This window comes from Chrysemys picta, chromosome 9, assembly GCF_011386835.1.
Source record: "Chrysemys picta bellii isolate R12L10 chromosome 9, ASM1138683v2, whole genome shotgun sequence".
Classification (NCBI taxonomy): Eukaryota; Metazoa; Chordata; order Testudines; family Emydidae; genus Chrysemys; species Chrysemys picta.
Genome location: NC_088799.1, coordinates 64,979,760 through 65,109,894, shown reverse-complemented (window position 1 = coordinate 65,109,894; position 130,135 = coordinate 64,979,760). Strand labels below are relative to the sequence as shown.

The window sequence follows — 130,135 nt, the reverse complement described above, 5'->3', positions numbered from 1 at the left end:
AATTAGATCCACTGACCTTTATTCTCTTTCTCAGCTTCTTGGCTACCTTGACACTGGCTTATCTATTTTTGAAACTACGCACTTCCCTGTTATAACCTTGCAAAGCTAATTTACCAGCTCAGATACCAAAATATTCTTGTACCTCAATGATCATCAAAAATTAATATTTAACTTGCCTATCAAAAATTATCCATCTCAGGTGAGCAGGCAAGAAGAATATTGTGATACCATCTTTTGACCGGCTTACCCTTCCAGAAACTCTCCATTTTTTCCCTTTCTGTACTGAGCTATGTTTAGAGAGAGGCCTATTCTATTAGATATATGGTAATGAAAAGCAAATTCAAGATTTTGGAGACAGTCCCTCTCTTCCTTATTTTAATATTTACACTGAAATACTACAATGCTTGAACTTCCTTACAAAGTGTGACGTGTGCAAATAACTTGTATTCTTTTAACCACTTAACAGGAAACCTGGATGGGAGGGCAAATAATCAAACCAGGAGTGTAGGTTTGTATCTTAAACAGAGCCTAATTTTACCCCAGATGAATTGGGAATAAACTGCATCATCTGCCCAGATCCTTTTCAACTGTGTCCAGTAGTTTTAAAGCTACGGATTTTCTCAATGCATGGGTGTAACTTAATCCCAAAGTATTAGCCCTGGGACCCTCTGTCTGAAGGTTAAACCATGTTGTGTCAGGCAGAGACGATCTTGCTTCAGAATATAAATAAAACCCCAGAATAACTCTATTCTCTTGCCAATTAAACATAGCACCTGTTAGATTACTAGTTTCTGCACTATGGGTATTTGCTTACCGTGGGCATGGATGCTCCCCTGGCTTCGTTTGAGAAAGGGTCACTACCTATGGCCCTGATCCTGCACTGTTAAAGTCAATGGGAATTTTACCATTGATTTCAATAAGTGCAGGATCAAGTCCTATGTTCCTTGTGCAGTTACAGGGATATCTGTTGGAAGAGGTGGACTCAACCTTCATGTCTAAAGTGTGACTCTCCTCTGAAGAGGCTGTATAACAATGGCACCTTCATACTTGCTGCCCCCCGTGTGTGTTTGGTAATAGCAGTTCGCTTAACTACATTTTTATTCATATTTGCACTGGACAGCTAATACAGTTGTGAGGATTCCCTGGATTCACTTTCTGGCTCACATGCCAACAAGACTTGTTAACCTACTTTCAATTGCAGACTCTATTGCTGATGATCCATAAGCTAGAAAGACCCGATGGGGTGAATGTGTTGTACTGGCTGCTTAAGAGGTGGTAGGGAGAATATGCTGCAGATGGGTTGTCATTTTTAGGCAATGGGACATTATTAAAATCAAGATAATTATCAATTTGTGAGCCTGGGATGTTAGCTTTCCAGCCCTGTGGGGATCTGTCTGAGAAATGTGTAACTATGCTCACCATAAGATCCTCAGATCCTACATTCTCTAATGCTGACCTAAGGTATTCTCCTCTCCATTGGATGGAAGACTTGGCACTGTTTTCCTTCTCCAACTTGTTTATCTATGACTCATTCAGAGTTTGTAGGTTCTTTCCCCAACAAGGCAAGAGAGGCCTCCCTGCATGGATCTTAAAAGGAAGAGGGACATTATTTTTACATCTGCAGTGATCCAGTTCCAGGCTGTCTGGAGTGGCTCACAGCCAGGAATGCCTACCTCAAGGCAGATACCACCAGTTTTGGGTATGTTCTATAATTAGATTTCACCGAGCCAATAACAAATGTGAACTCCAGGGTCACTGTAACAGTCTTATCATGGAGTCACAGACAGTCCCCTTAGACTCTCCAGGCTATCTTGTCACCCAGGCAAGCTGGACTTAGTGATAAATGGTCACTTAAACCAAAAATCACAAAATATTCAGGTTCCTTCCAGTCCCAAGAGACCAGTCACTTACCCCAGCCCTAGATCTTACTCCGAAGACAATAATGCCTGTAGCCAATCCTGTAAAAAACTATCTAAAGGTTTATTAACTGGGAAAAAAAGAGTTATTTACAGGTTAAAGCAATCAAACATCTACACACAAATGTATGTTTATCTTTATCTAAGTCAGTGGCTCTCAAACTTTTATACTGGTGACCCCTTTCACACAGCAAGTCTCGGAGTATGACTGCCCCCTTATACATTAAAAACACTTATATATAAATTTAACATTATTATAAATGCTGGAGGCTAAGCTGGGTTGGAGGTGGAGGGTGACAGCTCGCGACCCTCCACATAATAACCTCGTGACCCCCTGAGGAGTCCTGATCCCCAGTTTGAGAACCCCTGATCTAAGTCCTAAGAGTGACAGGGTTGTACAGATCTGTCAATTCAAAATGTCTTTCAGGGCGGGCCTTGGGGTAACTCCTGGGTGTCTCTGGTCCTGTGAGAGTTCAAATAGCAAAGAGATGACAAATGTTCCTGTCTTTGTTTTTATTTCATTCATTCAGCCTCTAAGACCAGAGAATGAGCTTCCTTGCATGTAGCATTTCCAGGGTGTGATGGGGCTATTCACCAGTGCTTGGTATTGCAATGTTCCTTGATGGCCCATCTGATTTTCACAGTTTTTCTGGACGGGTGGGAGGAAACACTCTTCGCATCTGAATTCACAGGTTTAGAGCAAATTTGCTTTACAACTTACTTACGTATTTCCTTATAGTATGGAATATAAACATTACAAATATTCTATAGAGTCTAAACACTAAATACATTCTCATAAGTCTAATACCTATTTTGAGCAAAACTAACACAAAAGTGAACTGGTGTGGTCTCCAGCTATGAATTTGTGAGTTCATAAAGGGCAGGGGAAGCATGCCAACCAGGAAAACTATCATTAATGGGCAGGGTAGGGCTTATCAGAATCTAATCCCTGCTCCCCAGCCCCTGACCTCTTTCATATTCAGTATCTACTCTGCATCATCGCAATGAACTTAAGGCACCCAGAAAAAGTGGAAAATCCAAAGGCTAAGAGCAGCAATATCTTTACAGTAAAGAGATTAAGTAAAGTTGCAGAAAAATGACTTAAAGGGCATTAATATGTTGGAGATACATTTGAGAAAACATGGGTCTAATAAAGTTTAAGGCTTTACCTGTTTTATCTCTTCACCCATCCACAAAATCCTCTGGCTTCTATGAGGCTGAACTAGGGTAATTAATCCAGTTCCCCTAAACCTGGGATCCTTATGTATCACCCTCCCAAAACAGGAAAGCTTACAAACTTTGGTCAGCTAATGACAGTTTCCCCATCCCAACTGAATTATTGGAGTCCCTGTGAAATGTACCTGGAGTCCTGGAACTCTTCATATAAGCAGTGACAATTCCTTCAAGATTCCAGGCACATTTAGCAAGGAGCTCAGTGTTTATCCCAGTTCCGGGTTCCGGGGTTAAGTTACTTGAAAACTTAGCTCACAAGCTGAAAGGGATGACTTTTCCCCTTGGACTGAGTGAAAAGCTGCTAGTGCTGTCCCGCAGCTCTCTCCTGCTATCCCACTGTCCACCAGCAGCTTTCATCCCTGCTCCCCAGAGAAGGGAGCTGGTTTAATGAAGCTTCTCCAGCAGAGACTGTTTGCTCTTGCTTTTCTTCAGCAATGATACAGCAAAGTACCCAATCATGTTAAGAACCCCCCATTGGATCAGTTGTCTGTACTGCTAGAAGCTCTGAGGATTCCTTGACTTGGGTGGGAGGGAGGCTTAGTGGGAAATTAGAGCGCCTGGTAGCACTTTCCAGCCCTTAGTCTTTGGAAGCTTTGGTCCAGTCTAACTGGTTCTGAGGAATCCATCAAAAGTCTCTCAAGAAAAAAAATAAAAAATGAGCTTCCTCAGGAGTGCTGCATGCTGCAGGTTCAGAACCAGAAATTCTTCTGCTTCCTGGGTCTATTTATCTTTTAAGTATGAAGCTATGTAGATTTTTCTTTTACTGCTCCATTATTTTACTAGAGATTGAAGTGAGACTTGTTGTGAAGGTGAAACTGCATGTTTCTCCAATCCTCCAGTTCCTTCCCAATTCTCTGAGGCCAGATCTACACTAGAAACTTTTGCCGGAATAGCAATATCAAGTGTGTGTACACAACACTTATACCAGCAGAAGCCCTAGTCGGGATGCAGTAATACTGGCATAAAAGTCTTTTTGCTGATATAGCTTATTTCTCTTGTGCAACAGGTATAAGTTATACTGGCAAAAGCACATGTTTGTCATTATAAGCTGCTTCTATGCTAAGAGGATTTGGCGGTAAAGCTACACCAGCCAACCTTTTCTAGAGTAAACTTTATTATCAGAAAAAAGCATCTGTCATTTGATAGTCAACTTCCCATAATGGTCTGGAGGTCAAGTCCTCCAGCCCTTCTGACTTGCATACAGTGTGTTACTGTTTTTCAGGCATTCCCAAATCTGTTCTGAATCAATAGCTGCTTTTAAGTGTTTTCATAATTGTCCAACTTTCTTTTTTTATTGTTAAAAATATTTTTAAAAGGTAAGTGTCTGATGTGCTTGAGACATCAATTTCATCCATTAATGAATCTACTTTCTAATATGCCTCTGTCAAGATGTCCTGAATGGCTCAAGAGTGTGAGTACCAATCTCAGGGCCGACTGTTAAGAACCATGGCACAAACCCCAAATTGGTTGAGAGTTCTATACTTAAATATCACCAACCAATTATCAAGTGTAAACTCCTCGGGGGCCTTAACAGCCTTAACATGGAGTCACAGACTGTCCCCCTGAGTACTCCAGTCTGTCTTGCCATCCCAGTGAGCCTGCCTCTGTGATAGATGGTCCCTTACACCACAAATCACAGCAATATCCAGGTTACTTCCAGTCCCAGAGGACCAGTCACTTAACCCCAGGTCAATTTCACCTTAGATCTCTTGCCAAAGACAATGGTTGTTGCCAATCCTATAATAAACTATGTACAGATTTAGTAATAGGAAAAGGAAATGAGAGCTATTTACAAAACTAAAGCAGGTAAACATAGTGTCATAACTATAAAGGGAAGGGTAACAGCTGTCCTGTGTACAGTACTATAAAATCCCTCCTGGCCAGAGACTCCAAAATCCTTTTCCCTGTAAAGGGTTAAGAAGCTCAGGTAACCTGGCTGGCATCTGACCCAAAGGACCAACAAGATACTTTCAAATCTTGGTGGGGGAAGGCTTTTGTTTGTGCTCTTTGTTTGGGAAGTTGTTCGCTCTTGGGACTGAGAGGGACCAGACATCAATCCAGGTTCTCCACATCTTTCTAAACAAGTCTCTCCTATTTCAAACTTGTAAGTAAACAGCCAGGCAAGGTGTGTTAGTTTTCCTTTGTTTTCTCAACTTGTAAATGTACCTTTTACTAGAGTGTTTATCTTTGTTTGCTATACTTTGAACCTGAGGCTAGAGGGAGGTCCTCTGAGCTCTTTAAGTTTGATTACCCTGTAAAGTTATTTTCCATACTGATTTTACAGAGATGATTTTTACCTTTTTCTTTAATTAAAAGCCTTCTTTTTAAGAACCTGATTGCTTTTAAGAACTCAGGCTAAGCAGCTGGGGATCCCTCACTTATATCTAGAAACCTGGCCCTGAGAGTCCAAACAGCATAGAGATCCAGTTCCTTCTTGTTAGGGATTTTTTTTCCTTCGCCCTTTTGCTTTGAGCTGCACACTCAGCTGATGGGAGGAATCCACTTGCAAGACTCATCTTCATGGGCAGGGGAGAGTAAACAACAAAGTCTTTTGTCCTCTTCCACTCTATTCCGTCTGTGTTGAAGGGTTTTGTGTGTTGTGTAGGACATAACACCTTATTTCTGAGACCAGCACTTCACACTCTCCTTTCTTGATGATTTACACAGTTATAGAGGCTTATAATGTGAATGCTCAAATATTTCCTTACCCCATGGGATAAGGATGTTTTAAGTGAGATTAATGCCTGTAGCAACTTGCAAACATTCAATAAAGTCTAAACACATTCTTATAATTCTAATACCTATTTGAACAACACTAACACAGGTGAGCCCGACTGATTCCAGCTATGTGTTTGTCAGTGATCAGCTGAGGCCTGGGGACCTTCAGTGTCCCAGCCTCACATGGTAAATTTGTGAAAGTCCTTATTACCCTTAACTCTACTATGTAGCTGTGATTTTTATGCCCTTTTTCTCCTCCCATCTTTTATCCTAAATGTCTTAATTGGCTGTGTTCCTGTTTGTCTTCCCTCTTCTGTTTCCCATGCAGCTTTTCTAAACTGCCTTGAACAGTCTCCTTTCTGAAGGTGGACTGGCCATTTCTTCCTCCTTTGTTTGCTTGCTTTGGCAGAGGAATTGTTCTCTGTGCCTTGATATGGTGTCTCTTAGGATTCCCAGCATTGCCTTGTGCACAGGTAGATTTTCACCCTTCCACCCTTTGTCCCTTACTCACTAAATTTCATAATTTCCCCCTAGCTTGCCTTCTTGAAATGTCATACTCTTAAACTGCTGTGTTCCATACAGTGCTGCCTTCAAATAGTGTGTGGTTGCTGCTGTCAAGCTGTCCTGTCAAAGGTTCTCTTACCACTTCCTTCTGCTGTATCCAGTTTTAGTTTAAATTAAAACCGTCCCCACTTTGAATCCAGGCACTTGCTCTCATTTCTGCTGAAGTGAAGATTGTGTGATGGGAACAATCCCTTCCTATGGCATTCAGTGCTCTGTGAATCCCAGCTCCTCTCCTCCCCCTTCACCATTGCTGCTCTTCAGTATCGGTCTTCTCCTTGTTTTCTTACATGCACTTGGCACAAGATTCCTAGCTTGGCAGAGAGAAGTGCTGAAGGAACTTGGGTGCCTTTCATTCCCTTTCGCAGTATTCCTGGTTCTTAATGTGTGACTCTAGTGGCCTTTAGCTTTTTTCCTAGGCAGTGTTCAGAGAGGCACGGAAGCTGTTTTCTAAAGACATGGTAGTTTCTCATTGTACCCTGACCTGGGGCACCTCCTGCACTCCCGAGCAGTCCACATCTCCCCATCTTACCTTGTCATTTCAATATAATATTGGCACTGGAATTGGAACAGCAGATGATCCTCAGGATTTTCTGGGGAAGTGTGGGAAGGTTGGAAAAGGGGAAGAGGCAGGGGGAGCGAAGGGTTAATGTAAATTGTTGGCCAATCAATAAGCAGCCTTCACTGCTGCTCACATGATATTTCCATCTGGTTTTGTGGCCCAGGGAACATGGCAGTAATGGCTTAGAAAGCCTGAGTCTTGGTTAATAACTTTAAAGTTCATGAGAGGACCAGCACCTCACCCAGGAGACAAGCACCCTGCTGGGATTTCCGTCCCCTCCACCAGCAATGACAGGTTCTTATAAACCAGGGGTTCTCAAACTGGGGGTTTGTGAGGCTATTACGGGGGAGGATGGGGCACGTGCTGTCAGCCTCCACCCCAAGCCCTGCTTTGCTTCCAGCATTTATAATGGTGTTAAATAAATTAAAAAGTGTTTTTAATTGATGGGGGAGGGTCGCACTCAGAGGCTTGCTATGTGAAGGGGGTCACCAGTACAAAAGTTTGAGAACCCTGTTATAAACACTCCCTGCACTTCCAAGGGATCTCCCTTCTCTGATCCCGATAAATGAGCACTGGTTGAAAACAGGAATGTGGTGACTCAGGGTGCACCCTGGGGGAAATACAGTTTTCCTGTATTTCAGAAATACAGGAAAACTGCGGCAAGAGGCTGGTTTTATTCTACGTCTCTTATTGTATGCACTAGTCAGTCCACACGAGCAGGCAGGATTCTCAGATGTCTGTTGGCACTAAGGGCTTGTCTACATGGGGTAAAAAGTTCAATAGAGCTACGCCACACTAGCTCCCCATATGGACACCCCGATTCCACACTAGGCACCTTTGTACAGATGAGGTTAATCTACTTCGGAAGTGTGGAAAGCGAGTGTCCATAGGGGAAGTTAATGTGAAATAGCTACTGCGGTTTAAATTTCCACTCTCGCTATTTAGCCCTAACTTCCCCATGTAGACAGACCCTTAAAAATTCAACTTCACTTGTCCAACCGCAAGGTGTTTGCCTCAGGTTGCTAGGGGACAAGGGGGTGACTTTGCAGATATTTGTGGGGTGCTTCTCCCATGCATGGCAGAGAGCATGAGGCTGCCTGTTGAAAATTTATAATCATGGGTAATCAAGACTGCGAAGAGAAGGTGGAGGGGTTGACGTCTTGATACAGAAAGAAATATGATAGTTAGGGTGAGGATAGGCCATGAAGGGCCTTCAAAGTGAAAGCAAGTTTTTGGATGTAGTGGGGAAGGGGAAGTTAGTGGAGGGATGCAAAGAGAGGGGTGATGTGGTGGAAGCCAGTAAAACCCTCTTTGCAGCAGCACTAATGCTGAATTCTGCAGCCCCCAGATCCAGGTGTGGCTGCTGGTTTCTACCCAGATCTGTTTATGGTGCCTGTATCACATTTGGAGATAAGAGCATGTTAATATTTTATTGCCCCTTGCTTGATCTGAGACACCAGTCAGGCAACAAGGCAATCAAAACTAGCTTTCCTGGTGGGGATATATTTATATGAGTCATCAAAGCAGGGCCACCGCTTAGCAGAGAAGGCTGGGCTCTGGCCCTCCGGGTCCCACTCTTTCCAGTGTGGGGGTGGCTGAAGGGCTCTCAGGAATGGAAGTGTTCCCTTTCCTTGGAAGGAAGTACAGTGAGAGTGCTGTTGCAGGGGTAGCACCTGGTGCTGGTTGCTAAAGCCTGGGGGGAGGGGTTGCTCCTGCCCTGGCCACTAACTCTGGTGCCCTCAGTGCCTTGTTCTTTCTGTTTCACTGAGTCCATTGCACTCACTGTCCTGCTTGCCTTGGCCTTTCTTCAGAGTGATTCATCCTTGGTGTGTAGTGCAGCATGGCCAGCCCTGCCAAGAAGTCTCTGAGGGTTGATGATAGACAACTTGCCCATAAAGATACAGGGCATGCTGGCAACAGCCCAGCCAGGGCCGGCTCCAGGCACCAGCTGAGCAAGCAGGTGCTTGGGGCGGCCAAGGGGAAGGGGCAGCACGTCGGGTTCTTCGGCGGCAATTCAGCGGAGGGTCCCTGTCCCTCTCGGAGGGAAGGACCTGCCGCCAAATTGCCGACGAAGAAGGTGGTGGAGCTGCCGGTGATCGCGGTTTTTTTTTTCTCCCCGCCGCTTGGGGCGGCAAAAACCCTGGCCCTGGCCCTGAGCCCAGCACAGACAGCTGCGTGGGCATGGAGACAAAACAGGCCTCTGGTCCCGAGAGAGTGTGCCCTGAATGCATAGCTGAGCTGAGTTAGCAGAGGGAGAGGGGGAAGATGGTCTACTCTTTGGGCGGCATATTAAAAGAACCCATCAATCAGGCACAATCCACTAGCATGAAATTCACATTAACATTGAGAAAACAAAGGCAGCTTGGAGAACAGGGAACTTCAGACAGTGCCACGTTTTCAACATTATTGTGCTGAATGAGCTTCCAGCCACCCGTCAGGGTGCAGTTTCTCCATCCCCAGCACCTCACACTCATTCACATGCCTGATTATTGACTGGCTTTGGTTCAGACAGGAAATGATTCTGCTCACAAATCCTTTCGGCTTAAGACATGTACAGCAGTGATGCAAATCGTGATACCTCAATGGTCTTGAAAAATACTCATCTGTAGCAATATCCGCAGGCGTTCTTTCGGGCTGTAGAGTGTGGGCCCCTGGCTGTCAAATACCACGGTGCATACACCATGTCGCTGCTGCACTGGGAGAACCCCCAGTGACCTGCTTACTTGATTTAGCCTAATTGATATGTTTCCCTATCATATATTGCAATCGGGTGTAGTGAAGATTGTGACTGGGTTTACATGATCTGACCAATTTTTTCCCCCTTTTCCTGTCCTTAATCCTAGTTTAAAAGTAAACCAGCTCTTTCCAGCTCACGTTTCGTAGGTCGTCTGAAGCCAGCAGCGAGATTGTTGCAACTTTCCAGGTGTGTTAAAGTTGGATGAAGGCCTGATGATGCATTTTGAAAATCCTTATGCTCATTTTCTTTTGTTGCTTCATAGCTCAAACACAGCTTGGCTTGGCCACTTCAGAGTTGGTTCCAGAGTGGCTTGGACATAGCACGCAGGACTGCTGGAGAAGGGGGCGCTTACTTTTGAAGTTCGTTACAGGATCTTGATGAAAGGATTGATCACGTGTGAGGGACTTTTTGTGCTCTGTTGGCATGCCACCTGGGGCTGCTGTGAAAGCTTTCCCCATGCCTGCCAGAGCCAGGCCCTGTTCGTTACTATTTGTATTACAGCAGTACCAACTGAGCTCAGGGACCCAGTGTTCTGGGCACTGTACAAACACCCAGTGAGAGACAGCGCCTGCCCTGGGGAGTTTACAGTCTACATAGACAAGACAGACAAATGATGAGAGGAGAAATAGAGGCATGGAAAGCAAAGGTCACACAGCAGCTCAGCGGCAGAACCAGGGTTTAAATGTAGATCTAGCGCCCTTCCACTGCTGACTCAACTTAAAAGTGCCACTAGGCCTATGAGCTGTCCACAGTAAGTTACCAGAGTAAATCACAATAGTACCTGGGCGCTGTCTACGTTAGGGCTCTGCTCCAGCGTAGTTATGTTGATGCAAGTTTCCCTGCTGCGATCAGGCCCCTAGATCTCTGGTTTACAATTGCTGCTAACTCTGGAGTTCTACTTGGAGCCCTAAGTGCTCATGGATCAATCCTAACACACTGTTTTTGAAATGAAAAAGGAAATTCCAAGGCAGCGATTCTAAGCTCCTATTGGTAATTTAAGAGAACGTTAGATTTACAAAAGCCATACGTTGTGCTAAGAAACCCTACTTTAAGGTTACATGTACTTCTTGTCTATTACGTTATCCTAAACAACCTTAATGTTGCCCCCGTAGCCCTGCAAATTGTGTGCCTAACTCTCAGACATCCTTACATCTGTTATTTTGATTATATCAACCACATTTTCTGTTCTTCCCTCAGTCTGTCCTGTGAATTGGGAGTGCTCTCAACCCTTAATTGTAGCTGCTGGGGTGTTGAATCTTATAACAAAAGAGCTTTACTTCTGACTGTTTGTTTGGACATTTGCGTTAATTCGGAGTGGCTAAAATAAACCCCAGAATTTTTAATAGCCTGAATAAAGTATGCCCTTTTCTCAATCAGGTCTCCCTGAATATCGATGATATCATAAACCTACTGGTTCTCCTGTCATCCGTAGAATCTTTGAGCAGGGGCAGGACAACACTGGATAGACAAAACTTGAATTTCTAGAGCAGGGGAAAAAATTATTTCAAGCCACCATTGTACATCATATGCAAAGAAGCAAGCATTTACAATTGAATAGCTTAAGTAAATGTAAATGGCACCTGGTCTACACTACAGTTAGGCCAACACATGGCAGCCTATGTCAACCTAACTATGGAAGTGTCACCACTAAAATTTCACTCTCACCGACGTAACTGCCACGTTACGCTGACGTCATAACTCCACCTCCATGAGTGGCGTAGAGTCAAGGTTGACGTAGTTAGGTCACTGACACTGTATTGCTTACATTGACTGTTACTGGCTTTCGGAAGCCATCCCACAATGCCTCCCACTGACCATACGGTTGGTACAAGCGCTCCTGATGAGCACATGCACAGCCGACACAAGAAGCATAGTGTGGACGTGCAAAAGCGAGTTAATTACTGTGGTGGCTGTATGCCGACGTAACTTAAGTCAAGATAATTTTGTAGTGTAGACATGTCCTGAGTGATGAACTCACCACCTTTCCTCGACTCAAATGAAGGTGTCTTTTTGTGTGAGGAACAGTCTTTAGAAAGGACTTGCTGCATAGTAGGTGGCTAGTGCTTGGCAGAGCCCTCTGGGCTATTGCCACCTGCTGCAGTGAGTTTTCTCCTTGTCCTGTGCTCCTTCTGCTGGACCAGGACCCAAGTTCTCTCTCCTGCCCCAGTGGCAGGTTACCGCTGATACAGGGGTTGGCCAACAGATTGGTCCCACCAAACTATTTGCTCATCTGTCTCAGAGCCTTTTGGGACTTTTGATTCGTTGTGCCCTCTGTGGAAGAGATTTCAGGCTCATTGTTTTGCTTCAGAGGAAGCTGGGCCCAGAGAGGTGAAGGCCCTTCGCCTTGCAATGAGCTGCAGCCTCCCCTAACTAACATCTCCATTATCACTGGGGACAGGTCCCTGGGGTTGCTGCTGCAACAAACCTGGATGGGAGAAAGCATGAGTCATGCTATTATCAGGAGTATTAGCGCTTCAGGTAAACATGATTTCCCTAGTGCAAGGTTAATGGTGGAGGCGGTGACGTCTGAGCAATGAACCTGCTGCCCCCCTTGCCCTTGCTAATCTAAATTGCTTTATGTTGGGACGGCATGCAGGGAACTTTTAAAACTGCACCCAATGCCCCCAAGTTCATTAAAGGAATCTTGGCAAGCGAAGAGGCATTCACTGTGCATCAGATAAGGAGCAGCTGGAGGATGTTCATACTGATACTGGGCCCAGCTATGTGTGATTACTCGTTGCAGTGCACTGGCTGTGCCAGCCATGACTACAGAAGTCTGCAGGGCTCTGCGATGTAGTGCTTGGCAGTGCCACCCCAGACCTCAGCAAGGTGGGGCAGCACCATGGCAAAACCAGCTGCCTGCTAAATGATGGATGGTCCCTGCAGACTTGGCCAGTGCTCCAGTCTGACTGGACTGTCCCTTATCACCTTTATCCATTGTCGCACATGTTTGTTTCATCGCTGCATCTTCAGGCCTGGCATCCTATGCTGTTGCCACGGTGTGCTTTCCTCTAGCTTATTGCATTTGTGCAGGGCTTTTTAATTATATAACATCTAACGATGTATCCAAGGGCTCGTAGCATGTGCAGACCATATTGAGGCTGCCATATTTAATTAGTTTTTCTCATTTTTGATGGATGTCTCTAATAAAATGCAGCAGAGCCAGCATAAGCATGTCAGCAAAATCCTTCATCTCTGACCTCACGGAGTGGGTGGCAGAGTTCAGCTGAATTCACTGGAAATACACAACTCTGTAAGGCACCCTTGTCTCCTGAGCCCAAAGGCAGTGGGGTGAGAGCGTCCCGTGGCTCATCCGGACAGGTTGGGAAATTGACCATGGTGGTGCAGAATGTGCCATGTTATTCTCCAGCAGGTTAGAGGATTTACGAGAAACCAGTTTGCTCAGCAAGAGGGTTCCTGCGCTGGGATTGCTGAGCCAGCCTGCTGCAGCATAGCATCATGGTCTGAGCACAGGAATTCCTATATTTAGACTAGCTGTACCACTGCTTTTTTGGGCAAGCTACCCTGCGCACTGGCAGTTTACCTATCTGTAAAATGAGACCAATAAAACCCACTGTGACGGGTTGGATCTCAGAAACCCCCTGGGAGCTGCCACCTGATGTGCCAAGACTACTTCTTGCCCCTGCTTTCCCTACCAGCCTGGGACCCCACCACCCTGTCTTGCTGAGCCAGACACGCCCATCTGCTCCAACACAGACCCAGGGTCTGAATTACTTTCCCCAAAGCTGCAGACTTGCCTGAAAGCAGCTTACAGAAGTGTTCCTGTCCTTAACACTCAGATGCCCAACTCCCAGTGAGGTCTAAACCCAAATAAATCCGTTTTACCCTGTATAAAGCTTATACAGGGTAAACTCATAAATTGTTTGCCCTCCATAACACTGATAGAGAGAGATGCACAGCTGTTTGCCCCCCAAGTATTAATACATACTTTGGATTAATTAATAAGTAAAAAGTGATTTTATTAAATACAGAAAGTAGGATTTAAGTGGTTCCAAGTAGTAACAGACAGAACAAAGTGAATTACCAAGCAAAATAAAATAAAAAACGCAAATCTAAACCTAATACAGTAATAAACTGAATACAGATAAGATCTCACCCTCAGAGATGTTTCAATAAGTTTATTTTCTCAGACTGGACGCCTTCCTAGTCTGGGCATAGTCCTTTCCCCGATATAGCCCTTGTTCCAGCTCAGGTGGTAGCTAGGAGATTTCTCATGATGGCTCTCCCTGCTTTGTTCTGTTCCACCCATTTATATATCTTTTGCATAAGGCAGGAATCCTTTGTCTCTCTCTCTTTCCACCCCCCGCTCACTGGAAAAGCACCAGGTTAAAGATGGATTCCAGTTCAGGTGACATAATCACATGTCACTGTAAGACCCCAAGCCTTCATTCCTCACAGGAGGATTCCAAACCACTATTAATGGCCCACACTTCACAATTACAATAGGAGCTCAGAGTTATATTTCATATTTCTAGTTTCAGATACAAGAGTGATACATTTATACAAATAGGATGACCACACTCTGTAGACAATAAGCTTTGTAATGATATCTTACAAGAGACCTTTTGCATGAAGCATATTCCAGTTACATTATATTCACCCATTAGCATATTTTTATAAAATCATATAGACTGCAACATCACACCCACCTTACAGGCATTGGGGAGGATGAACTGGTGTCTGCGAGAGCTACAGAAATGCCAGAAATTACTAGCAAAGGCGGGGCTTTTAAATGTTTGGAAAGATCCTTGTTAGCCACAGTGTTTTAAAGTGACAGGCAGAGGCTATTGTGCTGCCGCCTGGCCTGGCCTGGTTTTCCCAGACTGGGCAGTGCCCTTGGCCCTCTCTGATCTTTTTCTTTCTTTAAGTGTCTCAAGGATTAAACATTCCAGCTTCTGGGTCTCTCACTCCCTAGAGAGCTTATTTAATATTCCTTCCATGGGGTAAGTCTATGGCTGGCCCTGCACAGGGAAGTGCTCTGTTTATATGCGAAACAGGTACAGCCTGGGCAGTGCAAGCTGCCCCCGGCCCAGACCCACAGGGAACTGCAGAGCGAGGGATTCTCTCCCCAAGGCCTCTCCCTTCCTGTTCCCAAGTACCAAGGGAGTGAATTGTGATTACAGTGCTTGTGTGATTACACCTGCCTGCTAATATGGCAATGACTGTGTTACTGCTGCCCCAGGGTGGATTTTCCCCCTTGTCCTGAAGGTGAAAGGCGCTATCTCAGTACCAGTCCTCCGAGCCAGATGGTCCCACACACAACCAGCTTGAAAGATACTCCTTTGCTCACCTATGGCACATTCCTGTGGAGGGTCTCAAAGCACTTGGCAAATATCAGTGCATTTAGGCCTGGCAGTTCCCCCTCTGAGGTAAGTGGCTGTTATCCCCATTTTACAGAAAGGGAAACCGAGGCATAGAGCAATGGTGTGAGTGGCTAAGGCCCCATGGCAAATCACTGGCAGCACTGGGTATAGAGTCCAGACTCCAGTTCCCTGGCCTGGCTGCTAGCCCAGAGGCTTTCCCACCTGTGGTCTGCAGAGACCTTCCTGGTCATGTAGTGCTGGCTCTCCTTATTCTGGCGGAGGACAGACTGGGTGATGGACTGAAGAGCAACAGGAGATGGTGGCACTAATTTTTAAGAACACCAAAACCTGATCACTGGTGAGAGAGAGAGAGAAACGCCCCGGTTCTCGCTGTCCGTGTACACAGCTTCTGCAGGGATGTTATGCCCGTGCATGTGGCGGGGAGACGGCTCATGATTGCTGTGTATTGCCACAGCCCCTACAGATCTCAGCCAAGATCAGGGCCCCTTGTGGTGTGTTGGGTGGTGGTAAGGATGGTCCTTACCCCCAGGTACTGATTTTTCCATAAGGGAATGGTCCTCACCAAGGATGAAAGTGGATTGAAACTGGAATGGGATCTCTCACTACGCCAGCCAAAGAGGAGGGGAGTTTTGCAGGAGTGGTGTTTACCCAAGCCAGAGAGAGGAGGGGGAGCTGCACTCCCCTGCTCCATCGTCCTTTGACCCCGGTCCATGTTGTGAAAACACTTGGGTTCCCTCACACTGGGAAACTGTCTCTGATCATGATGGGGTGGAGGCTGCCACAGGGTGCAAACCTGCACCTTCTGCTTTTCCACTCACCTCCTGGACTCATCTTCAGTTGCTAGAAGTGACTGGTGTATGGGAGGAGCAGACAGAGCAAACCTGTGAGTGACAGAGCGGTGCAGAGACAGTGCAGCCAGACAGATGACAGGCCCCGGACTAGAGAAGACAGGCACCGGCCCTCAGCATGGAGAGGGAGACCAGAACCTCTGAGCCTCCTGGAGCGGGGCCTGACGAGGTAATTGCTATCCCAGGTCTGGGGAGCACTGGAGTGTTTGCCCTGGGAAAGAAGGGTGCCCCTGGCTTTGGGCTTTTATTTAGCGAGGGATAATGTGATGTTCTGATGCACAGGATTGCTCAGGGGGATGGAGTCAGTGGCCCATCTGATCTGCCAATGCCAGTCACATCAGGGATGCTCCGCACCTGTGCGATTCCTTCTCACTGGAGGAGCTTTCCTGCAGACCCCGAGCAGGGATCATTTCACACGTGGGCCTGGAAAGCCTTGTTGTGTATCCTGGGTAGTGTTGCTGTGTATGGGGATGCGGGGAGGGCCGTACTACTTGAGTGACTGCTTGGGGCCCTGCATGCCTGTGGACGCATCCCCTCTCCCCCTCAGCTTGCTGTTGGAGCCTGTGGCCAGAGCAAGAGGCAACGCGCGTTCCGATTTGGGCAACATGGGGTCCTGGGCTGGCGCAGCAGAAGGCTGCACATGCTTTTTGCCCGGAAGAGTAGCCAAGGCAGAGAGAGGAAGGGTTGAAGCATGGAGGGTGCTGGGGAAGAAGAGTCAGTGTCCGAGGGGAAACCAGGCAGTGTCTTCCAACCTCAGCATCTGGAAGGGGGAATTTGCTGCCAGTGAGCACTGAAATGGTCATTGCTAGCACAGGTCTTTCTGGATGCCCAGATCAGCCACCCCCTGGGGCTGGTGTGGGAGTGTTTGTGAAGTCCCTGTGTGTTTCCATTGTAATGTGGAAACCTTCACACACACAGGACAGCAAGGCTATCACCCCCGGGGCTATGCTTCTAAATCCCTAGTCAGGGCCGGCTCTAGGCACCAGCAAACCAAGCACGTGCTTGGGGCAGCACATTTTCAAGGGCAGCATTCTGGCCATTTTTTTTTTTTTGTGCTCTGGCAGCAAAAGCCTAGAGTCGGCCCTGGCAGCAGCAGCACGTTGTGTGCGGGGGGTGCCCTGGGGCAGCTGCAGTTCGCACCGCGGGGGAGCAGTGCCCACACCTTGTGGCTGGGCCGGGCAAGCTTCGAGCGGGGGACACTCAGGCTGGGGGACACCCCACAGGGCACACGGAGCCACCTGCAGGTGCCGCAGGGTGGCCGCCCCCCAGCGCTGCAGCCGGGGCTGGGCAAAGCGGCCCAAGCCGCCCAGGGACTGTGGCAGGGCAGCCAGAAGCAGCAGCTGCAGTGGGGCCATAGAGGGCGGGGCACTGTCGGGCGGGGCCTGTGTCCCGCTCTCCAGGGCTCCGCTGCCTCTGGGACTACCCTGCCCCTGCTCCTCAGCCCTCTGCCGGGGCAGTCCCCCGGCTCTGTCGTCCCGGGTCCCGGCCGGTCCTGGAGGTGGGAGCCCTGGGCTGAGGTGCGGCCTGGGAGCCCCGCTGCTTACCCCAACCCTGCCAGCGCCGGACCGGCTGGAGGTGAGGGGGGAGCGGGCAGAGTCATCACTGGTGGGGGGGAGCCCAGGGCTGGGGCAGCAGGGGGTGCGGGGGTGGGGGAAGAGAGAGCCCAGGACTGGGGTGGCAGGAGGTGCAGGTGGGAGGGGGGAAGAGAGAGCACAGGGCTGGGGTGGGAGGCAGCCAAAAATGTTTTGCTTGGGGCGGCAAAAAAACTAGAGCCGGCCCTGTCCCTAGTCTCCCTCCTGCCCCCCATCACACACACACACACTCACTCAGCGCTGTGTGCAGCTGCCGTCCTCCACTGCTGAAGAACATGGGAAGGAGCTTTCACTGGAAGCCCTCAAGGCCCATCAGTCATCCAGCAAGGGTTGCTGCTAGGCAAGGAACGCCCTCTGCCCTCCGCATCCCAGCGCCTTGAGCTGGGGAATTCCAGGCTGTTCTTAGACTAGCTTTGCCTGTGGGCTCTGAATTAACAGCAGTGAGTGACGCATGGGGCGTCACACAGAGCTGTTTGCCCCCCGCACATGCCGGGAGGGTCTCTAGTAGGCTCATGTGAGGAGGAGCCCACCAAAGTCCTTAATAACAATACTGTGTGTTTGTTGAGAGACCCTTCAGTCGAGGGTCTCCAGGCATTTACCATGGGAGGTGTTAGCCCTGTTTTACATGGAGGAACGGAGTCTTGCCGAAGGTCACTAGGCTTAAGCTCAGGCATTCCTGGCTCCCCGGGCCCTGCTCCATCCACTGGACCATGCTGCCTTTCTGCTCCCTGCGAATCTCTGGCAGGACTGGTGCTGTGCTCCCAGAGGTGACAGGGTTGTGCTAAGGTATCTGCTCCCCACACTGAGTTCCTGTCGCCTGTTTATCTCAGGGCCCATTTCTGCTCCCCGAAGGTCGGTGGGTATTTTCCCACTGAGTTGAGTGAGACCAGAATCGGGCCCTTCCTGAGCAGCAGCCTGTCTTCTTTTAAATCTGTTTGTTTACCCGGACCATCTGCAAGGGGCCGTGGCGTTCCCATGCCCGAGGGTCACGGCTCTTCAAAGCCAAACACAGAAACAAGCACAGGATTGCATGGGGGGTTGGGTTTGGGGCTCCCAGTCCCCTTTGAAATATGCCTCCCAGCCTCTGCCCTCTGGTTGGGCAGCAAGTGGGTGGCTGTAATGGGCACAAGGTGGCCTGGCCCAGCGTGGGTGGGGTTCCCTGGGGGTGAGGGCAGAGCCCCTTCGGCGCAGAAGGAAAGCTAAGTCAGCTTCAGCATGACTGTAACACAGATTTATTGCAACGCCTCATCATTCTTGACCCACGGGGCCATTCAGCAAATGTGCTGCTCCTGGAGAGCTGCTGCCTCTTCCCCTCCCCCTCCCCAAACCACTCCTAAGTACAGTAAGTGCTTCATGGCCAGTCCCAGCAAGCTCACCCCTAACTGGCCGCCCTGTCAAAAGCTCTCCCACCCTCTGTGTGACTGCACCCTTCCCGTCTTCCCTGTCCTTCACCTGCAGGCGGGTGCCGTTGGCAAACATGCCCCTTGTTCTGTGTCCAGTGCACATGAGCATGCAGGCCAGTGACCACTTGCGAGAGCCAGGTGCTGGGGCCGAGTTCCACAAGTCCATCTGTTGCTGTGCCGACTGACCACTCACTGGTCGCTTGGGGACGGCCATCTGGGATGCTGCTCTTCCTCTTGGTGCAGAGGGGGGTTCCCAATGGAGAGCGCTCCCCTGGGCTTGTGGTTTGCTGCCTGCCACTTGAGGGGGCTATGGCAGAAGGCCAGAACCAGCCTAGTCCATGCGAGCTGCTGAGTGCTTTGTGGGAGCATCGGTCAGTCAGTGGAAATTGGGATTCAAGGACAAGTGTATGAGAGAGACGAGCTCAAGTGATTGGCTCAGCCTCTCCTCTTACCTCCCCCAGTCCAGTCCTTCTGAGTGGCCCCCAAGGCAGATGAGGTACCATTCAGGGTTTAGATACCGACTGCCCTGCTGCTGGGGAGTTGGCCATGCCTTGGGGCTCCTACACGTACCCCGTCAGGTTGTAGGCATTGAACTCACTCTTAGGTTTTTGAGTATGGCTGATGGACGGCCGGGGGGTCGCCAGGGCTTTGGATTGGTAGGCGCTCTGGTAGGCTGTCTCAGACTCCCGGGGCGGGCAGGATGCGGAGAGTATGCAGCCGCCAAGGAGGGTGAGCAAGGCTGAGACGATGCCCAGGTACATCGCCTCCCCCATCTCATACTTGGCACTGTCTGGGATGAGTGGGTTGTAGAAATCCCGCAGCACCACGTGGGTGTTCCACACCATGGGGATGAAGCACAGCACGCCCCCCAGGATGAAGATCACCCCCCCTGTCACTGCTACCCTGTCCTTGGCAGGGGAGCCCTGGGCGAAGATGGTGCACTTCATCCCCATCACGGAGACAATACAGGCCAGCGAGGAGATGGCGCAGGAGGTCACCATCAAAGCCTGAGAAGCCTGGATGTCGGAGGGCAGGGACAACAGGGAGTTGTAGATATCGCACTGGGTGATGCCAGTGCTGTAGATGGCACACTCCATCCAAAGGCCCTTGGTGAAGCCCACCGCCGTCACGATGCTGGCACCGATGTAGGAGCTGTTCTTCCAGTTGGGTAGGAGCGTGGTGATCACGGTGCCCAGCAACCCAAGCCCCCCCAGGATGAAGCCCACAAGCTGTAGCCCGACCGAGACCATCTTCAGTTGCTCTCCTCACCTGGCTGTGGCTGACTGCTCCTGCCTTTCCTTGCCGGCTGCCTGGCTCCTCACCACTAGCCCTTTTCCTGTCTTTCTGTTGTCCCAGCTCTTAGAGAGCAGCTCTGCGGTCTGGGCTCATCTCCTCCCCGGTCCTTGTATGCTAGGTCTGTGGGGCTATCTATGTGGGGGCGGGAGAGAGGGGAGGAGAAACTCCCTGGAAGAAAAAAAAATCCATAGCAGATTAAATATTGACTAGAGACTCCTGAGAGATGCCAAGTGCCCTTTCACCTTCGCTATCATTCCAAACAACCTTTTGAGAGAAAAAGCCCCCCAAATAATAAACTCTGCCAAGGGAGTCTAAATGTGCCTTGGTGGCAGGGGCCTGGTGAAACACCCACCCGCAGGAATGTGGGATGAATCAGAGCTTTGCTTCACATCTCCATGTTCCCTTCCAGCCCAGCTGCTGGATCAGCAGCTCGTGGCATGTGCCATTGCATTGCCTGAGCTGGGGCACCCTGCGATTAGACGCTCTCTCTCTCCCACAGGCTGGCAGGGGAATTGTTCATGGCTGCCCACAGATCCTGACTTCTCCGGCCCCCGGTGTTTGAGAACACCACCTCCCCGGAGTCATCTCCGCCAGCCATCGCTAATGTCATGAACGTAGGGAAGGAGTGCGCTGTAAGTGCCAGGCCAGGGCCCAGCTCCCTGCCAGGCCAGGCCAGTTTGAGCAGTAGTGCAAAGGCAGCCTGAGGGGTAGTGCTGTCAGGATGCAAAGCCCTTCAAAATGGAGACCCTCTGTCCCTGCTCTGAGGTTCCACTCATCTGGGATGACTCCACCTCGGTCCCTAGGTTCAGCAGTGACTGGGCCAGGGAGGAGGCTGTGTGTTTCCCTCCTGGAGAAGATTCCCTAGGCTCCCTCGCTGACTGCCTGATGGGAACAGCACTAGTGAGAAGGCGCAACTCCAGTACGCTGTCCCTGTGAGCCCTGCTGTGGTGTCTCAGGTGACAGCAGAGACCTGACCCTGAAGGAGCTCACCCTTCGGAGGTGAGGGGACAGCTCAGGTCTCCATGTCCATCTCATCCTGGGCTCTCTCAGACTGCTCCCCACCCTAAGCTACAAACCTGTCTCCTCTGGGGTGTGCAGCTACTCGGCCCCTGCCTGGCATTCGCTGGCCAATTCAGCACTTCTTAATGCTGTAGGAGCAGAATTCATTTCTGCTGGGGTTCCTGCCACTCCTGGTGTATACAGCACAGCAACACATAGGCCTCTGAGCACTGGGATGGAGGGAGGAAAGGTCCCTCAGCCCCCATGCTTCCTACTCTCCAGTTATGTTCTCTGCGGTGCAGGGCTCGTTCTCCTGTTCCATGTGGTGTTTTCAGGTCCTGCCACCCCAGATGGCTTCGGCTGAGCACTGAGGGGAACCTTGCCCCCTGTCGCACTAGCTTAGAGTCCAGTAGCTAACACAATCCAGTTGGGAGGCTCCCAGGGAAATGCCAGAGAGCAGCGGGACAGCCCTTGGGAGTGGATCTGATCACCCTGCTTGTTCCACTTTGGGAAAATCTTTATTTCGAATTCAGCCCCTTTCCCTCTTAAAACATCTTCTGAATAAGCCCATCCCTTTGAAATCAGTTGGCTCCCCAGTGGGTTTGGGGCTACATTTGGGGGTCACTGCAGTTCTGAGCTTGAGACATAGCGTGCGCCAGCGCCTCGTGGCTGAACCCCCCAGAACCTCAGACCGCGGGGGAGGAGAGCAGGCTGTGTTTAGGATCGCTTCCTAATCTTTCCTTGGAGGGGAAGCTGAGACATGTGTGAGAGGACAGGGGCCTGAAAAGGAATGACATCATCTGTGAATTAACTGCTGCAGAGACATGCTTTGCTTTTTGTCTTTGGTTTCGTGACCAAGCAGGGCCCCAGGCCTCCAGCAGGGGGTGCGCTATTGCCTAGTGACACCTGCAGCTCTAACCTGGATTGTCACATTCGTGGGGAGAACTTAAACTTGCTGATTGTGTTGGCCAGGTGCACTCCTTTCTCAGGCTGGGCTTTCCGGGTGCCAGGCAAGCCCTGTCTGCTAACAGCCTGGGCCAGAGAGACACCTCAGTTAAGTGACTAAGACCTGGGATGTGAAGTCAGAAGAGCTGGTTTCTCTTCCTGCCTCTGCTAGTAAGTTGCTGTTGACCGTGTGCAAGTCACTTAGGCCAGATGTGGGCAGCTGGAATTAATGGGTGAGTTGAGACGCCTAGGGCCTGATTTCCCAGGGTACTTAATGCCCACGTCTCTCCTGGCTACCAATGGTGTCTCCAGCTGGCACCTAAAAAATGAAGATGCCTGAGTTGGTGGAAATGATATTTTGAAAATGTTGGTAGCCACCTGTCTATACCTCGATATTCCCATCCCCAACCCAGGGGTCTCCCTGCTCAGGAAAGTGCTTCGTAATCTGCAAAGGAAAAGCACCACCTAAGTGCAAAGTGTTTATAATAATGTCAGCCTAGGAGAGGTTCTGTAACTGTCCCAGGGCACTAGGGTGAGCCACGGCTGCTGATTTCAGGTGGAGAGAGGGATCCTTTTGTTAGCAGCCCCTCACCTGGCACAAGGAGGAAACAAACTGAACATCAGTGCAGGCGCCCACTGCTTGGCAATAACAATAGCCCAGGCTGGCATTGTGAACGGTCCCTAAGGACTCCTCTTGTTCTGTACTCATGCTGCTGTTCGGTGCTCTGCTGGGGTATTTCTCCAGCTGCAGCCCCTCTCTTGGGCCCTCCATTGTGTCTGGCTTCTGCCAGGCCCCTCCCAGCATGGCATGACAACATGGACATGTAGCCTGCTGCATTGTGCATATGCTTCTGGAGTTTTGCAGCAAATCAATGTCTTTCCCCGTCTGTTCCAAAAATCCCCACGGGTGCATTCAGAAATGGGGGCTGGCACCCCTAAAAGACACAACCATTGCAGGCCAGCTGCCTCTTTCCCTGGGAAAGTCAGCAGCAGGCTTCAACAGTAAGGTTGCCAATTTTGGTTGGATATATTCCTGGAGGTTTCATCACGTGACATAATCTTTAATTAAAGATTAATCTTTAATTCCTGGAGACTCTGGGATGATCCTAGAGCAGTGGTTCCCAAACTTTAACAACCTGTGAACCCCTTTCACCAAAATGTCAAGTCTCGTGAACCTCCTCCTAAAAATTAATATTTCCAGGGATTTTCTCCTTCACCTGAGTACAAATTATAAAAGCAGTGATCTTGGAAATACAAAATTTGTTTTTATGACATGCTTATTACACACTATTTATTATTAATTATTATTTATCATTACAGTATTTTTATTACATTATGAAAACGGCAACACTGTTCCAAGATCTCACTTTTGTAGCTTGTATCACTTTGAATAAGCCTGTTATAAGACAAGGCTCCTATGTTTCATCAAGGAGTATCAGATGTTAAATAGCATGAAGGTATGTAAGAAGCCAACACAAAGCGTTCCTCTTATACAAGCATTCAGGTCTTGAGCAGTTCAAGCAAACAACACACGTTACAACAAAGCTTAAACTTGTTCTTCATAATACTTTTAAAAACAATACAAGCTGCCTATTTAATTTTAAAAACAGCAAAAATATCCACCTCCCTTTCCATTTCTTATAAGTTGCCTTGAAGTTTAAATCTCCTCAGTGTGATAGAGATGCTTGCTTTGATCTGCTTAGCTCTTGGAAGTCCAGGGGCTCCGGGCTGCTGGCCCCGTGCTGCCCGGGGTCCCTAGGGACAAGCTCTGTCCGCCATTAGGGATTTTTTCCCCGAGAACCCCCTGTAACATTTCGCGAACCCCCAGGGGTTCACAAACCCCAGTTTAGGAACCATTGTCCTAGAGGATTGGCAACCCTATTTGAAAGCAACAACCCGAGAGATAATAGAACGAACCAAAAGAGCCTCTGGCCTGTCCCCTTTCCCTCAGAACTGCCTCTTGATCATTTTGTTGCAAGTTTTCCCAACATGTCTTTGTTTCCCTCCCTGTCACCAGTGCCCCCACTCTCCAGCCCAGCAGTTTGATGATATCCCTGCTGTCTACCTTTGGTATTTCTATTCAGCACATCACTCTAGTATCTTGGCACTGCCCCTGTTGGTCCCAAGGCATTTCACTGGTGCCAACTGTCTGGGTCGGATCCCAGCTCTGATGTGATCTCTGGAGATGACTGCAGCGTGGACTCCAAAAGTGGAGTAGACATGTTTGTTCAAAGGTCTGGTTTAAGCCCTGCCAAGTGACATAGGCAGAGCTGCATCCCCTGTCCCTGAAATGCAGCCAGGAAAAGAATCATAGAATTGTAGGACTGGAAGGGACCTCAAGAAGTCATTTAGTTCAGTCCCCTGCACTCACAGCAGGACTAAGTATTAACAGGGCCGGCGCTTCCATTTAGGCGACCTAGGCGGTCGCCTAGGGCACCAGGATTTGGGGGGGGGCGGCAATTCGGCAGCGGGTCCTTCACTCACTCTGGGACCCGCCGCCGAAGTGTCCCGAAGACCAGGAGCGCGGAAGGACCCCCCTGCCGCAGAATTGCCAACGACGACCGGGAGCGCGGAAGGACCCCCTCCTAGGGCGCCAAAAACCCTAGAGGAGTGTTGAAAGCCGGCAGCAGCCTGTACGTATGGCTCAGCGACGCTCCTCGAGTGCATTGGGACTGGGTCAGGCCAGGCCAGGAAGTGAAGAAAGGAACGAGGGGAAATCTCATATAGACAAACTGGCACCCAGAGAAAAATGCACAGGGGCTGAAATGCTTACCAGAAATACAGGACCTGGAGGGAATGACGGAGTAGCCCAGTGGAGATTGCACAGGGGGCATGAGTATCCAAGTGCAGGAAAACCATGTCTCCTCAGGACAGGGCGAGCAGAGAGCAGACTGGGGCCCAGGGGATAAAGGATTTCTAGTGGTTAACTGTAGCTTTGCAAAATCCATGGGCAAATCTTAGCCTGGGGTCAGAGGCTTATTCCAGATCAGAACTAAACCCTTGAGAGGATGCAAAGCATTGAGGAGCTGGGGATACCTTTTTGTTTGTCCCCTCCCCCCCTCCCAGATTAATTAAAAATGTAAATATTTGGCAAAGGGGTTTGGGGTTTATTGCCCATGTGATTTCGTGGGGGGTGGGGTGGGGCAGGGAGGACAGAGCAAGAGGATGGTTTGGGGCAAACAACTGCAAAGCTGAAAAGTGCAATTCCCTGCAGAGTTTGGGGTGCTGATTTGGTGCAGCCTCCAATCTGTGCTAAAGTCGGAAACTGACTAGGCATGGTGTGACGCAGCTGGTGAGAGCTGCCCTTGGTGGTGGTGGAGAGAGGGTGGGACTCTTACTGGTGAATATAGGATTGCCCCTAAACCTACAGAGCTGATTTTAGATAGCAGCATCCCATAAGCATCCCTTTGAATTGTCTCAGCCAGTGCATGGGGAAGCATCTTGAAACTGAAGGTGAATTAGACATAGTGGTGGCAAAATGTAAGAGTTCTTGAGTCAGTGCAGGTGTCGTTCTGCTACTGCTCTCGTACCTCCATCCCCACATATGCATCATTGTGCCTCCATTAGATCCTCTGGTGGCATAGCCATCAGCACATGGGTTTTCCTTGGAGAGCTGCCATCAAGGCACTGGCCAGCCGCAATCCCACTTAGCTTATGGGCTCAGATTATCAAGATCAAAGGTCACAGGGATACTGCTGCAGGCCTGGTACTTCTGTCACCAGTGTAATGGCAGATCTGCTGTAGATAGGCCAGGGCTCTGCAAACTCTCAGCCCCATGGGGTGTGAGAAATCCAGACCCATCAGGCATGCGGAAAGGGGGTGTATGACCCTGTGACCTTTGTCTGACTCTGGACCACAAACTCCGAAGTGTGCTGCGTCCAAAGGTCTGGAGAAGTGACAGCTAAGCAGAGTGTGCCAACACCTTCCCCGGCCAAGCTGTCGCCTGTGAAAAGGGCAAGAGAGACCATTTGGGAGGCTGAGGTGTGAAGTCTCCCATTTAGGCTACACTTTCCAGACTCCTGTCCACTCCGCTGATCCTATCTTTGCTGGTGCTAGTCATGAGATGGGTGAACGCTGCTACGGCGTCCTGGCAAGTGTGATCAAAGAATTGCTGCACTGACAAAGCAGCCGGTATGGCCATACATCAGCCCTGTCTAACCTCAGGCTTGGGGTTTTCCCAGGGCCTCAAACCTGCATCCAACTCGGAGGCTCTTTCGTGCAGCAGCTGTGAAAGTGACACTGAGTAGCAAGGAGGAGGGATCGAGAGAGAGCCCTGTTAGGAAGGCTGCAAAGGAGAGCGTTGGTGAGCTCTTGAGACCTGCTGTTGGTGGGAGTTGCTGAAAGTCGGGAGCTGGCGTTTTAAAGAATTCCTGTCAGTGTTTTTGCTTTGTCAAGAGAAGCTGTAGGGCCAGGGGAGTGGTCACCATCCCTAGGAAGCCAGGCGGTACATGGCGGGAATGCTCGAAGCAATTGGGCTGGATCCCATGACAGGGCAGGTTGCTATGGTGTGCAGTTGTCAGGCCCCCCTCACGTGACCACAAGTTGATTTAACGAATAGTTTATAGGGTGCTTTAGAGCCCAGGTAAGGGGACAATGTCCCTGAACCAAAGAGCTTGCAAACTACAACAGCCAAGTCTAGACCAAGGGAGGTGGAGAAGGGCTGCAGTCGTGATGGCAAAGGGATTGAGCTGGGGTGTGCGCGTATGGCTTGTTTGTACCATGGTTGTTGTATAAAAGATAATTTGAGCGGGGGGGGGGGGGGAGAGGCGGGCAGGTGTGGGCAGGGAGGCCAAGCTGTGGGGTGGGTGGGTAGGGGTAGAAAGCTAGCCAGGCATGTGAGGTTTGGCTGGAGTGTCAGGGGAGGGAGGTTTCCAGATGTCACAGGGTGACTGGGCCCTTGAAGAGGGAGCAGGGGCCAGTGCACCGGGGCTGCTGACCTGCTGCGCCATTGGCGTTTACAGGGAGGCACTGGGGCCTTCGTAAAGAGGAATGAGGCAGAGGGCTGCAGAGGCTCCTGTGAGGCTCCTGCAGTCTGCAGAGAGCTGCTACCCGGGGAGCCCGCTCAGCCTAGAGAGGTAAGGGCTGAGAGCCAGGTGAGCAGGACTCGAAAAGACTGGAGCCAGGGAGGGCTAGGAGTGGCTTGCCAAGGCAGGGAAGTGCTGCAGAGAGCAGATCAGGGGAGAAAAGAGAAGCCCCAGGACTGAGCATTGTTGTGTGATTTAGGCCATTAAATTAGATCCTGGGAGAAGGGGTGCTCCTGGACAAAAATAAAGCCTGGGGGGAGTTAATAAGGGGTGCAAAGCGGAGGCAGACTGCTGCTGATGCACACCAGGCCAGAAAGGGGGTGCTGTAGGGCAGGCATGCCATTGTAGAGCACCCACTTCTGGCCTGCTGTGGCTCGGCAACGCCCTGGCTCAGCTTGTGGGTTCTCTGCCCAGGGCTAGCCTGTAGGGCCTGATTCTCCATAATGCTGGGCAGCTGTGTCTCCTGCTGACTCCAGGTGGAATTACGGGTGCTTAGCCCCTCTGATTGTCAGGGTCGAAGCTGCTGGCCGGGAATGAGCTTGGGTTTGGTACACAGGGCACGCCAGGGGGATGGAAGGCTCTGTATTAGGAGGAGCATGTGTCCCCACACCACCAAGCATTGTCCCAAGACAACATTGACAGTGGGCCAAGTCATCCAACTGGGAGAATGCGTCCATTCCTCCTGAGCAACCCTACAATAACAACTCAGGTTCCTGAACAGGACGGAGGAAAACAAGCTGAAAGGCAACAGTTGTCCATCCGGTATCAGAAACAATGGGGAGGACAAAACGGGGTCTGCGCCCACTGAAGTCGATGGCAGAGCACCTCATGCTGGCAGTGAGAGCAAGATCGAGTCCTGGGCGAGGATGCCATGGCTAAGGCTGGAGTGTTCCCACACAGAGCTCAGCAATGCCCAGGGTGTGTCAGCTCAGCGCTCGCTCGCTTTACTCCAGGGCAGGCCCATGTTTTCCTAACCGCCCTCTCACATCTGTGCACCTCACAACCTGTAATATATTTAGTGTCCTAACGCTCCTGGGAGGCAGGGAAGAGCTGTTATCCCCACGTCTCCCGAGCCCTCTGGTTTGTGTGTGCAAATGGCATTTGCACGTGCAGCCTGGCTAGGCAGACCCTGATGGCTGGAGGGAGGAGCGTGAATGCACACGCAAGCTGGAGTGCCCCTAAACACAGATCCTCAGCATTGTAAACTGGAGCAGAGGGAATCCTGAAAATCTGCGCCATGGTGTCCGTCTGTCTGGTGCGTACAAATATCCCCGATGTGGTCCCCCCAGTGTAACAAAGGCGACGGGGCACTCAGGCTAGTTCCCAGAGGCTGCAGGGCTCTCTGGAGCAGGGTAGCGGGGAGGGGAGGAGGACGGGGGATCTGGACTGACTGGCTGAAATACCTCTCTCAGCAGCAGCCTTCTCCGCCCTCCCCAGGGTTTGTTATTCTAAGACTCCTGGCCCAAATGAGAAACAAATGGGGAAATGTAACAAGCCCTGCACAGGCTGCCGTGCAGGCAAAGGCCTAACCACCATCACAAATGGGGGGCAGAGGGGAGCCCCGGGGGTGACAAATTGTGTTCTCCAGAAGGGCCCAGTGCTCGTTCCCAGAGCCGGAGCATTTGGGACAGCTGGACGCAGAAGGCAGAGGCTGGACGGGACCATTTGCTCTTTTCTTTCCTTCTCCCACGTTGAAGGCATCTTGGGAGAGGGGGCTGACCTGTGACCCCACTTTGCCTCCTGCCCCCATCCCCACCCTACGTGTGTTTCTAATCCGGGTCTCACCTGATGATGAGAATAGCAAATGGGGAAGAGGCAGATCATTGGAGTTGGGTCTCCTGGGATAAAGTGGGGCATCCTACAGCATCATGTTTAGGTTGCTTTTATTTACCTCTTTGCACGCCCTGTATTCTACATCGGCCAGGACCCATGTGCTTCTTGGCGTGACGCTATGCTGAGGCTGAGGGGATAGTTGCTGACTCTGTTTCGAAGTGAATGACAGTTAATCTGCGGTTAGAATGAGGACAGAGAATGGAGGAAGAGGGGTGGGAAGCAACTGGCATGGAGTCCCCACCAAATCAGACCCTAAAACGGAACATCCCTGGAAAGAGGGTTATTTTCCCTGCTGTACGACACCCAGCGGCAGCTCTGCACAATGGGCCTTGTTTGGAATCAGACGCATGCTGTTTCCCTGCCTGCCTGCATCAGTTTCCCCTCGTCTCAGCTGGCAGATGCATGATGTGAAGTTCCCCATAGCCCAGGCTCCCGTATGAATAGCCGCATGGCACCCCAGCCCCAGGGAATGGGGATGGGGGAGAGATCCAGCACAGAGGAGGTAACATTTCTGGCGTTACAGCACCTGAGCAAACACAGTTGGGAGGGGGAATAACCCCCATGACTCCCAGAGGCTGAGCAGCACTGATCCCCTAAATGTGCCACAAAAAGACCAGAGCACAGGCCCTTCCTGTTTGGAATCAAAGGGCACTGGAGCAGCCAGCATGATGGGGGGGGGGGGGGGGGTTGGCCAGGGCTGGGGTCCCGTCCATGCACTGAATCCCCAAGTTCTTTCCCTTGATTATTTCTGTCGAACAAGCAGCAGGAGCTGGGTCGCCTCCATGGCAGGCTGCTGTGTGAATGGACAGGTGGAAGGACAGCACCAGTCCAGTGGCCACGTGGGCCCAGAAAGGAGACGTCTCCTGGCCGTCAAAGCTCCCACTGACTTGCAGTGTCCTTGAGCAAGTCACATAGGCTCCGATCTTCAAACAAATTTAGGCACCTAACTCCCATTGAAATCCCCTTTCCATGGGAGCTAGGTGCCTAAATACCTTTGAGGACGTGGGCCTTTCCCTCCCCATGTCTGAGCTTCTTCCACTGTAAAATGGGGCTAACAACACAGCCTAGCTAATGATTTTATACTGCTGTGCTGCCCATCATCCTTGTATGTGGGCACCTTCCATATGAAATTGACAGCAATAGGGAAGTTGCTAGGGGACTTGGAATCTCTGGCCTGGCTCCTTTTGAAGTGTCTCATCTCTGCTTGGGCTACCCTTTGGTTTGGTTTATTGATCTCCCCTTTGTAAAGGGCAGGGACAGCTGCAGCTGGCGAGTTCTCTGGTAATGGTAGATACTGTTGGGGGGTAAACTTTAAATGATCCATGTTTTACAGAGCTGAGGAGTAGCTTGTACCAAGAAATCGAGTACCGAGTATTAACAATCAGACACGAGCGAGCTTCTGCACTGAAAGCAGGGGCTGCTTCAGAGCTTGAGACTCTTGTATGATCATTGGGTGTGATGCACACTTTATAGCTAAGCAGCATGCTCAGTCCTGCAGTGCTCAGCTCAGAAATACTCACGACAGGCATTTTCCGTAGTTGGATTGTCCATAGGATCCTTTCCCCAACTTCTTGTTCCAGGGCCAATGATTGCTTTGCCAGGAGCAGTGGCCAGCCCTAAGGTCAGAGCCGCCTGTTGAAGTCAGATCCCTGCTCTGTGACCAAGGACAGGAAAGAACCGGGGTGCTGGCTTCCAGACATGCAGCCTCGGAGGTGAGTGAAAAATCAGCTGCCACAGTGAGGAAGGGCCCAGCATGCGCCTGACTTGATACAGCTCCGAAGGGGAGACCGTGCCCCCAACCCAGCATTAGACTGTCTCAGGGCTTGCAACGCTCAGCGATTTAGGTGTGCCATGTGCAAAGTCCCTCCCTGCATATTTGTCCGGGCTGTGCTAACTCAGCAGGGAAAATTCCCTCCAACTCCTTCCTCCTGGCCCAAAGCTGGGGCTGGGGGAGTGGGGGCTGTGGCCCCAGCCTGGCGGTAGTGATTTCCCAGGGCTGGGTGAAGGGGAAGCTGGCCTGGCTCAGGGCGGGAGGTGGAGATGTCACTGTAGAGTCAGTGTTAATCAGAGGCCCGTAACAAATCCTATTAAAGCTTCATTAGGGCCCCTTTGGGGCTATAATTATCAAAGGCTCCCTCTGGTGCTGCAGATACTAGAGCAATGCCTCCTCAAGGCCAGATGGGAGGAGTCGGGTGACGGGCAGACCGGGAAGCAGAGGGGCGTGGGGCTGTGTGAGACACGGGGCCTGGTTGGTCCCAGCCTCATGCCCTGTGCAGCATATCCCCTGTACGCAGTGGGGGTGAGCTGGTGACGTTCGGCCCTGGGCCAGTTTTGCACGCCCTTTGCACTGTCAATGAGAAGGGGTGAGGTGGGGGGGGGGTGAGTGGGCCCAGTGCTGGGAAGGCAGCTCTGGCAGGGGCTTAATGGAGGGTGCATAGACTGTCCACCCTGGGCAGGTGAGAGGGCTCTGCGCAGCTGGTCTGCCAGGAAATTCCAGAGTCCCGCTCCCCAGGGAGCCCCTGCTAACGGCCCAGCACCTGCTGGCAATGCCCAGCTGAAAACAAGCTCATTTAGGGAGACGCACAGGGCGCCCTTAGCAGTGGTATAGCCTCACGCCAGGCTGGGAGGGCAGAGTGCTTGGGAAAGAGAGTCCCTCCTGCAGAGCCGTGGGGCTGGGCAGCTGGCTCCCTGAAGGTCCTGGAATACACAGAGCTGGACAAAAGCAGGGCCTGTAATCCCCAGCTGCAATGGGGCTGCCCCATTGGTTACTCCTGCTGAATTATCCATCCCTCTCTTGCCAGAGCACACAGGCCTAGGGGGATCTGGCTGCCTTGTGCTGCCCCAGAGGTACCAGCTGCCTGTTTCTCCCGCAATCATAGAATCATAGAATATCAGGGTGGAAAGGACCTCAGGAGATCATCTAGTCCAACCCCCTGCTCAAAGCGGGAGCAATCCCCAACGAAATCATCCCAGCCAGGACTTTGTCAAGCCTGGCCTTAAAAACCTCTGAGGATGGAGATTCCACCACCTCCCTAGGTAACCCATTCCAGTGCTTCACCACCCTCCTAGTGAAATAGTATTTCCTAATATTCAACCTAAACCTCCCCCACTGCAACTTGAGACCATTACTCCTTGTTCTGTCATCTGGTACCACTGAGAACAGCAATCAGGGATGCAGCTCAGCCCCGGAGGAGGAGGATCCAAAGTGTAGCTTTCCCTTGCAGGGCTGCTCCCTGCGCTCCTACATCCCAGACAGCAAATCCTTTTGACTACGTGCATCTAGGGTGACCAGACAGTAAATGTGAAAAATTGGGACAGGGGTGGGGGGTAATAGGAGCCTATATAGGAAAAAGACCCCAAAATCAGGACTGTCCCTATAAAATTGGGACATCTGGTCACCCTACGTGCATCCAGCCCTGCACAGTGCTGCTGGGGCTGAATCTCTGGGCTGCCCTGGCGCTGTCCAGCCTGCAGAGCAGTGGCCTGACCTCAGTGCAATCAGAGCAGGGACTCTGAGCCCAAGGCCCGACCCTGCCCTTTGAGTGTCCCTGGCAGCCAGATGGGCCCGCAGTGAGAAATCTGCCATCAATACCAAGCCAGGCCTGCTTCCCTATTTACTGCTTTGTTACAGCCCTGAAATCTCCTCCCCTCCTCTGTTCCTTGCCCCCCTCCCTCCCTCCCTCCTCCCTTTCTTTCCTTCTGGCCCTCTCTCCATCAGCTGTGCCATCCTGCACAGACCCATTTCCTCCCCATGTTACTGCCCCCCCGCCCCCTCCCTTAGGGTAATGGGGACAAAGCTTCTAATCACCCTCATTAATTGTCCCCTCCCCGCTCCCCCTGACCCCCTGGAGCATTTCTCACAAATGGTGTCTAACTTTTCCCTTCTGTGTTTTGTTTTTCCACTGAAGCTGACAATGTCCCCCCAGCCTCCCGCTGAGCTGCTGTTTACTCAACTGGGGCATGCTGGACACCCTGGGACCTCCTGCTCTCCCCCCTTCCCCAGCCCTGACCAGGCCGGGAGGGCTATAAAGGTCTCCTAGGACAGACCAGAGAAAGAGACCTCGCTCCTTCTTCGCCATCATGGAAGCTTCTGTCCCCACTCCCCTCGGGCTGGCTGGCTGGCTCCGGGGCCCCCTGGGTGCCTGGGGCTGCGGGCGCCCTGTGCAGGGCCGAGAACAAGGCGGAAGGTAATGAGGATCTTATGGCCACAGTGCCCCTTGCCCGCTCTGTGGCTGGTGCAGCTGAGTCGGGGGAGACGGGGCTGGCAGAGGGGGGAGCATGGTGCTCCGTCTCGCTGCTGTTGGCAAAGGGGCGAGGTTTTTTTTTTCATACGGAACGCGGTGCATCTGTCTGTGATTGTTAATAAGGGGTTTGTACTTCTCTCCCCTTCTGCCCTGGGGGCTCAGAAACAGGCCCCCCAATCCCCATGTCCAAACCCACCTCCCAGATGGGGAAACTGAGGCCCAGAGGGAACACCTTGAGGCCTTGCCAGAGGATCAGGATGCAGGGACTCTCCTGCTGTCACCGCTAGCCCTTAACCCCTGAGCTCTACTTTTGGGGGAATGTTAGGGTGGGGGCTGCAGTGCAGTGCTTTCCCCTGCCCCCCCATCCCTTGGCACTGCAAAGCGTAGGGCTTCCGAGGCTCATCCTGTGAAGCCGCTGGCAGTCTGGGGGCAGGGTCTGCCCACAAACAACAAATCCCCCAGAGTGCGGGAGGTGGAGAGCTGGGGACGGGCTGTGATTGTGTGTGGATGAAGGGGTGGGGGGCTGCAGGATGAGGGATCTTAGTGCTGAGAACACCCTTGCCCTGTGTGGGCACGCAAGCGCTATGGGCCTGCATTTGCCTTGGTGCTTGTGCAATGCTACGGCTCTCTCAGCTGTTACGAGCTGGGGCTTCTCAGCACAATAGCGCCCTGGGCCTGCCGACCATTGACTGGCCCACTCCAGCCCCCTCTCCTTGTCTCACTTCGCAGATCCCCATCTCTCTGGAGACCCTGGCTTCCCACTGCAAAGGACCTGTGCAGGCAGAACAGGGACCAGACAGACCCGGTGAGTTTCACCCTCCCTGATCAGAGGGTATCCAGCTCGGCCCAGCCCTAGAATTCACCCGGTCCCTCTGGGGCTTAAGGTGGGTCTGAGGGTGGGGTTGGGTGCTCGCCCTTCACCTCTGCAGATCTCTGCATCATAGCTTCCCTAGGCTGAGTAGCCTCGTTTCCGAGACATTTTCCCTGGGTTCTTTTGCCGGCCCCAACCCCTGGGGATATTGCATTCAGCTCTGGGCCCCAAACTGCTAGTCGTTGTCCAGCAGGGACTGATTGGGGCTCCAGGGAGCTGGCCTTGGGTGACCTCCAGCTCTGTTTCCATGAGGCCCAGGGCTTCAGCTCGCCTGACTGGACGCACTGCAGAGCGGGAATTCAGGATGGAGCTCATGGGAAGCTGCCTGGCTGCGAGATCGGGGGACTGGGTGACTGGCTCTCAGGGGAGATCCATCCCTCAGCACTTTTTTACAGCTAGGGTTGGACAGCACCTGACAGGGCCAGATCCTGTGCTGGCCCCAGGAGATGGACAGGCTGAGCTGCTGGGCCTTTTCCACCTCTAACCTGTGAGCTCCACGGGCTCGCTGGGCTGCACACAGGGACCACTCGGGGGCAGGGGCAGAAAAGGACTGAGGGGGGCGTGAGGTGGGAGCCAAGCAATGTTATTTTGAGTGCAGGTCCTGGCATCCTGATGCATGGGATCCATTCACATCCCACTGGAGGCTAGTGGACAGACCTCCCCCGGCTGGCACCTCCGGGAGGGTGGGGGGTGGGGCAGACCTCCCCAGCTGGTGCCCCCTGGAGTCTGATGGGCAGATCCCCCTCACTGGTGACCCCTGGAGGGTGGCAGGCAGACCCCCCTGGCTGGTGCCCTCTGGAGGCTAGTGGACAGAGCCCCCTGACTGGAACACCCTGAAGGATGGCAAGAAGCCACTCCCTATGATGGCATCCCTGGAAGCTGGTGGGCAGACCCTCCCCCCCCGGCTGGTGCCCACTGGAGGCTAGTGGACAGAGCCCCGTGGCTGGAACCCCCTGAAGGATGGCAAGAAGCCACTCCCTATGCTGGCATCCCTGGAGGCTGGTGGGCAGACCCTCCCCCCCCGGCTGGTGCCCATGGCAAAATTAAATCAGCTAGAGCTTTGTAAAAGGTATGATCCCTCCGTGTTTGGGCTATGAGCCCAACTCTTACTACTGGGGGTAAGGACGCCACTCTCCCTGCGGGGAGGTTAGTCCCTCACCACCTGCTTGCAGGATCTCCCTCTGCAGCAGCTGGTGCTGAACATAAGAACATAAAAGCGGCCATACTGGGTCAGACCAAAGGTCCATCTAGCCCAGTATCCTGTCTACCGACAGTGGCCAATGCCAGGTGCCCCAGAGGGAATGAACAGACCAGGTAACCATCAAGTGATTCATCCCCTGTCACCTATTCCTAGCTTCTGGTAAACAGAGGTTAGGGACACCATCCCTGCCCATCCTGGCTAATAGCCATTGATGGACCTATCCTCCATGAACTTATCTAGTTCTTTTTTTAACCCTGTTATAGTCTTGGCCTTCACAACATCCTCTGGCAAGGAGTTCTACAGGTTGGCTGTGCGTTGTGTGAAGAAATACTTCCTTTTGTTTGTTTTAAATGTAGTGCCTATTAATTTCATTTGGTGACCTCTAGTTCTTGTGTTATGAGAAGGAGTAAATAACACTTTCTTATTTACTTTCTCCACACCAGTCAAGATTTTATAGACCTCTATCATATCCCCCCTTAGTCGTCTCTTTTCTAAACTGAAAACTCCCAGTCTTATTACTCTCTCCTCATACGGAAGCCATTCCATACCCCTAATCATTTTTGTTGCCCTTTTCTGAACCTTTTCCAAGTCCAGTATATCTTTTTTGAGATGGGGCGACCACATCTGCATGCAGTATTCAAGATGTGGGCATACCATGGATTTATATAGAGGCAATATGATATTTTCTGTCTTATTATCTATGCCTTTCTTAATGATTGCCAACATTCTGTTAGCTTTTTTGACTGCTGGCTCCAGCCAGAGACAGGCCACGTGGACCTAGCCTCTGATCTAGTCTGATGAGGTGGGTGAGGTCATATCTTTTATTGGCCCAACTTCCCTAGGTGAGAGATATTAAGATAATAGAAGACATGGCCTCACCCACTTTGTCTCTCTGATCTCCTGGGGCCAACCCTGCTACAACAGCACTGCAAGTGGCCGATCTTTGATCTAGGCTGGTGGGTCCTGTGTGCCGGAACTGCCCCTGCTTCCCTTGAGAGATGATCCCATGGCCCAAGAGATCCACTGGCAGGCCAATCTTTCCTGCTAGTCAAACTAACTTTTCCTTTGCTTAGTTACATCCTATTCTTCCCAGCTAGAGACCCTCGGGCTCTCCCAGTGTACCTACTGCATCCCCCGTCCCTGCCCCTGGAATCCCATCAGTCCCCACAGGGATCCTAACTCGCCCCATCCCCCATGTTGGGGGGAGGCTGCAGTGTAGGTGCTGAAGGCATGGATCCGAATTACTGTTCTGTGTTTCCCAAGGCCTGCGGCAGTGAGATGCTGGTGGATGGTGGCTCAGGCAAGGCATCAGCACTGTTCCGGCACCCCGTCAGGTACGTGCAGCCCACAGTGCCGGTGCGCAGGCTGCTTGCTTCTGTTCACTGGGGCGGGTAACCAGCGCTCATGGTGCTGGCTAGAGTGGAGCGTCAGCTTTGTGCACTTAGCTTGGCCAACGCCCCACTGGCCAGCCCTGGAGCACCCCCCTGCTTGGCCAGTCCCACCCTGCCTTTGCCCCATAGCTCTGCCTTTGCCCCGCAAGCCTGCCTTGCAGCCCCACTCCTGCTACTCTACCACTGGGTTCCCCACACACAGCTGTGCTGATGCCCCTCAATCCTCAGCCCCACGCAGCTGTGCCGATGCCTCTCACTCCTGACCTGCAGCCCCCTGCTAGCTCAGTGCTGGGCCCCATGCAGGATGTGCTGCCCCTTTCACACCCCTGGGCTTTCCAAAGAGGAAGCGAAGGAACCTGTATTTCTCAAGTGTCTTTTTCCCCACAGACTCTTCTGGCCCCGCTCCAAGTCCTTCGATTACCTGTACAGTGAGGGGGAGAAGCTGCTGGAGAACTTCCCCGTGCAAGCCACCATCAGCCTCTATGAGGACTCTGACAGCGAGGAGGAGGAAGAGGAGGAAGGCTGGGGGGAGGAAGGGCAGGTGGAGGAGTGGGGGCAGCAGGCGGAGGAGTCTGTGTTACAGCAGGAGGCAGGCTGCCATCAGGGGCCAGCTGGGGTCAGCCAGCCAATAAAGCTCTGTCTGAAGTGACCCTCACAGTGCCCAGCTCACCTGGGCAAGACTCAGCTGTGGGGATAAACGCCACACAACCTTCCCCGGTGCTGCCGGTAAAGAAGTTTGCCAGAGACTCCACCCCAAGGTGCCAGGACCCTGGTCCTTGCCATCCTATACCAGTGTGTGTGTGTGCGGTGATGGGGGCCAGAGGGTTGTTTGGAAGCATTTTCAGGTCTCTCCATTAGGGGGCACAGTTCAAATCCGGGGGCTGCAAAACTCCAAGATGGTCCTGCTGGAGGCGAGAGGCCCCCTTGCCTGTCCCAGGTGAGCAGTCAGAACTCGGGGCGGCTGGGGTAAGTGTCTGCCAGGGAAAGGACTCTCCCATTCCAGACCACGACGTCCCCTGAGCAATGCCTGCCTAGTGCTGCGGAGTGGGGCTGGGCCGAGGGCAGAGGCCAGCTTGTCCTACTGCACCAGCCCCTTTGGGAGCCCGGTGAGGGGTCTCAAAGAAGAAGCCTGCCCAGACAACGCTGCGGGAGCTGGGCTCAGAGTGAGTGTTCCAGCCTGCTCCCCATAACCCCGATGGGGTATCTGCCCTCACTGGAGGGCGCTGGTGCCCAGGTGGAGCTCAGCTGTGCCCCTGGGTTTTAGTCTGTATGTTCTGGTGGTTAATGTACAGCAGGGCATTGACGAGTGAAATAAAGCGTGTGATGCTCTAACATCAGGGTTCATGGCACTCTGGAGTCCATGGCCAGGAAACCGGCCTACCATGGGGAAGTACCATGGACACATGTGTGACTGAGGGAGAGGGCTGTGGGTGGGGGAATGACCTGGTGGGAGCAGGGCAGGGTCATGAATGTGTCCAACAGAAGGTGGGGAGGAGGGGACGAGAGGGGCCCCACAAGGCAGAGGGAAGTGCCAGATTAGCAGATACCCCCTTGCTCCAAGGTCTGACTGCTGTCCTTGGAGCCGGGCACAAGATTATGGCATCTCCGACCTGCACCTCTGTTTGCAGGGGGCAGGCGGCTGATAGCCAGTCTCTGGGTGGGGCGAGGACTATATTGTTGGCCAGTCCAGGTGCCAATCTGTGCTCTGACCTGGGACACCCTCTCCGTTAGCACTTGGGGGCAGGTGTCATAAGGCAAGGACAGTGCAGCCCTGCAGGCTAACAGGGCTGGGGCAGGCTGCAGGGGGTGCCAATGCCCGCCACTACACCAGTGTTGCCATGCGGTCGGGCTCAGAGCAGAATCTACAGTGGCATTCAGGGACAGGAAACTCTCATTTTATGTCAAACTGCTTAAATATCCCCATCTAGTGGTCGAATGCAGCACAGCCCAGAGCCACAGAGGGGAACCACGCCTGCCCATTCTTCACTGCAAAACTAGCTGTGACTTGCTGAACTAATAGCGTGACAGCAAGGTCTAGTGGTTAAAGCTTGCACCGGGAATCAGGAGATTCGAGTTCTAGTCATGCTGCTAGAAGATGCTGCTGAATTGACTGAGGGGTGAGCATATTTGCTGTTTGAACATCCAATGCCCCCATCTCCTCAGACCCATTCCCCACTCCCACCTGCCTCTTTTTCAGGCTGGCTCTTAGGGTGAGTGAGCAGGCTCATAGAGGGGATGAGGGTCACGTCTGCTGAGGATGCCCAGCGCTGGGTCCACGCATGCATTTGCAGCAGCTTAACTAAAGTGGCTGCAATGTGACCACACCAGTTCGACTGGTGCAATGTCCATGTAGACAAACCCTGGGGAAGGGTGATCTTATCCTAGAGTCAAAGTGCCTTCTTCTGAGTGTTCTTAAGTCAGGAGCAAATCAGAACAGGTGAAACAGGTGTCCATACACAGATCTACACTGAAATAACAAGAGGTGGGACGCCAAAGCCGGGTTGTGGTTTTGGTACAAGTTCAGGTGTCAGCCCTTCCCGAGTCATAGCTGCTGCCTCTGTGTACAGAAATGAGCTTTTATGGGCAGCCCTGCAGAGCCACCCTAGCTCTGAATCTGTTCTGGCTCCAGGATCTTCCATGCCATTGTCAGCTATGTTCCAGCTGCAGAATCTTTAATCCTGCTGGGGATCCATGAGCCAGGAAGAGCCCAGCTTGACTCTCAGATCCCCAAGCCTCTGGCTGCCAGAAGCTGGGACTGAATGACAGGGGATGGATCACTCAATAATTGCCCTGTTCTGTTCATTCCCTCTGAAGCATTTGGCACTGGCCACTGTTGGAAGACAGGATACTGCGCTAGATGGACCATAGATCTGACCCAGTATGCCCATTCTTATGTTCTTATAGGTATTAGTATTGTTATAAGGGTCCCAGTTCTAAAACACAGCCTCCAAACAAAAACCTATGCTACTTGTAAACTGTAATGAAAACTCCAGGACCTCTAATTGATACCCATCCTAATTATTGTGCTGTCAGGCCTTTTAAAAATATTAGCAGCTACTGACACCTGGTGGACATTAGGCGTATTGCACTTTAGTTAACATTTTACTGTAGAACTGGAGATTATGTGAACCTCTTGAACTATTTCTTGAGTTGGCAAAACCCATTCGAGTTCACAGACCTTTCCTTCTGTCATTTAAGAGCATGGATCCCCTCTCAGTTTGATTCAGCTGGGGAAAATGTTGATTCCTAGCTAATAGGCAGCTTATGCTCTCCATATTATGCACCAATCACCGATACCCTCAATTTAAACAACACTTTACTGTTCCCCTTTAAATCAATGTTTCTTAGCTACAGTTGTGTGGACCCTGCCTCCTGCACTCCCATAGTAAGGGCCTCATTTTATATGTCAAAAATTGAATCCTGCACTCTAGTCTCCACCTAAAGTCTGAGAATCAACCTGGGTTTTATGTGACTGGTAGGGTTGGTTCCTCTGAGGTACAAAAAAACAGGACATCAGGGATGATCTTGAGGCTAAACCCATAAACCTAGACAGCTGCCAGAGCGTACTGAGCCCCTTTATAGATTCTCCCAGGACAGCTACCTCAAACAAGGGATGATCCTGGGAAAACCTGGACAAGTGGCAACCCTCAGGACTGGAAGGGACCTCCTTGGTCATCAGGTCCAGTTGCCTGCTATCGCAGGCAGCTCTTTCATATTATCCTGTTCATAAATATACCAAGCTCCATTTTAAAACTAGTCCTTATTGGGACACTATTCTGGAACCTCCCTCACGTGATGGTTAGAAGCCTTCTAATTTCCAGGCTAAGTTTATTTGTGGCCAGTTTATCCCCATTTCCTCCCTGGTGTTGTTGTAAGAGCCTTAGATGATAGACACTGTAGAAGTGCAGAGCACCATCAGTCATCATCGTTTTAGTTATTTATAAGCTGCGACATGTGGTGCTCGGACCAACTTTTGGAGCTTGGAAGTGTTTGGTTTGAGCACTTCTCTGTTGTTGTTAGCAGCAGCACCAATGCTGGGTCAGAGCTCAGCTGGCAGTGGGATGCGCTACTACCTGTCAGCAGGTGAGCCTGGCCAATCGCACCCCATGTCTTTAACTGCCCTGTCGGCACGAACTGTGAGCTCTCTGGGCAGGGCCTGTCCCTTACTATGTGTGGGTAAGTACCAGGCACTACAGGGATGGGATCTCAGCCACAGCCTATAGCAAAGAGACCCTTCCCCATGACCCCAGCAGCTCTCTGGCCAGGCAGGCCTCCGCCGGGAGCAACTTCCTTCCAAGTCTGGGGCAAGTGGAGAATAGTGGCTGAACATGAATGGTGGAGCCAGGTCCCTCTGCAGCCACACACAACAAGGCCCTGGCTTGGTGCGATCATGGGCCCAGACATTGCGGTGAGGGGCGCATCAGAGCCGCAGCGAGGGGAAACGCCTCCCACAGCTTCGTGCTCACTTGCTACAGCGTCCTGGCATGACCCAGCCATCAGGACTACAACTCCCAGAGCACCCTGCGGCGCAGAGGCTTTCAAACCCAGAAGTGCGACGGCCCTTCCTTCAAAGGCTGCCCTCTGAGTGGACACAGCAGGCGGCAACGCCCGCCTCTGCCACGCTGATTGGTCACAGTGGGAGAGGCGTCCCTCCCCTCCCATTTTATGATTGGGCAGACTAGATGGAGCGCTCACGCCTTAGCGGCTGAATGATTGGCCATAGATGTCTGCCAGCTCCGCCCCCGCTCTGTGATTGGACAGGGAGGGCGGCTCGGCCCCGCCTCGTCCCTTGTCCGCGGGTGGACACTGGTGGCTGCAGGCTTGGGCTGCGCCGGGCGGGCGGGGCGCCGGCGGCTCTGTGTGTGTACGCGCGCGGGGAGCCCGGAGCTGCGGCGGGCATGAGGTACCGAGGGGAGGGAGTGGGACTAGGGCAAGGCGAGGGGGTAATGGGAAGTACAAGGAGGGGGTCATGGTGAGGAGTATGGGGTGGGGGTCATCATGGCGAGGGGCGAAGGGGTGGGGAAAATGGGGACGGGAGAAGGGGTGGATGGGGAAGGAAGAAGGGGGGTGGGTAGGGGAGAAGGGGCAGGGGTAAGAGGTATGGGGTGGATGGGCAGGGGTCATGCAGAGGGGAGAAGGGGTGGGGGTTTAGGGTGCATAGGGCTGGGACAGAGGGGAGGGCCATGGGATAGGGTCATGGGGTGGGGCAAGGGGCAGAGGATGAGAGGAGAAGGGGTTTGGGGAGGGTGAGGGGGTGTAGGTTTGGGTTGGGGGAGGGAGATGGAGGGGAAGGGCCAGGAGGCTAGAGGAAAGGGGGAGGAGAGGACAATGGGAGGGGGCCTGTAGGGATGAGGGGTGGATAGAGGAGTGGGTATGGGGAGGGGGCTTATACGGATGGGGGGGTGGATAGAGGTATGGGGAAGAGGCAGGGGGGCTGGAGGAAGATGAGATGGATTTCTGGGGTGGGGGCACTGGGAAGTGGAGGGGAAGGGGGGAAGAAATGGGGCAGGAGGGGACAGGGTAGTGTGAAGTAGTATGAATTTTTAGGAGCTGGAAACAACCCAGGACTGTGGAAATTGAGGGTGCAGTAGAGACTGAGTGGGAGGCTGAGGGGTGTGCTAGAAGAGGGGTGAGGGACAGTACCGGAAGAGGGGATTGAGTGGGAGGGTGGGATTGGAGCTTTGGGGACTGGAATAGAGAAGAATGGGGTTGAGTCTGCCTTTGGGAATCAGGAGGGAGGCAGGAATGTCAGGGAAGTGGTGGGGAAGGAAAGAGGGGTTGGGATGGAGAGGGGGGAAGGGGAAGCATGATGGCAATGGAGGGAAGAGTGAAACGAATCGGTACTTGAGTGCTAAGCTCTGAGGAGCTGGGAAAGCATCTGCTAGGGTGTGTGGGTGCTGTGGACTGTGGGGGAAGGTGTGTTCACTGGCTACAGTGGGATTCGGGGGAGGTCCAGGGGGCTGAGGAAGGTGCCTGGCTGGTACATATCAGTTTACACAGCTGTTTGCAAGCATACACTCCAAACCTGGTGAGTTTTAGGATTTGTTTAGGACGAATTCTGGTCCCATTGAGGGTTTGTGGATTGGTTTGTGGGGATGGCATCCTGGCCACCATGGGGCTTTGTGGTCTCTGAGAATTGGAGCCTGTGGAGCCTTCCCCGATGTGTTGCTCTTGGCTTTGAAAACAAAAATAGTTCTTCGAACTTGCAAAGCAGTTGGCATCCTTGGCGGTATGACGCCCAGCAATCCGGCAGCCTCCCGACGTGCCACCACACGTCAGTAGTGTTATGGAATCCCGCAACCCGCTCCTGTGCTGGCAAGAGGATCAGGGGTTCTGGCTAACCTCTCTGTCTGCGTACATCCTTCCCCCAGACCGCACACCCACGCAGAGTCTGCCTGTAGTGCTAGAGGCAGAGGACACCATATTCTACCAGCACGGTTTCCACAGCATCATCGTTGGATGGAGGGAGCCCGGGGGTTGCGAGGTCTGGAAGACACGAATGTGTGACTGCATCAGCATCCCCATTGCTGTATCCCTCACGCCTCCTCACCATTGCCATGGCAACCTCCTATTGATGGTGTATTTATAGAGGAGGAAAACACTGTTCGGAGAAGGAGGGAGGGGAACCGATCGGGTGGGCGTTGAGGCTGGGCTCTGGGTTTGGGTTCCTCAGGTTTTTGTCATCCTTAGGCAGAAAAAATTAACTCTTCAGTGTCCTTTGAGGTGGAGTATTTTGAGTTCCAGACCCTGTGTTTTGTATGGGTGCCTATAATGCTGGTGTGTTTAGAAATGTGAAATTCGTGCCCAGAATGTAAATGTATTTATATATAATCTATGTCACTTGCTGCTATGATACATGCATGCCAATCATGTGTATAGTATACACATGAATATTGAAGCTCTCATCTACCAGGTTGTTTTTCCATTGGATTAAATAGCCCTACTCCTTTGTGCTAGGAATATATTCACCTTCCTCACACGACCTGCATCGCATCAGCTGGCCCCTTGCATGCATAGTTCAAATATTACCAGCCTGGCCTCAATCTTATAATTAAGCTTAAAATATCAGCTTTTCTTAAAATGATGCCCCCCTCCCCACACACTCATACCCCTACCCCCTGAAACGTGTCTTTTCTGAAGAGGGGTGTACACCGCTGCTCATCAGAGACACCGTGTGGCCTAATGAGCCAGGATTCCTGATTTCTAATCCCAGCTCTTGCCACTGACTTGTGTGAGGATAAATTAATGATTGTAGACCACCTTGTCCCTTCTAAGTATTGTTGATGAAGATGAAAACTGAACATAAGCAAAAATTAACCAGACCAAAGCAACCCCTGATTATAGTCGATGCAACTGACCACGTTATAGTCCATAGAAGATCCAATTGGATAGTTACAAGTTCTCAACCTGTGTCACATCAATGTTTTACGGACCAAAGTTTCCTCTATTGGGCTAACCAGACCTTAGAAAAAATTTCCAGTGTTGAAAACATCTATATTGGTCCAATCTGTCTTCCTAGCCCCTGGTGCTATCTGAGATAACCTGATTTTACAGTCTGCTATCTTGCTTTCTTCCTTCATCTCCACTTTAATTCCAGCATGTATTTTGCAGTCAATATTTCACAGCCTGCTAGAGATGAATGCTTTAGGCCATTGAAATGTGCATTCCATATGGCTACAGACTTATTTTCTATGTCTAACCATTCTTGATACAACAGCTTCTAAAATCATGTAAGACATAGTTGTGGTGTTGGTGGGTAGAAATGTTAGTAATAACCAAAAAGAGGTTGTGTGCAAGGTTCACTACTCCCTGCCCTGTTGGGGTGAGAAACAACTGCTCTGTGCTACTGGAAGCCTTAGATTTGTGGGTTTTGAAGAGATGTGACATTTATTTCTAGCACTGGTGAGTAAAGTAATTGGGCTTAGAAACTACTTTACTTAGAAACTGTTGCTGAGCTACTTAAGGACTGATCTAGATCTGCGTATTGTAAATCCTGGACCTCAGACTAGTGTAGCTTTTATTTCTTGTTGTTTCTCCTCTTCTTCTCTCCTCCCTCCGCCCCCCAATAATAAAAGTAAAGTCCGGTGAGAATCTTTTTACTTCTCTGGTTTGCAGTGTCACTAGAGCCCCTGGATGGAATTGTGCCACTGTATTACATGGTCAGAATGAGGGGGATGGGTTCTGCTGTGCAGATCTGAGATGTGGGGAGAAGAGCCAGGGAATTCCTGTAATGATGCATCATGGGCTTGAGCTGGCTAGCAGAGCACAATGGGGAGGTGGTAGAATAGAGTCTGAAGGATCCACTTGTCACCGGTGAATAGGAAATGGCTCCTGTTTGTGGAGAGACACCAGACCCTTGTACACAATGTGATTTCATTGTTTACAGCAAGTTAACCTTCCAAATGTAGTATTGCCTTCCTGAGTTTGCTGACAGCTGTAGCACCACTACTGTGCTGTTAGTTTTGCCGTGCAGCATTAATGGAACTCTTCTCATTTGCACTGCTGCTATTCAGTAGGCTGAGCAGCAGTGAAACAGTCAGCAGTTGTCATTCTGCAGGTATGCGGGAAAGCTGTGAATAGCAGAAGCATCCACTGGAACAGTTCATGGAGGAGAAGGGCTCAAAAATAAATAAATTGGAGGCTGTTGAAGGGCTTGGGTAGAGTAGCAGTAGCCGGGAGGTGGGGGGGAAGGATAGAGTAGCAGGCTGCATTCCAGCACCCTCTCTTTCTAGTGGCTGGGATACTATTACTATATTACTGTTACTCAACTTGTGTTGAAGTGGTGCCTTGGGCCCTGATGCATTACTGGGGCCCCTATGTGCCAGGTGCTGTACAAACTCAGAATGGATGGTCCCTGCCCCAAACAGCTTACATTCTGTGGGCAGGAGCTCTCAGTGGGGGGTAAAGGGGGTGTTTCTTCCTTCATGTGGCTGGTGTATTCACCCTAAAGCTAGCAGGTGCCAGGTGCAGTTTTCAAGCCTGTAGTACAGTATCTATGTGCTGTGGAGATCGGCTTTGATCTAGCACCTCTGGGTGAAGAAATCTTGTTTATTTCTCACCCTCTGGGTTGGCTCTGGGCTCCTGGCCATCTAGCTCATCTTTCATTTTATGGACATGGTTCTGTATGCACTCAGGTGTTCAAACTCTCTTCTTCAAGGGCCTGATTCTGTGAGGTGGTTGAGCATCCTCAATTCCTACTGCCTTAGGGAGCTGAGAACACCCCCAAGCAGTCTACATGAGAGAGGCTATACTAGTAGCTATGCTAATAGAGCCACCTAGAGGAGATGTGGCATAAAGAGATCTTTTGTCCAAACGACATAAACTATGCTGGTAAAAGGACTTGTGCTGGCATAGCAGCATCTACATGGAGGTTTTTGGCAGCCTGGCTGTGTTGGTCAGCGGTGTGGATTTTTTCACACCCCTGCCCTACATAACTATTCCAGGAAAACTTTGTGGTATAGACCTGGCCTCAGCAGGTTGCAGGATTGGGCTGTAAATTCTCAGACCAGTAAGGCTCCTAAGTGCACACTGTGGGTTTAGACTGGCTGGCAGAGCTTTCCTGGCCACGTAAGAGGCGCTGGCCTTGGGGTGAAGGGTAGTTAATGTTAGGGCAGCGGATTTTGGACGTAGCCTGGCAGTGAACTATAAAGTCTGCTGTGGTGGGGAGAGGTTGTAAAGCACTTTGCAAGCCTGCATGTTCTATGCCTCTTGTCCACCAGCCTGAGGCTAGATGATATGAAGCAGCCAGTTAATGTGTGGGGACCGGAGTGTGCTACATCTCTCCTGCATGATGTGATGGAGCAGAAGCCATGGGGGTGTTTTTACCCTCTTCTACTGAAGTGGGGCACATTTGTTCTCTGAGAGACAAGGATGCCCTGAGCTGACTGACGGGAATCCCCATAGGCCTTGTAGCCTGCTTCTTGGGGGCACTGGGGTTATGCAGAGCCGCTGATATGCTCTGTCTTGAAACCGGGAGATCTTGGGGCAGATCAGATGCCGAATGGATATATGGGGTGGGAGGGCTGAAAGTGGGTTGGATGAGCTGGTGAGGGCCAGCTGCCATTCTGTGACGTGTGGTGTGTACCAAAGGAGCCTGGAGGCTGTATTGGCTGGGTCATGGTTTCCTGTAGAGATGATGGGTATATAGAGCTCAGCTGGAACCTGCAGCAGGCTGCCCAGGCTCCAGAAAAAGCCATCTCTCCCCATGGATCAGTCCCTGCTACTCGTGTGACCAAGGGCTTGGAACCAAGGGCCTGCGACTTTGAACGCTCCATGACTCTCCCATTTTCTTCCCAACAGGTAGGTGAGAGCCCTGAGTGTCTGAGCAAGGCAGCATGGCAAGTAAGTATTTCCCAATGAGGGCCTCAAGGGCAGGGAGGGGCAAGCGTGGTCTCTCCACCCCTCCTGGAGGAAGAGGTGTGGGGGGGGATGGGTCTCTTGCACGTGGTGGGGGGAAAGGGCTGGCAGCCTCCTCTTTGAGAAGATGGTAGGAAATAGGCTGTGTTGCCTTGGATCTCAGAGGTGGGGCAGCGTCATGGCTCCTTCTAGGATCAGAGGCATGAGGCATGGCTTTATCTCTTCCTGCACATCTCTTCGCTGTGTGTTCCCTGGCTGCAGAGTCGGAGTCTGGTGTCCAGTAGAGCAGCTGGGTGAATTGCTGGTCCCTCTCGCACGCCTGTAACACACCAGGCACCCCCACCCAACTGTGCATTTTCAGTTATGCCACCAGTTGGCTCAGCCTTGCTCTCACCACCTTACCAAGCCAGAGTGGGCACAGATCGCTGGCCTAATAGCCCCAGTCGTGCATGGAGTACTGCTCTGCCCTTCCCACAGTGTACTGGTCACTGCTTAGGCAGCCTGCCTGGTCTGCTTTCTGTGCTGTGTGGCACAAGGGGCCATTTGGCTTGGGGCCTGTTACCTGTGCTGCCCAGACGGTGGCGCTCATTTGTGCACTGTGTTCACAACAACCCACTTCTTCAGCAGCAATTTGACTTTGTTCTGCAGTCGCCAGCATGGCTCTGAGGAGGATTTCCTGGGAGCATGGTAGGGGCAGATCTGAGAGTGCTGTGGGCATTGGTGACTAGCTGGGGAGGGGAGGTGAGGTGACCCAGGCCCTGCAGTCGCTATGTAAGTGAACAGCCAAGTAACCCACTGCAATGGCCGCTGCTCGGACTAGCGAGCAGTGCTGGGACAATATCGAGGGCCCGATGGTTCAGTATGATAAAGCTGGGACAATAATAGCAGGGTGGGAAAAGCATGTTTGATCTTTAAAGAGCTACACTGAATCCTTCCTGCTCGCTCTTGTGTGCAGCCTGATGTGCTGCTGCATGGCACAGAGGCTGCGTGCGGTGCTCCGCTGAGAGCTGAGGATAGCGTTGGTTCTGAAGCCAGACTGGGAGAGGCCAGGGATCTTGCTGGGGTCTCGGGATCTGCTTGGGGCATGCCAGGATCCAGACCTAACAGTGGAGACAGCGGTCGAGCTGAGCCAGCAGGAGGACCCGGGGGACGAGGGCTGCTCTGTGCCAGGTATGCAGCTCTTTGTTATATGTATTGTGCCAGTGAGGAGGCTGAGTGCAGGTGCAGGGGGAAGAGTTTTGTGGCTTCTTATGGATGCTGCCATGACTGTTTTTTAAAAGGCACTTGTCACCTCAGACAAGGGTGGAAGGCCTCACCCCTCCCCCTGCCCTCCCTGGCTCCACAGCTACCAGGCCCTTCCCCAGTAATTCCCCAGTTCTGGCCTCCCGCTCAGTAACCCTGCCCAATGCCTTTCTGGCTGTATGAGCCATGTTTGCTGTTAGGGTGGCTTTACCCAACAGCCACTGAGCAATGCCATCTGCCTGGACTCGAAGCTGGCAAAGTAAGGGGGGAAAACAAAAATAACACAAACTGCAGCTTAAGCCTACGAATAAGACCTGGGTGGCAGGAAGCTACCTCTTGGCTGCTGTGGCCAAATGTTTGTGGCACTGCATCTGTTGGCCCCTGGGCCATGGCATCCAATTAGCATTCTGCTCTTATCTGGCCTCAGTCACATGCCGTTCTGTCTGATTAATGCATAAAAGACAGTCATTGGCATATTTTGATAGCAAAGTGATATAGATCTAACACAGGCCATGGGAGCTGCCAGGATAATTACTGCTTACCCTACCTGCTGTCAGGCACTGAATGCATTGAAAGAAATCTACCGTGGATACCAATTAACCTTAATCCTTATTCCTCTCTGTCTGTAAACCTTTCATGACGCTTGTGCTCCAGCGTACAGAGGGAGATCTTCAGGGGCACACCCTGCTGTTGAGAGTCAGTGGGGCTCACTGGTCTTAGTGCCTTTGAAAATCGCCCCCCGTCGTCGTCGTCCCCCGTCCCCTCCCCGGATCCAATTTGGAGGCACTGCTTATTCCCCTTTACACTGAGAACAGGGAAGGGCAAACTATGGCCCGTGGGCTGGATCTGGCCCATCAGGGCTTTCAATCCAGCCTGTGGGATTGCCAGCCCTGTGGCACAGAGGGGCTAAGGCAGGGTCCCTGCCTGCCCTGGCCCTGCGCCGCATCCCTGTGGTCCCTGGGAGAGAGGCGGGGGTAGAGGGCTCTGTGCATTGCCCTCTCCTGCAGGCACTGCCCCCCGCAGCTCCCATTGGCCGGGAACAGGGAACCGCACCCAATGGGAGCTTTGGGGTGGGGGGTGGTACCCGCAGGCAAGGGCAGCGAATGGCGGAGCTGCCTGCCTCACCCCACCCCCAGGAGCCACTGCCGGAGATGCTGGCCACTTCCGGGAGCGGTGCGGGGCCTTAGCCTTGCTGTGTGCCGCTGCCACCCCAGAACTGCTTGAGGTAAGCGGGGCCGGAGCCCACACCCCAAACCCCTCCTGCACCCTGCACCTCAACCCCCTCGTGCACTACACACCCTCTCCTGAACCCCGACCCTGAGCCCCCTCCCATACTCCGCGCCCCCTCCTGCACCCCAACCCCTTGCCTTGAGCCCCTTCCTGCACACTGCACTTCCTCCCACACCCCAACCCCCAGCCCCAGCCCTACATTCATGGCCCTGCATACAATTTCCCCACCCAGATGTGGCCCTCAGGCCAAAAAGTTTGCCCACCCCTGCTGTAGAAGCTCACGCAGCCCCTGCTTTCTCTGAGCCTGTCCCCCAGTGCCCATTCGAGTGACTCCAGGGCTAACCTGCCAGCCTCCCCCCTTGCTCTGACATCCCATGCTTACTCTTGTTGGGACCATCGGCACAGACATGTCTCCGAGGCTCCTGTTTGCCTGATAAGTAGCCTTTGGTAGTGTGATTATACTGACTGTCAGTAGCTCCCCATCCCTTCCTTGTCCTTCGTTCTAATGATTTAGCATCTCCACCCTTCTTGTAACAGTTGTGAATTCTAAGGGGTCCTTGCGGGCTCCAGTCCAAGGAGAGCCTTTCTGGAGGCACTGGCATTCGAAATTGGGCTAGAACAAAGGCTTCCATTGTGTTCCTTGGTGATCCAAGGAATGATTGAGCTTTTGCTTCACTTATTGAAGCTCTTATTTGTTTCTTTTCATTATAGAAGCCAGTACAGCACCGTGGATGTCCCAGAGCAGGGAACGGCCCAGGTTGCACAGTGGTGGAAAGGCTGGCAAACCTGAGGTCCAGGAAAAGCAGGGAACAGGCTTGTTACTTCAGGAAACACAGAGGGAGACTCAAAGGAGCTCAGAGCGAATGTTCCAGTGCGAGGAGGAGGAGGAAGTGAGATGTGCTCCTGAAAGACTGGAGGGGTCGAGGCAGGAGGCCGAGGAGCTGGTGCCAGGCTTTTTCCAGCAAGATAGGAAATGACTTGAGGATAGACAGCTCCATTGTGAAACCTCCACCCAGTGCACGAAGGCTGAAGAGCAGATGGTAGCCAAAGCTGACCCAGCAACCGATCCCTGCATCATCTGCTCAGTACAACCCTGCTAAGCTGGCCAGTGCTCCTCTCGGAACAGCTCCCTCACAGCCATTCCCCATGAAACTCCTTCACAAAGATTGAAGAAATAGGAGAGCTGGGGCCCCAGCAAGATGCACTTGATGATTGTAAAATAGTCTCTCCGTTGCCATTTTTTTTTGTAAATATGTTGCTCTGGTCTAGTATTGCAGCTGGCCTGCATCTCTGTATAATAAAGTAGATTCTGGAGAAAAGTCAGTGTAATTCACATCCTTCACACAGTTCTCTATTATCCATGTCGAGCTGTCTGCAGTGACTCGGGAGCCTGAGTACCAACCTCAGGGCAGACTGCTAAGAACCAGGGCACAAACCCCAAATTGCCTGTGAGTTCTATACTTAGATTTCGCCAGTCAGTTATTAAGTGTAAACTCCTCAGGCACGATAACAGCCTTAATATGGGGTCACAGACAGATTCCTGGGGTACTCCCATCTGTCTTGCCACCCAGGCGAGCCTACCTTTGTGATAAACGGTCCCTTACACCACGAATCACAGCAATATTCAGTTTACTCTAGTTCCAAAGGACCAGTCACTTACCATACATCAGTTTCACTTTAGATCTCACACTGAAGACAACACTTGTAACCAATCCTATAATAAACTATCTAAAGATTTATTAAATAGAAAAGGAAATGAGAGTTATTTACAAGATTAAAGCAGATAAACATAAATATACAAATGAGTTACAATCTTAAGTTTCAAGAGGTAATAGAAGCTTCTATAAAAAGCAAGCTCTATATGTCATTTAGGGCTAACCCAGGCTAAGCTCTGGGAATCTTTTGCTTATGCATAGAAAATCTTGCCCCCCCAGAGTCCAAGCAGCATAGAGATCCAGTTCTTTCTTGTTAGGTGTTTTTATTCCTATCTCCCCATGCATGGGACTGGACTAGATGACCTCTCAAGGTCCCTTCCAGTCCTATGATTCTATGTGCTCTGAGTTGTGAACTCAGCTGATGGGAGGAATCCACTTGCATGACTCATCTTTGTTGGGGGGTGGGGGGTGGGGGAGAGAGCAGAGCAACAAATGTCTTTTGTTCTCTTTAATGTTCTACAATAGTCCATCTGGTGTTGATGGGCCTTCCTACTGGCCAGGATGTAACACCTTCTGTTGGTGACCAGCACTTTACACTAGTTAATATCTCTCTCCTGTCTGGTGATCTACAGTGTCACAGAAGCTTACAATACAAATGCTTAAATATTACTTAGAGTCTGTATCCCATATTGTAAGGTGAGATTAATGCATGCAGCAACTCACAAGCAATCAGTAAAGTCTAAACATGTTATTAAATTCTAATACCTATTTTAATAACACTAACACACAGGTGAGCCAGACTGCTTCCAGTTGTGTATTTTTCAGTGTTCAGTTGAGACATGGGGACCTTAGCACGAGCTGCTACCTGGTCTGCCAGTATCGCAATCCATACAACAGCAGTTCTCTCTTCCATAAACTCCCTCATTAATAAACCACAGGGAAAAAAGTAAATGCAGTTACCCATCAAGTGTATCCCATCATGACCAAAAGATGGTGGCATGTCATAGCAGTAATTGCTAATACACATCAATGCCTCTGGAGTAGTATACTCCATAAAACCACTCACCATACCAGTTGAGAATAGGAAAAATGAAGGTCACATGAAAACAAGGAGAAACCTGCCACCAATATAGCAACAAATGACTCCTAGTTAAAGACAAGGTAACATTTTTAGTTAACTGCTAGCATGATTCTTCTTCCAAGTCCTGCCATTAGTTAGAAAGTGTGTGCACAGAGCCCTTGTTATCTGGTCAAATCGCAGGCTGTGCTAATGAATAACTGCTTCATGTGTAACAGTTTGGCTGTGTGTAAGTTGCTTGAAATCCTGCTGCCCTCTCACTCCACTGTGCACAGGAGATCTTGCCTTTGCTTTCACATGGATTTTGCAAAATGCATGTGATTGCAGATATAATTGCTACAGTAGTCAGTGAAGTGTCACCGCTGGTAACCCACCTGGCCTTGTCTCTCAAATGTGCACTGTCCTGGATACAGGTCTCTGGGTTTGTGCCATCTGAGAATGGTTTCATAAACTGAGGCACTGGTTGGCCTGCAGGGTGAGCCTGAATTGCTGTGGGGATGGAGACCCCATCAGTGCCTGTGCCATTCAGTGAGAGTAGGGTTCACCTGGAAGAGTCCAGAGTGTTTGACCATTCTGCTATGTGCTCTGAGCACTCTAGGTATGTTTGCATGATCTTCCTGTGAACCCCAGTGAGTAGGACCCCTTCCTATGAGCACATTCTGACTTGTTGGGACAGAGCACACAATAGGCGCATAGGTTCCATTGATTGGAGCCAACCTGGTTATTTAAATCCATGAATTCTCTCTGCTACCTTGGCTGCTCTGATCTGAGCACATGCCACTGCATGGAATGCCATGCTATTGCGAGAGTCTGAAACAAGCACCTGCAGGAGACTTCCCAGCCCCAAACTGGGACCCAAGGGATAAATAACTGTCCTGGGTGGATAGCTTCCACAGGGCAATTGCCACTCTTCTGCAGGGTGATTGGCTGTCTCCTCCTTGTGGGCTGGTGCTTCTGCATTGGGGCTAGTCCCACACCCACTGCACTGAAAAGTGTCCTTCCTTAGTATGAAGTTATGCAGCTGCTTGCTGCTCCTCACAGGTCCTGAACCACTTGGTGTTCCCAGTCTGTGACATGGTGAGGACTCAAAGTGGGATTTCATCTGCAGAGTGTCATCCTTGCATACTGCACAGATCCAGCCATGGGTGGGGTAGGGGCATGAGCATTGCAGCTGAAGCTGCGTGAGTGCTGGTATTGGTCTCTGGCTCTTCACAGGTGCTGTTGGGGCTCTCCTGTACCTCGTAGCAGCTGTTGGATGCACCTCAGGACGGCTTCTCCAAAGCTCCAGCTGGAATCATTCCTGAGCTGAGCATTTGTCCTGGCCCATTTGAGAAAGGGAATCGGAAATAATGCCAACTCCTGGGGAACTATGGGAGTTTGGCCTCATCTCCGACAATCCCTCTGGGGTCACAGAAGGCCTTTTAGAATCTCCCACCCTGCAGTGGTGTGCTGGGAACGTGGGATTGGTAATGCAGCATAAGGTGGGGGGGGGCAGAGCACGGCTAGCATAGGTGCATTGGCTGGTTGGTACTTAGACTGGCATCATCCCCTGCTGCAGCTACCGCGGTTCAGCGCTGGTGCAGATGCCGCCTAATCTGCTGGCCTATAATGTGCAGCATGGGCTGAGGTGATGATGTAGAGAAGGGCTGCAAAAGCCCCACTCTCCTTCCCTCAGACAGTGGCGCCTCTTAACAAAGAGTCCCTGCTCATTATTGATTCTGGCAGCAAATAGACGCATGACGCTTTGGTTCTTCTGAACAGAAGTGGTGTTGCCGGCAACGCAGCCTGCCAGTGGAGGGCGCAGACCCTGTTCCTGTTCCTCCATCCATGCCTCTTCCCTGTGCCCTGGGGCTGCCTCCTCCTATTGTAGCCATAAATGGGGCGGTGCCATAGCGGTACCAGTTGTGCTCTGGTCACCTGTCGCAGTGGGCGCTTTGCCTGTAATCTAGCTGATGGTTCCCAGCCTATTGAATTGAGTGCACTTGTTATTATAAGGAACCAGGGCAGGCGATACAGGATGGCTGCATCAGCCCAGATTGGGTGTTGCGCAGGTTTCCGGTGCTGTTAGACAGGAGACTGCAGGTGGGTGATATTGCAACAGGACACCCTCAGCTGCATTCAGGGAGCAGGACCAAAGGCCAGGGTTTTAACATGAACAATATACCCCAGGCGGGACTAAAATCCCCCTGGAGTTTGGCTGATGCTTTTAGTGGATGGTGGCCCAGAGCTGCATTGTATGGGTTGGTTGCGGGCTGGGTTCTGATCTCCTCCCCCCCTGCATCCCAACAGCACTGGCTTTCTCTTGGGCAGTGGGGTGGAATGGACAATAGCACCGAGGGCCTGAAGTTACAACCAGCCCAGTGTAGGACTCACAAGTTTCCCCCTCAATCTAGTCCTGGACGCTCTTTGAAGCATTCAGACTGTTGAGAGAGGGGGATGGGCTGTGATATGGCAGTGCCGAGGTCATTGTGTTCTGCTGGTAGGGGACTATTAAAGCTCTACTTGTGAATCTCTCTTGCCATTGTCCTCCCTTAGCCCAGCGCACGGTTCCCATCTGGCTCCATCACGCTAGCACTGGCCAGCTTGGTCCTAGGCAGTGGGAGAGCCTGTAAGGGCTGCTCAGCTCCTGCTCTACCCTCTCTCTGGTAGGACGTTGTGCCTTCTTAGCTAGCGGGACTGGGTGGGTGGACTCTAGCACTGGGTTGTGTAGCGTAGCCGATGGGCACCTGTGCTGCTGGGTACCCGAAGCTGCCATCTGTGTAGTAGCCTGTGCCCTGTGGCAGTGAGAGGCCACTGGTTGGATCATTGTGGGGCTGGGTGTGCGGGAGTCCTCAGCACCTCTCTGTGTTGTGTGTTGCAGTGTTCCTGGGGGCCAAGAACGCCCACTCAATTCTCAAACGCTTCCCCCGGGCCAACAGCTTCCTGGAGGAGTTCCGCCAGGGCACCATCGAGCGGGAGTGCATCGAGGAGATCTGCAGCTATGAGGAGGTCAAGGAGGTGTTTGAGAACAAGGAGAAAACGGTACACGGGGGGCGAGATCTGTGGGGACCAGAGCCTGAGGAGATGGAATAACTCGAGCCCTGAGGGGGGTGGTGAAGGAGATGGAGGGGAGAGAGAGTGGATTGCCCTGCCCATGAGGTGGTTTGTTCCCTGGTGTCATCAGGAAACCTGAGCTCAGTTTTCTGTTACCCACCTCTCCCAAGCAAGGCCATCTCCCTGCCAGGTGTCCTTTCACTGCGAGCCATGGTGTTGGCAAGGCATTGTTGGCACTGCCACCATGTGCTTGTGGCACACTCCCTGCCCCCCAGTCTAACCAGGGCAGGGGGTGGTGCTAGCACAGGCGCCCTCGGCCTCTCATTGGGCCACTTGCTGCTGCCAGGGCGAGAGCCCAGAAACCTGTGCACTGGTTCCCATGATGTCTCAGGTACTGGCTCCCTGGTTTGTGCTCCGTTGGAGGGGAACCAGTAGGAGGTGGCGGAACAGTTCTACCTCAGCTACAGAGTGGAAGTCAGGCATGTAAGCGAGCAGCCCCTTGCGGCTGCCCTCTTCCTTTGGCTCCCAAGCTGAGGGGCGCTGCTCTGACACAAATGCCTGTGACTGGTGCTGGTTTGTTCCCCTCTGCAGATGGAGTTCTGGAAAGGATACACCAACTCCATATACTCCGTCAAGGACCCCGGGCAGGGCACGGAGCGCTCAGATGCCATGTATGTGGTGGTGCCTCTCCTGGGAGTGGCTCTGCTCATAGTCATTGCCCTGTTCATCATCTGGAGGTGTCAGCTACAGAAGGCCACGCGCCACCGTCCCTCGTACGCCCAGAACCGCTACTTGGCCAGCCGAGCGGGCCGCAGCCTCCCCAGGGTCATGGTGTACCGAGAGACCTCTCACAGCCAGGGGGAAGGCCAGTCCCAGCGCGAGCCAGGCACCAGGGTGCCTGCTGATGGCAGAGCAGGAGGCACTCTTTATCCGCCGGAGCACTCCTTCTCCATCCTCTCCAGACTGTCTAGCGCCACCCCTCCCCCTTCCTATGAGGAGGTGACCGGTCACCCGGAGAGCAGCAGTGGTGAGGAAACCTGCATCTCCTACAATGACCCACCGCCCAAATACGAAGAGATAGTGGGTGTGGCCCCTACCTTGGGCAAATAGCGGCGCTAGCTCCCTGCGCCTGGACCCTCCTTTTGGTGTGATTCTCTCTCTCACTTTTACTAGACAATGCCATCACGGAAAAGCCTTACCTTCTTCGCTCACCAAAAATAACCATCGCTAACGGGGAGGTGGCACCAGAGTCCAGGCTGGGGTGCAGCGGAGAGCAGCCACCGATGCAAGAAGGCACAAGCCCTGGAAATCCTCTCTCTCCTGCAGCCACAAGCCAGCTCGCACAGGCTCTGCATGGAGAGAGACCAGCCCCCGAGAGGCACCCTGGCAGATTATGTTAGGTTCCTGGGTGCCTATGATCACTGGGGTGAAGGGATCTCATAGCAGTGGAGTTCCTCTCCCTGTATCCCAGCAAAGCCCCATTTCTTTTTGTAGTGGGAAGAGCGGAGCAGCATGAACAAAACCTTCCCGAGGGGCAAGAGGTGCTTCCTGCCCACCCCAAACAGGCAGCTCTGCCCGTGTGCCGTGGCACTCACAGAAGCGGGGAGGGGTGCTCTGTGGAGCGCCAGGCTGCGAGAAGGGAGAATGGCCCTGCTAGCCCTTTCCCATAAGTGCCGTAACAGCAGGAGATGAGTGGCAGATTGTCGCTGGCCCTGTGGGGTTCTCGTCGGTGTGTTCAATCCAAAAAATAGGTGTAGTGTCGTCCTGTGTTTGAAACAGCCGCACTGCTGCCTCGGCACCCACCTCAGCCCCACTGCATATGCACACGCTGTCCCCAGCACCCATGACGCTGAGACGCCCGTAGACATGGGACCAGCGGTCAGACAGACAGGACCTTTTCAATGTTTCTTGCAACATCCATCAATGGAGCCGATGATGGTATGTGCCTCAGCAATCCTGTTGTTCCTACATCTGGACGAGGTCCTGTTTTCCCTGCATCTGGACTGTGGGATCTTTGTTCTGGGAGAGGGTAGGGGATGGTCCTGGCTATTTCACTGCTCACTTGTTTAGCACTAATATTTTATTTTGCCTTTGGAAGATTTACTTTTCCTTGGTTTCTTGCCAGGGGTGTGTGTGTGTGTGTGTGTGTGTGTGTGTGTGTGAAAGTCAATCACTTGAGATCCCTGCACAGCTTTGCACAAGGGGTGAAACAAATCCACTCTCTAGCTCTGTTACCTGGAACAGTGAGACAGATGCAGTTTATATCGGCCTCCTCCCTCTTCTCTGCTCATTCTGCCCACCTGCATTCTGCATCGTTGTGATCTTCTGCGGGATGCGGCTGCAACCAGGGAGACGTTTTGTGATCCTGTATCTTATTTCCAAAGGGGAATATCCCAGGGGCTAGCGCCTGTGTAGAGAATGTCTCTAGAGGTGGGGACTGGGGTTTGTGTCTCAATGATCACTGCTTTTCATAACATCTGTTCTAGTGAGCGGTGCTTCTGTAGCAATTGGGGATGAGGGCATTGAGCTGGGATTGTCCTCTTGTGCCTCCTGTCTCTGTGTATGGCTGAAGCAGGCGGGCAGTGGTCTGTCCTTTTGCCTTGCATGACGCCAAATCAAAGATTGGTCCTGGCAGATTTTTAAGGTTCTTCCCTTTCTTTACATTTGGGGACGCCTCTTCTTCCTCAACCCTTCCCCGTTCCTCCTCCCAGTCCACTGCCAGGGCTCTCCCACAAATTGGATACAGTTAAAGAGGATGTCTTTCCATCCCTTTCCCCATCCCACCATGCTCCAGTTTCCTCTACCAGTGCAGTCTGTGAACTATCTGCAGAAAGGGATGCATTGAACTACATGCTCACCAGGCTGGAGGCAGATGCAGTGCAGCATCCCTGCCATCCTCCACCCCAGACATGCTTCCCCAGGTCCATTTGTCCTGCCTGCAGCTTTGCTTCTGTGGGACCATCAGCTCTGCAAGGTGAGGATATGAGACCGGTCTCCAAGGCGCACAGCATGATCTGTGCTGAGGCTACTGTACAGAACCTGCCAAGGCAGAGGGGAATCCCTGGGGCTTTGTGAGGTCAGGGCGCGCTGACTTGGGACCGTAGGGCCTGGTGCACCTGCCAGGGTCAGGCAAGCCTGGCTTGCTTCAGTGTCTTGTGCTGCCCCTTGCTGCCTTCTGGGGCTCACAGCTGGCAGGGCAGAGCTAGAGGAAGCAGGAGGCACAGATGAGGGAGAGCAGAGGAACGAGGGAGAGGGGAGAGGGGAATTGTGGGTGAACATGCTCTTGTGAAGTAAAGTGGGGGAAAGAGGAACTCAGTGCTGTCCAGCCCATAACTCAAAGAAAATCCCTAGACACTCAGATGCTCTGATTAGCCAACTGTACCGTGCTGCCATCAACTCAGGTGCTTTGCAGTGTTTCTGTTCAGCAGGAAGTGCTGTGCAGGGAGTTGTCGGGGCTGGTGGACTCTTACCCTCTCCCAGAGGCTGGGGCTGGCCATATGGGTAGGAGGCATTTTCTGCATGGTGCGTGTTTGATACAAGCCATTACCAAGCTTCACAAATGTGACTCTCTGTTGAAGATCCCATGTTCACAGCACTGTGCTTTATATGCAACCAGGAGGTCAAATCTCCACTCTTTCCTATGACTTCTGGTCACCTGTAACTGTAAAGAGATCTATGAAACATCACAAACATACAAAGGCTGCATATTGTTGGACAGATTGTGGTTAAGGCATAGGACTGGGAGTTAGAAGGTCTGGGTTCTGTTCCTGGCCCTGTCACTGAGGCACTGTGTGACCTTGGGACAGTCACTTACCCTATCTGTGCTTCAGTTTCCTCCTCCGGAGGGACAGTATCTTGTGGGGGTGTTGTGAGGCTAAATTCATCGCATGTAAAGTGCCTTGAGATCCTTGGATCAAGGTACAAAGGATCCAGCACAGGATAAATGGGCAGAGCTTAGGAAAGTTCCCTATAAGATTCTCCAGGTTCTTTTGAGCTTCCTCTGTCTGCAGAGGACTCTTCTCCTTATGGGTTTAAGAGTGCTTTGGTGCGTGGACATGGATTGGATTATCTGTGGGGTTTCTCTAGGGTCTGTGTTGAACTTCAGGCTCTAGGGCTACCAATTTAAAACCAGAATGCGCTGTCAGACTTTCTAGAGTTGCAGTGCACACTCCCTGTCCCAGCTTCCATCAGCAATAGTGGACCTCACGCTCCCATGCTGCTCCCTCGTATCTGTTCTTGGGCCCATTTCAGAATGCCTGGAATGTGGAGAAATTGAGAGTGTGGGCTGGTTTGGCTAAGGCCTGGATCTCACAGAATTTTGCCAGCATTTTTTTTTTTAAAGAAACAGTGTCAGATGCACTGATCATGTTTGGTTTTCTAAATATCTTTTTTGCAAAATCTGTGTTTTAGTCACTGGCTTTTTATTGGGGTCGGAGCATTGAGAACTGAACATCATGAGTAGTTACAGAGAGCAACTTAATTAAACAGTGGACCAAAGTCCCTGCTCTTATGAGGGCACAACTCCATTGTCCTACACCAGCAGTGAATTTGGCTGTCTGACTGACATCACCTTTGTTATTGTTTCCTGGTGGCCTTTTGCCTCACTCCAAATTTTTTCCTTCTCTTCCCCCGTCTTCAGAAAACAGAAGCACAATGAGGACAGTAAAATCAAAGAGAAACCCCAGCAAAATGTTTAATGAAATCAACAAAAACTGTGTGCCCCAAACTCTTTAAACCTCTTCTGCAGCCCTATGAATCTAAAAGCTGCAATATTCTGCTAAGGCAGAGGAGTCAGACAGTAAAACTGACAGTGATCAGAAAGTGACCCAGCGCAGCGGGCCATGAAGTGCACCCAGTACACAAATGGCATAAAGTGAACTCTGTTTGCTTTTAGGAATCCAAAGTGTTGCTAATAACACTGGAAGGCCAATTCTGTCTTGCAGGGTCTGATATTTAACATGAAGGTGTCCCCTTTGGAAAAGTAGCTGCTTACTGGATCCGAACAATGGTTCAGCTCTGTTACTTTCTTGAGGAGAAATGGATTATTGGTGATGTTTGTGTAGTGCCCATGCGTTGCACAGTGCACTTATGCCCTGATTGGTAAAAGGACCCACAGCTCACACTTAGGATAAGCGTGAAAGGAATTGCTGAGGGAATGAAACTGCCCATACTCCTGTTGCATGCCATCTTGGAAAGCAATCCAGTTGCTTCTCTGAGTTGCACCTCCAACTGGCCCCTTTACAACCCTGCTGGTGAGTTCCTCATTGCAAGGATCTCTGTTTAGCAAGGAAGGCTCCTGCTCTCTCCCTCATGCCCCCCCCCTTGTTGGCATCCCCCCACTGTGGTGGTCTCACTGCTAGTCCAGCACTGCCATCCCTGTAATGTTACCGAGCACAAATCTCCCCCCACGAGCACCTGAAAGGACATTTCAGCTGGGTGGAAACTCCCGTCACTACATATACCGCTCAACTGTCCAAGGTTTGCCTCTGGCCCAAGCACATCCTGTGTTCTCACTCATTCATGCTGGAAAATGTCTGATAGTAGAAAGGTGGACTCAGGAAACAGGGAAAATGTTATTTCTGTTCCAGGCACCACGCTTGCATTGTTTGCAGATGTCTGCACTCCTGTTTGTTGTGTCTCTCTCCTGGGTCTGTGTTCCACACGTGGGCCTTAGCGGGCTGAGAGGTATATATGGTCTATATATATGATCAGGATCCACCGGAGCCTGAAAAGGAACAGAGGGAGATAGATGGGAATTTCTTCCCCTCTCTCTCTGTAATATTCACAGTAATTAACCCTGCAGTTTGTATTCTGTAAAACTTGGTATATTTCTGTGCCAAAATATTATTTATTAAAAAAAAAAACACTGTCAAACTTGTTTAGTGTGACTTTTCTTTTAACTGGACTAACTTCTTGGCTCCAGGTTACTCTGGGAGGTCAGCTCCTACTTAGGATGGAGGATTTTTCTGTGGGCCCAGTTCAGCCTTGCGCCTTGTGCAAAGTGAAGCACTACGAAATCACAAGGGTACCATTTTTCACCCTCATTGTATGAGTGTAAATAGCTACAAGGGTTCTGGATGAACTGGACCCTGTGTGCCTTTTATGGACTAGATTTCTAACTTGGATGAAGGAGACCAGTAAACTCAGCTTGAAATAGGGTGACCAGACAGCAAATGTGAAAAATCGGGACAGGGGCTGGGGGGGTAATAGGAGCCTATATAAGAAAAAGACCCAAAAATCGGAACCGTCCCTGTAAAATTGGGACATCTGGTCACCCTAGCTTGAAAGGAAGGACTAAAGAACGCTGCATGCAGGGCCAGAGCTGGCATTATGCTTATTGAGAGAGAAAGAATGGCATGAAATTCATCTTTGAAACTGTACCTGCAGCTCATAGAACGCTGGGCTGGAAACACAGGGAATGTGGTCTCCAGGTTACAGCCCAGCACTGGCTAGAGTCTGTTCTGGACCATGGTGCTGACTTGCACAGGGACCTCTATCACTCTGTAAAGTGGGAGTAATGCTTACTTCACAGGCACATTGCGAAGATTAGCCCATGCTGTGATATTTATAGCGCAGCTTGAGAGCCTTGTTTGGAAGGCAATATGCACAGTTCTGGTTTCTGCCTACCAGTGTCCCTGCCCCACGATTGGCTGGCTGGCTGACCATCCCTGACAGCCTCCCCAGTGCCAATGCACCAGGAATGAAAACCAGAGGGAAAGGTGTTGTTTTCTGATGGCCTGTTCAGCGCAGGGAATGAAATGCAGTCCTGGCCCCACAGAGCTGACATTTATGGAGAGAATACTGCTAAGAAGCAGGGCCCAAGGGGTTTCTTGGGTAATATTGATTGGCTGCAGTTATAGCCCTGACGTGAACAGCTGCCATGAGCTTTCAAGCAGCGTCCCAGGCTAAGATTGATTAAATGTATGCAGTGGTGATTTGGGGTGAGATTTCCACAGGGACCTATAAAGCATTAAGGAGCATTAAGTCCCATTGACTTTTGGTGGGACTTACGCTCCCAAGTTGCTTAGGCATCTTTGAGAATCTCCCCCATAAACAGCAGGACAGAGGCAGCTTGGGGTTTATCTTAAGCCCTTTTGTGACCAGACTCTATGGCCAGGAATTGAATCTCAAGCCCATGGCTCCAGGAAGGTGATTCAGAACTCCTTAAAACTGGCCGTACTTTTCCATTGTCTCATACCACTTAGCAGGCAGTAACCCTCGACAGGTTGATGTGGTGCTGATGGTGGGTCCTTCTTTTTGTTTTCTTACCTTTATAAAACCTGCACCCATTGCTGAGGCTCTCTGAGGGCATTTACAGGTAAGAGATTGTTCCAGGGACTCCGTCAGGCCAGCTTAGGCCTGGCATGTGGGTTTTTGTTTGGATTTAAACTTTTCCCTGCTATGTCTGCAGCCCACATAAGGGCATGCCCCTGCTGGAGCTTCTGAAAGTAAAACTGACCAGAGATGCACCACTGAACCCGACCAGCGTACACTGTCCAGAGTAAAAGATGCAAAAAGTAAACAACCACAATAAATGGGGCAAAGGAAATTAGAGGATAATGTTCTTCAGTTTCCACGCTCTAGCGTGCCATTGAGCCTAGGTGCTCAGCAGCTCAGAAAGCCCAATCTTGTTTTTAAAAATATATATTTTAAGCTGACCATGTCACATTTTTAATAACAAAATCACAGTGTTGCTGAGAAGGATTTTCATTGAATGGCAGATAGTTTGTGGAGTGGAGGATGGTGGGAGATTAACAGCTAGGCTCCCCAGTAATAGGGCTGTGATACAGTACAGAGCTGAGACACCAGCCCCATCACATCACCAGAAAGCATGTTTCTCTTACACTGCTGCCCCTCTAGCAAATGCATGGTCCCAATCTATCTGGGGACTGAGTTCCAGAGTTGAGAGCCCTCCACTGCTGTTGTCCCACTTCCAGTCCCCCAGAGTGCAAATCTAGTGACTGTCAGCAGGAACACCCGGCTGCAAGGGTGTTGTAGAGGGAAAGCACCTTAAAATGTCACACAGGGGATTGTAACTTCAAATGGGGAAAACACAGTAGGAGCAGAGGAATTGTTCACAGTAATACTTAGATCGGAAGCTCTCTATTCTGTTTGTACAGTATCCAGCACAATGGAGTCCTAGTCCAGGACTAGAGCTTTTAAGCACTATGGCAATACAACTAATAATTCCCTTACCAAGAACTGAAAGCGATCTCCTAGGAATGACATTGTTTTAGGGCCCTTATGGGAGGGAGAACAGTCTAGTGGTTAAAGCGTGAGCATTTTACTTCTATTCCTGGCTCTGCCTTGGTGAAATGATCTTAGACCAGTCACGTCACCAAGTCTGCCAGATGGTAGCTACTTACCTCTCCCTGACAGGGTGAAGTCATTAGTGTTTGTAAAATGTTTGGAGATCCTCAGAAAGCAAAGTCGTGTAGAAAAGCAGTGTCACACGGCCATGAAGAGTTAGCTCTTTGCCGTGTCAGGGACTAGTGCTGTATGAAACTCTCCAGACAGGAGGCTGGAGGAAAAATGCTGAACATATTGTGTGCGCAACAAGATAAGTGGATTTCTAACTCCCACAGACAAGAAGACAGGTGCTAATTAGCCACCTGCCATGTCTCATTAACCGGTCCTTCTGTCTCTTTAAAAGAATGAAGGACAGCTGTATCATCCAGCCAATCCCACAGCTTTACAGGAGCCTACACTGCCAAAATGGGAGGGATCAGGAATTCTGGGGTTGACATCACCATCCAGCTGATTGCAAAGGGCCGGAAGAAAAGTTGTTTACAGGTTAGTAAGTTTCATTAACAAACTGGAAATAACACAAAAATACCATGAAACTAGTGAGCTGAAAGGGGGACAAAGCTGGCTAGAGCAAAGGGGGGGTGTGGCTTTAGAGAGTGTACACAATGTAGGAAAGTTTTAATTTCCTTTCTGGAGCAATTCACTCTGGGCTTGTCTGGGCTAACTATACGTACGATTCCAGCTTCTCCCTCTTCCCAGCCGCGGCCTGACAAAGACATCAGGCTCCTGGCTTAGCTTGCTTGACTTTACCCGGGCAGGTATGTATGTCTGTGACTTGCAGGGAGACGTGTGTTTACAGGGCTGCCCTATGTTCCAGGGACAGGATCAGGACGGACGGGGGGAGGAGAATGGAGCAGGGGCGATTGGCTGCCACCTAAGGTGAGCTGAAAACAAATCTCTCTCCTGACTGGAGTTCTGCCTCTTGATTTCAGCACAAGTCTGGTGCAGTTTACCTTTGGCTGTTTCCCTACCAGCTGGGGCTGTATTGTTTTCTGTAGGGATTCTTCAAACAGGGCAAAGCCAGCTCTCCTGTTCCTCATGGCTGGAGCTTAGCTCTTGCTGTTTGTGATATTACAAGGTCCCCTCTTGTCCCCGCCTTCTCTACTCTGCTTCCCCTGCTATTGCCGTATGTGTCATTCACTTCCTTGCACAGAGAGTCCACCTGCCTTTCCTTCCTTGGCCTGATGCTATGCTGCAAGCCAGGCTGCTCCCAGAAGCCTTTGGCACCAAGGGCAGAGCTTGATACCTTAAGCAGGACAATGCACTTGTTTCCGATAGCATCTCTGCTATTTGAGGTGTCCCGGAATGCTTTCTGCAGGGACGGGTTACCTGTGGGAATGTAGTGACTGTACAGGCAAATATAGCAGTCACTGGATCAAATTCCAATCTGGTGTAGGCAGTTGTCAGGAGAGTTACTTCTACCCCCGCCGGCTCAGAATGTGGCCTGTTAAGCAATCAATAATAGCTCCTACCCGACTGCCACAGTTCATGGGGGTTTAATGAGACTGAGCACAAAACCCTGGTCATCCTTTACTCTCCATGTCAAGCACATGACATCTTCCCAGTACAGGGAGCCCGAAGTGAGCTTGATTTAACATCTGATCCAAAGAATGGATTCGTTAGCAATGCATTGTCCCCTTGCCAGTGCCTAGAAAGGTTAGTGTTTGGGTCAAAGCTTGGTGTCGGGGGGGGGGGGGGGGGGGAAGGGGGGAGATCTGAAATACCCCTCAGTGCCTCCTGTCCCCCAGCTCTGCCAATGCACCTCTAGCCTAAATCTGAGATTAGTGCCTCCTGCCGTCCCCCTGCTAGGCACTCTCAGCTTCATTCATGCACCTTAGCCCTCCCTGCCATGCCATGCCAGTCCTGCCCACCCACTCGCTCTGCCTATCCATTTCAATCCCAAACCTCTAGCACCTCTGGTTCATCCCTGGGCTCTCCACACAGCTCTGCTAGTGCCCCCTTTGCCCTTGCCCTGCAGCACCCTGCATTCCAGTAATGGATGTTGCTTCAGTGTTCTGGTCCTCTCTTTACAGTAAGATTGATGCCCATCTGCTAAGGACAAAGTTGAGGTCAATGAAGTCACTTCCATGTGTGACTCGAATAGGATTAGACCTTATGTCTTCAGAGGAGAAGGGCAAATATTCCACAGGGTCTTTAACGCACAGCCCATTAAACCCCCATCCAGCACTTGTGGGGTCACATTACCTGGCGAAGTTTTTCATGCAATAGGGGCAGGTGGTTCCCTTCAGACAAGGGGCTCCTGAGTGCCCCCCTCAGGAAGGGTTGTCTGAGTCAAAAACTCTCTCTAACTTTTGATGCTTAAAATGTAGAGAATCAGCCTGAAAGCCACTCCTGTTCTGCTGATGTGATGGGATTGCTCTGTGGCTGCAAGAAAAGCCCTGAAGAAAATTTTTAAAGCAGGAAATCCATCTGCTTGAGTGCTTCATTCTCATGTATTTTGACAGCTAAATTTTGAGTCTTAATAGTCTGACTCTCCTTGGGGCCTACGTCCTCATTCCCCTCTGGTCCCTGAGCTCTTTGGCAGCTGTGATATTTCCATTGGTGATTAGAAAATGAACAGATCTTCCACTGTGCATGAATCCAGCATGGCCTTATTTTAATGTCGGTTTTCTAACTACCCACATCGCTTTATAACACAGCGAAAACCTGAAGGAAAATACGATAGATGGCATACACTACAGTTGTGATCAGTGAGCTAGGGGTCTAGAGAAAGGGTCTCTGTGACTCTGGCATTTACTTAGTCTCTTGGCCTACAAGGGCCTAGATCTATTGATCTCCAAGGCTCGCTGCAAGAGACCTCTATTTTTTTCAGGATTTTGGGGGCTGGGATAGATGAGAGGACAGAGCTAGCTTAAGGATGTGCTCTGCAGGCCATTAGGGGATAGCAGTGTTGGGTATGTGCTGTTATAGGTTGTAACAGATTTTTAGAAGTGCCTGTCACTGCTTTAGCATCTGCATTCAGGCCCCGATTCAACACAGCAGCTAAAAACTGGTCTAGTGGATTGGGACTCAGAAGATGTGGCTTCTATTCCTGTCTCTGCCACTGGTTTGCTGGATTATCCTGCGCATATCACTTCCCCTCACCATGCCTCAGTTTCTCCCCCCACACCTTGTGTAATATCTTTATATTGTAAGGTCTCTTGGTCTTTGTTAGGCCAAAAAGGACCATTTATCATCCTCTATTCTGACCTCCTGCATAACAATCTATGAATGGACTTAATCATATGCATAAAGTTCAGCAGCTGTATTGCTTTTCTGGAGTGCCCTGATGCCACTATGTAAATCCATGGTACGCCCACTCTGTGTGCAGATCTGGTTGTCCCTTCTCAAAAAAGATATTAGAATTGGAAAAGGTACAGAGAAGGGCAACAAAAATGATTAGGCACATTAGGAACAGCTTCCACAGGGAGAGATTAAAAGGACTGGGACTTCTCAGGTTGGAAAAGAGATGACTATGGGGCTGGGGGGGGGGGGGGGGGGAGATATGATAGTCTATAAAAATGTGACCGGGGTGAAGAAAGTAAATAAGGAAGTGTTATTTACCCCTTCATGTAACACAAGAACCAGGGGTCACCCAATGACACCAATAGGCAGCAGGTTTAAAACAAACATAAGGAAATATTTCTTCACCCAATACACAGTCAACCTGTGGAACTTGTTACCAGGGGATGCTGTGAAGGCCAAAAGTATAACTGGGTTTTAAAAAGAATTGACCCTATCCTCCATGAACTGACCCATCAATGGCTATTAGCCAAGATGGTCAGGGACGTCATCCCAGGCTCTGGGTGTCCCTAGCCTCTGACTATCAGAAGCTGGGACTGGATGACAGGGGATGGATCACTCTGGGCCACCTGGCATTGGCGGCTGTCAGAAGACCAGATACTGGGCTAGATGGATCATTGGTCTGACCCATATGGCCATTCTTATGTTCCCTTATTCTTATAATGGGGTTCCAAGGAACAGCTCAGTGGAGGATGCCATTGTATTGATGCTTGTCAGCAGAAGCCTCCGCTTTGACACTGTGGAACAGACCTGAGGGGACGCAGCTCCCTTGAGCATACACTTGAAAGCAGGAGATTGTCCCAGTTGATGTCAGATAAGTTTCTATTTTTTTTTAAGTAAAGATTTGACTTGATTTAATGAAGAGAGAACAGACTGACTGAGGCAGGTGGTAAAGGGAGACTGCTGAACATGATGGAAACAGGGGTCACTTCACAGTTACCTGGTCCTTCACCCCACCTCACCCACTCCTCTTTCTGTCACCTGCTGTGCTTTCTCATAAGCCTGGTTGTGAGCTCTGGGGCAGGGATTGCTTGTTATACTATTTGTACAGCACCTAGCGCAAAGGGGCCCTGATTCTTGATTGGGGGGGGGGGTGCTGCAGGTGCAACCATAGTGCAAATAATAAAAACTTGCCCTCTGATAGCTTTGAAAGTCTCCTGCAGTAGATTCTTTGGGCCAGATTTCTGGGCCTGGTCGAGCTGTGCTCAGTGAAGAACCTTGAGTGAGGGTCAGGATGGGGAGTGGCTCTAAAGTCCCTGTTGGCTCTGTTGATCCTCAGCCCACCTGGGGGATGAATCAGCCGCCGGTATGACCATGAGGGCTGCTCTGCATGAAGCCATTTAGTCTCCTCTGCCAGCTGAGGATGGCTGCAGAGCATTGTACTCTGGCTCCACGCTATCCCAGCCCACCCAGGGTGCCCCCTAGGTTTGCAAAGGAATGGGGTGCATTAGGGTTACCATATGTCCTCTTTTTCCCGGACATGTCCGGCTTTTCGGCAGTCAAACCCCCGTCCGGGGGGAATTGCCAAAAAGCCGAACATGTCCGGGGGAAATGGCAGCTCTGCTCCTCCCCGACTCTTCGGCTCTGTTTAAGAGACGGGCTGCCCGAGCGCTACCGGCTTTGGGCAGCCCCCGTGCCTCCGGACCCTGCGCCGCCGGAGCCCGGGAGGGGAAGTGCCCGGCTGGGGGCGCAGGGTCCGGAGGCATAGGGGCTGCCCAAAGCCCGAGCGCTACCGGTTTCACAGTTTGCTGGGCAGCCTCCAGACCCTGCGCCACCGGCTGGGCGCTTCCCCTCCCGGGCTCCAGCTGCGCTGGGGAAGCGCTGGCCGGGGGCGCAGGGTCTGGGGGCTGCCCGGCAAACCCTGAAGCTGGTAGCCCTGGGGCAGCCCTTTCCCCCTGGCTGGGAGTGGGAGGGAGGAGGGGGCGGAGTTAGGGCAGGGAGGGGGCGGAGTTGGAGCGGGGCTAGGGGGTGGGGAAATGGGCGGGGCCAGGGCCCGTGAAGGGTCCTCTTTTTATTTATTTATTTATTAGATATGGTAACCCTAGGTGCATGGAACTGGCTACCAGGGCTTTACAGCACCCTGGGATTCCCCCGAGATTGGGGCAATCCCCTACAACTCTGTGCTCTTTGGACCATCCGAGTGGCACAAAGGCACTGGGTGTATGGGCCAGGATCTGGCCCTTTTACCCTATGCAGCGGCAGGCTGTCGAGAGCAACTGCCTGGCTGATTATATTTTCCAGTTTAAATTTAATGACCCACTAGACACCTTTTTAAAGTGACCAGCCCCTGCAGCTGGACGATAACTATTTGAAATTCCCATCTTGGCTCAGCAGAGCCCTTTTACTCAGCCAGAGGGGACCATGCTTCCCTCCTGTCTGAGGCCAGCCTTGGGCACAGCAAACCCCCAGGAACATCTGCTGAGCCAAGCCTCTGGTCTCTCTGATTGTGCTGCCTTCTTGTTAGTTTTGGGGGCTGTCTGTCCAGCCTGTGAGGGCGAAGGGATTGGTGGGGACTGTCTGTAGGAAGCAGGGATTTCACAAGGAGAAGCTGCCATCTCTGCAGGGTGGCGCAGTGCCATCCATTGCCCTGACACCTCTGCGGGTGTCAGGAGAGGGTGGGGAGGAGGGAGGAGCTTGTGGGGTCGGAGAGGCACACAGAGCCGAATGCTTCGGCACCATGGTGGATTCAGAAGGCAAGCGGGTGGGTGACTGGGCAGAAAATCAAGGTAGTTCTACTAAAAATAGACCTGGGGCGTAACAAGGTTAGGCCCCAGTGCACTCACTTGTGTTCCCAACACTTCCTCCTCCCTTTTGGTGCCTCAGCTCCTCTTGCCATCCTTCGGGTGGTCCTTCTCCTCTCTGAGGTTCTGAGCCGCATGGTGCCCCTGCTTGGCTCCCTGGGGAACCGCAGCCTTTGTTATGGAAATCCCTGATCTAGCAGGGGACAGGGTGTGTGGCGGGAGTGCATGGCTGGAGGCAGGGCCGGCTTTAGGGAGTGCGGGGCCCGATTCGAACAGGTTCGACGGGGCCCCGACAGAGATGACTTAAAAAAAACCACGTAAAAAAATACACATGCGGCTTGTACTCACCAGGCCACGCTCCTAGTCTTTGGCAGTGGGTCCTTCACTCGCTTTGGGTCTTCGGCGACACTGAAGGACCCGCCGCCAAAGTGCTGCCAAAGACCCGGAGCGAGTGAAGGATCCGCCGCCAAAGACCCGGAGCGCCGCCAGGTGAGTAAAAATTAAAAAGGCGCCTCTAGCCAGGGAAGGGATACTCTGCCACTTGCCTCCCACTCTGGGCGCGGGGCCCCTTGGGCGCGGGGCCCCTTGGGCGCGGGGCCCCTTGGGCGCGGGGCCCAATTCGGGGGAATTGGTGGAATTGGCCTAAAGCCGGCCCTGGCTGGAGGTGTGAAGTGGGAGGTAGCAAGGATGGCTGAGAAGAGCGATCAGTCTGAGATGTGACTCTGATTGGATTCTCCATCTCTTCTGTCTCCTATTCCCCTCCCTCCCTCTATGGAAATAGCCTCCGTGCTGGCCTGCTTCTCAGTTTTCCCTCTCCTTGCTTCTGCCGCACCTATAAAGAGAACAAACTGGGGGAGGCTTTTGGGACAAGCCGTGCTGCATGTTTTCTTCCCTGCTAAAATCCTCCGTGGCCATCAATGCCTTCTCTGACACCTGGCTCTTATACAGTGCTTTACATCCAAAGAGCTTTTACAAAGGGGGAGGAGGGGCAGTGTCATCATCCCCATATTACAGAGGGGAAACTGAGGCACAGGGCAGGGACGTGACTTGCTGAAGGCCTCTTAGGCAGCTGGGAATAGATCCCAGTTCTCCTGAGTCCCAACCCAGTGCTCTATCTGCTTAGCTATGCTGCATCCCCTGTGGCAGTGTGAGCTGGAGAGCCCAAATCATCTTTGTGCCTCCCCTCCACTCCCACCCCAGAGAGAGTTGATTGCACCACAAACATGAATGAATTTGGCATTCTTTCCCTAGTGCAAACTGGGGAATGGAGATGTGGGGGGGCTGTGACTTATCCAAGGTCACTCAGTGGGTCAGCGGCAGAGCTGGGACTGGTATGCGGTTGCTTTTCTCCCCAGCATTTATTCTCACCGTCTTGCAGCCCCATGGAGAGCACCTCTCTCGACCTGACTCACTGCTGCGCCCAGCCAGTGTGGCTTTGTTCTGCGAGGTTTCTAGCTTCAAAAGAGCAGCTGCTGGGGGGCTGTGGCTAGACCCGGTGCCCATCTGATGATATTAATTTTCTCTAGGGAAAAGGAATTGCGCTGTTTAAAATAAATCCCCAGTAAAACTCTCTTGGCTGGAGAAATATGCTCCTTGAATCCTTCCTGGGTTGGTCTCCAAACTCTCCATTACCAGAACTGCTCCCCTCCTGCCTTTCATCTTTTTTGTTACCCTTGGGGCAGGGCCCATAGATTTCCCTCCCCTCCCCCATTGTTGTTCATTAAGCATATTTGTCACAGACATGCCTAGGGACTACCCAGGTTCGTCACCCCATCGTGCAAGGCACTGTACAGACACGCTAGTAAAGCTCCATGTACCTTTACAATGTTCCAACTACCCAAGCCAGACCCTGCATGCACCTCCTGGATCCCTGGGGTTTTCCCCACTTACCCCTTCCCCACATCTAGACCAGATCCTCTTGTCACATTGGGTGCCGCTCTTCAACCAGCGGCTGGCTGCAGAGTGGTGCGAAGTCCCTGTCACATTGTGCTCGGTGGCAGAGGCCTGTGGGCCAGCCTGCCATGGAGACTTTGTGACGGGACAGAACTATCCTAGGGTTACCATACGTCCGGTTTTTCTCGGACATGTCCGGCTTTTCGGCATCAAACCCCCGTCCAGGGGGAATTGCCAAAAAGCCGAACATGTCTGGGGAAAATGCCGGCTGGGCACTTCCCCTCCTGCGGCGGCTCTGCTCCTCCCCTGACTCTTCGGCTCTGTTTAAGAGCTGAGCGCTACGGGCTTTGGGCAGCCCCCATGCCTCTGGACCCTGCGCCGCCGGAGTCCGGGAGGGGAAGTGCCCGGCCGGGGGTGCAGGGTCCGGAGGCATAGGGGCTGCCCGAAGCCCAAGCGCTACCGGCTTCACGGTTTGCCGGGCAGCCTCCAGACCCTGCGCCCCCAGCAGGGCACTTCCCCTGCCGGGCTCCAGCTGTGCTGGGGAAGCGCCAGCCGGGGGCGCAGGGTCTGGGGGCTGCCCGACAAACCGTGAAGCCGGTAGCGCTTGGGCAGCCCTTTTTGCGTGGCTGGGAGTGGGAGGGAGGAGGGGGTGGAGTTAGGGCGGGGTTGGGGCGGGGAAGGGGCGGAGTTGGGGGTGGGGAAATGGGTGGGGCCAGGGCCTCATGGAGGGTCCTCTTTTTTTTATTTGTCAAATATGGTAACCCTAAACTATCCTAACAGGATAACCATGTGGCGTAACACCGGTCTGGACATTGCTTGAGTTCTGTTGACTAGTAGCTGCTCTCCTGTGCTTTCTAGGCACACTGGGTGCCTACTGAGTGAGAGATTGAAAACCAGTAGGGCCACCTGTGTCAAAGCCCTGGGTGTAGTCCCTGGCTACTTTTGGGATCATCTCCTTGACATTTGTCCTAACTTGCATCTTGGCTCAGATGCAACCCATCAGTTAGGAAGTTCACTGTTGCACACCTTCAATCTCCATAGGGGATTGTGCTTTTGTCTGGGTGCCTTGGAACACGTGAAATTTACATTCCCACCCACCAAAGCCTTCCCTCTAGCTCAGGAGTTCTCAAACTTCATTGCACCATGACCCCCCCCTTCCAACAACAAAAATTACTACATGACCCAGGAGGGGGGACCGAAGCCAGAGCCCTGCTGCCCTGGGCAGGGGGGCCAAAGCTGAAGCTTAAGGGCTTCAACCCCAGGCAGGGGGCCTGTAACCTGAGCTCAGGCTTTGGTCCTGGAGGTGGGGCTTGGGCTTTGGCACTGGGCCCCAGGGAGTCTAACACCAGCCCTGGCAACCCCATTAAAACAGGTTCATGATCCACTTTGGGGTCCTGATCTACAGTTTGAGAAATGCTGCCTTGCTCATCTCTCGTAGCTTTTTAAACAGTAAAACTGCTACACCTATGTTTGCTGTGTACTGTACCTTTAAGTTTTGAATAGCTCCTCCTCTTGACTTAGGAGGAGAGGCTGAGGAACTTGGCTTATTTAGTAGGGTTACCATATTTCAACAATCAAAAAAGAGGACGGGAGGAGCCCCGCCCTAGCCCTGCCCCTGTCCTGCCCTAGCCCCGCCCCTGCCCCTTCCACTCCCCGCCCCCTCAGAACCCCCAACCCTCCCCCCCCCATTCCTTGTCCCCTAACTGCCCCCTCCTGAGACCCCCCTACCTGTGCTCTGACTGCCCAAAACCTTACACCCCCAGACAGCCCCCCCCGAACTCCTGACCCATCCAACCCTCCCCCCTGCTCCCTTTCTCTTGACTACCCCCCCCCCCCAGAACCTCCCTGCCGCTTCTCTGACCCCCTGGCCCCCCTTACCACGCCGCTCAGAACAGAGTGCTGCAGAGCACCGCGCTCGGCAGCAGGGGGAGGGGAGCAGGGGGCAGAGCTCAGACTGCCGGAGGCCCGAGGCGAACAGCCGGCGATCTGCGAATGCAGGGAGGGGGAGGGAGGGAGAGAGAGGAGGGGAGTGAGCTCAGCTGCAGGGGAGAGGAGGGGGAAGTGGAGGAGGGGCTCTGGCTGCTGGAGCCCCGTGCGAGTGGCACGATCCGGCCGGCTGCCCTGTCAGCCGCGCGCTCTCTGCATGGGGGGGGAAATCGGGACATTTACAAATTCCCCCCGGACGCTATTTTTAACTCAAAAAAGCCAGACATATCTGTCAGAATCTGAACGAATGTTAACCCTATATTTAGTCTGCAGAAGAGAAGAGTGAGGGGGGGATTTAATAGCAGCCTTCAACTACCTGAAGGGGGGTTCCAAAGAGGATGGAGCTTAGCTGTTCTCTGTGGTGGCAGATGACAGAACAAGGAGTAATGGTCTCAAGTTGCAATGGCGGAGGTCTAGGCTGGATATTGGGGAAACACTGTTTCACTAGGAGGGTGGTGAAGCACTGGAATGGGTTACCTAGGGAGGTGGTGGAATCTCCATCCTTGGAGGTTTTCAAGGCCTGGCTTGACCAAGCCCTGGCTGGGATGATTTAGTTGGGGTTGGCCCTGCTTGGAGCAGGAGTTGGACTAGATGACCTCCTGACATCTCTTCCAACCCTAATCTTCTATGTTTCTAAGAGACTGTGACTGCTTTCTTCTTAAAGGCCCACAACAGCTGGTTTTCTGAGCAGCCCTATTGCAGAAAATTGCTCTGAAAATGGCAGCAGGGAATTCATTTTTGTTGAAATTTCCCAGGGGAAATTTTCAGCTTTTCTCCCTGAAAAAAAAAAATTAATGGCTTTTGATAAAAACTTGACATTTTCTATGTGGACAGAACACTCTTCATGAAAAATTCTGAATTGAATTGAAAACCCAGTTTTCCCTCAGACAGTTCCGGTGGAAAAATTTTGCCTGGCTGTACCATGTATACTGTGCTCTTTCCTATGGACACTTTACTTCTTTCTTGCTCATTTCCTTACTGTTGAATGTAGATGTGAGAGAGAACATGCTTTTTCCCCTCCTACAGGAATTTTCCATTTTTAATCACTATCAGAATCTTTTTGTCTCCTCCCACCAGCTAATTCTTAAGGTGTGCCGTTGCTTGGCTCTTAAAACATAGCATCCATTTTTTTTATATTGATTACCTCTGCCATTAGCCTGCTGGGTGACCTTGGGCACTGCATTGCTCTGAGCCTCAGTTTCCCCAGTATCATCCCCATTTCACAGATGGGCGCCTTGTAAAATGCTTTGAGGTCTGCCAATAAAACTCACTGTATGAGAGTTAGGGATTATTCTTACATTTGCATCTTAAATTGTGCCCTCCATGGCAGGATGTGAGAGTGTGTTTGGTGTTGATAGCTTTCTTTCAGTGCCGTGCTGGTGCTTCTTCTTCTTCTTCTTCTTCTTTTTTTTATTTTTTTTTATTTTTTTTATTGTGACCTCCAGGCTGCCAAAGTGAGGCTGGGAATGAAATGACAATGTGGCCATTTCGGGGCCTGGAGGTGAACCGAGCCCCATGTGACCTGAGCTTCATGGAGGCCATCAATCAGCGCATGCAGGTGCCCAACAGGCTGAAGATGGCGGATGAGTCCAACCCACTGGATGAGGAGAGAAAAACTGAGGAGCTTCGCCCTTCCTTCCAGATGCACATCCCTGATAGGCTGTCGCTGGCAGGTGATGGAATTGGCCGGCTTTGATTGGACATAGACTAGCACAGAGCATAGAATGCAATGGACTCGGTGTAGCATCCCCCATTGGCTGATCCTGATGCGCTTTGCCCTGAGTGGGGACAGAGGATTTGTTTCTGAGAATTGCATTTGCTGCTGCTGTGTGAGGCAAAAGATCTCAGTGTCTTCCTGTAGCATGAGGGAGGTGTGAGGAGGAGTGTTAGAATGATGGGGAAAGAGAGTGGGAAGTGATGTTCATCACACACTAGTAAAGGTGCCAAAGGGCCCAATGGCAGGGAGGGAATGGGTCCAGAGAGATGAGAGGTTACACTTTCTAAGTGTGGAGAGAAGATGCAGGAGAAGGTAGCTGTGCAGTATGGAGGTTTAGCTGGGGCAGCATGAGTCCATGGAGAACTTTGAAAGCCATGTGGGAAACTGTGGATTAGGTCTGGAAGTGTAGGAAGCTAGAGACGGTGATTGAGGCGGGACTAATATAGCTTTCTGGGGCAACAGAGTAGTCCCCTGCTGCTGCATTCTGGGCCCTAGACAGCAAGGACCCAAGAGAGACTGACTTTTCCTAAGAGGAAGTGCAGGAGATCTGAATGAGGGTTAAAGCAGGCTCAGGGTGAGGCTGGGTTCTGGCAGTGCCTGTGGAGGTGGTGACAGGCAGGTTTGCAGATGTGGGAGCAAAAACGTTTGGGATCCAGAATTGCTCTGAGTGTGCAGCCTCAGGGGCAGAGGGCTTGAGGTAGTTAATGAGTGTGCATGCACTCATCAGAGATGGATAGGGTGGTGGAGGGAAAGTTCTAAGATCCTCTTGGTGCCACTCAAGCTGGCTAATATCCTTGAGTCCCTGCTTGGGGGAGGCGGAGCTACAACCCGCATTATCCATATCTTTCCCCCTCTCCACCTCTTAGTAGAGTCTCCTCCTTGGGATGCCAGGTAAACAAGGACCCAGGGCCCCTACTCTTTGAACACTAACTCCTGAACCTCAGTGTACTAGCAGCTTTGGAGCTGTATAGTAAGTGACTTTCCTTCTCTGTGCTTTGAGAGGAAGGCTGGTTTATCCTCTGCACAGCTGGTGGTGTGTGTCCGAGGAATGCTTGTTTTAGAGACTTGGAGCTAAAACTCTGATTGGCTATGAGTCAACATGTTCAAACTGCTGCCATCAGTGCCAAAGAGCCTCTAAGGCCCATGAAAACAAGTAGAGCCGAGTAGGGGCATGGTTAGACTTTGCCTGAAGCAGTGAATGTCTTAGTCAGAGGAGTTTTGTCATTGCTCTCCATTCAGATTCCAGGCCATGTGGGTGTAAGAATTCCGGCATGGGATTTCCATGTGCCTGTGGGTGAGTAGTGCCTGTTAATGACACCTGCCCCTCTTTCAGCTAAGCAGAGAGTGCTCCAGTGATTACTGGAGGGAGGTGGGGAGGAAATCCTGAAATGGATTTCTATGGGACAACCTGGAACAGGCACTGGATAGACTGCAGACAATGACTGTCAAAGCTGCAGGGGGGGTTGGGGGGTGGTTTGGTAGCCATAGAAACAGAGTTGCTTCTCCCAGGGATTTGGACCTCACTCCCCCTCTTCTCTTCTCCCCTCCCACCCCCCAAGTCTGAACACAATGCTGTTATGTTCTGGGATGTATGCAAATGTTTCTAACTGCCCTCTCTTTCCTCTCTGTAGAGATGATGGATGATAGTCGAAGGCCTCTCCTGTTGGACCAGCTAAGGCAGCACCCCTCTATTGTTGTGCATACGCTTCAGGACCCCTCCACCCAGCCTGCAGGATTTGGGGAGCTCCTGTTTCTGGACACCACAGCCCAATCAGGCACCCAGAAACGCAAACGATCGGTACTGTATCTAGAACAGATGTGGGCACCCATAACAAGGCAGTCTCCAGGAGAAAAATTCCTGGGATAGTGAAACGTCCCCAGTGTCCTCTTCCTTCTGCGTCCCATAGCTCACCTGCTAGTGCCCCATACCTGTGATGAAGTCCTGATTTTAAGTGACAAGACAGACAATGTGTAAAAGGAGAGCTCCCACCTCTGCAGAATAGATTGATAGGATGACTTATGTTGTAGTTGACTCCTATGAACTCTGGCTCTGTCCAGAGCAAGAGATCGTTGGAAGGGTTCTCTCTGAATTCATTTTTGCCCCACCACTAATGTCCACTGCTGTTATCTCCTCTGGGCAGAATGCGTTCTGGTGCCACTTTGTTTCATGTGGTGTGTCCAGTGCTTAATTTGTAATGAAAGAGGTGTCGGAGCTCAAGCAATTTTTTTTACAGTCATAACTGATGCAGCAAACCTAGAGTTGCTGGGGCTACAAACTGCCAAGCCTAGAGGTGCTGGGTCTCCGCCCCGGCACAAATTAAGCACTGGGTGTGTCCCAAATATAGGCCAACTGGGCTGTGGGATCCCTTTTCAACCCTCCTACTGTGTCAAACAGGAAAAGAAGTTTAGTTTTGTCAGTACTTGGGATCAAAACATTATTTAAAAAAATCCAGTATCTGATAATCCAGAGACAAATCTTACTCTAATGCAAAACTAACCTAGAAGAAAGAAGCTGTCTCTGGTTCTCCAATGCTTACAGTTAGAGACTTGCATCTTTAGTCATCCAGACCATCCAACCAGGCCTTCTCTAAGGTGCCTTCACCCATTGGAGCACTACAGGAGTGCTAGGATATGTAGAGCTTAATTTCTTTCTCTTCAGAGCTCACTCATTGATCTAAATGCCAGCTCCAACTTTTCTGGCTCCAGTCAGGCCCTGGCTGTGAACTGGAACCAAGGGAAATGCTTCCACAACTGGCTGTGAAAGGAAGCTACCAAATTTCATGCAGCTCTACTGTGGGTGATAAGGGAATGCTGCTGCTGGGAAGGGACGACATTGTATGGGATGGTCACGTATGCACTTCAGGCCCAAGGTCAAGGTTGTTTTATACAACCTGATGGTAGCGAGAATATTTCCAAGAAAGGTTGGATCACTGGGCCGCCTTCTCCTAGGGAATGGCAAAACTCTATTTGTTTCTCCCCCGTCCCAATGGTATATTTTAAGCCGCCTCCGTATGCTGTGGCAGGAGGCTAGTCTGTGATCAAACCAAGGCATAAACAGGTCAGTCTAGCCTTGCTGTCTGAGCCAAATGAAATGCAAGAGAATAAACAAACTTCAAACGAGGTCATATACAAATTCTTTCAGCTTCAATAAGGGGTTTCATTTGAATATGATGTTTGCATCGAGACGGAGTCCTTATTCTGTATTCTCGTGGAGCAAGGCTGATCATGGGCAAGGCTGGTGTGGAGATGTGTTCTGGCATATGCTGTTCCGGGATCTAAACACAATATGTCACATTAATACCTTTATGGCCTGAATGACTGTATAATTATGACATAATGTATTCTGTGTTGCACTGGATAAGAAGCGGGCTAAGATAACTACTGTGTAGGCTGGGAGGCTGTTGCATAAATAGGTTATTATTATGCTACCCCAGTGGCAGAGTATGAATTTGAAATTGTTGCTATGGTCCTTAATCAAGGCAAAACTCCCATTGATGCCAGTGGGTCTTTACTGGAGTAAAGACCATGGGATCAGGCCCATGTAGCTGTGAAAGCACATTCGTTTAGCATATTAACACTCACTTGGCACTGCAGTTTCACAGTAGCTATGGTGGGGCTGCAATAGAGCTGTAGCAATTCTATTGAATTACTGGGGTTGTTGCCCTCTGCTGCCTGCTGCCCCTGGCTGACGATGGCAGAGCATAGGGGATGCAGTGGGAACATTGAAGAGTTGAATGAGGAGAATGACTCAGAGTGTCAGTACTAATCCTCTCGTTTTGTGTATGCGTTCTAACAGACCCACCATGGCAGACTGCGGAAGGAGAGAACTCCGAGCGAGACCCCCCAGATCGCCTTGCGTAGCATGAGCCGGAAACCTGACCGGTGAGAACTGCCAGGGGCTAATTCACAGGCTGAGCATTCAGCCTCTTACTGTGTTCAGATGGTCCATCCGCCCGGCAGCACTCTCACACTATGGGAGGCATGATCCCCATCAATCTAAGGGTATTGACAGGCAGCGGCATGGAAGGAAGGGACCAAGCCCATGTTGGCAAGTTCTAGTGAAATGCTCTTAGTAAATGATGTCCCAGCATCAGATGATCCATCCTCTCATGTGTGATCCTCCGTATGAGGTGCTCTCAGCTCACTGAGGGCTCAAGGCCTTGTCAGCACTTGGCCTGACTATCCTGCTGAAAGATGTGGCTGGTGCCTGGTCAGCCTTAACCAGCTCAGGCTGGACAGGCCATGTTTCTCATAGCCATGCTGACCTCCCTCATTGATCTTTAACAACACGCTGGCCTTCTCTCGCACCGTCCATCTGAGAAGGCTGGAACTCTTCACCAGCAATATGTTCAGAGTCTTAACACCTTCCTGAGCTAGGTGTCATCTCTGTTTTACTGAGCAGTTGCCCCAGTGTTACACTAGCACATCCGTATTAGAGCCAAGGATAGAACTCAGGCCCACTGACCCCTGGAAACACAATCATCCTTCCCCTTTTGCTAATGCTGTGAAGGCTATGAAGGCTGACTTTCTGTGACATCATTCACAGAAGCTAATAGTCGGATACCACTGTGGTGAGTGAGGTATAAGCAGATGGGTCACCAATCTATAGTCTCTGAGCTGGTGATCCTGGTTGAGTATAACTATCATAGAATGATAGCAACAAAGAGCTTGAAAGATAATTTAATCCAACCCCCCACTCCAAGACTGGACCAAGTATATCTAGACCTAGACCATCTCTGACAGGTGTTTGTCTAACCTGGTCTTCCATCATTGGAGGTTTGTGGGTTCCATAGCCTCCCTTGGTTACCTATTTCAGTACTCAACTATCCTTAGACTTAGAAAGTTTTTTCCTAATATCTAATCTAAATTCCCTTGCTGATTACTTCTTGTCCCATTTTCAGTGGACCATGGAGAACAATTGATCACTGTCCTCTTTATGTATAAGAGGGGTAGCCGTGTTAGTCTGGATCTGTAAAAAGCAACAGAGTCCTGTGGCACCTTATAGACTAACAGACCTATTGGAGCATAAGCTTTTGTGGGTGAATACCCACTTCGTCAGATGCATGTACACCCATGAAAGCTTATGCCTCAATATGTCTGTTAGTCTATAAGGTGCCACAGGACTCTGTTGCTTTGTCCTCTGTATAACAGTCCTTAACATATTTGAAGAGTGTTAGCAGGTCTCCCCTCGGCCTTCTAGTCTCAAAATTAAACATGCCCAGTTATTTTAACCTTTCCTCATTGGTCAGGTTTTCTAAACCTTTGATCATCCCTTTTTTTGTTGTTCTCCTTTGGACGGTCTCTCTCTCTCTCTCTCTCATTTGCCCATATCTTTCTGAAAACATGGTGCCTAAAACTGGCCACGATACTCCAGCTGAGGCCTCAGGGCCGAGCAGCATGGGATAATTACTTTGCTGGTCTCGCATAGGAGACTTCTGTTAATACCCCCCAGCATAGTATTAGACTTTTTTGCAGCTGAATCACATTCTTGGCTCATAGGGAATCACTGATTGAATACTGCCTCTAGATCTTTTTCAGCAGTAATACTGCTTAGCAAGTTATTCCCCATTTTGTTGTTGGGAAGGAAAAAATAAAATGCACAAGTGCAGTACTTTGCACTTGTCTCTATTGAATTTCATCTTGTTGAATTCAGACAAATTGTCCAATTTGTCCAGGGCATTTTGAATTCTAATCCTGTACTCCAAAGTGCTTGCAATCCCTCACAGCATGGTGTTATTTGCAGATTTTATAAGCATATTCTTCACTTCATTATCCAAGTAATTAATGAAATATTAAATAGTGCCAGACCCACAGACAGACCCCTGATAGACCCCACTAGATACTCTCCCAGTTTGACAGCAAACCATTGATAACTACTCTTTGAGTATGGTCTTTCAACCAGTTGAGCATCCACTTCATATTAGTTTCACCTAGACCACATCTTGCTAGTTTGCTTATGAGAAAGTCATGTGGGACTGTCAAAAGCCTTTGTAAAATCAAGAGATCACATCTACTGCTTCTCTTTCCTTCCCCCCTGCCCCCAGTCCACTAGGGCAGTAACCTCATCAAAGAAGGAAATTAGTTTGGTCTGGCATTTGTTCTTGACAAATCCATGTTGGTCATTACTTATGACCCTATTGTCTTCTAGGTGCTTACAAACTGATTGTTTGATACTTGGAAAGATACTGAACCAAATTATTAAAGTTAGGCTGATTGGTCTATAATTTCCTGGGTCCTCTTTGTTCCCTGTTTAAAAAACAAATGGTACTATGTTTGCCCTTCTCCAGCCCTCTGGGACCTCACCTGTCTTCCATGAGTTCTTGAAGATAAACAATCTCAGAACCATTAGCAATTAAGTATCCATTCCATGATGCCTGGGTGTAAGTGAGACGGTACCCTTGCTAACTACATTCCACTGTAAGACTTGGTGCCATCATAAGGATACTGAGAACAACCCCATCCTGGGTCCCCTGGCGCACCGGTGTATAGGGAGGGGAAATGCAGCACAGAAGGGAATAACCAGAATGATTCTGTATATGCCCTGCAGGCCAGGCATAAGCCCACTACCCAGCCCCCCATTCCCCCAGGATGCCAGGATCTACTCTCCACAGAACATTTTCCAGATGGTGTACTTCCTGGGTCACCTACTCTTCCACCGTGTTAAGAAGTCTGCCCGAGACCGAGCCCAGCCCAGGTGACTGTCTGGCTTGCTTCAGGCCTGTATCCACACAACTCTGTGTAGGCGCTGTTGCTTTCCTCAAAGACATAACCTGGCATGAAGCGGGTGTGTACTTTTTAACCCATAGGGGGCAGCACAGCAGGAGAGGAACTGTTCAGAATATTCTCTTGGGGCCTTTCATGCTCTTTGTTGCTTTACACCCCAAATTGCTAGCCTATGATGTCATGGCGAGGGGAAACTACCTGTGCAGTCAGCCTGGACCAGCCTTTGAGTGCAACCCCCCCTTATACATTAAAGACACTCTTAAATATATTTAACACCATTATAAATGCAGGAGGCAAAGGGTTTGGGGTGGAGGCTGACAGCTCACAATCCCCCATGTAATCACCTCATGACCCCCTGAGGCATCCTGACCCCCAGTTTGAGAACCCCTGATCTGGACTATCTGAAACTCTCTGAGCCAGGCCACCTGCCTCTGCTAACATCAATAATTCCCTTGACTGTCCCAAATTAACTAAGGCCTCCTGTGACATGCACGTGACTCCAGCTGTTACCTTAATGTTACACGAGTGCTAGGGTTCTGCTTTTATGCTGCCTAATTGATTTTATCAAATGGGTTCGGGGTGGGAAAGGGACTGAAAATCCAGAGCTATTTGGCAGCAGATTCCATGATCTTGAGCCTCTGACATGGGTTTCTGATCCAGCAGCATTCTTCTCTGCAGAGTTTATAAGCTTTTTAGGCTCCCAACACCAGTGGCTATAACTCAGTCATCCCTCAATTCCCTTTCAGGATTCTGTTATGCTGAGCTATGCAGTCCCTGGAATTTGCACATCATCTGTTGTCAGCAGGCTAGGACCTCCGTAATCAAATGATTTTGAGGAAAGACAAGGGAAACAGAAGTTATATTGTATAGACACAAAGTGACAGTCAAGCAGCTTTAAATGTGTGAATAATGTTCTTCAAACCTGGCTTGTTTTTGGAAGTCTATTTTCTCTACAAAACCAGCCTAGTTTGAAACTGAGTTTTGGCTTTTTTCTTATGTACTTATTAGAGAGAGTTATATGAAGATATAATATTGATCAGCATCCATTTCCTTAAACCTCTTCATACTGTCTTGGATTGTGGTGGTTTCCCCAGAACAAACTTTGCGAACTAATTCAAATCCACAGAGATATCCTGTCTGTTTTATATGTTATCAAACATAGTCCACATTTTGGGCCAGAGCCCCTCAGACCAGGTAAATGGGAGCATTGAAGTCAGTGGAATGACATCCATTCATACCAGCTGAGAATCTGGTTTTACAATTGCAATGAAATGTTTGGAGCACTGTGTTAGAAAAATTGACTCTGCAAATGGCAGCTCCCTTTTACCCAGCCTGTCCTCTCTAGTCCTGTCCGCTGACTTTCCTGAGACAAAGCTGTTACTCTCAGTAGCCCTGCAGAATCAATGCAGCTATAGGAGAGCGAGCTGGAGTTCTTTCTGTGTCTCACATTCATAGGATCATAGAATATCAGGGTTAGAAGGGACCTCAGGAGGTCATCTAGTCCAACCCCCTGCACAAATCAGGATCAATCCCCAACTAAATCTTCACTACTGGTGGTGTAAGAAGCAGACAGAACACAGATGGATTTTTTTTTTTTTTTCAGGTCTCACGTAGTATTTCTTCTGAAGGCAATAAGGTCCTTTGCCTAGTGAAATGACTCTGCTGGGGATCATGCAAAGTAACTAGAGAACTCTCCTTTTAACAGAGATCCATGGCTCATGCACTGGGGCAGATAATCACCATATGTCCTTTTTTCCATTTTAAAAAAAAAAATAGCAGATTTATACATTATGGACCAGATCTTCTTCTGATTTACACCAGCACAGATCCATAGAATTCAGTGGAGCTATGCCAGTGTATGCCAGCTGAGGCCTTGGCCCTGATTTGTGTTTTCATGGGCCATTTTAGTGTGTGTGTGTGAGATATATATATATATATATCTCACACACACACAAATTGGTAAATATCACATTCTCTACGCTCCATATGTCTACGCTCTATATTGAGCTTCTAACAATATAGACATGGCTGTATAACACTACCCATTGCAGCATGCGCTGTATATTTCACAATGATGGTAACTGAGAGCTGCTTGTTGATAGGATTTAAGTGGCTGTGGTGTGGTTAAAAAGACATGCTACATCTTCACAATAACATCTGGTGTTTTTTCTCTGTTTTTGATTTCCCCATCCAACAGGTGTGTTTTTTGCATGGGTAACCCTTCCCTCACCTCTTCCTGTCTGTGTACACGAGCTGATGTGATTGCATTCTCTTGATCTGTTTGCACATTTGCATCTCTCTGTTTTCTTTCTTCCTAGCTCCCAGGACACAGGGCCAGCCTCAGAAAGCTCCCTGGAGGAGATCGGTGTGACTGACATTATAGCCATGAGGAAACAGGTGAGAAAGAGAGGAGACGTTTTGCAACTGGACTCTGTGAAAGCTGCCTAAGGGATAATGAGAGCAGGTACCACCAGTACCAGTAGTGGGCTCCTCCACAGCTAGCGTTCTTTAATCCCAGCCTCTCCTCTTATCCAGGGTACTCTCAAGGGCAGTATATCTGTGGACTCCTCTTGCAACCAGTGCTCCTATACTCAAAGCTGGCTGTAGGGATTAGGGTGACCAGACAGCAAGTGTGAAAAATCAGGACAGTGGGTGGGGGTAATAAGCCCATATAAGAAAAAGACCCCAAAATCAGGACTCTCTATAAAATCGGGACATCTGGTCACCCTAATAGGGATTTTACTGTCCTAAAGCAACTGGGAAAGTGCTTGACCCTGGCAGACTCCAGTCACTGACATTAAATGGCCCCTGATGCTCTGCTGGACCCTAACATTTTGCTTCCTGCTGTATTTGTGTGGTCCAGATGACAACCCTTTCCACACCAGGACAGTCTCTCCTGCTGGGAGAGGTAGACCTGGAGTAGCTGTGAGCCCCTGCGCCTGCACTCTGTGCTGTTGGACCAACCCTACAGAGACCTCTGCTGGTAGAGGCTAGGGGCAGCTTCCTTTATACCCTCATTTGCTGCATAACTTGTTACTGACCTGGCTGCTTTTTCTGCAGTTGAACAAGATTTCGGGGAGGCTGCGGACTCTGGAGGAGCAATGTACTGGCTGGCGTCAGAAGGAGCTTCTGGTCTACTCTATGTTAGTCTCTGCATGTCTCATCAACACCTGGCTTTGGCTAAGGAGATAAAGAGCCCTACCTATCCCAGGAGAGACAGCTTGTGTGTGTGTGTGATGGGGAATCCTCACTAGAGCACTTATGAACAGTAAACTCAGTGTGCTTCTTAAAGTGACTGGCCCTCTTCTCCTAGTGTAGACTCCCTGCGGATGTGAGACCTTTGGCCCCCGTTGGAGTGAAGATGAACAGACAGTGATGTACCTGCAATGCTGGAGGAAATGGGGTGGGGGGAGGAGTGAGAACTGCAGGGCTGGGTTCTCTTGCCTGTGCAGCCAGTGACTATGAGGAGATGTTTGGGAGGGGTGGAGAAGGCTTGCTTATAAACAATGAATTTCGGTCTGTGTCCTGCAGCCATGTTGCTTTGGGCTGTGGCTCTATCCAATTGCTACTGCTCTATAAATATTAACTATGGTGTTGTAAGCTGGGTTGGGTCAGTACCTGGATGGGAAGCCTCCAGAGATATCCCAGGTATTGCGAGTAGTAGCCTTGGTCGTTCAGTAGGTGGTCCTCTAGTTCCTTGTGATCTGAACTGGCACCCCAGCCCGCTGTTAGGGGATGCTAGTCTGCTATTGGGGCCATCTTTCAGAGGAGAGACAAAACTGACATTCTGGGCACCTGTGGCCATCAGAAATTCACTGCATTTTGGACATAGTCAGCCCTGGTCTTCTGGCTAAATTCCAGCCAGATAACTAAACTTTGACTCCTTAAGATTCCCCTGCAGTTTTATTTAGGCCCTTCTGCATCTCCTGCACTAAATTTGTGTTGGATGGCTGTGCACTTTTAAATAGTTACTATGTCTCATCTCGGGGGAAGGCTGCATTATTTGTGGTGGGTGAAGCAATCCATATTTATTTAGCTTGTAAGACATAATGGTATCCTTGAGGCTGCCAGGGGATCTGTAAGACCATTGTCAGTGTTTAGGTGCCTGGACGATGACTTTGGTATTTGGGTGTAAAGGGGGGATAAATGGGATCTCCTGCTCAGCGCATATCAGCTGGATAATAGAATGGCTTATCAACTCTTGTAGCACCATGTATTCCAGGTGCTGGGCTGGGATAGAAAAGAATTGTTCAGGCTCTGTGCTGTGGTAACTGATGTGGAGCTGTTGTCAGTAAGACATACTGAGCAACTGAAGTGGCCCTAAGATGCTGACCAGGACAATTCTTGGCTCATTATTGGCTAAAAAACTGTCATGTGATGAGTCTGGACACTGCGGCCATCTACCTTCTTGGATCTCAGCAATCTTCTCTTTTTTTGGAACAATGGTAACCATTCAGCTCGCATATGCAAATCACTTGCTTAGCTCACTTGCAGCCCACCATGTTTTTTTGCAGAGGCATCTAACTTCACCCCTCATTTCGAATGGTGGTTGTATGCAGCGATATTTATATAGCGCCAGCACGATAAGCACTTTACAGACCTGTAGGAAGACCAGAACCTGCCCCAGAGGGCTTGCAGTCTAACCAGACAAGGTACAAATCCAAGAAATGGGATGGATGGTATGTAGCAGGAAACAATTGAACTGAATGGTGCATTTTAGTGTGTGCGCTTATATCGTATACTCTCACAGCAATTAATGGCTGTAATGGGGGACACTGCCAGTTAGGGGTGTGTGTGTGTGTGTGTAATCATCATTACATACACCTACATTTTGGGCCAGAATTTTAGCTAAGTTTGTAAGCAGGCCTCTCTTATTCCATCTATAAATAAACATGGATGCAGTTTAGGTCATTTAGATATCTAAGTACCTGATTTACTGGCACAAGTATGTAGAGGTTTAAATGACTTACATAGCCAGGCTTATAAATCAGATACTTGGGCACCTAAATAATCGACCCATAAATAATTGTGGGTGCAGACTGTGCCTCAGGACTGAGCTGAGGAGAACATCAAGATTTATTACAGCAGAAGCTGAGATCTGCTAATTGTTCAGCTGTCTCATCACGAAATGGTGGTGAGTGCCTGGGGTGGGATGGCTGTCTGCCTACAGGTGCTTCCTGCAGCTCAAGGTTAAGGGACATGGGTGAGGGAGTATAGCAGGGATCTTCTAGTGCTTCTGTCTGGGTTATTCTAGGGTGATTGGATTTTTAGTCTGCAGGGCTGTCACTCCAGCGTCTCATTTCTTTTTGGGTGGGGCCCCCAAAGGGGACCACCCATTCCAAAAGGGATCAGATGGGCCTGCTCTTCTCACTGTATCACTCCAGTCACATGTAATGTCAAGAAAGAATCTGCTACTATTTTGCTGGAAGTGTGTGTACTCTTGTGGTGGTCCCCACCCCTGAGAAGAGGAGATGTTGGCGGTGGGAAGCCGTGCTTCCCAATCCAGGCTAGAGACTGATCCTGTGGGGCGTCCAGTCCCCTCCCACTCTTTGAAATCATTTGGAGCAGGGGTCACTCAGCAACTTGCAGGATCAGGCTTGTTGTGTCTACTCAGAGGGCAATTGGTGAGCAGCTACCAGGGGTGAAATATGGATTTATTTTGTATAAGGCAAATGTTCTGTTGATCGTATGTGTGTATAAATCTGGAAATATCAATCAATAAAATGCATTTTTAAACAAAGGCATTGTCCTGTGCTAGCAGCCCCTGGGATAAGGGTGCTTTGACCCCACACCTCCGAAACCTGGATCTTCCCAGGTGACTAGTGCTTCTCTGCTCCCACTCAGTAGCTTGCTATGAAGTGATGGAGCAGAGAGACCATGAAACCTGAAGCTACATCAGGGATGCCTTGCCAGGGCCCTGATTGGAGGAACACAGGGACTGCTGATTGGTCAGGGCTTCCTATTTAAACCCAAAGAGAGGTATGGGGAAGTGTCTGCACAACTAGAGTGACCAGACATCCTGCTATTAGGGGCTTTGTCTTTTATATATGCAACTATGCTGCCCCCCCCCCCCAGGTCCCCCAATTTTTTTCACACTTGCTATCTGGTCACTCTCTGCACAGTTAGGCTCTCTGGCTGCTACATTGGAGCCTGCCAGTCTGACTCCCTGGGTCCTGCCCTGTTTCTGACCCTTGCCCCTGGGCTCTAGCTCTGACTCTTGGTTTGACTCCTGCTGTAGCTACTGGACCTGGCCACCTGCGTCCTGATCCTGAGAGGTGGCCTCTGAACCCACTCACCCAGTGGTAGGGTGACCAGACAGGAAATGTGAAAAATCAGGACAGGGAGTGGGGGGTAATAGGAGCCTATATAAGAAAAAGACCCAAAAATCGGGACTGTCCCTATAAAATCGGGACATCTGGTCACCCTACCCAGTGGTGTAAGTAGAAATCCTTTCTTGCCGGTACTGCACTCATGGGAGGGATATAAGCGGGGGGCATGTGACATCCTCACATGACCCTCCATGTGACTCTGCCCTGCCCCCAGCCCAGGGCCCCCACGCTCTCCCCATCCCCTCTGACACTCCCCCTTGTATATACAAACATCAACATGCTTAACTATTCACTTCCCCCCCAATATGTAGCATTCAGTCTGTTTATATGGAATATGGGAGTTAGGTGGGGAGCCATTTCAGCATATGTGTGACATATTAAAAGACAAATTTTAAGTAGAACTGTATCCTAAACTTTATGATATTGTACCCAATCATTGCATTTCAATGGGGGATTCAACTTCCTTTATAGGAACAGAACAGACTCCTGAACCTCTTACCCATCCACAAAAGTGGTCCATAGTCATGCAAATAGTCCCATTAAGGGTTTACAGGAGGGGTCTCAAACTCCTGGCCTGCGGGCCATCTGTGACCCACAAGCCTCCGCAATGTGGCCCACAGGGTTCCAGCAGTTTTGGGGCTGGGTCTCTCCCTTGGCCCCACCTGCCGCCCCCAGGCGCTCCCCCCTGGCAGTGCAGCAGAGCTGAGTGGCGTCTGCCTGCTCGCTCCAGTGGTTGCCGGCCCCGCCCTGCGGCCCAGGGGGAGGAGGGGCTGTGCCTGCGCCCCTGCGGCCAATGGGATGCTGTGGGGATGGTGCCTGCCCTGCCTTGGAGCCCCAGGTAAGCACTGCACCCCTGACCCCCTCCCAGAGCCTGCACCCCAATCCCCTACCCCAGAGCCTTAGGCAGGTGGGGGGGGGGGTGGAGTTTTTGGGGAGTGGGTTCTGAGTGCCATGAGTGACATTGGTCCACTGGGAGGATTTGAGGACTGGCACTGGCCTAAGGTAAATTGAGTTTGAGACCCTTTGGTTTACAGGATTAGGTTCCAAATTTGTAAATTGTCAGTTTCATCCAGAACAGTACCTGAGCTGCAGATCAGAAGGAGCTTAGAATCTTAGAATATCAGGGTTGGAAGGGACCTCAGGAGGTCATCTAGTCCAACCCCCTGCTCAAAGCAGGACCAATTCCCAACTAAATCATTATGACGATGCGGTTCTGGCAGAACCCAGCTGAGAGTGCCAACTCAGGACAAATTGCTCAAACAGGGCAGTTACAGCCCAAGGCTGGGGTTTTTCCACCTCTAAGGTAAACCAAACCAGCCAGACTAAGAGGATTTCAGTCTCACCCCACTGGCTAACCACAGGTCTCACAAGCAATTAATTCCCTTAGACACTCCAATTTCCCAGTATCACCACCAGTGCCACTCGGTATGGGGACAAATGGTTATGAAAACCAATACCCCAGTAAAAGAAAAAAGGTTCTCCTGATCCCAAAGGACCAAGCCCCAGACCCAGGTCAATATACAAATCAGATCTTACCCACAAATCACGCTGTTGCCAATCCTTTAGAAGCTAAAGGTTTATTCATAAAAGGAAAAAGATAGGGATGAGAGTTAGAATTGGTCAAATGGAATCAATTACATACAGTAATGGCAAAGTTCTTGGTTCAGGCTTGCAGCCACGATAAAATAAACTGCAGGTTCAAATCAAGTCTCTGGAATACATCCCCAGCTGGGATGGGTCCTCAGTCCTTTGTTCAGAGCTTCAGTTTGTAGCAAAGTCCCTCCAGAGGTAAGAAGCAAGATTGAAGATCAAATGGAGATGAGGCATCAGCCTTATATAGTCTTTTCCAGGTGTAAGAACACCTCTTTGTTCTTACTGTGGAAAATTACAGCAAGATGGAGTCTGGAGTCACATGGGCCAGTCCCTGCATACTTTGCTGAGTCTGAAGGCATATTTGCCTTCTCTCAATGAGTCCATTGTATAGCTGATGGTCCTTAATGGGCCATCAAGCCAGCTAGGCAGAGCTAATCCCAGCTTGTCTGGGATGTCACCCAGAAGCATAGCATAAATTTGCCATACAGACAGTATAGAGCCAATATTCATAACTTTAACTACAAAACTGATACACACATATAGACAGCATAATCATAACCAGTAAACCATAACCTTGTCTTAGACACCCCATTTGACCCTCTTCATACAAGATTTGGGTGCCACTACAGGACCTTGGTTGCAACAATGATCTATATGGTCCCAGTTTATGTCAATAACGTCACATTCATCCTAGCCAGGGCTTTGTCAAGCCAGGCCTTAAAAACCTCCAAGGAAGGAGACTCCACCATCTCCCTAGGTAACGCATTCCAGTGCTTCACCACCCTCCTAGTGAAATAGTGTTTCCTGATATCCAACCTAGACCTCCCCCACTGCAACTTGAGACCATTGCTCCTTGTTCTGTCATCAGCCACCACTGAGAACAGCCGAGCTCCATCCTCTTTGGAACCACCCTTCAGGTACTTGAAGGCTGCTATCAAATCCCCCCTCATTCTTCTCTTCTGGAGACTAAACAATCCCAGTTCCCTCAGCCTCTCCTCATAAGTCATGTGCTCCAGACCCCTAATCATTTTTGTTGCCCTCCGCTGGACTCTTTCCAATTTTTCCACATCCTTCTTGTAGTGTGGGGCCCAAAACTGGACAATTCATTCGAATAAAGGTGGGCAGATGTGCAATAAGTCTTAGCTCCATCGCTAAGATGAGGAACATCTTTTTCAGCAAAGTTCTTGGCAGATTCCTGAGGAAGCTGGTTTAAGGCCATTTGTGTCCGGCATTATAATCTTCACTTATAGTTCTCTCACCCACAAAGCTGTAAAATGAGACATTTGTTTTCTTTGTTTTGGTGCTCCAGTTCCAGTTAACAAAATGCATGTTAGATTAGTTTGGCTGCAAAGAAGAATTCTGTGTACACTGGGGACAACACCTGATTCCTGTCAGGCTGCAGAACTGGGCTGACATCAGAATCCAAACATCCTCTGGTCAGTGCAAGCAGAGGCATTCCTCTAATTATTTGGACTTGATGTGATGCAGTATGAATGTCATGGATAATTCAGACCAATGGGGAGAAACAGAATCCGTTCCCCCCTACCATCTTGAGGACTCCTGACCAAGGTAACAGCACACTACATATGCCAACAAACAAACTTAAACAAAGCCTTTGTTTAAGTTTGTTTGTTAGCATATGTAGTGTGCTGTTAAAGCAATTTAAAAAATGAATGCCCTCCCTAGCCGTGTTCTGCTCCTTAAAGGAACAGAGCACAGCCCCCCACACTCCGGAGGGTTAGCCCTAAGTCTTTCCGGTACCCTGTACCTGCTAAAAATCTCTTGCCGGTACTGGAGGGTACCGCCCTTCCTGCACTCACCATATCAACCTGGGTAGGAACAATCAGGAACTTTCCTGGTGGCTGCAGGGCTGTGACCTTGCATTAGGTATTGTAGCCACACATTTAACAAGGGTTCAGTATCCTGACTGTGTAAGAGCATATTGGTGAAATTGGCCAACCGGTGTAAAATAAAAAATTACACAAGCCAAGGGCCATGGGGAATTCATGGCTGGAGACTGCTTGGTAATGCTGCTGCCGTTTCCAGGTGAGGAGCAGCCTCCTCCTCCTCGGGGCATCCTTTCCATCAGAGACAGGAAACGAGACTGGCTAAGCCACTGTTGGTTCTGCTAAGGTAAGTCCTGTTCTGCTGCTCTTGCTGACCCTTTTCCATAATGATTCGCCAGGGAACTGTGGGCATCTGGCAGTCTGCCAGATGTCCGGGATAAGCTCCTGAGCCCTTGAATGGAGGCAGCTTTTCGGTAGCAGAAAGAGACTGTCCTTGGCTTTTGGGAAGTTGCTGGCACAATTTCCACAGTGGCCTCAGGTGAGTCACTTAACCCCTGTGCCTCAGTTTCTCTGTCTGCAATGAGGCTTCCCTGGGGAGGCTGGTGGGAAGGGTAAGTTTGAAGCAGGTTGTGTGACAGAGGTGCTCAGGGCAGTCACTTGGCCATGACTCACAGGAATGGAAACAAATAGGCCTCTGGAGTTCCCATGGAGCTTCACTAGGTGTCTGTGGGCTCTGTGTCTGATTCCCTTGTCTCTCTCCTTCACCGTGCTGGCATAAAGGGGAGGAGCATCAGATTCATCCTTCATGGTCCCAAGGGCATCTTCGCTGTTCATATGCGAGACTCCTGCTGCCACAGGGTGCTAAAAACCAGGGCAATCTATGAGCAAGGTGGCAAAAATGGGGGCTTAACTGCTAGTGTGTTTCTATTGCAGCACCTTCACTCATTAAATGAGTTGGGTGGAGGGGCAGGTCTCAGCTGCTCAAGCTCTTCTCCCGGTGCCAGGTAAAGAGCCTTTGGCATGAGACCAGAATTTAGATGTTAAGCATGGTTAGCTGGTGCTCACTCTGTTCACACCCCTCAGCCCAGCTCTGCTTTGTGGGATAGTGGGATTGGCACTGAGCTAATCTTTGATGGAACTGCCAACCTGGGCCAGCTTGAGGCAGGCGTGATGGGCAAAGGCATAAATTTAGCACTGTCGCCAACTTGAGACATGCAGAAACCATTAATTAGGCCCCCAAGATCTTAAGATTTGAGAATCATTGTAGTACACTTTGGATTCTTTTCATTTGCCTTTTGGGTTTTCAGCTTTTAGGATTCACATTTTCAAGGGAAATTGGAGTGTCTAAGGGAATTGCTTGTGAGACCATAAGGGCTAGAAACTTTTTGGTTTTCAATGTAAGCTGAGACTTTTCATGTAATCACAGAACACCAGAGCCTAGGACTTTTAGAGAAACACCAAATATTATGAGACTCCTGTAGGAGGTGGCAACCAACTGATCTAGCCAGGTAATTAGCCGCTACACCTTACAGCTGTTTTAACGTAGTTGGGGATTGGATAAAATACCCCTTTTGTATAAACCTCTGGGCTGTAGATGCTCTGAGTTGCAAATGGAGCATTCCCTCCCGTCCCCACTGTCTCTCATTACAATGGCCTCTGAAAAGCTTTAATACCCCCTGAAAAGATGGCCTCATGAAATGTCTCCCACATAATTCTGTCCTGATGATCTCTGCACCGACCTGTTCGCTTCCCTGGTAATCGCGTGTGTCAGATTTCACTTCCTGCTCCCTTCTGGGTAAGTGCGTGTCCAAAGTGGTGGTGGAGGCATATGATACCAAATTATTGGCCTTTTCCTGTGGTTTTCAGGCCAAGTGACAGCTGTAGCATAGCAGGGACACAATGGAAATAAAAATATTAGTGCTATGGCAGATTGCGGTATCCCATGCTGTATTGATTAAAGCCAGGAGGAGGTGCTGTGCAGAGGTGGGACTTGGGTTCTAGTCCTGACGTCTCAGTTTATTCTGTAGTCCTCTGGCTCAGTGTGACAAGGTGAAGGAGGTCATATTTCATTGGACCAACTTCTGTTAGGGAGAGAGAGCGAGACAAGCTTTTGAGCTTACGCAGAGCTCTTCTTTGGGTCTTGGAACTAGTGGGTGAGTCACTTAACATCCTTGTGAGGCACAGAGCGGCTGGGCGGGTTAATTCATGAAGGTTTGTTAAGTGCTTGGAGATCTGTGTACCAGAATTGCTAGGGAGGTGTGATGGATGGCTATTCTGTCCAGCCACACTATTCCTTGAATGCTTTGTGAAATGCCTGCCTCCCCACCTCCCATAATAGGAGGGCAGGAGAAAGGAAGAAATGGATACCCCTGTATTCTTTCCAGGCAAGTGGGGACTCAGCCAGACGCGGATGGAGGACAAGTGGGAATTTGCTGGGAAGTAGAGCAGTCCCAGCCCAGTGGTATCAGAAGGGGGGTTAGGGGGGGAAGAGCTTTTATCTCTCCTCCCCTTTCATTCCCCAGACACAAAGCCATCTGTGATTAACGCCTGTGAAGTACACCTAGCGCTTTGGGACCGTGCAGGGGATGCACACACTGTAGCAGGGGGAGAGAGAGAGACCAGCTCAGAGCAGCTCGGAGACCCTTTCACTACTGTTGTGGGCACCTGCTCCAACCTCTTTCATCTCAAAGTTTACTTCATTTCTTGGCTATAAGCTATAGCCTTGCCCCATGGGCTACTAGCCGAGCTCCTGAGCCCAGGCAAAAGGCAGCACCTTGGAACAGGGACAGAGCTGTTTCTTTTCAAATCAGTATCTGGAATTAAAATCCTAAATTAGTTCACTCCTAGAAGCTGCTGAAAATTATTGGGGTGATGAATCCCCGGTCAGCTCCTTGTTGCCCCTGGAGATAACAGAAGTTTGTGTGTGGTTTGCTGAATCCACCTTCTGCACTGAGACAGGAACTTGGAGGCGAGCGACTGGGTCAGACGGCACTGCACCGGAGAGGCTGAGCCAATTGGAGCAAATCGCTTGTGCTAGCAAAGGCTGCTCTGAGGCTGAGTTTTGTCACTAGACGCTGCGCGGGATGTCTGATTAGTGAGTAAAAGGGCTTGTTCTGCCCCCTGAGTATCCCAAGGGTGATTATGTTCCCCCAACTCACAGTGTGCATGTGTCTAGTGGCTGTAGGACCGACCTGTGCGTGTTCCTGGGGTTGGGAAGGAATTTTCCCCTGGGTCAGATCGGCAGAGACCCTGGGGCGGGCGGTGTTCGTCTTTCTTTGTAGCATTGGGCAGGGGTCACTTGCTGGTTTAAACTAGTGTAAATGGTGGATTATCTGTAATTTGAAGTCTTTAAATCCCAGTTTGAGGACTTCAGTAACTCAGCCAGAGGTTAGGGGTCCATTACAGGAGTGGGTGGGTGGGGTTCTGTGGCCTGCGATGTGCAGGAGGTCAGACTAGATGATCATGATGGTCCCATCTGACCTTAAAGTCTACGAATCTACTCGTCATGCATAGCTGGATGTGTACATATGCCAGATGCATTGCACTCTCTATGCCTATGACTGGGTGTGTGTGGATATCATTGCCCCTCTGTTGTATGTTTGTTTTCTTTGTAGACAAAGAACTTCAGTTTATAATGCATTGCATGCATGTATGTATGCATGTGCTCAACTCCTCTGCATGCTGCATAAGCGTTTCCTGTATATAATCGATGTGCGTATTTAGTTATTGTGCATATGTAAATGAGAAATTTGTGTGTATATAATTATGTCCATGCAGCCTGTCTTTAATGTAGGAATATGTGGTGTTAAGGGAATACATCCCTGTTAGTACATGTGTGCTGGTGGCTATTGTCCATGGGTCTTTGTGTATTTCAGTGTGCATGCCTGTGTCTCCATGGAGGGTCTTTTTAAGCTGCCGCATCGTTTGTGGTGTGTCCACTCTGTACTTCTCTATTATTAGCACCTCTGCACGCTGTATACATTACCTGCAGTGGAGTGGGGTACCCAGGAGTTTGCCCACTGTGGGTACATGGGTACGGGGGGAGGGATAGCTCAGTGGTTTGAGCATTGGCCTGCTAAACCCAGGGTTGTGAGTTCAATCCTTGAGGGGGCCACTTAAGGATTTGGGGTAAAATCAGTACTTGGTCCTGCTAGTGAAGGCAGCGGGCTGGACTCGATGACCCCCTAAGACTCCTAAGCAGGGTCTGATCTGCCATCCTGAGCTGCAGTGGACTGGTCACAAGGGCAGTGACAGGTGAGTCATCCAGCTGCCAAGAGCCCTGAAGGTTTTCAGGGCTGGAACTGCCCATTCCTCCTACCAATGCGGTCAAGGGCCCCTCTCTGCTGAGCCGTGTTCTGGATTTAATAGGGAATGAGAAACCTCTGTGAAGAGTGTCCCAGTTATGGGGCTGGCAGCACCTTGTCCCCTTTGTGGATTCTGAGTTCACGGTCTCAGGACTTGGGCCTTCTTTTCCTGGGCCGGAATCCCATGAATCTCCCACTCTCAGACCGGGCCCTGGGCTACAGCACTCTGTGTATTGACTGTGCTTACCCACCAGATCCGACTGGGCTCAACACTTGCAGTTCTGCCCTGCAGGGGTCTCTGATCTCTGGTGACTAGACTGACCAGAGGGTCTGCTTAAACCAAAGTATTGTTTAATCTGAACAGTAGGAATAAAACATTTAGAGAAATGGATTTTAAAACAACATAGTCAACCTACATGCCTCTCTATCTTACCTAGAGCCCTACCATCCTGTGTTGCATCTGAAGAAGTGAGGTTCTTACCCACGAAAGCTTATGCTCCCAATACTTCTGTTAGTCTCAAAGGTGCCACAGTACCCTTTGCTTTTTACAGATTCAGACTAACACGGCTACCCCTCTGATACTTCATCCTGTGAGAGAGTCACTGTTATTCTGCTGGAGTTCCTTTGACTTTTCAGTTCCCAGGCATTTGGGCCCTGCTGGGTCCAAAAACAGTTTTTGGTGGGCTCGTTGGCAGGTTGAGTCAGTTTCTTCATGGCCAACGACTCTGCCATTCTCCTGTAACAACCCACAAGTGTGTGCTGAGAGGTGTTTTGTCTTGAGCCTTTGTTCTGTCTTCCTGCTTGTTTCCCAACAATGCCGGTGGTTTAAACTCGATGTAGTCATCCAGTAAACATCCCAATAACCAGGTTAGGATACAGTGTTCATTAATTATTACCGAGCCACCTCACTTCTGCCACAAAAAGTTTGACTGGGTTCTTTATAAAATGTCTTGTCCTGTGGGAGTTTCACTCCCTGCAGCTATCCCCTGCATGACTGGTCTGGGGGAGCAGTGGCTGACGCAGCAATTCTCTCATCTCATCAGTGGGTGAGCTCCCTCTCTGCTCTGCCTCGAGCCCCCAGTGACTAGGACTTCTACAGCCACGTTCCTAAAGCTGGGGTGAGTCTCAGTGTCTGCAAATCCGGGACTGAGAGCACAGGCTTTGACTAGGCCCAGAACAGTAAGGCACTGTAAGCTCTGCCATCAGATCTGATTCCTAACCTGCGGCACAGCCCCCACCCTTTGTCCAGTGCAGGGTCCCCCCCCCCACACTCTGATGAAGCCCCGCAGTCCCAGCCCTGCACCCCTTCACACCTCTTATTGCAGCTCGGTTCCCTGACCTGCACCATCCCCCATTACTCTGGTGACGGGAGGCTTAGCAACTAACCGTAGTCATATCAGACTCTGACAGTCCTGTGATGTCGGCTTCATAACACTGGTGCTCTTTGTGGCCAGCTGGGTGTAATTTCCTTGGCTGGAGTGTAGGTGGCTTCAGAAGTAAGGAAGGCCAGGGAAACACTAGACCTGTTCCTCCCTCCTTTCTTCCCCACACCTAGTTGTTCAGGCAGTGGTTATACACCTAGCAGGAATTCTTCTTCCCTGAACTGTGCATGAGTCCTTCCTCATTGCTCCCGTTCCTGCCTCTAGCAGACTGTCCTATATATCAGCTTTATTCTGTGCCAAGAAATTCCCATGAAATCCCTTTAAACTCCTACCTGCCTGTTCTGACTTAGCATTACAGCTCCTCTCTGCTCTGTCCCCTCCAGACTGTGTGAAGTCTTACAAAGCCATCCACTCTCTTCCTTCCCTCCCACCCACCCAACCTAATCTCCTTTACTCCAGCTCTTGCAGGTGTGGTTTCACTAACCTCTCTGAACCAGTCAGACACTGGCATCTCCGTGGGTCTCTGTTCTACCAACACCCCTTGTAGAAAGTCTCTGCTATGGTGCATGCAGTATTCCAGATGTGCCCTCAATTAACCCTTGTTGGTCATCGTTGATGGTGAGCCCTGAGGGGAAATAATTGCCTTAGAATGCTAGATAATACTTAGTTCTGCCTAGAGTGCAGGGGTGTGGCCTGGATGACTTCTCGAGGTCCCGTCCAGTCCTATGATTCTATGATTAACGACTTAATGTCATGACAGGCAATGGGTTGATCTCTCTGTTGGATGAGATGTTTGTTGCTCTCCAATGTCTTCTGGAGGAGATGCGCCAGGTGTGTGTGTGTGTGTGTGTGTGTGCGCGCGCACATACACACATCTAGAGGCTCTCTGTGCTCTGGAACTGCTCCTTTATCTCATCCGTGGCCTGTGTTTGGAAATGAAGGTGGTGTGACGTGTGTTTGCAGTTGCCTGATGGCCCCAGTGTCTGGCTGTACACAGCGCTGGGGTGTTAGAGGTGCCACTGCTGCAAGTAGGTAAGACAGCTGGGCAAGGAGAGGAATCAGCCGTAGCCAAATGTTGTATTGCCTGTGCACTCATGCACTGCTGGCGAGGGCCCCGTGGATTACTGCTGGTCTGCTTTGATTTTACTCTCCCCTTGGTATTTCCTCAACCAGTTCATTGTTGCTCCTTCTGCATCCTCCCATTCTTCTCTCTAGGGGACTTCCACTGTAGGTCCCATGCCTGGCACCCTCTCCCTGGGTCAGTCTGCTGAGCCTCGGCCCTCGCTGAAATGCAGCTCTTTGTGATGCTAACAGGGATGTCTTTGCTCCCAGTATCTTCAGTCACACCACCTGTGGTTCCATTTAGGCACAAATTGAAGCCTGCTGGGCAAGTGGCACAATTTGGGCAGTGGCAGCACTCGTCCCTGAGGAGCAAGGAAGCAGCCAAATTCAGCTTGCCATCTCCCCTGTTCGACCAGCCCTAGTGACCCCTGCACTCCATGCTGCGACGGATCTGTACAGCATGCATTGCAACTAGGGCTGTCAAGCGATTAATCGTGCTGTTAAACAATAAAATACCATTTATTTTAAATATTTTTGGATATTTACTACATTTTCAAATATATTCATTTCAGTTACAGCACAGAATACGAAGTGCACAGTGCTCACTTTATATTATTATTTTGATTAGAAATATTTGCACTGTAAACAATTTTTTTCAATTTACCTCATACAAGTACTGTAGTGCAATCTCTTTATCATGAAAGTTGAACTTACAAATGTAGAATTATGTTAAAAAAACCTCTGTTTTATTTTTGAATGCAATGTAAAACTTTAGAGCCTACAAGTCCACTCAGTCCTACTTCTTGGTCAGCCAATCACGCAGACAAACAAGGCTGGTTACCATTTGCAGGAGATAATGCTGCCTGCTTCTTGTTTACAATGTTACCTGAAAGTGAGAACAAGCATTTGCATGGCACTGTTGTAGCTAGTGTCGCAAGATATTTACGTGCCAGATGTGCTAAAGATTCATATGTCCCTTCACGTTTCAACCACCATTCCAGAGGACATGCTTCCATGCTGATGATGGATTCTGCTTGATAACGATCCAAAGCAGTGCAGATTGATGCATGGTCATTTTCATCATCTGAGTCAGATGCCACCAGCAGAAGGTTGATTTTCTTTTTTGGTGGTGTGGGTTCTGTAGTTTCCGCATCAGAGAATTGCTCTTTTAAGACTTCTGAAACCATGCTCCACACCTCTTCCCATTCAGATTTTGGATGGCACTTCAGATTCTTAAACTTTGGGTTGAGTGCTGTAGCTATTTTTAGAAATCTCACATCGGTACCTTCTTTGCGTTTTGTCAAATCTGCTGTGAAAGTGTTCTTAAAACAAACATGTGCTGGGTCATTATCTGAGATTGCTATAACATGAAATATATGCAGAATGCGGGTAAAACAGAGCAGGAGACCTACAATTCTCCACCCAAGGAGTACAGTCACAAATTTAATTGACGCATTATTTTTTTAATGAGCATCATCGGCATAGAAGCATGTCCGCTGGAATGGTGGCTGAAGCATGAAGGGGCATACAAATGTTTAGCATATCTGGCATATAAATATCTTGCAACGCCAGCTACAAAAGTGCCATGCAAATGCCTGTTCTCACTTTTAGGTGACATTGTAATTAAAAAGCAGGCAGTAGTATCTCCCATCAATGTAAACAAACTTGTTGGTCTTAGTGATTGGCAGAATAAGAGGTAGGACTGAGTGGACTTGTAGGCTCTAAAGTTTTACACTGTTTTGTTTTTGAGTGCAGTTATGTAACCAAAAAAAATCTGCGTTTGTAAGTTATACTTTCATGATAAAGAGATTGCACTTCAGTACTTATATGAGGTGAATTGAAAAATACTATTTCTTTTATAATTTTTACAGTGCATATATTTATAATCAAAATAACAAGATAAAGTGAATGCTGTTTGTAATTGAAATTAATATTGAAAATGTAGAAAAACATCCAAAATATTTAATAAACTTCAATTGGTGTTCTATTGTTATAAGTGCGATTAATCACGCTTACATTTTTTAATCACGATTAATCACGATTAATTTTTTTGAGTTAATTGCATGAGTTAACTGAGATTAACTGAGCTGAAGAATGGTCTGTGGATTCTGTAGCTCATGGCAGGTGACTGAGTCCAGGACCCTGTTTTGAGAACTGCAGGGACGAATTCACAATCCTCCAGAAATAAACCCCTCCCCATTTTGTGCTCACAGGGAGCAGGGCCGGCTTTAGCAAGAGCGGGGCCCGATTCCTGGGGGCGGGGCTTGCTGCAAGCCCCGCCCCCAGGAATCGAGCCGCACTCCGGCCGTGTTCGCCGGGCTTGGGTCCGGCCCAGAGCCCCGTGGCGGCCGGAGCCGAGCCGCGCCGCGGGGGCCGGGCCAGGCCGGGGGGCCAGAGCCAAAGCCGCACCGCGGGGGCCGGGCCGGGGGCCGGAGCCGAAGCCGCGCCGCGGGGGCCGGGCCGGGCCGGGGGGCTGGAGCCGAAGCCGCGCCGCGGGGGCCGGGCCCGAAGCCGCACCGCGGGGGCCGGGCCGGGGGGCCGGACCCGCGCTGCGGGGGCCGGGCCGGACCCGCGCCACGGGGGCCGGGCTGGAGCCGCGCCGCGGGCCGGCGCACTCGGCCGGAACTGGGGCCGGACTAGGCCGTGCCTCCCCGGAGCCCTTCTCGTGCCCCCCACCACCCCGGGTTATCTGGTGCTGCCTGCCTGCCCCTGCTTCTTTTCAGACTTCCCGCGAACCTCTGATTCGTGGGACGCAGGGGAGGGGGAGGAGCAGGGGGCAGAGCATTCAGGGGAGGGGAGGAGGGGGAAGTGAGCTGGCGGCAGGGTGGAGAGTTGCGGCGCGGGGCCCTCTTAGCGTGGGGCCCAATTCAGCCGAATCGGCTGAATCGGCCTAAAGCCGGCCCTGACAGGGAGAGATGAGCTCTCCATTATGACAAGATTCTTCTCCTTCTTGAGGGCTGGTTGTGGGGGAGACTCCCTCTAAGCCCTTGGGGGCGGGGGGGATCCTAACTCAGCCAGGATGACCTTTGTGGAGTGGAGTGAGAAGTTTCCTCCTTCTCAGGACTGACTCACTCTGCTGACTTACTGCTCCTGGCCTGCTGTCTTGGAAGGGAAGTGCCTGAGCACCAAAGCTGGGTCTCTATTGGCACCCTCAGCAAGTCTGCGGATGACACTAAACTGGGGGGAGAGGTAGATACGCTGGAGGGTAGGGATAGGGTCCAGAGTGACCTAGACAAATTAGAGGATTGGGACAAAAGAAATCTGATGAGGTTCAACAAGGACAAGTGCAGAATCCTGCACTTAGGAAGGAAGAATCACATGCACCACTACAGGCTGGGGACCAACTGGCTATGCAGCAGTTCTGCAGAAAAGGACCTGGGGATTACAGTGGACAAGAAGCTGGATATGAGTCAGCAGTGTGCCCTTGTTGCCAAGAAGGCCAATGACATATTAGGCTGTATTAGTAGGAGCATTGCTAGCAGATGGAGGGAAGTGATTATTCCCCTCTATTCGACACTGGTGAGGCCACACCTGAAGTATTACGTCCAGTTTTGGTCCCCCCATTACAGAAGGGATGTGGACAAATTGGAGAGAGTCCAGCGGAGGGCAACACAAATGATTAAGGGGCTGGGGCACATAACTTATGAGAGGCTGAGGGAACTGGGGTTATTTAGTCTGCAGAAGAGAAGAGTGAGGGGGGATTTGAAAGTAGCCTTCAACTACCTGAAGGGGTGTTCCAAAGGGGATGGAGCTAGATTGTTCTCAGCAGTGGCAGATGACAGAACAAGGAGCAATGATCTCAAGTTGCAGTGGGGGAGGTTTATGTTGGATATTAGGAAACACAATTTCACTAGGAGGGTGGTGAAGCACTGGAATGGGTTACCTAGGGAGGTGGTGGAATCTCCTTCCTTAGAGGTTTTTAAGGACCGGCTTGACAAAGCCCTGGCTGGGATGATTTAGTTGGTGCTGGCCCTGCTTTGAGCAGGGGTTTGGATTGTCGATGACCTCCTGAGGTCTCTTCCAACCCTGATATTCTATGATTCTAAGAGAGCACGGATCCTAGAGCTCCTGGGGCAGTGTGAAGCAGGCACAGTAACATTGACTGGGAAATAATGCTGGGAGACACTGGCAGTGGAAGCAGGAGGTTAGCACTTGGAAACCAGTTTGCACCCTGCCCCACCGGAGCGTTACTCTCTCTGCTAAGGGACTGGAGGGCTCCAGGACTTTGTAGGGGAATGTGGAGGTTTTTTTTATGTCTAAGCTCCTGTTCGGTGGCCTCTGCGATGTGAGTTTTGTGTTCTCTGTTCCATTCCTAAGGGACAGGTGTTCGTACAGAGAATGGGGCCTGGAAACCAAACTCCCTCCTTCTCCTCTGCTGCAGTGACCGCCCCAGTCAGGACTCAGGTGTGTTGGGGAGGGGCGTGATGTACGAGGGCTTCAGCAGGGTGCTGCAGGACCTGGAAAAGATGAAACGGCAGAGCCAGCTGAGATGCTACTTCAGAGCAGCTGCCCTGTTCTAAGCTGGGCCCCTAGTTAAACTGAGCTGTATCTCCTGAGTCTGGGGGCAGATGTCATAGAATCATAGAATCATAGAATATCAGAGTTGGAAGGGACCTCAAGAGGTCATCTAGTCCAACCCCCTGCTCAAAGCAGGACCAATTCCCAGCTAAATCATCCCAGCCAGGGCTTTGTCAAGCCGGGCCTTAAAAACCTCCAAGGAAGGAGACTCCACCACCTCCCTAGGTAACGCATTCCAGTGTTTCACCACCCTCCTAGTGAAATAGTTTTTCCTGATATCCAACCTGGACTTCCCCCACCGCAACTTGAGACCATTGCTCCTTGTTCTGTCATCTGCCACCACTGAGAACAGCCGAGCTCCATCCTCTTTGGAACCCCCCTTCAGGTAGTTGAAGGCTGCTATCAAATCCCCCCTCATTCTTCTCTTCTGGAGACTAAACAATCCCAGTTCTCTCAGCCTCTCCTCATAAGTCATATGCTCCAGACCCCTAATCATTTTTGTTGCCCTCCGCTGGACTCTTTCCAATTTTTCCACATCCTTCTTGTAGTGTGGGGCCCAAAACTGGACACAGTATTCCAGATGAGGCCTCACCAATGTCGAATAAAGGGGAACGATCACATTCCTCGATCTGCTGGCAATGCCCCTACTTATACAGCCCAAAATGCCGTTAGCCTTTTTGGCAACAAGAGCACACTGTTGACTCATATCCAGCTTCTCGTCCACTGTGACCCCTAGGTCCTTTTCAGCAGAACTGCTACCTAGCCATTCGGTCCCTAGTCTGTAGCAGTGCATGGGATTCTTCCGTCCTAAGTGCAGGACTCTGCACTTGTCCTTGTTGAACCTCATCAGGTTTTTTTCTGCCCAATCCTCTAATTTGTCTAGGTCCCTCTGTATCCGATCCCTACCCTCTAGTGTATCTACCACGCCTCCTAGTTTAGTGTCATCTGCAAACTTGCTGAGAGTGCAGTCCACACCATCCTCCAGATCATTAATAAAGATATTAAACAAAACCGGCCCCAGGACCGACCCTTGGGGCACTCCACTTGAAACCGGCTGCCAACTAGACATGGAGCCATTGATCACTACCCGTTGAGCCCGACGATCTAGCCAGCTTTCTATCCACCTTACAGTCCATTCATCCAGCCCATACTTCTTTAACTTGGTGGCAAGAATACTGTGGGAGACAGTATCAAAAGCTTTGCTAAAGTCAAGAAATAACACATCCACTGCTTTCCCCTCATCCACAGAGCCAGTTATCTCATCATAGAAGGCAATTAGGTTAGTCAGGCACGACTTCCCCTTCGTGAATCCATGCTGACTGTTCCTGATCACTTTCCTTTCCTCTAAATGTTTCATAATTGATTCCTTGAGGACCTGCTCCATAATTTTTCCAGGGACTGAGGTGAGGCTGACTGGCCTGTAGTTCCCCGGATCCTCCTTCTTCCCTTTTTTAAAGATGGGCACTACATTAGCCTTTTTCCAGTCATCTGGGACCTCCCCCGATCGCCATTAGTTTTCAAAAATAATGGCTAATGGCTCTGCAATCTCACCCGCCAACTCCTTTAGCACCCTCGGATGCAGTGTATCCGGCCCCATGGACTTGTGCACGTCCAGTTTTTCTAAATAGTCCCGAACCACTTCTTTCTCCACAGAGGGCTGGTCACCTTCTCCCCATGCTGTACTGCCCAGTGCAGCAATCTGGGAGCTGACCTTGTGCGTGAAGACAGAGGCAAAAAAATCATTGAGTACATTAGCTTTTTCCACATCCTCGGTCACTAGGTTGCCTCCCTCATTCAGTAAGGGGCCCACACTTTCCTTGATTTTCTTCTTGTTGCTAACATACCTGAAGAAACCCTTCTTGTTACTCTTAACATCTCTTGCTAACTGCAACTCCAAGTGTGATTTGGCCTTCCTGATTTCACTCCTGCACGCCTGAGCAATATTTTTATACTCCTCCCTGGTCATTTGTCCAATCTTCCACTTCTTATAAGCCTCTTTTTTGCATTTAACTTGCTGGGTAGCAGAAAGAGAGCAAAGCTGCCTGGCACGGTCAGATTCCTTAGCTCCTGCATCTCCTGCCTCTATGCTACCTGAGATAGGGCAGGGTCCACCTGGGGCTGTTCCCCAATTCATTTGAGGACATGGAGAATTTTTATTCTGGGGGATCTGAGATTCTGTGCCAGTCAGAGGTTTATTTAAGGACCAGTAAACAACACAGCGTGCTCTGTCCAGCTACACAATCCGTGAGCCATCATTGGTTCAAATGGTATTATAATGTAAGTGGGGGGGGGGGGGGCTTGGACCCACTTGAATATGAGTTCTCTGGAATGGTTCATCCACCCTGTGCATCTTAAAACCCGTTTTTGCTTCTGTATCTCGGGCAGATAGTTCCACTCTGCACAGTTTGTCAGGTATAAGGACAAACTTCCCCACCCCCTGAGTCTGCCTAGATATTTAAACAGTTCAAAGGGGCTGAATTGACTGCCTGTGAGACACTGCACTAAAACTTTGAGTAAACAAGGGGACAAAGCTTAGCCCTGGGTACATTATAAAAGTGAATCAGGGATTATTCGGGGTGAGTATAAAATCTTCCCTCCTCCCCCTAGAAATAAAACAATCTGTCACTGTCTAATACAGAGCTGGTCTATGGGGCACTTGATGGGGAGAGCTGGGCTGAATATCTTCCTGGTTTCCAGCTGCTAAATTGCATTAAAAGAATCCTGGTGCCGTGGTTGCCACAGGGAAGTTCTGGAGTTGTGACTGGGGGGAGGGCAGCAGTCTCTCTACTAAGATGTGGTGCACACTATGATAAACCTGGAGACCCCCTGCTCTAACAACTCTGCAGCATTATTCATGTATCTATTATGGTTTCCCTGCTGCTATCTGGAGCAGCGCAGTGACGGCTGCTAGTCAGAGGCTCAGAAAGGCCCATTTTAATGACTAGCCTTAATTTCAAACGCAGCAGAGAACTTGTGCCTGATGAGGCTTACGGCTTGCTGGGCAAACTTCCGGGCTGTTGTGCAGCCCTGCAGGTCAGATTTCTTTGTAAGCAAACAGGTACCAGTCGCTGCCAGCCATGGCTGCAAGAGTGGCCTTCAGCAGCATCTCGGTGATAGGGTAGCTTTGACTTTCTTCACTGCCTGGAGTCTTCTGCTTCCATAACTATTGAGTATTCACAAGGGGGCGGGGGGCTGAAGGAGCTGCTCCTCCCTGCACGCTCCCTCTGGGGGGCCTTATTACCTTGCTGAGGTTGCAGCCCCTGGAGCAGCTGGCACCTGTTGTTAGGGCAGTGCTTGATGTTGATGCCGTCACCCTGGTAACGGTGCAAAGATTAGAGCTAGTGCGAGAGCATCTTCCCACTTGCACAGCACAGTGAAGGGCCATGAGGGAGGGGGACTGGGGAAGGGAGGGAGGCATGGAAGAAGCAGAGTGGAGCAAAAGGGAATGGGGGAAGGGAGGACGAGAGAGAGGCAGAGATTAAGGAAGAGAAAAATGGGGAGAAATAGGGAAAGATCAGTACAGAGGACAGAGAGGAGACAATTTTTCCTCTGCCTAATGTGATCTCTCTGTACGCATACACCCTTTCCCCCCTTGTCAGGAGATGCATGTGCTTTTAAAAGATGGTCAAAAGACTACTCCCAGCCATGTCCCATGAGTCAGGCTAGTAAGTGTGGTTCTTGCTAGACTACAGATGGGGAAACTGCCAAGCACAGAGATTAAATACTTTGCTGATGGCCCCTTGGGGAGTCTAGAACCCAGACTTCCATTTTCCAGCCCCGTGGGTTAACCCCAAGCCTGAATGTGGATAATACACAACAAGATTTATTCACAAAACCATGGTTTGTGATCAGGGCCGGCTCCAGCATTTCTGCCGCCCCAAGCAAAAAAAAAAAAAAAAAAAAAAAAAAGCCGCAATTGCGACCGGCAGTGGCAATTAGGGGGGGAAAAAAAAGCCGCGATCAGAGGCGGCAGGTCCTTCGCTCCTAGAGGGAGTGAGGGACCTGCCGCCCCTGAATTGTCGCATGTGCCGCCCCTCTCCCTTGGCCACCTCAGGCACCTGCTTGTTAAACTGGTGCCTGGAGCCGGCCCTGTTTGTGATAGCCGCCTGTGATGATGAAATTAGGGTTGCCGACTTTCTAATGGCACAAAACCGAACACCCCTGCCCCGCCTGTTCCCTGAGGCCTTGCCCTGCCCCTTCTCTGAGGCCCTGCCCCTGCTCGCTCCATCCCCACTCCCTCCATCGCTCACTCTCCCCCACCCTCACTCCCTTTCACCAGGCTGGGGCAGGGAGTTGGAGTGTGCGAGGGGGTGAGAGCTCCGGCTGGGGGTGCGGGCTCTGGGGTGGATCTGGGAATGAGGGGTTTGGGGTGCAGGAGAGGGCTCCAGGCTGGGGCAGGGGATTGAGGTGCAGGGGGTATGGGCTCTGGGCTGGGGGTCTGGGCTCTGGGTGGGGCCAGAAATGAGGGCCTCAGGGTGCGGGCGGGGACTCCGGGTTGGGGTGTGTGTGCGGGGGTAAGGACTCCGGCTGGGGATGTGGGCTCTGGGGTGGGGCTGGGGATGAAGGGTTTGGGGTGCAGGAGGGGGATCAGGGCTGGGGCAGGAGGTTGGAGTTGGAGTGTGTATATGGGACGCAGGCTCCGGAAGGGAGTTTGGATGTGGGTGGGGACTCGGGGCAGTGGTTTGGGGTGCGGGAGAGGGTTTGGAGTTTGGGGTCCCAGTGGCACTTAACACGGCTCCCAGGAAGCAACCGCCAGGTCCCTGCAGCCCATAGGCGTGTGGGCAGCCAGGGAGGCTCTGCGCGCAGCCTTTGTGCTGGCAGGCGCCACCCCTGCAGCTCCTACTGGTTGCGGTTCCTGGCCAATGGGAGCTGTGGAGCCGGCACTGGGGTAGAGGCAGCACATGGAGCCTTCCTGGCTGGCCATGCGCCTAGGGGCCACAAGGAGCTGGCGGCCGCTAGGAGCTGTGCGGAGCTAGGGCAGGCAGGGAGCCTGCCTTAGCCCCGGGCCCCTGCTGCACCGCCAACTAGACTTCTGAAGGCCTGCCAGGGTCCCTGTTCGACCGGGCATTCCAGTCAAACACTGGACACCTGGCAATCCTAGATTAAATGCATTGTGGGTAATTTTCATCTTCCTCCAGTAGAGGCCACTGCTGGAGGCAGAATGGGGAATGCCCTTTTAGTATGATCTGGGTCAGCAAAGCCTTTGTTCTTGGATGCATCCTCTTCCAACAGCAGAAGCCTTCACGAGTGCTGTGTACAGGGGGTGGGGGACAGCCCTGCATGGGATGTGATACGTGTGTGCCATATATCTTTCAGCTCTTAGTTATTTTCTGCTCTTTCCTGCTTCCTGGGGCAGGGTTCATGCCGGCGGCTTTCTCACATGGAGGATGAAGGGACAGAGTAATGGTCTGAAGAATTCGCCTGCCAGCCGCCCCCCCCGGTTGTCCGTCACAACCAGTACTGAAGATGATCCGGAGCGGACTGAGCTCAGCCCTAGCAGGTCAGGCTGCTCTTCAGTTTGGAACAGGAACGGTTTGCTAGAGAAGGGGAGTCTATTAGTAGGGGTTAAAGGACAGGTGGGCCTCAGATCCCTTCGGGAGGTATCTGTCCCTCTCAGGCATGGCATAATAGAGGAATCTGGACAGCACAACCCAGCTCCAGGGGAACTTAAACTGAAAGTAACCAGAGTGGTATAGGGAACCTCTAGTCGATATGGGAAAAGTGTGTGTGTGAAGGCGTGTCCTGGACACCCAGTTTTGAAGGGGGAGCAGAGCTATTCTGCTGGCTCAGCCTGGCAGGCAGACCAGATAGTGTCTTGTTAATGCTGCTCCCGAAGATAAAGGCTGAGCCGCTTTCTCTCAGGCCAGAGAGTGGTGGGTCCTGCAGGAAGAATCCAGGTAGGAGCCTGAGGGATACAGCTTAGATTTGGAGTTCCAGTCTTGGCTGAGGAATTGGGCAGATCCCAGGAAGGCTCTGTCTGGGTCAGGCAATGCCCACAGTATGTGCCCTGTGTTAGAAAAGGGTGCAGACACCACCTACTTAAAATGTATTGGAGCTTTGGGGAATGCCCCTGAGAGATCCCAACCTCTCCTACTGTAGTCAATAACATTGAAGGTGCTATCTGTCTTAGATACTTATATGCCCCCATTGATATAGTAACAAGTTGGTCAGATTCAATACCTATACACACTGATGCCCAAGAACAGTTCGGTGAGAGAAGAAATTAAGGCCTAGTTACAGAGTGGGAATACCTGTTACTTTGCTCCGCAGGGAATGTTCAGCTCCAAACTACTACTGAGAAAGCCCAAGCGTTAGATGCACAAGGACGGTAGTTTTATATGGACGTGAGCCCGGGCACTGACTAAGAAGGAAGAAAGATGCTAATTATCTTTGAAAATGAAGTGTTGAGATGAATTTTGGGGCCAGTAAGGGAGACTGACACATGCAGAAGCTCTAATAGGGACCTGCACGAGGTCTGTGGACCAAGAATAGTAAATGTAGTGAAGAAGCCCCAATGATTTTAGTGGGCAGGGCACATGGTTAGGATGCTGGAAGGCAGGCGGCTGAGCCTGTTGTGGTGTGCAGCCTGGTGGCCGACCTAGCGGAAGATGGAGAGTGGTGGGGGGCAAACTGTGAGAGCAGCCAAGGACCTCTGTGCTCTGTAGAGCCAGGGAGGAAGAGTAACAATAATATGCTAGTATCTGAGCACTACATAATCATTAATGTATTTACCCTCGCAGACGTCTGCGAGGCAGGGCAGTGCAGTTATCCCTATTGTACAGATGGGAACTGAGGCACGGAAGGCTAAGTGACTTACCCAGGATCACACCAGCTGTCTCTGGAGGAGCAAGGACTTGAACTCCTGTCCCCTGAATCACAGGCTAGCACCCTAATCATTGGACCATCCTCCCTCTCAGAATCAGGGCTTTAGCAGTGAACACATACCCCAGGGGTTGGTGAAACCAGTGAGTATCCAAAGGGAAATCCAGACCTCACTGTGCAAGCAGCCTGGTCACTTTACTCCAGCTCCTCCTGGACACCCACCCTATTCTCCACCGAAAGCCAGGTGGGCTCACGTGCTTGGAGGGGAACACTGAGGAGATGATATTACCATGAGCAACATCTCTAGGCTGAGTGGAGGAAATCAAGGATTGAAATAACAGAGAGGATCCCTCCTTGCTTTGTTCTAGCATAGATGGATGAGGGGAAGTCCATGTCTGACTGAACTTGGGGACCCTATGCAATCGCACACGTCAAGGAGCACAGGCCGGGAAGCGGGAGGGCAGGATCTTGATGATGTCAGGTCTCTTCTTTTCTTCCCTCAGGGTCTAGTTCATCTAAAGTAACTGATGGTGAACACCGAGCAAGCAGAGAGTTATCTGATCTCTTTTCTCTTCTGCAGAGCCCTGTCTGCAGGTGATGACACCTCCTCGGAGCTGCAGAGGGTGGCTGCGTTGGACAATGCAGATCAGCCAGATCGCTCCAGCTTCCAAGGGAGAGGAGCTCTGTCCAGGTACTTGTGCCTGTAGGATGTAGCCAGGCATGGGATGAAGGGATGAGCACTGAGTACTGTTCAACCACCACTGCTTTTGCAGGGCTGTGTGGGGTTCCAAATGACCAGCATGTTCGGGCCCAGCTACTCTGTGCTTACAAAGTGAAGTATTAACCTGTCACCTCTGGCAAATCCTTTTCCAGCTGCACTGGGCCAAGTGGCTCTTTTACAACTGTGGCCTTTTCATTCACCCCCTGTAGAGGTGAAATTTTCCTGGCTTAGGGCCTAATCCTGTGCTGAGCTGAGCTCCCTCCTGTCTCGCTGCATTCAGTGGGAGTTGGGGACGTTTGGCACCACACCAGATCCCATTGGCTTTACGGGGGGCTGAAGATCTTGGATTCAGACTTGCTGGTTTTTGTACAGGTTCACCTGGCATGTAATAAGTGTGTCCAGCTGTGTGGAGGGCTAGAATGCCGAGACAGTGAGCCCAGGGGGCTGGAGGGTGCTCATGCTGTATGTCCATGGTTTAGAATAGGCATTTGGCTTAGGTGTGCACAGTCCACCAGCACCCATGCAGCTGCACTTGGGACCACACAGAGACACCTATGAACAACGTGCTGGCTGGGAATGTGTTTTCTGTCACGGCACAGACTCCTGACTCTGGCTTCTTCTCTCCCTGGCCAGGATAGTCCGACTGGTCGTGGTGCTCAGAGACTGGGCTAACAAAGGCTTGCGGGAGGAGGAGCAAAGGCCAGACTCGTTTCTTGAGCGGTTCCATGGGCCGGAGCTCCAGACGGTGACTGAAGGAGATGGCAACGCCCAAGGGGACCAAGAAAACGACGGCAGCAAACGCAAAAAGTAGAGTGTGTTTTTCTCTAAAACGTCTTGGCAGAAAGGGAAAATGTTTCTTGTATGTGGTAGACCTCTTCCCCCCCACCCTCTGGGCTCCTCTCTCCCACGATGAAGGGGGCTAAGTGATTTGATTGTGTGCCCTGATACAAGCAGAACGGTTGCATGAACGAGAGGTGACTGGGGTCACCATGCTGTGCTATGTCAGAGGACCAGACCCAGCTCGGTTAACTCTGTTTCTGAACAGTTTGGTATCAGTGTGTTTACTGTCTGGGCCCTGGTAGGGGAAGTGTATACAAGTTGTTCCTGATCCATTGCCCAGACATGGGCACCTGCACCTGTAGTTGGTGCGTACCCTTTACTCACTGTCTAGTCTCACATGCCATCCCTGATTCTGTACTAGACCCTTATACTAATCACTTGTATCTGCCACAGTGCTCACAGCTGGCACATCCTGATCACAGGGTCTCAAAGCGCTTTATAAAGGTCTGTAAGTCATAGTGTCCCCATTTTATAGAAGGGCAAAACTAAGGCTTATAGCACTGGTTTGCTATCTTTTCCATACGGTGGCCCCCTTTTCTATATAGGACCTCCTTCCAATCTAGCCATGACCCCTCTTCCATGTCGCAATATGGGAAGGCAGTGTGGCTGTTCATGATCCCCTGGCTGAGAGCCCCTGGTTTTGAATGTTTAAGCTCAAATCAGAAGTCTGAGGCAGAGTTTGAAATGGTCTCTCTAGGCTCCCAGCTCCCCAACCCAAAGTGCAGCTATTAGGCCCAGCTACCTCTCATCAGCAGTAACTCCTTCCAGGAGGAACTCCTCGGGGGATTTTGACAAAGTGCGTGAGTCACTCGGCTGATGCTGTATTTGCATCATCTGCAGGAGAGGAAAGGAAGTGTGTTCCTTGCCCAAGCCTTCTGCCAGAACATACTTTGTGAGGGCTAGTTCTCTAAAAGGCTCTTTCAAATCCAGTCCTTTCATCTGCTCTACACACACTCACATAGTGAAAAACAGTAACCTGGCTTTTCTTCCTCTCTATAATTAAAGGGCAAAGCTCATTGACTAGTCTGGACCCCTCCATTATAAATGGTAATTAGAACACTGAGAAATGATTGTTTTCTGCAGGAGAAAAATATCAGAGGCTTGTATCTGAGACTTTAATAGCCAGAGAAGAAAATGTTCTGCCCTGCGAGGTTAAGGGTATCTTGTTAATTATCAGAGGCAATAGGCTTAGAACTCGAATACAGAGAGATGGAATTGGAGTATATTCTGAAGGGGTAAAGTGAGGTTCTTCAACCAGAATGAGCTCTGGACAGGGGGCTGCCACCTTGCTGAGGTTTGGCTTGCAGGCAAAATCTGTCTGCATCTGCTTGTTGTGGTGCAACAAAATGTCACCATAATGTTATTTGACAGGATGGCAAAGACGGTGGTTGTTACATGTTTGCTAGCTTGAAGTTCTGTGGGGCCATTACTCCATTTGAAGATTTGTAAATTCAGGATGGTCCCACAAAATTCAGGATGGGTTCCCTGGCCACCTGGTGCACACAGGGATGACTAAGGGTGCGGGTTTCCCATTTCCATCATTCTCTAGGGAGAAATAGCTCATTGACCAGAGATTGGGGACAGAGATCAAGCCACTACCTGTCATGACATTGTCACTAATGTGATGTTGTGACGGAGCATTTCGGCATCCTCATGCAATTATTTCCCCTTGGGGCTGACTGATCCATGATGACCACCAGGGGTTCATAAAGCAAAATGGCATCCTCCATACATCGTGACCCTGCAGGCGCCATATGCGATGTGTGGAGCAAAATGATGTCCTCCACACTCAGGGGTGCTGGAACAATTTTGTATAGTGGGGGTGCTGAGAGCCATTGAACCAAACTGTAGACCCTGCATATAATGGAAACCACTTCAAGCCAGGGGATGTGGCAGCACTCCTAGTTCCAGCACCTATGTCCACACTAGGGATCAGTGCAACCCCATCTGCTGATGGCACAACCCCATTGGGGTCGTGACCCACAGTTTGGGAGCTGGTGGCTTAGCTGCTTCTGAGATCAGCTATGTGATGTGCAGACACAGTAGAAGACAGTCTGTTTCTCTGAAAACTCTTGACCCATTTTTAGAGCCATGTTGAACAACCACCGTTGTTGTGGCCCTACCAAAACCATGTGAGTACCTGCTCTCCAGGCTTTGCCAAATGCGTTATTCCTAAAGCTCGGTGCTGTGCAAAATGCGTTATTCCTAAAGCTCGATGCACGATGCCTGTGCTGTGCAAAACCAGGGGCATAAACAAAAGGCCAGAAGATGCTGGTTTTGAAGGTGGCAGAAGCAGCACTGGAGGGTGAGGGAACTGGCAATTGCCAAATGGAAAACAGTGAAATTTGTTGGGAAATGAGTTGTTTTCTATTTCTGGGAGAGATTTTTGTAAACTCAAAGGCTGTGGGGAATTTTGTCCTCTTGGCACAAAGCGAAAGAGAGACAAGCCTATCAGTTCGGAAGCAGAGTTTCTGTCCCCTCTCTCCTCCAGTGAAATCTAGCAATTGCAGCACACACATCTTACTGCTCAGTCCCTAGATAAGCAGGATCAAATGCTTGGGAACAGTTCAAAGGCTGGACCCAGCAATTCAGTGAGCAGACTGCAGGCAGCATAAAGCAGAATGGAAATGGCAATTCCATAGTACTAGCTGCCACAGAAACCTCTTTCCTTCCTTAGTGTGGCACCTTGTATGCCCCTAAACTGCATGCATTTTATTCTGCCCTAATCAGTACTAGAGTTATAAACTATCTCAGAACTGTATCTATTATACTGACACAAACTGTCCCAGCATTCTATATGAGAGAGCATGTTGTCTAGTGGTGGCAACAGCAGCTTGGAAATCAAATTCCTGATTCTGCCACTGACTTGCTGGGTGACACTGGGCAAGTCAGTCAGCTGCTCTGTGCCTCAGTTTCCCCATCTGTAAATTGAGTGAGCTCATTTTTTCCTACTGCAAAGGGGTGTTGGGTGGGGGATGGTTAACTGAGAAACCTTGGCAGGTTCTTAGTGCTCTTTAGATGGAAGGGGCTCAGTGCTGCTTCCACAGTGCTGATATAATTAAACCAAACTGTAATTGATGCTGCTTGTGCCCTTAACCACATGCAGTCTCGGACGCCCTAGTTGCCTCGGTTTCTATTTTCAGGAAGAACTGGGAGCTCTTTGTGGTGGATCCTGCTGGAGACTGGTATTATCACTGGCTGCTTGTCATTGCAGTGCCCGTCCTTTACAACTGGTGTTTACTTGTGGCAAGGTGAGTAGGGAGCATTCCAGGGCAACTCTGTTCTGTAACTCTTCCACCACCATAGATGCCATCTCTGAGATCAGCATCAGCCAGCTGAAAACTGGCTTATGTCTTGCATTGTTTGTTTCTGAGGCTGCTTATCACTGGGTGGCTGGCCCATTCAAAGGGAGGGAGGGCTCGGCCCACCTGTGGTACAGCTGATTTGCCTCCTGGGGCAGAGAGGATGAATTAGATCACGTGAGAGGTGGTCATGTGTCTAAATTAGAGGTGTGGTGGGGGGAAGTAGTGGTCAGTAGACAGCTGGAGGGCGGTGACTGCAGAGTGAAGTTGAAGGAAGAGTGTTTCCTGCAGTGGTCCCTCTGGGAGGGAGTTGTGGCTGGGTAGAAAGCCCTGGTTGGAAGTTTTGCTTTCCTTTTGGGGAGAAGGCAAAGAAAGCAGGCCAGGCCTTGCATCTTGTCCAGCGGCTCTGAGAGCAGTAAGAGACGGTACCTCGGGGAGGTGGGGTTGTGCTGGGAGTAAGACCGGGGTGGAAGTCTTTTTGGGTTCATTTTTGAACTTTATGCTAATAAGCCAGACCCCCCAGAAAGGCTGTTGTTGGACTTCTGAATGTTTTGGGAATATCTGAGGAGTCCAAGGAGGGAAACTGAGGCAGACCCACCCTGGCCACGCGGGGGCACAGGGGAAGTGCTTGACCTTGTTGCATCAGTAGCAAAAAATCCACATTTTTCTGTTGTCATGGCTCTGGAAAGGTAGAGCCTCTTCCATCTAGGTTAGCTGCATGTGCTGGGTTGGTAACAACTGAGTGTGGGGTGGTGGAGTGGCATTATGCTGTTGCATGTAGGAGGCAGTTTCAGTAGCATTACTGCTTAGCTTAGAGGAGGGCAGATGTCGCAGACAGGATGGACTTAATTTCCGAGGAGTGAGGGAATGGCTGGCAATTGTCAGAGATCAGCCCTGGTGGCCACTGGGACACCACAGCCTATAGGAACCCAGTATCCGCCTTTGTTCAGTATAGGTGATGGGGTTGAGTTGGTTTTGGTATCTTGATAACACTCTTTTCCCCCTCCCCACCCCCCCACAATTACTGCCATGTGCTTCTTCTGCAGAGCCTGTTTCAGTGACCTCCAGAGGGACTATTGGATCCATTGGCTGGTGCTGGACTATGTCTCGGACTGTATCTACGTCGCTGATATTGTCATTCGGCTGCGCACAGGTGAGCAGAAGAGGCAGCCTAGCCTGGGAAGGATTTGTTTTAATGTTATCACCTGAGATTTGATAGAAGCTGTGAGGGGCTGGCCTGATCTGGGGCTCCTTTAGGAGGAGTGGCTTAATCCAGTGATTCTCAACCAGGGGTACATGCACCCCCTGGAAGACATCTGCGTACCCTCAGATTACATCAACTCATCTAGATATTTGCCTAGTTTTACAACAGGCTACATACAAAGCACTAGCAAAGTCAGTGCAAACTAAAATTTCATACAGACAATGACTTGTTTATATGGCTCTATACACTGAAATGTAAGTACAATATTTATATTCCAATTGATTGATGTATTTTATAATTCTGTGGTAAAAATAAGCCAGTAAGCAATTGTTCAGTACTAGTGTGCTGTGACACTTTTGTATTTTGATGTCTGATTTTGTAAGCAAGTAGTTTTTAAGTAAGATGAAGTTGGGGATACACAAGGCAAATCAGACTCCTGAAAGGGGTACAGTAGTCTGGAAAGGTTGAAAGCCACTGGCTTAATCCATACCTCGGTGTTAGCTGGCAGGAAACGGCCTCTGGAGAAAGAATCTCATTAAAAGCTCTGTAAAATAGACTAAGTTTCAAAATGAAAGATTCATCATCCACAGCTTTTAACTTCACCTGTGGGTAATTTTGTACAATTATTCATATGACCATTAGTGTTCGGGCACAGCTTTAAGTCTATGTCTCTGGTTTGGTATCTGTTAAGTTAATGAGTAATCTAAATGGAAAAACGGTAGAATTTAATGTTCCCAGAACGTAGCTGGCTGCTTTGCAATTTCTGTCTGTCACTGAAGAGCTCTGATCTAATTCACTATATGCAGGGCAGAAATATCAGTATGTCCTCCTATCTCTCTGTGTCATCAGAGTAAATTCCTAAGTAATACCTTTTTGTGGCTTTTTCCAGATGAAGCGCTTGAGGGCTGGCAAAGGCTTGTAGACTGAGCAGATCAGGCGGAATTAGAAATATTTTAATTACTATATGTGTATGTTGGTTGAATGCAACCCCAAAGCCAAGAGAACAAACATATCTGAGCCAGGATAATTCTTCCCCTTGTTTCTCTGGTAGGTTTTTTGGAACAGGGTCTGCTGGTCAGGGACCTGAAGAAGCTACGGGATAACTACATCACCACCTTACAATTCAAGCTGGATGTCCTCTCCATCTTGCCAACAGACCTGGCCTACCTTGCAGTGGGATTACATCAGCCTGAACTACGCTTCAACCGGTTGCTGCACTTCTCCCGCATGTTTGAGTTCTTCGACCGGACCGAGACCAGAACCAGCTATCCAAATATCTTCAGGATCAGCAACCTGGTTCTCTACATCCTGATAATCATCCATTGGAACGCCTGTATTTACTATGCCATCTCCAAGGCCATTGGGTTTGGGACGGACACCTGGGTGTATCCCAATATCACCGACCCTGAGTATGGCTATCTCGCCAGAGAATATGTCTACTGCCTCTACTGGTCCACTCTGACCCTGACCACCATTGGGGAGACCCCACCCCCAGAGCGTGATGAGGAGTACCTCTTTGTCATTGTTGACTTCCTCATTGGTGTCCTGATCTTCGCCACCATCGTGGGGAATGTGGGCTCCATGATCTCCAACATGAATGCCACCAGGGCAGAGTTCCAGGCCAAGATAGATGCCATCAAGCACTACATGCAATTCCGCAAGGTCAGCAGGCACATGGAGGCCAAAGTTATCAAGTGGTTCGACTACCTGTGGACCAACAAGAAGGCTGTGGATGAGCGTGAGGTCCTCAAGAACCTCCCTGACAAGCTGAGGGCAGAGATTGCCATCAACGTCCATCTGGAGACTTTGAAGAAGGTGAGAATCTTCCAGGACTGTGAGGCTGGTCTGCTGGTGGAACTAGTGCTGAAGCTTCGACCACAGGTTTTCAGCCCAGGAGATTACATTTGCCGGAAGGGGGACATTGGCAAGGAGATGTACATCATCAAGGAAGGAAAGCTGGCTGTGGTGGCAGACGATGGCATGACACAGTATGCTTTACTCACCGCGGGAAGCTGCTTTGGCGAGATCAGCATCCTCAACATCAAAGGGAGCAAAATGGGCAACCGGCGCACGGCCAACATCCGAAGCCTTGGCTACTCCGATCTCTTCTGCCTGTCAAAGGACGACTTGATGGAAGCAGTGACCGAGTACCCTGATGCCAAGCGGGTCCTGGAGGAGCGTGGCCGGGAGATCCTGATCAAGGAAGGGCTTCTAGATGAGTCTGCGGCCGCAGAGAGCTCAGAAGGGAAGGACACTGAGCAGAAGCTGGAGAGGCTGGAGTCCCACCTGGACACGCTGGACACCCGTTTTGCCCGGCTCCTGACTGAGTACAATGCTGCTCAGCTGAAGCTCAAACAGCGCATCACTGTCTTGGAGTCCAGGGTAAAGCAGTACAACCAGGAGGAATTCTTCTCCGACAGCTCAGACAGCTCCCTGGAGGAAGAAGAAGCAGCTAAATCCAAAGGACAGGAGTGAGGGCCACAGATGTCAGCTCTGGCTGTGTGTGCACGGTGCTGAGATGGTATTTCCAGGAACGCATTGCTCCCACTGCCTTGTATGAGACTTATCTCGAACCCATAGAAGTGCTGCTGCTGGCCTTAGATGGCTGGGAACTGAGTAGAGAGCAGTCAGGTGACTCCAGTAGCTCTCACTCAGGTTTATCTCTCTCCTTGCTGCCTTTATCCAAGACCTCACAGATCAGTAAAAGCACAAGACTGACCTCTGCTGCTGCTAACATTTCCTTCAAGCTCCTTCAGGGAGCCTGCTGTCCTCTTTCTGGCCTTAGAGATCGGGACTCCATTAACTCAGCGCCTTGTACGTGGGAGTCAGTGAGGACTTCTGGGCCCTGGCATTGCCTAGGTGGGGGTGCATAAGCATTGATGTAGTCAGAGATCTTCACTTCTCCCTTTTTTGATGGGGCTGGTGAGGAGGATGCCCTTTATTATCTTACGGGAATGCTGGTCCTTCTAAACCGCAAGGGAGAAACTGAAGCATAAACCAGATGCTCATTAATGTATTTTGGTATCTGCTTTTATAACACACACACTATGTTATGTAAATACTTCTTTTCCAGTGTCTGAGTCCATATGTTCAAGAGACTAAAACCTAATGGGGGGCGGGAAGGGGGAATCCAGCCATAGCCCTATCTGTCTGCAAATGGAATGTCTTCTGGTTCAGCATAGCCCTGTAGATCAGACTCATGATAGCCCTGAACAGGAGATGATGGCAGAGGATGGTGGGGATAGGAGAAACCTATTCCTTACTTTACCAGGCTGTATTTTCCTGTATGAACATCTTGCTTAGTAGGCAGAAACACTCGTGTGTGTATTTAGTACTTGGTTCATGAGGTTGAGGAGCAATTTTCCTGGATGCATTTTCCTAGGTCATGCTTTCCTGGAGAATGGCCTTTTGCTAGGCATTCTGTTCCCGAACTGCTGGGTACAGCGGCAGCTTGAATTTTACTTGGGCTAGAGAAGCCTCCGGTGACATTAGCAGTGTGCTTGGGGCTGACAGCACCTGTTCCTTTAGGTGCAAAAATAAGAATCTCTCTCTCTCTCTCCCCCCCCTCCTTTAATCATGTACCAGGGATGCATGTTCTAAAGACACAAAGCTGTGGCAAGACCCAACTACCTGCCTTTTGTTTACAGTGGGTAACTCATAGGGTGTTAGCAGAGCCCATGTATTTTTCTACATGATATTCCCCTTTGCCAAGCAGCAGGTGTCAGGGCTTTGCAGATCAGTTTGGAGGAGGAATTGGTGACCCAGGGTCAGGGGATGAAATGTTGGTCCCCTTGAGGTCTATGGCAAAACACCTGTTGACTTCACTGGGGCTGGGATTTCACCCCTCGTGTATTCTTGGTGTAACTGTTTATTTACTAGCTGTTTCCTTGGTCACAAACAGCAGCCAGGCAACTCCCTCTTGCAGCAACCTCACCTCTGCTCTGTCCGTGAGAAGCAGCTGTGCGTGGCCTCTGCCTCTCTTAGAATCTTGCTGCTTAAAATGCCATTCCCTGCTCTGCCTCAGCTCCTGAGCTTCAGCTGGGAAATCCCCTAATCCAAGCTCCCCACACGGCCTTCAGCGGTGAGCCTGGGCACCAACCCTGCTTAGGAGAAGTGGCTTTGTGATACAAAGGAACCTCTGAAAGGTTTCTTTGCCCATCAGCGAGTGCTTTGGCCTACACCCTCCCTGTGTGGGTGTGATAACAGTTTCATTCTGACTGCTTATATACCAATAACTCTTATCATGCGGGATGGGCCATCTGCATCCTGCATGTCTACAAACTAAGCATTCTGGGAGTTGGAGCCCCCAAAGGATCCTGTAACATCACTGTACTTGCAGAACCAAGGCACACTGGGTGTGTGGACTGCTATCCCACTGCTCTGAACTAGCTAATGCCCGAGTGCTGTAGTCCCAGTAAGCCTATAATGTCCCTGCTGCAGAAGCTGGGCATCCTGGAGATTGTATGCAGGTTAGATGGTTAGTGTGTGTGTGTCTCTGCAACTTGACAGTTTTCCCCAAGCCACAGCAAAGGATACTTACCTGTACCCCCATGTTACCAATCTCTGAGGAAAACCCCCTTGGGAAACATGATCTGTTAACACGGCCCATTTGCTCTCTCTGCGACACAGAAATGATGTGCTTCTTTCACAGGACTTGCATAGTTTTGCTTCCTGTTGTATCTCAGTGAGCCAAATTCATCCCTCCATTGAAGTTAATGGAATTTTATGCCAGGGTTGGATCTGGCCAGAACACAATGAAGTTAATAGGATTTGAAAAATATATCAGGCCTCTGGAGGTGACAGAGCCATCTTTCCTGCTGATGCAGTCCCGATGACCCCGACTTCAGCTCCTTCACATAAGAAGATCCAGTTTATCTCACTTGTTTATTGCTTTTATCGTTGCCATGCTAGTCAGGGTCACTCTCCCTTCCCATAGTGGACATTTAGGATGGGGGGCTGCACAGACCCATTAGAACAGAAGTGGTGAGCAGAGATGTTGTAGAGATGTGTACATGCCTCCTAGTGACCTCACTGCACGCTTCCAGATCAGAGGCCTTATTTTTCAGGGCAAATGGAGAGGTCTCTGACTCCAAATGGTTAATATCTTGTCAATTTCCATCAAATTAATGTAAACTCAGGATTAGTCCGGCCCCTCCCTGGAGTTGAATTTTTCTATGAAAAGCTGCATTTGCCAGTAGGAAAGGTCACATTTCACCCTGGATCTACTCTGTGGACAATTTTCAAACACTTGTGACATGAGCAGTTTTCACGTGGGAGGTGAAAATGGGTCACTTTTCACGCCTCTGTACAACCATTCCCATCATGTCATTCCCTTGTGGTGGAGTGAGAACTATGTCTGTCTCCCTAGAATCCAGGCCCAGACTGAGCCAAAAGGCCTTACGAATCCTGTCCCAGTTGGTAGCGTGGGATCAGGTGCGCCTAGTTAGCTTGGACACCGGGCCAGCTCCAGGCACCAGCTTAACAAGCAGGTGCTTGGGGCGGCCAAGGGAGAGGGGCAGCACCTGCGGCAATTCGGGGGCAGCCGGTCCCTTACTCCCTCTAGGAGCGAAGGACCTGCCGCCGAACTGCTGCTGCCGATCGCGGCTTTTTTTTTTTCCCCAATTGCTGCCGCCGGTGGCGATTGCGATTGCGGCTTTTTTTTTTTTTTTGCTTGGGGCGGCAGAAATGCTGGAGCCGGCCCTGCTTGGACAGGAGCTTTGTCTTCACCCTATAAAATCAGACTCCCTTATTCCCGGTCCCTGCACCTTCACACCCTGGGAACTTAGTACGTGTATTAATCTAGCACCTACAGACTCCTAATGAACCTGGGGCCCCATTGTGCTAGCTGCTCTGCAAACACAGAGTGAGAGTCTCTGCGTGACATCTAACCTAACCAGACAAGACAGCTGGCATGGGGAGGAGAAAGGAATCTTCATGCCTGTTTTCTGGATGGAGAACTGAGGCACCGAGAGATAAAATAGTTCACACGGGGTGTCTGGGTGTCAGAAGCTGAATCTAAATCTTCGGAGCTGCAGCTCCATACCTTAACCACTAGGCCTGCCTTCCTCTGTCTTGGTGCTAGCTGCCTCAACTTCTTTTTGGTCCTTTGTTGTACAGCAGCTTTACTAGGGTCCTCCTGATGTGCTCAGATGTTATGGTGATGGATACACTGTAGGAGCCTAGATAGGGAGAATGCAGAGTGGGCTCCTGTCATCCCTCTCAGGCTCACCCCAGCTGAGGTCTCACCCTTGGAAACTTCTCTAGAGGGCCTGGTATTTCCATTAACTTTGGTCCTGCCTGGCTGCTGCTTTAGGCTTAAGGAAAGAACTGTGTAAATGAAGCCTTCGCTTTCTTTTATTGCTGCTGTAGTTGGGCAAGGAGATGGAACAGAACTAGGCGGGAGCACAGGATGGGTTGGACCTCTCCTTGTACCCCCCCCCCATCTTTGTGTTCCTGTCTTAAGGGCAAACCACAATGAGCCCATAAGCCCCCAAAATAAACTGCCATATGGCCTCCCCAGCCGTGTGTACCTCTATGTTGTGTCACTGCAAATGCAGGCAAATTTGTAAGTCCACACCCCTCCCCTAGAAACAGCGATTCCCTGGCCAGTTTGGATGCTGTCACCTTATGGATGCATGGAAAGAGCCACAAGAGGGTGCTGTGAACCACAGAACTGCACACAGACCTGGCTCCGTGACAGGGCAATGCTAAAATGGGGACAGACTGGAATAACGAGAGAGAAGTAGAATGTGGGTCACGGGTTCATCCCTGAGCTCTGGATCCTTCCACCCTACTCAGATATCACCCTCAGGAAATTATCTGATTCCTTCTTCACCAGACAAGGAAGCTGTTCCAGCCGAGGGGCTAGAGATACGCTGAGTCAGTCCCATGTTCTCATTGGAGATCAGAGTGTCCGAGCGGGAGCGGGTGGCAGAAATGAAGGGATGCAGCTTAAAGGAGGGTCTCAGGAGCATTTGCTCAGACAGGCCAGTGCTAGGTCAGAGGTTTCCTGGAGATTGGGGCAGGGAAGAGAGAGCTTTAGTTCTGAGCTGGCAGAGATGCTGAGGGACCAATGATGGGGAGCAGAGAGATTTGGTTTCAAGGGGACTAGCCCACAGCTAACTGACATTTCAGCACTGGGACAGTGGCTGCAGGGAGCCTAGAGAGGGCTGGATTCTGATGCCTTCAGTAATAGACATTTCAGCACTGGGACAGTGGCTGCAGGGAGCAGCTACAGCTATAGTTAGTTCCAGGGAAGCTAGCCCTGCAGCCCTGACAGCGGATAGCAGCTAACAGTGTATTTTGGCTTTTAGAAAAAGCAATCTTTAATCCAACATATGAATCCACTTGGGAAGTTTGAAGCCTTTAGACAAATTACCTCAGACGATGATGTTAAGAATTCTGAACAGATCCCACCAGGAAATCACAGGGTGATGAACTGCTTGATGAGAATGTTAATGAAACAAACACCAGCTTTAGGGTTCTCCAGTGAGCAGGATGGAGGTGGGTTTGCAGGGAAAGGAACAATGGCACCGATGGACCGACAGGCAGCCCCTTTCCTAGCAAAACAGGCAAATGGAATTGGGGAGAAAGGGATTTAGCAGCTCGGTTTGAAACGTACCTTGTCCCCATTAGGTTTGTTGTTGTTGCTAATGGGGACTAGGAATAGATGAGCTGTGAGCTTTCAACAGTCAGGGTGCTCTACACTGCTCTCTACAGTGCCTCCTGCTGGGAGAGGATGGGAATATTGGCTGAGAGCTCTTCATAGCCAAGGCTCCTAAACCACCCCGTACAGTGGCTCCTGCTGGGGAAGACTAGAACTAGAGCAGCTGTGAACTACCCCCATCTACTCTATGGCATTCACCAAAGCACCTCCAGCCAGCAGTGATTAAGGTTATTGTTAAGGTTTAGCATCCACCTAGCCCCAGGTACAGCCCGTCTGTGCAAGACCACTTCTTAGGCTGTAATATCAGTGTGTTGTTGACATTCTTCCTTCTGCACCTCTTCAGTGGGAGGTTATTTTTGATTAAATTCCTTTTCATTAGCACACGGAGCGCAGCATCATTTAACAAGCCCCATTTCCACCCCTCAGGCAAGAGGACGTTACACAATGTAATCCCTCAGTGTAGGCACATACTAGAACAGGGTTATTCTTCCTGAGAGAGTTAAGAGGATGACAGCAAATATTTTGCCAGTTTGCCTTCAAGAAAAGAGATGGGTAGGGAATGTGGATTTCCTTTGGGGAGGGGCAGGGAGGGGTTATGTGTAAATGAACAGCTTCATATTCTCTAGGGATGGGTGAGGCAGCGCAGGTAGAATAACTCATTGCTAATGATACTTTGTGTAGCTCTGTTGCCTTCCCACACACCATCTCAACATTAATTCATTTAGCCTCACAACCTACCCCACCCAAGGAGTAGCCCTGCCCTGCTCCTAAGGAAAGCCAGGGGAGTCTTGCTGTTGATGTCAGTGGAAGCTAGATCAGGGCCTGCGTAACCATTATTTCTATTTTACAGGTGGGGAACTGAGCCACAGAGAGGTTGTAACTTGCCTAAAGTCACCCAGATAGCCACTGTGGTGGGGTGTCCACCCCACACAAGGCAGAGCAGGTTAGATTAGGTTAATTACCCTGATAGGCTGCACCTGGGGGAAAGCCAGGGTTAGAAAGGCTGACTGAAGATAAAGCCCAGCTGAGAAGGAACAGGCAGGGCTGGTATAGAGCCAGGCAGTTGGAAGCAGAAAGGGGCTGCAGGGGAAATAGTCTGCAGTCACTCTCTGGGAGAAGGGAGGAGGGAGTTTGGGCTGGTAAACACAGTGGGGGGAGAGAGCCAGAAGATGTAGGAAGGAATCCAGGGAAAGAGGAACAGGGTCTGGGAACAAGCAGACCACAGTTGCTAGACACAGAGTCCCTGGGCTGGAACCTGGAGTAGAGGGCAGGCCTGCATTCCCCTACCAGTTACTGGGGAAGTGGCACAGACTGGGCAATGGAGCAGAAGACTGGGACAGTTGTCCACTAGGGCTAGGGTGACCAGACAGCAAATGTGAAAAATCGGGACAGGGGGTGGGGGGTAATAGGAGCCTATATAAGAAAAAGACCCAAAAATCGGGACTGTCCCTATAAAATCGGGACATCTGGTCACCCTAACTAGGGCTTTGCTAACATGGAAGGAAAGGACTATAGTCACCGGGCTGAAGGGACGAGCCATGAAGAGAGATCACCCTGGGTCACAAAGAGAGAGAGGAAGGTGGTGTGAGTGAGTGGCAGAAGAGGGCATTGGACCTGGAAGGAGCTAATCCCCAGAGCAGCCAGGAGGAGGAGCTCTAGTGGTGAGTGGAGCCCAGTGACAGAGCTGGGAACAGAAACTGATTCCTGTGCTTTAACTCCAAGACTGATGGGGTGGGGAGTTGGTTTTGATTTTCTGACTCCCAAGCCAGGTGTGGCTTAGAACTGGTTTCCAGTTAACCTAGTTCTCCCCTAGGTTTGTGGACAGGAAAGTTGGTGGTCTCAGAGGTAGGGTGCAGATAAAAGATTCTGGGTTTGTTCCAGCTCCAGAATGGGCAAGGTGGAAGGTCTCAATTTGGCAAACCCAAGCTCCAAACTGAGCTGATTTGGATGTAGGTTCTAATTAATTTGAATCACTGGCGTATGGGATTGGGGAAGGTTCTGGTTTTGGTCCATCTCTAGCATGAAACCAGACCTTTCACTGGATGTGGCTTGCCCCCCACCCCTCCCAGCCCCTGTTACATATCGTTGTCATTCTCTGCACTGTCTGGGGTCAGCGGATGACATTGGGCAAGGTTGTGGTGTTGCTGGCTTGCTGGGAAGTAGGGAGATGCTGGCTATCTCTGCTCTGGCGTGAGTGCCAGCCTGCTCTTGCAGATGCAACAGATTCAGGCAGTTCGGAAGAGCTTCTGATCTCTGCAGTGTACATCCCCACTGCATGTCATTGCTAACACCCTCTTCTCCTCCCCTACTCAGATAGTTTAGGAGGAGAGATGGACCTGAGTCAATGGGCAGACTCCAATCTTGATCTATCTTCCTAGCTGGCCCTTACTTGCACAATGTGACCAACTAGATTCGAATCCCTTGAGCTGTGGGAAAGTTCAGATTGAGATCCAAACTTTGCAGCATGGGCTTATCTAAGCGCTGAAGGCTGCATCTGTAGAAGTATCTGTCCCCCTGTCCATCCCTTTCCCTTGCATCTGGCTGCAACTTGCACTATGTCCTCTGATAGTGAAGTTTTTGGTCCAATCAGTTACCTTGTGGCTTTGCAGGATCTCCCTTGGTGGCTTGTGAGGGCACCAGATTGCTAGGCAATTGCATTCAGGGGAGGCTTTGGAGGCTTGGCCAAAGAGGAGCTGGGCTTTATTAGGTGTAAACCTGAACTGTTGTTTTCTTCTCCTCCTAAGGGAGTAGAATTGGGTTTTCTAAAAAAATAAATAAAGGCTCTGACCTTATGCTGCTGTCAGTGCTGGTGCTGGATGGGGCTGTGCTTCTGAAGAGGGGCCCCTGCACATGTGCTGAGGTACAGTGTGGGGAGTGAGTGAGGGAGCCCTTCTCCACTACCTCGTAGGTTATGAAGGAACCTAAATGGAGCCAGGAAAGTCCTGCTTCCATTGGAGGGAATGGCAAAATGCCTATTGGTGTCAGTCCGAGCAGGCCTGGACCCTAAGATAGCCCTGGCAGCTGCTCACTGTTCCCCCCCCTTGACTCTGCAGTGTATATAGGAGCTCAACCGTGGCCCAGAGTGCTCAGCTTTCTGCCCCTTCCCTCCCAGCCATGAGCTTGAACCTGAAGCCAAGTGCTGCCATCTTAATTCCTGCCAGCAGATCATTTCCTAGCCCCCCACATGAAGCCCTGGAGAAGAACATCTGCGCCGTCTGCAGAGACACCCTACCATTGCTGTGTGTGCCAGGTGCAGTCAACCGGTCTGAGGACAGCTCAACATGTGAAGAAACGGGCCACAGCCTCACTGGAGCATGAACTGATTAGGCTGTGTGTATGTGGCCAAGGTCAGGGCCGAGTGCAGGGCAGCATTCATGCATGTGCACATCCGTGCCTCTGCATACATCAGTGTGACCGTGTGTATGGCATGGTGTCTTTGTGCTGGTGTTCCAGTGTCAGAGTGAGTGTGTCATTATTGTAGTGTGCGTACACTAGTGTCAGCAGGTTTATGCAAAAAGGCCTGTCTGTCAGGGAGTGTCTCCTACTCGTGTGTGTGTGTGCATGCATGCAAGTCTAAGTGTGTTGCTGTGCCTGTCTTCACATGTGTCCTTTGCAGCAGGAATGTATAACATGAAGATGGCATATGTGCCAACTGTCCCACATTGGCTAATTCTGTATTTTGTGGTCCAAACCAGTGGCTGAGGGTTCTCATGACATGCTTGTAAGTGAGAATTTGAACTCTACAGACTTTCTTCACATGGATGCTCTGCCATGGGAAATGCCATTCAGACCCACAGCCTGGAATGGATGAGATGAGATGTTCTATCGATAGGGTAAAATTCCCTGCAATATAAATCAGCAACTTACCAAGGAGAAATTTCCTGCACAGGGCTGACACGTTATTGCAACGTTTTCATGCTTGCTGGTAGAAATGGCAAGAAAGGCACATTGCCGCTAGCCTGGTTTTGCAAGCCCCCTCAAAGCTTTCCTGAAGCAAACACTTGCTGTACAGGAATGGGCAGTTTCCTACAGCACCAGTAGTCACCCTTCTTCTGTGAGGTTCCTCTTTGCCCAGGGGAAGTTGGCATCCTGTTGATTGACTCTCAGATGCAGGCAGGAGGTGGGGCACAGAAGAATAGATTCTGGGCTATGCTGCCAGAGAGACAGCCTGGGGAAGGGGTGGCAAAGATAGCTTTAAACAGTGTTTAGATCTCAGAGCGGTGTACTATGGAGGACACTATCATTATCTCCACTTCATATGTAGGGAAACTGAGTCCCGGGGAGGGGCAGTTACTTGCTCAAGGCCACCCAGGAGGCAGCCAGGAATTGAAGCTGTCTATCTTGAATTCCAGTATAGTGCCCTACCCACTGGGCAACACTGCTTCTCTTGCTGCTGGCATGCCGGGGCAAAATCCCTCCCAGAACTTTGCAGATCTAGGCCTGACCCTCAGAGGTGCTGAGCACCTGCGACTTCAGAGAGCTGCAGGCACTCGGGCCCTTTGTCCCATCATGATGTCTTGCTCTTGGGTCCGGCCATGGCAATGAGATGTGATGGTGCAGCCTCACCAGGTCCCATGGTGACCTCCCCAAGTTGTACTGCAATGACCTGCTCTGAGGGCACTAGGCAATCTTTACTCCCAGGGCGTGGGAGACTCCACCTGCTCCATGTGACAATAACATTTGAAAATAGCCCTGTTTAATTACACCAGCAAGGAGCAAATCGGGCTCACAGGACAGTTCTTCCAGAGTTCCAGCCAGGGATCTCTCTCTCTCTCCTTCTCTCGGAGTCTCTTCTTTTACATTCAAAATATCAGGGGCACTTTCTAGTCATTTAAATAAACACAAGTCACAGGTCGGTTCCTTGCCCAGATCAAAGTGTGAGTTGTCATGACAACAGTGATGGGCGACAAGAGCATGGCACATGAAATGAACCAGAGCAGCCCTCTGTTAGAACTTGGGGGGAGAGGTCTCACTTCCCGAGAGAGAGGGAGGGAAAAGAGAGAATTGTTTGATTACAGAGGCTGGAAATATGGCCTGCAATTGTTCTCAACCCTCCAAATATCCTTATGCATGGAGAATCGTAGACACGTCAGGCTGGAAGCATACCTCGACCACCCCGACAGCTGTTCACTTAACTCATTCTTACAGGGAGAGGGCACTTATCTGCTCAGCAGCAGCTGAGTCCCAGGCTGGAATTCTGAATCCCGAGTGCGAATTCTCCTTTACTCCTGGCAGAGGAGGGGAGATGGCGCGCTCTCCCTCTCTCTCTGCAGTGCCCCTTGCAACCCATACGGGATTGGCATTGGTGGTCTAGTAAAAGGGGTGACCTGCTATTTCATAGCTGAAAGAAAGGGGTATGAATGGGGGTATGGCTAACCCCTTCTGAACACGGGCTTTGAAAAGGCATGTGATCTAGTTAATCCCAATCCACCAGGATTTGCTCATCCGCTGTGGGCCTGCTCCATGCTTGAGGGGGAGCTGAGCTGTCTCAGAGCAGGGCATGCCAAGGAGCAGAAGTTGGTCAATCACAGCAAGGCTGGATGTGGTGGGAGCTAAGAGAAGAAATGGAAAGTCCCTGTGGGCTCGACTGAACCTTGGACTGTATGAGCTGCTGCCAGAGTAGTTAAGGGGCATGGTGGATGAAATTCTTCCTGGAGTGGGTGGGTGGGGGGGATCAGTGTGCCTGTAATTTCCCCTTGGTTAGGAGATCCTCATTGTGCTGCATTTCCTGGGAGGACTCAGAATTCAAGGCCTAGAACTTGGCCAGGTTCCTCCAGGTTTGGGCATGATAGTGCCCGTGGATGACATTTCATCAGAAGGTTTGGCATTGTAGGAGCAGAGTTGTGGGGCAAAGATATTCCCAGTTCCATCCTGAGATGCATATTTTTATTTTACAGGCCTCTCTCCCTCTCACCCCCACTCTATGTCCCTTCCCCTCCTTCCTGTCCCAACAACCATCCCTATCTCATGCCTTTCCCAAATGTTGTATTTCAGTCTAAACCAGATGCCAGATTGTCTCCTGGAGCTGGAGATTGGAGAGAGTAAAGAGGATGGGGGGGGAAATACAATGGAGGATTTAGGCTTATCCTTCATGGAGCCAGATAAGGTCTGCAAAGAGAACTGAATTTTCCTGACTGCTTCACTCCAAGGATTATCTGTAGCTTTAGCAGGACCCTTGATCTCAGTAATATTGTGATCTTGGTGACTGGGGGTGGGAGATTGCAAGAGGGGGCTGGGGTGGCACTCACAGACAGACATGCCTGAGTAACACACGGGTAATCCAGGAATCTGCAGTGGTTGGTTGCATGGGCAGAAGTGAGAGGGGCTGGTGCTGTCACCAGCCTTTCCGTTATCATTCTCGAAGGCTGGTTGAGCTCCCTGAAGTCACAAGAGCACTTTGCTCAGAAAGATCAGCTGATGCTCCGGGTGGCTGCCTGGCTATGCTTGGGAGTGGTTATGGGGAGGAGCAATCTGGTCTGTGTAAAATCAGCCTGAAACTCTTGGGAAGGTTGAAACGAAGTTCAGATCACGTAAAAGACAGAGCACGGGAGAGCCTTTGCACCCCAAGCAGATAGCATTTCTGACTGTGCCTCTGCCTACAAGATTACCAGTGCAGGGCTGA

The 130,135-nt window shown here is 50.5% G+C and overlaps 5 protein-coding genes across 19 annotated transcripts; 4 read left to right on the top strand and 1 right to left on the bottom strand.

Annotated features, from left to right (window-relative positions):
• Positions 1–15,940: 15,940 nt before the first annotated feature.
• Positions 15,941–38,051, top strand: RIPPLY1 (ripply transcriptional repressor 1). Of its 2 annotated transcripts, none has more exons than XM_005285708.4 (6): positions 15,941–16,089; positions 30,593–30,724; positions 32,921–33,199; positions 33,986–34,061; positions 36,592–36,662; positions 37,107–38,051. In XM_005285708.4, the coding sequence occupies exons 3-6, from the start codon at positions 33,093–33,095 to the stop codon at positions 37,366–37,368; spliced, it is 516 nt and encodes a 171-aa protein (XP_005285765.2). In that variant the 5' UTR covers positions 15,941–16,089; positions 30,593–30,724; positions 32,921–33,092; the 3' UTR covers positions 37,369–38,051. The 2 variants fall into 2 exon arrangements, with proteins under 2 accessions (XP_005285765.2, XP_065412507.1); XM_065556435.1 differs by lacking the exon at positions 15,941–16,089 and adding an exon at positions 17,356–17,495.
• Positions 18,729–20,330, bottom strand: CLDN2 (claudin 2). The gene has a single exon (XM_005285693.4). The coding sequence runs from the start codon at positions 20,163–20,165 to the stop codon at positions 19,476–19,478; it is 690 nt and encodes a 229-aa protein (XP_005285750.1). The 5' UTR covers positions 20,166–20,330; the 3' UTR covers positions 18,729–19,475.
• A 3,364-nt stretch (positions 38,052–41,415) lies between the features above and the next one.
• On the top strand, positions 41,416–61,187 carry PRRG3 (proline rich and Gla domain 3). Of its 5 annotated transcripts, XR_010590219.1 has the most exons (5): positions 41,439–41,622; positions 47,019–47,060; positions 48,031–48,245; positions 49,454–49,542; positions 50,259–50,866. XR_010590219.1 is itself a non-coding variant. In XM_005285695.4 (4 exons), exons 2-4 carry the CDS (start codon positions 47,054–47,056, stop codon positions 56,421–56,423), a joined length of 687 nt encoding a protein of 228 aa, XP_005285752.1. In that variant the 5' UTR covers positions 41,416–41,622; positions 47,019–47,053; the 3' UTR covers positions 56,424–61,187. The 5 variants fall into 5 exon arrangements, 2 of the variants coding, with proteins under 2 accessions (XP_005285752.1, XP_005285751.1); XM_005285695.4 differs by lacking the exons at positions 48,031–48,245; positions 49,454–49,542; positions 50,259–50,866 and adding exons at positions 55,141–55,301; positions 55,905–61,187 and having other exon boundaries at positions 41,416–41,622; XR_010590218.1 differs by lacking the exon at positions 49,454–49,542 and having other exon boundaries at positions 41,461–41,622.
• Positions 61,188–63,970: 2,783 nt separating this feature from the next.
• LOC101939053 (mitochondrial fission factor homolog B) lies at positions 63,971–87,723 on the top strand. Of its 10 annotated transcripts, none has more exons than XM_005285697.4 (8): positions 64,025–64,106; positions 64,438–64,499; positions 74,989–75,216; positions 76,892–77,058; positions 79,057–79,142; positions 81,808–81,954; positions 84,302–84,380; positions 85,044–87,723. In XM_005285697.4, the coding sequence occupies exons 3-8, from the start codon at positions 75,015–75,017 to the stop codon at positions 85,173–85,175; spliced, it is 813 nt and encodes a 270-aa protein (XP_005285754.1). In that variant the 5' UTR covers positions 64,025–64,106; positions 64,438–64,499; positions 74,989–75,014; the 3' UTR covers positions 85,176–87,723. The 10 variants fall into 10 exon arrangements, with proteins under 10 accessions (XP_005285753.1, XP_005285755.1, XP_005285754.1 ...); XM_042861530.2 differs by lacking the exon at positions 64,438–64,499 and adding an exon at positions 67,599–67,732 and having other exon boundaries at positions 64,027–64,106; XM_024110227.3 differs by having other exon boundaries at positions 64,051–64,106; positions 64,420–64,499.
• A 20,485-nt stretch (positions 87,724–108,208) lies between these two features.
• CNGA2 (cyclic nucleotide gated channel subunit alpha 2) lies at positions 108,209–118,922 on the top strand. Its single transcript, XM_005285699.5, has 6 exons — positions 108,209–108,458; positions 110,361–110,471; positions 111,135–111,308; positions 114,485–114,592; positions 115,690–115,796; positions 116,899–118,922. The coding sequence occupies exons 1-6, from the start codon at positions 108,346–108,348 to the stop codon at positions 118,320–118,322; spliced, it is 2,037 nt and encodes a 678-aa protein (XP_005285756.1). The 5' UTR covers positions 108,209–108,345; the 3' UTR covers positions 118,323–118,922.
• Positions 118,923–130,135: the final 11,213 nt, after the last annotated feature.

Bases quoted from the DNA above. Each gene is read 5' to 3' on its own strand.
- CLDN2 (XM_005285693.4), bottom strand. From the start codon at position 20,165: ATGGTCTCGGTCGGGCTACAGCTTGTGGGCTTCATCCTGGGGGGGCTT.
- RIPPLY1 (XM_005285708.4), top strand. From the start codon at position 33,093: ATGGAAGCTTCTGTCCCCACTCCCCTCGGGCTGGCTGGCTGGCTCCGG. The intron at 34,062-36,591 runs GTGAGTTTCACC...GTGTTTCCCAAG, and splicing joins ACAGGGACCAGACAGACCCG to GCCTGCGGCAGTGAGATGCT. The intron at 36,663-37,106 runs GTACGTGCAGCC...TTTTCCCCACAG, and splicing joins CTGTTCCGGCACCCCGTCAG to ACTCTTCTGGCCCCGCTCCA.
- PRRG3 (XM_005285695.4), top strand. The intron at 55,302-55,904 runs GTACACGGGGGG...TCCCCTCTGCAG, and splicing joins TTGAGAACAAGGAGAAAACG to ATGGAGTTCTGGAAAGGATA.
- LOC101939053 (XM_005285696.4), top strand. From the start codon at position 75,015: ATGACAATGTGGCCATTTCGGGGCCTGGAGGTGAACCGAGCCCCATGT. The intron at 79,143-81,807 runs GTGAGAACTGCC...TATGCCCTGCAG, and splicing joins ATGAGCCGGAAACCTGACCG to GCCAGGCATAAGCCCACTAC. The intron at 81,955-84,301 runs GTGACTGTCTGG...CTTTCTTCCTAG, and splicing joins CGAGACCGAGCCCAGCCCAG to CTCCCAGGACACAGGGCCAG.
- CNGA2 (XM_005285699.5), top strand. From the start codon at position 108,346: ATGAAGGGACAGAGTAATGGTCTGAAGAATTCGCCTGCCAGCCGCCCC. The intron at 108,459-110,360 runs GTCAGGCTGCTC...TCTCTTCTGCAG, and splicing joins ACTGAGCTCAGCCCTAGCAG to AGCCCTGTCTGCAGGTGATG. The intron at 114,593-115,689 runs GTGAGTAGGGAG...CTTCTTCTGCAG, and splicing joins TGGTGTTTACTTGTGGCAAG to AGCCTGTTTCAGTGACCTCC.